This window comes from Trachurus japonicus, chromosome 13 (assembly GCF_045865225.1).
Source record: "Trachurus japonicus isolate A0001 chromosome 13, Traja_1.0".
In the NCBI taxonomy this organism is placed as follows: Eukaryota; Metazoa; Chordata; class Actinopteri; order Carangiformes; family Carangidae; genus Trachurus; species Trachurus japonicus.
This window is the reverse complement of record NC_140919.1, coordinates 24,090,851-24,235,029: the sequence shown is the minus strand read 5'-3', so window position 1 is coordinate 24,235,029 and position 144,179 is coordinate 24,090,851. Positions and strand designations below refer to the sequence as shown.

Sequence of the window (144,179 nt, the reverse complement as noted above, 5' to 3'; positions counted from 1 at the left end):
GTGTTCCTTTGAAAGCACTAATATGGCTGGTTACTTAGAAATCTAGGGTTAAATTCACACACAGACTGTATAGAATACATACAATCAATTACATCTCAACATGCCGAATGTCCTCCTCAGATGAAGCGTGCTGTTTACTGTAAGTATCTTGTATCTCTAGCAACATGCCCCTGTCCTGATTGAGAACTTTGTATATGTGCTGAATAATGCTGACATTTTACATGAATGCATTAACATTGTCAAAGTCATTCAAATAATGTCACGTACATGTCTAATATTCCTAAATAATATGATGTTCAGAACTATGCATATTGCCAATAACACAATAATCATCACAATCATAATCAATATTTTTGTGTTTGAATGTCTGTCCTCCTCCTTTGCTCTTAAAGATGTTTGTTCTGTGAAGTCTTTTAAATATACAGCATATACCTCACAGAGACAAGTCACTGCTGAAATCATTATGTAGTTTATAAATCCAACTCATTCACAAGGAGACTACATAGTGCACATGTTGTGTTTCAGTCTGCACATGCCCCATGTTATTATCGCTTTGTTTTTGATGAGTCCTTGTGGAGATGCTATGAAGGCGACAGGCAAATGACTTAGCTGGGCTAGTTGCCAAAACCATTAAACGCCATCCCTGGATGCTTGTCAGATAATGATTACCTGCTTGTGTGACGGTCCTGCATCTTCACACACCTTGTCTAAATGCTCTGCCCGGGCTCTGGCAAGACAGACTAAATACAGACTGTTTGACACATCATTGACAGCACTGTCCACACCAGCTGGCACATGGCTGAAAACTCCCTTGACAACGAGTGTCTGAACACAAATGCTTACCTATATGCTTAGAAATATAGATCTGAACGCATGCATTTGTGCACATAAACTGTAAAATTGGACTCACTTTGCTGTTGAGTCTGTAAAGGTTAAATCTTTGTACGTAATATGCTTTTACTGATTGGATGCACACAGAATCTCTGTCTGCATCTCTCCATCAGATCTCTTAGTCAGATCTGTGCCAGCTCCTTTCTCCACATCTCTGATCCTGCCACGGGCCAACGTTAAAACATCTGGGGGTTCACACTGTGTGTGTGTATGTGTGTGTGCTCACCCTCAGAGTGCACTGGATTCGTAGTCAGCCTGTGCCTGTGTGTGTTAGTGTGAGTTGACTTCTCAGCAAGCCTGCCAGGCTAAGAGTCCAACATCTGTGAGTTCAGATGTTTTCTAATGATATGCTAATGGTGCTGGAGGGAGACAAGCACAGAGGCTAATGTAGCAGTCACAAACCTCTGCCTCCATCTCTGTACCTCTTTTCCTCCCCACTAGTGTGATGATCTACCCATCTCCTGCTTTTCTCTACATCACTTTGACGTCATAATCTTCTGTTTTTACCTTTTGTGTCAATTCATGCAAGTGGCACGATCATAGTGCTGCAATTCTTGCCAGTAAATGCTATTACGTAAGAAGTTACTCAGTACCAGTCAGACCTTTATTTTGTATTACTCACTGAAGAAACAAACTTTAAAGAAACACAGGATGGAGGATTTAAAAAGGTTTTTCTTCTGATATCAACAAACAACAGATTTGAGCTGTAACTGTTCCTTAGGTCATAATTGATGATTGAGATTAAAAAATGACGGAAACGATTTAGGCGCTGGTGTGTCAACAAGCTAAAATAGCAACAAGCCCAAATCACAAGTATAAAGTAATTAATCAGACATCGATGTTGGATATCTTATTACCAATGATTAATAGTAGTTCAGTAATAGTAATTCAGTATCAATCTAAAAACTTTTGCTTATGTCAGAAAACATGTGCACTGATTGAAAACATAGCATGTCAGCATATAAAGGCAGCAAAAAAAATAGATTTATTGTCTAACATATTCAATATGTGGACTTTGATACAAGGATGTTTAGATTTATGCTATAATATAAAACAGATAATAATAATTAAAAAAACAAAAAATAAATATATATATATATTTTGAGGTGCTGTACATTATCATTGAAATACTAATTATGCAGTCTTATTCTTAATAACAATAATAATAAAGCTTTGGCTGTGGCATAACCAACACAGCTTCCAAAATAATTGGGCTCCCCACACCAAACCTATCACATTTACACAAGAGGTCCATCACACGCATCTCTATCTCAATAGAACGGGACATCACACACCCACTCAACACCTACCTCATCCCCCTCCCCTCAGGACGGAGATACAGGGCACTGAGGTGCAGAAGGGCTCGCTTCGACAGAAGCCTAATACCGGCCGTCATAGCAACCCTTAACAAAAGGCCAAGATAACCTGGCCAGAGTGTAAAATGTGTGGCAATGTGTTGTAATCTGTGTGTGTTTGTATGTGTCTCGTGAAAAGAAATGTAAATGGTCATGTGAAAAAGAATTTCCCTAAAGGGACAATAAATGTCTAAAGTCTAAAGTCTTTATTTGTAAAGCACTTTTCATAAAGTAATCTCAAAGTGCTACAGTGCTACATTACTCATTTCATGATGCCGGTTTCTCAAGACCTCTGATGTCTCTGACCATGTGACATTTAAAGGTACAATATGTAAGAAATCTAAAGCAACTGGCTGTAAAACCGTCCTAATATGTCACAGAGACTCAGGAATAATGTTCGTATAACATACTGAACTCACCAACAACAATCCTACAGCCAAGATATTCACATTATTATTTTTTTTTTGCAGACCGCAAATCATGTTTATGTTTTGAATTTCTATGGTTGGCATGTGTCGCCACCCAGCGCTCTCTCCCTGTCACAGCGTCTGTGGCATTTCAGCCTCCGGGTTGCCAGTTAGCTTCCACTGAGCTGCAAATACGGCTGGGAGATAAAAGGAGATCGTGAAAAAAAAGATTGCATTCTATTATCGGTTATTATGGTCATATTTCCTTGATATCACACGGTAGAAATAAGCGGCTTGTCGCTCTGCCGTTTGATACACAGCTTGCTGTTGTGAGCATATAGCCTAGTTAGTTTGAGCTGCTGCTAACTTTAAAGCTAAAGGGAAGAATTACAAAGTGAAGGTTAGAAAAGAGGGAGGAAATGTGGCGAAATGGAGCCGATGGTAAAAGAAGTGATTGTGAACCTGTCTCCGGTTGTCATGTTTTATGATTCGACGTCAGAAAGTGGAGGAGAAACCTTAGACTGTAAAGCCTGCCACACACATAAAGATTTTATAAATCTCAACCGATTTTTTATCTGTGAGAGACCCCACACATGAAGATAAAAAATCTGTGATTGAACAGTTTTAATCGTATTGTGTGTGGTGTCCTGCGATATTCCAAACACAGCACACCACATACAGTACATTAAGATTTTTCAGAGTCTTGACCCTCCGGTCAGAAAAGAGAGAGATCCACGGCATCAGCAGCGATACCAGGGGTGTCATTGTAGCTACTCTTTCGGGTCTATTTCCGGAATGGACAATGAGAGCGATGTAATTTTTTTTTTAATAAAAGCGGGACACTTCAACCTTTACAACGATCCCATCTGTGTGTGTCTGTGGCTCCGGACGCCGAGCAGTCAAGTGGCTGTCCAATAGGGAGCCGTGCGCTGTCACATGACGGGCTGTGAGCGGCGGTCACATGATCGTTTAAACATGGTTGCTCTACTGCCGGCTGTTGCCGGCTATGAGCGCTACCGTCTTTGCTATCAGCTATCAGGAAACCTCCCGTGTATGCGTGAATGTCTGTGTGAACCTCATGTAGCCTAATGCCAGGGCTGCACTGTGGCTCTCTGTGAGGTTGCCGGTCCTGTGCGGAGAAGTGGCTTGTTGCCGCGAGCAGCATGCAGAGCTCGGCAAGCAGGCACTTCTCCGCACAACGTCGGTTTTCCACACACAAGATGACTTTTGATTGAAACGGCCACCGAAGTCGGCCCCGATAATCGTAAATAGCATTGAACATGTTTAATACTTATGATTATCGACGCCTAACGTTTTCCGAGCCGATTGTCGGGGGAATTTTGACTCTTAACACACCACACACTACAAATCTTATAAGATAATCTTAAGAGTTTAAGATAATCGGGCGATGTCTGTCCGTGGTCGGAAGGGGGAAAATCTGGGCAAAATCAGCCCGATTATCTTTATGTGTGTGGCAGGCTTAAAGGGAGAAACGGAATGAAACGGAGCGGCTTGTGTCGTTTATTCTGCGGTAAGAAGTCATGTTGGCTCATCTACGGCGTGAATAACACGCACTAAAGCCCTATTCGCACGGGATTAGTATTACCTGGGGACGTCGGGTGATTTGTAAATTACCCCCCCACATCTGTGTTTCTTGCGGTGCATTCGCACGGGATAAGTGATGTCTGTATTTTACTCAAATTTACTGAGGCTCTGATGACATCAAAACTGTGCACGTCGTAACATCCGCTGCTGTCACATCCATGTGCGAAGCAAATGTAAATAAAATGTCAAAGCAGCAACGTGACTTCGCAACAGTGTTGTCTCAATAACGGGCCGTCATGGCCTATTAAAAAGCCGCATGTCAATATCCTCCGAAATTTCGCTCTTTTGATGGAACGGAGCCTGCTCTTTTTTTGAATGGGTCTCCAGCACCGATACGAGCCCATGTTTGCACCTAAAATGCCGCTCATAATTTCCACCGCAGCCTCCATGTTTCAACCCATACAGTATGGTTTCAACCGGGGAAGAACAAAAAATGCCCCTCAATTACTGAGATGCAGATTCGCACGGGACTAGTTTTACCACGGGACGTCGGTCTTTGGTGAAATATAGTAGGTAATTTGCGGGGGAATTTTTACTTTACAAATTACTGACATGGCGCATTCGCACGGGATTAAGATCACAGACGTCCTCTGCAATTATTACAAATTACCAGAAGTCCCCAGGTAATACTATAATCTATAATCCCGTGCGAATAGGCCTTAAGTGTCCTGTAGATGCGGGGTATATAAGTGATTGCTGTCGGAAGATATAACTACTTAAGACTTATATTAACACAAACATTCCGCTTACTTCTGCTTTAAGTCATTTAAATTAAATATGGTTCAAATTGTAATGTATGTTATTTCACAGGCTGTTTAATAGGTTGAGGCTTTTTGTCCTCAAATTACTTTTTCAGTGCTATCACTAATTCTATGATCAAAATGAAACTGATTGCCCGCGAGGCACAATAAATGTGTATTTAATTTAATTTCCATATTTCCTTTTCTTACGCCTTGTTTGATTTTTCATGAAATCCTGCTACTGACTTTCTCAGCAACCATCTTAATGAATCATTATGAAGTCTTTTAGTCAAACAGCAGATTTGAACCCCGTCATCTCTTTGACACACAAATGCACAAACCATACATCTGCCCATCTCCATGTTACCCATGTCACCCAGCCCACTCTCCTCAGTAATAACCTGAGGCTTAACCCCAATCATGGCTCACAGCTTTGTGTGTGTGTCGGAGGAAGAGAGAGAGAGAGAGAGAGAGAGAGAGAGAGAGAGAGAGAGAGAGAGACAGACAGACAGGGAGTAGTGAGGGAGTTAGCAGCACAAGAGACCAAGAGAGAGAGAGAGAGAAAAGATTTTCTGTGATGTGAATGTGCCTGCAGAGAATTGGCCTCAGAGAAATTATTGGATTGGAAGGGGGACATGGGGGTCTACATCAAGGCTTTTGTGTCAGCTGGATATGGCTTGTATTCTGTGCGTGTGAGAATGTGTGTGTGTGTGTGTGTGTACCTACCTTACACATTTTTCCTCAAATGTGGCATACAGTATGTGTTTGGAAGCGTGATGAACAGACTGGAGCAACTAATACCTATCATTAGCTGTTAACATAACTGGTACACTTATGCTTGTTTAAACAGCCTAAAAAACAAAGAGTCAGTCTTTAGTGACACTGCTGACCTGAACTGTGTTAAAATTCATCACCTGCAGTTGTTCTTCAGTACAATCAATCTTCATTGTTCACAAAGGTCAACGCACCAGCCCTTTTAAACGATTAGATGTATTGCTAAAATGATAAAATCCAAAACAAAGCAAGCTTTAATGATTATCAATACATCATCAGGGAAATTGTTAAGGAGCTGATTGTGGACCCTAATATGTCATGGGCTGCCGCTAAAATGACTGTGCTCATGAGGAAATTAGGTGAGGACTTTTGATTGTTTCCTGTTTTATTTTGAAATTACTTTTACTTCCTGTCTCACCCATCTACTTTAACAGTTTCTGTGATTGCCTGCTCCTGCCCTAATGTGCTACTGTACACCTGTATCCAATCAGCTTGGACTTTGATTTTCTTTTTCAAAATTTGGATTCATTTCTGCATTTTATTGTTTGACTAAACCCTTGATCTGTTGATTTGTTGTCTTCATTTAGGTCCTGTCCTTAAAGGGATAGTTCAACATTTGGGCAAACTCACCCATTGCCATAATCTCTATTGTCATAGGGGTAGGTTAATTACCTTGCATGTTGTTTTGAAATCCACGAGGCAGAGACGCGAGCGGCTCAGCGAACACAATGGAGTTGAACGGTACAGGTACAGACAATCTAACACCAAAACACTCTCATGGACAAGTTTTGACCCTCACATTCACCACACTATGAAATAATTATTTATAATTATGTAACATACGACACACAAAGCAAATACTCAGAAGAACTACTTGCGCATTTGAAATCACTCCGCCCAGAAGCCTACAGTAGTTTTGGCTATACAACTCTGTCTCCTAATGTTACAACTTGTCCATAAGAGTGCTTTGGAGTTGTTGGATTGTGTATTTGATGAGTTTGATGAGGGACAGGGGACTGCTGTGTATGGTTGACTGAGCAGCTCGCGTCTCTGCCTCGTGGATCTCAAAGCAACATGCACCGATAATTAAAGGTAATTAACCTACTCACTAGGGATTATGGCAATGGGCGAATTTGCCAAGATGTTGAACTATCCCTTTAAGTGTGACACAATATTCCTAATGTTTCATAGGAAAAGCCTACTTACAAATAAATGTGTGTAACAGCCCCTTCAAGTGATGTTGCCAATAATTCAACATTTCTAAAAGCATGCCCTATTAGCAAACCACAGTTTAAAATGGGCCAAACAGCAGCTGCATTCTGATAACTGAAACAGGCAGAGGCCCACATCATCTCCTCACCCCCACCCCCCCAATCTATCACTGCTGCACACAGATAAACCACATTTGGAAAGTATTTATGACTGCTGGGGCAAAACATCCACAACGTGGTCAACACAGCCAGGAGTGTAAACATTTGAAGTGATAATGTTATTATTAAAAAGAAAAAAGAAGAGAAAACATGCGGCATGAACCCTAACCCTGTTCACACAGCAGACAGTGTCAGCCATGTTGTTTACATATTGTTCTATTCTCTGAAATAAACCAGGACAACAAGTGACTTCTCTTATGATATTAAAAGGCAGATTCTGCTGTTAAAATCCTATCCTACCCTTGAGCACATCTTCACTACCACACACACACACACAGTCACAAAAAAGTGTTACCCTCAGACAGCAACACACTGAAATATTATAACGCTCAAAGAGGATATAGAAAGAGGATAGAACAACAAAGGGCAAGGTCCCAATGAAATTAAGGTATTAGACAATTCTAGCTCCAGGTAAGAATAAAGCTCCTTGATATTTTACTAAATTATCTTGGCTTTTGATATCGATTACACAGAGGCATATAACACTACTTCACATTATACTGTACATCATTCACAAGGGCAGCCATTTCTGCTATACACTTTTCATAATGACAAGGTTGTTCATCCTCGGAGCAAAGAAATAATCATTTAGTATTAGGGACTGAAAAGCCAATGCTTTTACACAGTCCTGCTTTAATAATGCTATAAACAAAAAAGTCTGTCTTTTGCAGAACTTCTCTTGGTTTTCATATGTTATTGCGAAAACATATTGGTTCTTGATAAGTGTCATAACTCCACCTTCCACTATAGTTATTATTGGATCTTTAAATAAACTTCTCTCAGAAATGACTGAGTATGGATAATATATATATATATATATATGTAAGAAAAGCTGTATCTTTGTCATAAAGTGATTCGCCTCTTAAAGTAGTTGTTCCATCTGTTCAGGCTCACATGGTCCCTTCTACCTTGACAAAACTCCAAACAGATGCATGCACATAAAGGTACAAAGCCTAACAGAAGCACATATACATGTCTTTGGTAACGCTGTGCTGGTGATCTCATGAGTGTTTGGTAGAAGGCAGGTGCTCATGAATATTCAAAAGAAGGGGATTGGTCCAAATGTCTCCTTTTCAAACCAACAAACATTAACCATGTGTGTGTGGGTGGAAGTGTAGTATATGGAGTTTATGTATGAAGTATATATCCATGTATGGTGCTTTATGTGTGTGTGTGTGTGTGTGTGTGTGTGTGTGTGGGTGGGTGAGAGTACATGTGTGTTCTGGTATCAATGTTCCTGTTACTGTAATTCAGTTTTGAATTTAAAAAAAAAAAAACCCTCCCCTCTGCTGTAGCGTCTTGTCTCTCATCAGAATGCATAGTCGGGTTCACCATGGGAAACCCAATTTAGCAAGAATTGTTCATAAACAGCCTGGAAGAAGGCGTGAAACTGCACACTTTCTTTGTGCCAGCCACGTTGCAGTCATTCAGATATCTCAAGGTTATTTTCCTCTGTTATGCCTCCAACAAATGATGTTAATTGCGCCATGACAGCCAGGTATGAACTCCCATCATCAACAATGATGCCCTGTTCTGCCTTTTGCCAATACAATTTCATCTCCATATTGTGATTTGGTTACACAACAGGGTTTCCTTGAGATCCCTTTTCAAAATCTATAATTAAAAATTCCTGCTGCTGCTGCTGCTTACAGTAAGATGCATTCAATGAAAATACAGAAAACACAAATCATGGTTCTCCTCTGTCATCTTACACACGCACACAATATTCAACAGTATCACAATGCAGTCTCAGATTAGTTAAATTTACCCAATTTACACAGTATAAAAGCATTTGTATTTTTCTACCTGAATATCAATGGAATAGTGATACATGCTTACAGTATACTTATTAAATACAGTACATGCCCATTAAAGCTTTTTTGTGTGACACCAAGAATGCTTTTCCTGACGGTCATAAAAACAGAAAAAGCAACACAAAATAATAATTTAGTGTTCTATTAAAGAGGGTGTAAAAATGCAACTTTGTATTTATAATAAATGTATTTTTTTTTCAATCGTTTTTGGTCAGTGTTGTCTGATCTTTTGATCCCAATCTCGAATGAGAGCAGAGCTTTGTTTTGGTACGTGATATGAGACGCGACCGGCGCGATGACGTGGCGTCACGTAACGCTCCACGTCGTCGCGTAAATTAGCGGGTTGACCCGGGTCTGGCGTTCCCACTGCAAGCCAATCGGACCCAAGCCAATTGAAGGCGATTTTAAACGGGTTTTTTGGCCAGTGGAAAAGGAGTATAAGTCAAATAGAGAGTAACTGTAGTTTAAATATACTTGTATGTGGACAATCCAACTGCTGCTGAGTGATTCAAGTTGAAAAACCACATCATGAAGACAGATGGATGCGTCAAGCAACTCAATGTAACGATAGAATATAAACTACGGACATTAATGTACAGTGTGCAGTAAGCTTAATGTGGCTGTTTGTGTGTCGAGTGTACAGTAGAGTACAGTACATGATCTGTGTGTGTGTGTGTGTTTGTGCGCACGTGTGTGAATCTGTCTGTGAATGTGCTGATGGGAATGAAGACAAATGCACTTCTCCCACTCTTCCCATCCCCTTGTCTGGCTTGTTAGTGGAACACAGAAACAGGGCTGTTCCCTTAATCAACATAAATTATTGAACGCTTGTTTGTTTTCACTGTGAACAGCAGAAAATCATGTCTGCGCCACACACACATGACTCGACATGTATGTGTGAGGCGCTAAGAGAGTAGGCATACGTGTGAGGTGCGTGTGCCAAGTCTTTGCACGCCAGTTTTTTATTCAGTCACGACAGTCACCACGTTAATACAATTGTGATTAATTATTAACGTCACATTTGTGTGTGATTTATGACCGCGTGCAGCTGCGTTAACCAGTCTAAAAGTATATTTTACACAATATGAGCATCATCAATGTGCAGCGACACTGAGGTGGTGTGTATGTGTGTGTGTTTGTGTGGATTCAACACAGGCATCTATATATAGTAAAGGTGTGAGCGTGTTGTGCATAATCCTCTCCTAGAAAGCTAAGGTGTGTGTATGTACCCGTGGATGTATTTCAGGTGTGTGAAACTACAGGACATTTTCAACATTACAGCGTTGTGTGAATGCTTGTGTGTAGATCTGTGTGAGTGTATGAGAAGTGTTTGCCAGTAGCTCAAAGTACTTGAAGAGCACTTTGGGTGGGGTTTAGTAGGAAAGCTGTACCTGTCTCCTTTCATCTCTGTGTATCTGACTGTTTTTTCCCCTCTTTCTCCAGAGCACTTTGTCACTCTACCATTTGGTATAAAAGCTTTCTCTTTATGTGTCCTTTTTCATCTCCTCAACTCTGTCAATTGTCTTGGCATGTCTTCCTCTTTCCTCCGCTCCTGCATTCCTCTAACGGTGTCTCTGATTTCAGCACTAAACCTCCAACTCTGTTCCCTGGGAGGAGCCATGCTGGTAATGGCCTTCACACCATGAAACTATGTAGTTTTGATTAGTGATGTGCAGATCGATACTGAAATATCGATACTTCCGATACCAGGTCTGTGTGCTCTAGAATCGATACTCAAATGAAAATATCGATACTTTTGATACTTCAGTCATTTGTGGTTATGCATATCATTAACAGGAACACAGTGGAAAGTAACTAAACTATTCAGATCTTGTCTAAATGACACGCGGTTGGTAGGAACTACTTTTTCTTCCGCCCGGGTAAGTGCGTAACGTGTAAGCTGCTCACAAAGTCAGTCTGTGTAGAGTCAATGACGGAGCGGAAAGGAGTTATGTGTGGAGCTGTTTCAGTGCCACAAACAGTGAAGACGAAGTCTGTAATATCTGTGGGAAAATTATAAATAATATTATAAATGAATGAATTAAGAAAAAATTATATGTTTGTTTATAATTTTCTTATTTAATTTATGGTTTTATTATTTTACTTATGTTCTTTTTTTAGTGTTTGAAACACTATTTTCGGCTATATTCTAAACGAGGCCACTACCTCAATAGAGTTCAGAGTTTAAAATAAATACGTTACTCTAAAGTCTTGCATCCTTAGGAAGCTATGACTTGAAATACAGTACTTTTTAAAATTGTTTTAGATTTACCAGGCACATTAGGGGCATTTGCACAAAGTATCGGTATCGGATCGGTATCGCCGATACCAGCCTGCATTTTACTCAGTATCGGATCGGAAAGGAAATTTGTGGTATCGAACATCACTAGTTTTGATTTGTTCTTTTTCCTTTTTGAAGGATCCAAATGCATGGGGCAATAGCACTCTTCATCAACCACTAGTGGTGCTTTCAGACTTCACACACATTAATCAGGACTGGTTAATTCCTTCACTCTGTAGGGGAGCAAAGTTATCACTGCAGGATTTGCTTTCACTGACAATGATGCAACATATATTAATGAAAACATATAACATCTACTGTACTTTACATCACATCCTTAAAAGTGATTCATGCATACATTTTTTAATGCATTCTGTTTATTCTGTTATTTAATGAGGTTCCAAGGTTTTGTTGTTGCATTCATTGTTGCACAAGAGTTCAATAGTCAATAGATGGATGCCTTTGAGAAACTCTGTGTCAACTGAATTACATGTCGTTTAAAAAAAAGACCCTGTCTGAATTTTGCACTTTTAATAAATCAAAACTGTGTAGAGGTCCCTCTGATTAGTAAAACAGAATCTGTCTGGGGACGAGTCTTTGTTGACTCACTGGCAAACCTCCATATAATCAACAAGACAAAACAAGCTACAGAGGGAGATACCAGATGGACCAGAGAAAAAAATATCTTAGAGGAAAGCTTGTGGTTAAACTCTACAATCGTGATAAACAATGTAAACAGTGGCAACAATAAGCCGTTCTGTGTTATCTAGCCAAGCTCTCAAGCCAAGGCCAAGTTCTCGTCTTCTGAAAGTACACTTAAAGCTTTCTGTAGGTTTCTGCACATCAGGTGTGTCAGGTAATGTATCTGGTGAGCAAACAGTGGGTCTTTCTTAAAATCCAGTGTGGTGCAATTTATTTAGTTAGTTCAGTTGTATATTAATTTTATACGCAGTTCTAAGTTAAGTTCCAAAACAGCATGAAACTTAATGTGTGGCACAAAGAGTTTATATAGCTATTGCTGATTCTTCTTCCTGTTCTCAGTTGGCCTTTTTACATGTCTTAACAACCACTATCAAAAACAATACAAAACCGACAACATTATTGCTAACACTCTATAATATGCTAGACACATAAGCACAAGAGGCAGGCAAATAACCAAACAAAAATAAGGTACATTTACCCAAAACCTGTTACAGCTCTAATAATAATAACTACACACGCAAAACAGAGGAAGGAATGTTATTTATACGGCATGAATACATTACAAGGTGTCTTGCAGGGAAAAGGTCACAAAATGATGTACAGGAAGTGTGATCTCAACTAATATTTACCATACTGCAAACTTATCTCTAACAAGGCTCTCGTTTTGAATCTTGAATGCCCACGCATCTGACGCTACTAATGCTGTTTGTCCTCTGGGGTGTTTATAGTTGAGTATAGTGCAAGCCAGTGTTTTAATAATTGGATGGTGTCTGCAGGTAGCTCTCAAGTGTTTTCTATTCTAAACTCATGATACAAATTTGGATACAGGGCATCATGTCATATATTGAAAAAGGGATTTAATGTACTGTAATCCAGTGGTGAATTTTCATTGGTAAAAAAAAGAATAAATAATATTCACAGAGGTTTTAATGTTTGTGCATCTCTTGCATTTTTGAACAGACCTTGACCATCGGAGCTAATGTTCACTGGGCAGAAATGTAGGACTCTGGCTTGGATATTGGAGAGGAAGAGGGGTGAAAATATGAAAATGCCCTTCCAAAATCATCCTGCGACTTGCCAGGAGGTTATACCCCTGGCTTACTGTAACTGTGTTGGAGTACTTCCACGAAAGCAATCCCACACCTCTCAGACTCAGCAGCATTAGAGGAACTATGTGGGGTGCATGCAAAAAGCAAAAAAAACTAAATAAAAAAACCACACACACATTAAAATGTATTCCAGAAGGGATGAGTCATCTGACAATATAAAATATGGACACTAACACAGGGGAGGCTCTTCAGACAGCTTACGGTTATTCATGTGATTTTTGATCATCTCGTACTCTTTAAGAAATCAATCAATCTCAAAAAAACAACATCCTTTACTATCATTTCCCTGCGCAAGCCTAATTTCTCAACCGCATTCACTCTTTTACTCCTTCTCTAGGTTTTTAGAGGAACAAAAACAGCCAGATACAGGGAATAAGTGCTGGAAGGTAAAACAGAATTAATTCCTTTTTAAAACAAAAATACACTGTAGCACCTACAAGACAGCTGCACAGTGAAGATGGTGCTGCTTTCACCAAATAAATGAAACACTTTTAACAGAATTACAAACATTATGCATTTACAATTCCAATAAAATCACTTTTTCTCCCTTCACTGCTTCTTGCCCTGTCCTCATGCACCAATCCGTCTGCCTCCACACACACACACGCACACACGCACAAAACACACACACACGCCAGCCCATGCTTAATTAGTTATTTCCGGAGGTAGTGGGGAGCTAAATGCCAACCATCCGTCAGTGGTCCACTGTGTGAAATCCGCTCTCTCTCTTAACCTCCTCCCATCTCTACCCTCTTTTCTTTTTGCTTTACGTCTCTCCCTCCATTTCTCAGGTTGTGTGTGTGTGCTCTGTCCGTCTCCCCTATTCTCTAATCCATCCTCAAATTCACATCGTTCACACTCCTCTTCTTTTTGACACACGCCCCATATTTTTGGTACGTTACAATAACTCCACCTCCATCTCTCTCTCTCTCTCTCTGACTGAGCACTGGCTGTGAGCAGTAGGAGAAGTCGCTAACCTTTCATGACCTTTATCTGCAGTGCAATGAGCGCTCTGTGTGTGCGTGTGTGCAGGTATTTATCCGGATAAATAAATAATAATAGCTATTATAAGGACTGAGGAGGAAGTACTCTGCATCATTTTCAGCTTTATTTACGTAATGTTCAGGCACAGGTGCAAAGTCCAAGTAATAATAATAATATATATAGCATATTGCAGTATATTACAGAAGAAGATAAAAGAAAAATAGAGAACTGGATGGTGTATGGATAACTTTGTTGATTTGAATATTTTTCTCTTTTGGAATTTACATTTCACAAATATATGTGCTCAAAGCCTTGACTGCTGGTCAAAGCTCTCACGTCATTAAAGCAGCGTCATCATGCGCTTAACAGCTGAATACAGAAATAAACAGAAGGCCAGGCAATGCCTTGCATCAGAAAGGCCTCTTGTTTACGTAATCAGCTGCTGATGAGAGCTGGGCTTGTACGATTGGTGTAAATGTCCAGTCTGAACCAGGCACATCACACACTCTGACAAATAACTGTTTCTGCAACATGAAGCTGCTGGAAAACTCTGCTTCAGGATAACACATCTTAGGATATGATCTGTGTTTACACACACACACATCCATGACGGTGTTCAGAGTAGGGATGTCACGATTATAGATTTTCTTGGTATGATTATTGTCAGAGAAATAATCATGGTATTACGATTATCACGATTATTATGCATCAATAAATTTCACAACACTATGAATGTGTAAAATCAAATATAGTCAAAATGTAATTACATTACTAATCTCTTAATAAAGGACCAGTTATTAATCCACTGGGGGAAGTGTTTGCAATATTTAAGTCATTCATTATCATCAATATCAAATGTTTAAGATTATTTTAATCATTTTTTTCACAATACAAATGACATGCTAACATTTGAATTCCTAATAATTCAGTGTTACTTTAGATAAGTGCATTTACCTTTACTTTGGCGCACATCTGCAGATACGGTTCCAACATAATCTTTTTCAGAAAGTGACGGTATTTAGGAATCTTTACGATCAATTAATTGTGGCGTTTAATACCACGATTAATTGTGAAAACAAGTAATCATGACATCCCTAGTTCAGAGGCATTCCTGCTCTTGGGCTATATGGAGAATATTTGCCCCTTGAGAGCTCTCCATTTCCCAGGCATTCCTGACCTCAGTGCTGATGTCATTATCCAGATTCAGGCCACCACGGGACAAACGCTGTGTTGCTGCCACCTTTGCATCACGGGGCTCAGCCCATGTGTATGGAAATAACTGGCTCTTTCTGCATCACGGCTACATACTGGTTGTCCCCTGTGGTTTCCCCTGAATCAACACGACAATCCGTTTTCAGGGGGTGGCTGCGGTCGCGAAGCTGTTTGCTAAGCATTGCCCCCGCCCCCGCCACCTCACCACTCCTGTATGTGGGGGGTCAGGCAGGAGCAGTTGTTGAGGAGAATGCACATAACCATACGCATGACAGGAGTGACTCAGCTAATGATGCTGTCGCCCGTGGCCAGTCCTCTACTTGTGGGGAACGTGCTCTCAGATGAAAGGAGCAATCAGCCAGGTGACACTTGAGGGTGGACGCGGTGGTGGGCAGCCAGGATCTGAATGGCTCAGTCTGTTGAATTTAGCTTTGTTTACCTTGGGAAAAAAACACAAACTTGCTCTGGCACACAATTCTGCCACAAAATCAAAACGGATGGGTTTTAAAAAGTGTCACGGTCTGTCCAGTTAGTTCAGCAGTGTTTTACTCCAACCTCTACTGGGCAGACGCTTGTCGCATTCTACTGTTAGGTGTATATGTCATCTATATCCTTGTGTCATTTTGGGTTTGGCAAGAGGGCTGTGTGCAGTGATGCTTTCCTTGCATGCTTCCTGCAGGGAGTGAGGCGAAGCACACAGTGTGTGTGTTTAAATCGCCTCAGAGCTTCCACTGGAGCTCAAAGCTCTCTGGAGTTCTGTTTGAGCAAATCAAGGAGATTTCATTTAAGGTTCCCTCTGCCAAGACAGCTTTACACTGACTGTGACGTGAGCCAAACAGGAGAATAATTTGTGCGCACCATTCACCATCTCCCATCACTCTGTGTAAGTTATTTGTCAATTTAAAGCTACAGTGCATAACTTTTATTGCCCCCTAGAGGATTTCTGCGTTATTACAACGATACAGCCGGCACCTCAATATGGCGTATGGCCCGGTGTAACCCGCCCCTCCCCTCCCCACCGCTACCGTTTGTCACTTTCTTTCTTCTGCCGAACGGGAAGGCATTTTCTTTTTAGTAGGATCCATTTCTGAACCTCTTGGTCGCTTCTTCGGGTTCTCCATCATGTTGCTTCTAGCGCTATCCTCCCCCCTCCCTTCTGCTTCTCAGGTAAAACTGAGTAGAATGTGTTATTTCCTGTGCGTCAGCGTGGAATGTTGCCAACATCACCAAATACAAAAAGAACAAATACTGAAAAATACCGCAAGGTGTTAGAGGAGCCGAACAGCTTAATCAGCGTTGTATCATCTCCTCTTGTAGTGGCTTATGCCAAACGAATATTTACAGACATGCAGAGGTTACGCACTATAGCTTTAAGGAGAACAGCTTATTTGGTGTGTGGCCATGCCTACAAGCATGAGACAATATGGAACTTGCTTCCTCTTCATGCAGCACTTCAGTTTTGTCTTCAGTAATTTTAGAGACAGTAGTTGCACTAAAGAACAATCCTTATGAGACCAGGACAGTATACATAGACATCTTAATTTCCAAATGTATTTTTTCACCATGTCAAAAACTTTTTAACATTTGGAAAATCAGCTGTGTGCCGAGTGCCGAGTGCAAATCATTAAAGTCACAACCCTGAAAGTTGAAACTGCAATAACAATCTCCTTCACCAAACTGTAATGAAGCCAAAACTTTTCAACTGCATCACAGACTATTTGTTAGCTTTTCCTTCATTTCACAATGTTAAACTTCTAACCTATATACTGTGAAAGTTCATTATGTCTGCTGAATACTTTTTTTTTTAACTTCTAACTTCTCTCTTTCAGGGTGAATACAAACATATCACAAAGGTGACAGAGTCTGAAGGTCAACTTTGACTCTATGGATGAGTGTATTAGAGTTCGGTTACTTTACTGGGGGTGGGGGGGGTGGGGGTGGGGGCTGACAGCCTGACACTGGTCACAGATGTGACATGTAGCAACAAACAACCTTACACACTCAAATTCACACCTACAGGCAATGTAGAGTCACCAATTAACCTTGAGTGCATGTCTTTGGACTGTGGGAGGAAGCCAGAGAACCTCATCCAAACTCCGCCCAGAACGGCCTCAGGCCAGAGGATCAAACTCAGAGCTGCGCACACCCATGCACCTACAGTACCTTAGTGATGGCAATGGTGCTCACCTCTGCACCACTACTGTATATCGCACGTACTGACCCTCCAAAGCATCATCACTTAGTGAGTGTGTGTGTGCGTGCGTACACGTGCCGAGAGGGACTCAAGACCCACAGAAATGTTTAATGTTATATAATTGAGCATGGTTTTATGTGACCTGGGAAGAAACAATGGTCATGTTACACCTCTACAAAGAAAATGAGCTGCAGCACAACGCACTGCAGTCTGTTTGTGTGTGTGTGTGTGTGTGTGTGTGTGTTGTTCTCTGCTACAGAGTAACTAAGCCAACTCAGAGAGGGAGAAACGAGGAACAGGGGAATGCAGTGAATGAGATAAATGTTTTTTCTTCAAAGGAGCCCAGCCTGTGGCGCCGTGCTCCTTCTCTTTTTTCCTCTCGTTTAATTAAGAAAGCAATCCCTCCTCCCCCTGAGCTCCCTCACTCTTAGTCTCACTTGTTCTGGCGGAAGCCACATTTAATAAATGATCATGATGATAATGGGGGGTGACAAGGAGCAGTGTGTGTGTCTGTGCGTAGGCCTCGTATGTAGGGTTACATGCATGTGTGGCTGTCAACACCACTCTAACACACTACAGTAACACACACTCAAGGTTTTACATGTGACTTAGTGAATTAATTGTGCTAACACAAGGACAGACACAGAGGAGAAGATGAACTTTACAACAACAAGCAAAGCTGCTACAGGACCAACAATATTTATTTTTCCATTTACCTTCGGTGTCAACCTGCAAATACTACCAAAGCATTTCTTTGTCATACTGTACATGTATCATTGTGTGGAGGAGAACTAAAGCAAAAGGAGTGCAAGGGTTGTTGCTTTTATGAATCTGCGAGGAAATAGCTTTAAAGCTAAACTGTAGTGTAAACATATGCATTAAAGGGATAGTTCACCCAAAATTCAAATTTCATTTTCTACTCTATCTACATTATCTACTCACCCTCATGTCGACTAATGGCGCGTTTCCACTAGCGCGCTTCGGCTCGGCTCGGCTCGGCTCGGCTCGGCGCGCTATTTGCGTGTTTACACTAGCACGCAGTACCTGCAACCAGGTACACTTTTGGTATCACCTCAGCCCTGGTTCCAAGCGAGCCGAAGTGTTACTAAAACATGACGTCAGCCGACTGCCTTCCACTGATTGGCCGATGAGTGTCGTCACTGAAAGCGTCATAACCACGCGACGACCGACTAGAATGTAAATAAAAACAAGACTCAAGACAAGACACCACTTTTTACTGCTTCAGTTTTTACTGCTGTTTGGCGTCGAACACATGGCTTCTCAGAAGAAATCCACTCCTTGGTCCGTCGAGGAGGTCCAGACGTTCCTGACTCTGGTTGCCGAAGAAAGGATTTAGAGGGAGCTCGACGGCACCACACGGAACAAAAGGGTTTCGGTTTCGCGCAGCCGTGTTATGACGACCCCGCCCACGTCGAGGAGGCACCAAGTGATACTCAGTTGTAATGGAAACACAACCAAACCGAGCCGAGCCGTGCTAGTGGAAATTCGCCATAAGGGTTGGGAGAAGTTTCAGAGTCCTCCGTGCCTTCTCTGAGTTACAGCGGGGCTCAGCGCAGCACTGCATGTCCATATGACGGTTGGGAACGGGGCTCACTTTTCTTCTAATTTTTTTCAGAACAGTTTCTCATGTTGGGGCTTCAATACAAGAGGGGCATTACAGACGAGCTGTGTGCAGGTATTTGGATGGTTTTTGGTGTGTCTTTTTGGACGAAGAAAAGTGGTGTCCGTTCGCTACCGTCATATGGACATGCAGTGCTGCACGGAGCCCCGCTGTAACTCAGAGAAGCCACGGATAACTCTGAAACTTCTCCCAGCCCTTAGTTGACATGAGGGTGAGTAGATAATGAGTGAAATTTGAATTTTGGGTGAACTATCCCTTTAACGTTTCCTATAGCCTTTACATACTTGTGTCCTTCTTCTGCTGACCAATCCATTCAGCAGCTCATGAAACAAGATCACAACATCTCAGACAAAGCTGGTTTACACCACTCTTCTGTCATTGTGTGTATACTTTTCATGACCATGATGTAACTGATAAACTCTCACGTCAGGTGTTACTAGACGGCAGAATAGTGACACAAAAGGTCTAATAATATCATGTTGTTATACCTGATACAGGATAACTTCATTATACTGGACTTCACAGTAAAGAAGAACCTGAGACAGCTAACAATTACATAAGGGTAAGTAAAGATAAGTGACATCTGTGAAAGAACACATGCTGGGCCAATAACACGGTTTGTTTGAGGGGTGGAAACTATCACACTTTGTGTATTTCAGCTTGGCAAACCTCGGCTGTAAATACATCTGAATGCCAGAAAAGGGCTGCAGATGGGAGCCGTTGACTCCAATGAAAGGGAAACATGAAGAGAGTATACGGCCAAGTGACACTGTTATGGCGCACCATATTAATACACAGCGGGGCCTCTGTCTTAGCTGGGAGCTAGTTAGAATTAGTGTTTAAGAAAGTTTGCCCGGGGTGTTTTGTTCTAACATTAGCAATCATGTGTAAAATAGGCACTTGCACTTTGTATGGCTTAGCATTGCTGTAACATAAAGGCATCAGGGTGAATGGGCAGAGTAGGGCTACCCTACAGATGATCCATGCTGACATTTGTTGGGGGTGGAGCAGTGGTAGCAATGGCTCATGACAGGAGGAAGACGAGGGAGAAGATAAACGAAGAAGCCAAGAACGGGGGGTGAGAAATGAGCGGACTAAATGAAAAAAGGAAGAAGCATATAGAAAGGATGGAGGAGGAGAGCAGCAGGAATAAAAGGAGAAAGTAGAAATCGGGGGACAGTATATAGGACAAAATAAGAGCTGGGAGGATGGGAATATGAAATGATAAGATGAAAGAAAAGGGTGGCTTAAAAGGGGGGATAGGAGAGTTAAGGACAAAAGGGGTGAATAAGGAGGGCAACACAGGGTAGAAGAGAGAGTAAGGATAATGGAGTGGGAAGTAGAGTTGGGAGGGAGTTGAGAGGAAGTAGAAAAGGAATGGGAAACATGAAAGAGGGGTGAAGAGGAGAGAGGGGGACGTGTTAGAGGGAATAAAAAGGTAAATGTTAATTGTGGGTGTGTGACTGTGGTTTCCCACACCAACCTACCACAACCTCATGTAATGAATGTCATTCCCAAGAGTGCTGGGCTGAAAAAGAGACAGAAGAATTGAGGGTAGGATAAAGATGTAAATTTAATGTTAAGAGAAACACAAAACTGGGAAACAGGAGAGCAGGAAAAGACAAAAAGAAAGGCAGAGAAACAGAGAAAGAGAGATTCCAAAAGCTGTGAGGTTCAGGCAGCAAACCAGCACCATGGGAACGGGAATTATGGCAAGAAAAAAGTGAAGGAGCAAGAAAGAGGCCAAAAAAGACAGAGGGATATCCCTGGATCTCCATGCCCCACTTCTCATGAGTGTTCTTTGCAGGAGCATATTTAATTCATCCGCTGCTTCACTTCCTCTCTCCCACTCTTTTCATCCCTGCTTGCTTATCATCTCCCTTTCTCTCCCTGAGTTGTTACCAGACTCAGGGACTGTTGCTCACCTCTTTTCTGCCTCTCCCGTGTCTTTTAAGCCCTGTTCCCCTTGTTGCTCCTTTAGTTAGTTTTTTTTCCTCCCTGCCCTTTCACACTCACACACAATGTTACCAATTACTCTAATTTCTGGAGGCATGTCATCTCTGTGACATGTATCACCCCACCCCGCATATGGAAGACAAGATGTACATACGGTAAATGGAGCAGGATAGATGTGCCACTGCAGCGCGGAATAGGCTATTGAGTGCAGTCAAGTAAACGCACAGCCATAAACATGCATAAACACATCAACAAATAAACAGATGTGAAGCTCAATTTTTTCTGCTACTTTGGTCGCATGTCTTCATCTGTTCCTCCCTCTCTCTCTCTTATTCTCTCACTGGCAAACAAAACCGACGCATGTGTGATGACACATCACTATGGTTGACAGAGTGCGGTGACAGTTGAATGGGGTCGCTTCAGGGTTGACTTCAGAGTGCGTGAAACAGATCTCAGAGGCAATATGTAGCTGCTACACTCTGGACAAGTTGGAATAATGGAAGTGCTGTTTTGCAATGCTTGATAAACCAAACACATTACCTTCAACTCATAGCCACACACTGAATAACAGAAAATGAGAATATGTCATCCTATAAATAGATGCAAAAATTGAGACCAAAAAATGTCAAAACAGGAACTACAGTGATTTCATACACTGGTTAAAAATGTAATTGCATATGAAAAAAGAACACTAACAAAAAAAAATAATAAAAATAATAATAGATAGAGACAAGATTGCCTGCCATGTACTGTAATCTTGTGATGGGCAATTTGGGCCAATTAATGCGAATGTTTGAGTCAGGAGAGGTGATTCATAGTTTGTACCAGTGCGTGCACACAGCTGGTGTACAGCCATTTCAGCCCATTCTTCTGAGTATGTGACGTGCTCAATTACTTACAAAAACAAGTGAAACGAAATAAAAGATTTTCTCATTTCACTGAAAGAGCTTGAAAGAGCCATATCCCTGAAGGAGAACCAATCACCGCTGCACACTCTTGGCAACTAATCTCTGACTGCCATTAGAGCCAATTGTGACCCAAAAAAAAAGAGGACAATAGACTGTCTGTGAAACAGAGACCAGAGGTAGAATTTCACCCTAATTCAATTTATTGGTAAATACACCGGTAGGCACTGGGAGACTGAGAGGAGCTGGAGGCTTTGGGCCAGGGCTTGACTCTGAGCAACTGCCATGCTAAAATCTGTCTTTGTGATTTGGACTGAGAAACAATCCAACAAACACAAATCAGTCTTATTAGTATCGAGGAGCTGTGTGTGGTGTCGGCCAATGCAAATATGCAAAAGCAGAAATGGAGAGCGAGGTAGTATTTAGGCGAGCCGATGTGTGTGTGATTTGAATATCAACTAACCTTCAGAATCTTAAATTCAACAATAATTCCACTAAATTATTCAAACCTCTGTCCGTTGCCCTCTCTGTCCCCGTCTCTCCCTCACAGTCTTGCACAATGGCGCCCTGTGGGCTTCCTGTGCTGACAGGAAGAGAGCGGCTTTTCACAGCCGGCCAAGACACACAGCTGAGCGGAAGACAAGCCCCCTTTCTGAGCTTGTCTCTGCCCGCTGCAATCCTCCTCCTCCTCCTCCTCCTCCTCCTCCCTTCCCACCCCCTCTCCATCGCTTTCTGGATCACACTCTTACTCTCTTTTTTCCCCCTCCCTCCCTCTCTCTATCCGGACCATTCGCTATCTGGCCATTATTTAATAGCTCTTGTTCTGCTCATTTTCATTTGCTTCTTCCCAGTCCCAACATTAAATCTTCTCTCCTCCCTCAATCACACGCTGCTCATTCTCCCAGATTCTTTTTCTGCGTCCGTCCCTCGGAGGAATCCTGCCTGTAAAATTCTGTCACACTTTTCTTTTTTTCGCCGGCCGTCATTACATTTCCCCTGCGACATTTTAGCTACTTCTCTTCCCTCAATTCGTTTATCTCCAACATCTCTTCCCTCCCCAACTGCGCTCCTCCCTGTGTCTGCACCCTCCTCTCTGTCTTCTACACATGCTCTGTCCCTCTTCCTTTCTGCCTTTATAACCTCTTTTCTGCCATCATCCTCTTATTTCAATATCCGTGTTCCTTCATTCTTTCTCTTTGCATTCATTTCTTTTTCAACATTTGCGTCGATTTCAGTGTACCTCGAGTTTGTGGTGGTCACGCAGACACTGGTTGGTGAAAGTTACTTTACTCACAGGCAGTGGTGGACACGGAGTAAATTTACTTGTACTTAGTAAGTACATATCCAGAGGATTTGTACTTTACTTGAGTATTAGATTTCTTTGGTACTTATAACTCTTACTTGAATACATTTCCAAGACAAATATTTTTACTTTTACTCGAGTTAATTTCTAGGAAGGCTGAAAAGTACTTGTTACTTTCAGGTTTGCTCTTTTTTTTTTCTAAAATCCTATTGGACACAAGCTGTGTTTGTCAAAGAAGGAAACCCTAACCCCTAAAAGCAGCACATCAGTGCAGGTGGTTTCAAAGAGTTAATTCTCAGAAACAAGAGTTAAAAGGTCCTTAAATTCATCTAGAAAAAATTATAGTGATTCATTGATGTGAAAAATAAGAAATTTACTCTTACTCTTACTTTTACTTAAAGTAAATTTATGGATACTTAAGTACCTTTAAAAGCAAGTACCTTTTTACTCTTACTCGAGTAACATGTCGACTGAGCTACTTTTAAAAATTTTGACCAGTAGTATTTGTACTCTTACTCAAGTACTGGGGTCGAGTACTCTGTCCATCTCTGCTCACAGGTTCCTTCTCCGTCTTTCTACCCTTCATGTGAAAACAGGCCCAGCTGGGTTAGCCCAGCTTGACAGAGGTGAGGTCCTATTTATGACTGACTGCTCTCACTCAGCTCCAACAACTGCTTGCTTGATGGGGGTGTTTCACCTCTGTGGTCCACCTCCCGATGAGCTCATTCAACAGCTCTGTCCCTGCTCCTTTGCTCACTTTCAGGCAGCAGTGACTCCGCTACCTGTTTCTGAGCTGTGAAACTCAGTGACTCTTCATTACATTCCCTCTGGTTTGTTAAAGTGTGTCTTGCAGCTAAATGGAGTTATCCCTCATGCTGTGTGAAGTTAAACAGAAAGCGGAGAGCGTAGATAGGCCATCAAGCGAGTCTTGGTGAGAGGCTTTGGTGCTGATGTAAGCAGCAGCGACTGAACCTGATTGGACATTCTCATCTTTGCCAACTGCAGAGTTTCCAATCTAACAGTGAATTTTCTTCTCCGGCAGTCAAATGGAAAATGATGTAGACATGCACAACAAGAGTTCTTTGAAAGGTTAGGGTTTGCTCGCTTCCCTCTATTTTTTTTTTTTTTTTTTTAGAATTGTCAACTGAACACAAAATCAAAAATTTATTAGTGATCAAATCCTAAACTTTCGGCAACACCCTTGCAATTCTCACTGATTGTCACAGGTGAGCCTCATTTGGAAAAAAGTCATTTATAGATTTTCTACAAACGTGATAATTGAGAATTAACTACAAGTGGTCCTTGTGCGTTTCGGTTATGTGATATGGCTCACTGATGCTTAAGGCTTTGCAGCGTCTCCCTAGACAATTCACACTTGAGCACATTCTTCAACCAACCACATCCACACCCACAAACACTCTCAGCCAAATACACCGTCTACCTCAACCCCCATCCTCTTTAACCCTCCCAGGAACCATTAAAGGCAGGACTTTTTCCCAAACACACACACCACCACACATACTCTGCCTTACACTCACTGCTTTTTTGTGCATTTTTTTGTCTGTCTGAGTGTGGAGGAGTGAATGTGTGGATTGAGAGTGTGTGCGTGTGTGTGCCAGCATATCATATACGGCATTTGAAAAAAATGTGAGTTCAAGGCTAATTGAATTCCTTACACCACCTTGAATACACATACCAGAAATGCTTTGTTTGAGCAATCATTTGTGCTTCTCTTAAACCATATGTCGCACACATTCTCAGGTTTTTGTTTTTGGATGTGAAGAATCTCAAGGTATTAGCTAATTTGTTCACAGCCTCTGTTAAAACTTAATCAAACAGTAACCAGGCTTCCCACAAGGGGATGTGTTTGCCACCTGCAAGCTGCTGCATTTTCCAGAGCTTATTTGAAGATTTAAAGCAGCTTTTTTTTCTTATCCTGTTGTCCCCTTTTCTTCTTTGTTTATTCTGTAATATTTTTTACTCTTATTTTAAAAACTTTAGATAAAATGATTGTAAAAAGGGCACATCATTGTGTCACAGAAATGTAATTACATTAAAGGGATAGTAGCATTTTTTTTTAAAGTGGGGTTGTATGATCTACAAATAGCCCCTAAGTACTTTAATTGCAGTAGAAGACTCTCTGCACTCCTCCCATTAGCAACGCCAGCCCATAGCCCTGCCCAGAGATTTACAACATACAGTGTTGTGAATGGACCCAAAGAAACGACCTATTTTCCTGGCCTAAAAGAGGTTTTACCTGAAAAAAAAAAGTACACAGTTCCATTGTTCGCTATAATATACTTTTTTCCAGCCCTTCAAAGTTCAGGAAAAATTCAGTTTTTATTTGGACCTAACCAACTGCTGATCGACGGACGCTAACCCTGGGCTGAGGGATACGTGAGTTGGTTAGGTCCAAATAAAAACTGAGTTTTCCCTGCACTGTGTGGGGCTGGAAAAAATTATAGTGAACAATGGAACTGTGTATTTTTTTTCAGGTAAAACCTCTTTTAGGCCGTGAAAATAGGCCGTTTCTTTGGGTCCGTTCACAACACTGTATGTTGTAAATCTCTGGGCAGGGCTATGGGCTGGCATTGCTAACGGGAGGAGTGCAGAGAGTCTTCTACTGCAATTAAAGTACTTAGGGGCTATTTGTAGATCATACAACCCCACTTTTAAAAAAATGCTACTATCCCTTTAAAGGTGTTCAGAAATGGCTGTTTGTCCTGTTTGTCGCACCTCCTTCCACGAGTTTTCATGAGGTGCCACACGAGTTTACCCGAGTAAGGAAAACGAATTTGATTGGTCGTTATCGAGCGGGCAGGATATTCAATGTTTGGGGCAAGACCCAGCTCGGTGTGTGTGTGTGTGTGTCTCAGACATTTGATTGACGGATGACGGATCCAATATCAGTGGCTGATGAATCGTGAGCAACATGATGCATAATTCATGTGCCTGCATTATCCAATGTGAAAAAAAACTACCCCACTTTCATCCCGGATTTACTCAAAAATAGAGTTTTGCACAAAGTTTGGGTTATGTCGTCTGATAATAGTTATAACACTAATGTTAAGACCCACAGTGGGCTCAAATTCAATTTTCTTTTCTGAACACCTTTAATGATAACAAAAATCAGATTGTGACTGTAAAAGCCATAGTGCTGATACAGTATTACATGAATTATATGCAAAAGGGGAAAAAATAGTAGTTGTAACGACCATTGCCTGTAGGTGGTGTAAGTCAAGCTGTTATTTTCCTATATGCTGTACAGGTTGGGCTGTGCAGGGCCAGAACTGCAGGCTTTCAAATCAATGGCAGTGTGTTTCCTTATTCCCACACCTATAAACTCATCTCCCTGTATTTCTATCTGGCCACCTGCTGCTCTCTCCTCTCCTCCATGAACACATTCCTAAGGCACAGCAAGAATACAGGTAAGAATCATTTTCAGAAGTGGTTCAGACTCCAATTTCTCCACCAAGAGCAGCCTCAATGGACCATAATGCAATTTTGCCACAAGGCGGACTGTGTGAAGTATACAGTCACAAAAAAAAAATACAACTCAGACAACTAGCCTACATGTCGCTACATTTAGACTGAAATTAAAAACATAATACTGCTCATCTTCGATTCACTGAAAGAAAACAAAATAAGCTGAGCAGAAGAAGATTATAGGAAACACAAAAAAACAGAAACAACAACATAATCACTGAGCATAAAAAAGGTGAGAGTAGCCAAATGGTTCAGGTCTAAACCTGTGTGAGCTGTGGTAGAGACTTCACCACTGTTTTCTTCTCTGATACAAACACAGAATCTTAAATGGCCTTTGCCATCACCAAATGTAACTTGATGTGCCAGCTGTCTTTAGTTACAGTGAGCAGATCCAGGGAAATAACCTGAGAACTCTGAACATGAACAATACAGTTTTTCTCGATTGTTTACACACAATTTCTGGTTCTTGAGGCACAATGGCCTCAACATGTAACTCATGCACCAACCCCCTGAACCAAGTCTGCTAAACTACAAGCACAATTCCTGCTTTACACTCAATGTGCAGTTCTATAACACTCTTTTTTCAAAACACTACATGTACACACAATTCTCTGCATTTGGCACAATTTTCATGAAGAAAATTTCTTGTTTTCACGAGTAACACTGTTATTCAAAATTCTAAAGTTAGTTTCCCTACTATGCACACTGACCCATCACATGGGTAAACACCTGTCACACAGTTTTACAATTAGCAATCAGCTTTAGCAAAAAAGGGCAGCATAACAGGCAGTGATGGACTGACACCAAAAAGAGAGAAACCAAACAGAGAGGCCACACAACACACACACACACACACATAGCAGTGATCATAATGATGATGAGAAAAGAAAATGCATTGATCACCAAAATTGTATGTCGATGGAAGGATTTGAACATAGACTAGAACAAAGTCTTTGACTACAAAGAGTGCAGCTCTACTAGGTGAGCTACATGTTACTGTAGTCTCATCCCATCAACATTATATGTTCAGTCTTTCAAAATTGTCCAACCGTAAACCAGCTGACCCCGACCGACTCTTTTTTCTTTTTTCTTTTGTGGTCAGATCAGCATGGCTGCATCGTCACACGACCACCTTGGTCGCGTCTTCACGCATTTCATTTGTTACCATGTATTTGAGTGTTCTGAGTATCAAATCAATACTCTAAAATTTTACAACACATTTACACTGTATATATGTAGCTACTGTCTGTAGTTGCAGTAAAAAAAGTAGAGGTGTTTTCCATTCATCATAGTGTTTTACACTGAGCACATCAGTGTTCAACTGGTTCTCATATGATGGTTTGTGTGTGTCATTTGAGACTAAAATAGCATTTTGAGAATAAGTAACATTGTTTTGAATGTAAAGTTTCATTTTGCAGGAGAAGTTAGGGGTTTTGCCCATTGTGTGTGTGTTTTTGGATTTGTGTGTAGAGTTCTGAGAGTATGAGGCATGCTTTCAGAAAATGTGTGTAAACAATCGAGAAAAACTGTAAGTATATGGTACATGACATGCTTGCTTCAGGGAGCGCCTTTCTTCAACTACACTCATCAGAGAGCTTGGGTTTATCTATCTATGTATAACTGTATTTCAAAAATGAAGTGAGTTTGCATGTGAATTTGATTGAATCCTTAATGTATACAATTTAGTAATATACAGTACTCAGTGCTCAGTTTATGGGTGAAATTAGATATTTACAATGTATCCTGTATTATATACCCACTGAAGAGTTGTTCTGCAAAATGCTGTTTGGAGTAACGTATGTTACCAGATGGAGACAGGAGACTGAAAAATATGAAAAAGCATGAAAAACACGAACAGGTACAGAAAGACACGGCACCTATTAGGGAACAAGTGTGAATGGGAGGAGCAGAAATTAGAGTGATTGAGTGGATAAATGTGTGGAATGACAGGGGTGTGATGGAAGTGAAGGATGAGGACAGAAATTGGAAAACAGAAGATATTAAGGGAGAGGGAAGACGTGAGCCAGTGGGAAAAGAGGAGATGAGAGGGATGGAGGATGTGTATGAGGGACAGAGGAGGGAAATGATGGGATAGGATAGGACTGAGACTCAGGTTTTGGGGAAGGATTAAGAGCACCAGGAGAGAAGGAGAGTAAGCAGAGAAGAAGAGAATAAATTAAGCAATAGGGAGAAGAGGAAGAGAAGACAGCAAATAAAAAAGGGAGAGGAGAAGATGAGAGGAAATGAGTGAGGGGAGGTCACAAGTGATTCCTTTTTTTCCTTCAGACAGAAGAGTCCCTGAGTGAGTCTCTTGAGGCTTGCACACATACAGTGTATATACACATAAACATACACACACACTCTGAATGTTTCATGCCTTCCATTTGCAAGATTACATCTTTCAATTAAGACTGAGATGGTTGTCTCTGCGTCCCTGTGTGTGTGTGTGTATGTGCACGTGTGTGTGTGTGTGTGTGTGTGTGTTAAGGGTGTTCAGATGAAATTCTCTTAGAATATTAATTTACCAAAAATACCAGATTCACAAGTTAAGGGATGTGTATCTACCAGCCAGTGAAACAGTTACACGGTGACAATGCTAACATGCAGATGAGATATAATATTCACCACAATCACCATTAGCTTGTTAGCATAAAATGGGGCATTTGCTAATTAGCCCACAACTACACTTAGCTGAGGGAAATTATAATTAAATTAGTTTTCAAACAGTGCACCAAAAGATTCAAGGCTGATTGTAATGACAAGCATCTAACACACACAACACACACACACACACACACACACACACACACACACACACACACACACACACACACACACACACACACACACACACACACACACAGAATAGCAAACAGAACTAATGAACTAAGTAAAAATATGATTTTACAACCACAAGTGCAATGTGAGGAATATTTATTCATCTTTTTATGATTAGTGAAAAGAGGTTTGTTATTTATAGTGAGACAGACAGTGGAGAAACACTTTAGGTATAGGACCATAACCAAAAATTAAAAAATCCTGAGGTAATGACTGTACACAGCTTTAAACCTCTTTGAAAAATCTGACAGGACCAAAAAAGAAAATCTAAATATTTCAGATATCTATGAAATTATAATTTCTATGTGAACATCTAATTCGGTTTCAAACCCTGCCAAGATTATAACACCGGCACTAAAATGCTGAATTACTTCTTCTTTTTTTTATTTTACTTGGCATAAAATCTATCAAATATATGCAAATATATAAAGTTTTCAAATGTCAGAAAAAATGTGTAATAATGCCAGAAATGTAACAGCCTACAGGTCAATACAAATCCCAGATCAAAGAGGGGATGAAAGGTCATGACTTCAGTGCCATCCTCAGCAACACTGGTTGGAAAACAGAAAAAAATTAAAACCTAAAGCTGAAAAAAGCTTTAGTGAATCATACCAATGCTCATAGGCTTGTGTGTTGTGATATGTCTTTTGCAGCCACTTTACGATTTGCTGTTGATTTTTGAGCTGAAATTCCATCAAATATTTCATTACCCTGACAGAAAACTTTCTCCATTTGAAGCCTTAATCCATCAAAGAAAACAGAGTGGTTTTCATTTCGTCTACAGCTCCCTTGTTCCTCTCAGGCAATAACCTTGATAACTGCCATTGAGTTCCTGAACCAGAAGCAGTACAATCAAAGCAAAGGAATATTTTTGTTTATAGAGGCGCTAGTGGCTATAAACTGGATATGATACCAAAAATGAATGATACTAGTGTTTTCCTGTGAAAAGTATTGTCATTCTAACTCACACCAGACTTTGAACCTTTTTTTTTTTCTTTTAACATAAGCTGTTTTTTCTGCTTATATAAATCCACCATGGTTGGTGGCAAGTAGACCTATATCAATTTCTGACTTTTTGTTTTTGTATTTTTAAAAACTATACTGTATATAATGTCTGAAAGCAGAACAACGACAAATTACTAATCATAAACAAAGCTTTAACTTGTTACTTAACATATTGTTGCAAATCACTGAGATGTTTTTGAAGTGACATCGGTACAATCACAGCAGTAAACTTTCCATTTTGGTGATGCTTGGATTACAATCTCCTAACAGGCAGGTCCTGTTGATTTTGAGATTTACTTGGAAGTATTAGGGTGTGAATTCAAGTCCTGGGTCAGTCTTTTGATTTAGTTGAATTCAGTGAGACTGAAATACAAATCCCATGTTGTTTATCCAAATCTGGGAAAAGGATTTCATTTCCCATGTAAATGTTGCTGTAGAGCTCCACTGGGCTTTGAAGAATCACGATGACATGCAAAGTTCAGCTGGAGGTTATTTTCAAATCATAAAGGCAGATTAAATAGGATTACTGTAACAATGCATTTCCTTTTCCTGCTGACCATATAATTATTTATTAATGTATATAGTGTCAACAAATCCCTAAGTAAATTTCTATAAGTGACCAATATTATATACTGGTTTCCTAGATTTAGTTAAATTCCGGCTTCTGGGCCTTTAAATTGTAAATTTGCATAAGAATAACAGTTTAGGACCCACTAACCAATATTGCACATGATTCATTAGTTTTGTGATATAAATTGTATGGCATTATCCTCTGATTTTTCTACCCTCTGTACATTCATTAGGTGTAATCATTGGAGACTGACTCTCATGCGCTCTCTCTTTCTTCAGTATAAATAGATTATTATCCCACAGAGGGTTGGACCCCTTCTCTCTCTCTTAAAAAGCTGAGATACTGCGGAAAGACATAACAGCTCATGTGAATATGTTTGTGACTGTGACCTCGAAAAACGTTACGCTGTGTATCAGCTGATGTATCACACAGCGATGGCCCCGTTTACAATGCAATCTAGTGGTTACATTGTACATATGCTGACATATTCATCAGTGTGCCACTGTGATGCAGCAGAGTGACAGAGTGTGGGTAGATAATTGCCCAAGTCAGAAAGCTTAACACATATGCAGCAACAAACACCTATTATCAGCTGTCAGCTTGTAATTCAAGTATCTAATTACAGGTTGTCGTGTTATGGTGTATAAACAAACTAAATGATGTGAGATTGCTGACACACACACACACACACACACACACACACACACACACACACACACTGTAGTTGATACTATCACCCTCTGACATGGCCCTTCATTTATTCTGCCCTCACAAAAACCACTAAACCATTCCAAACCTAGATAAATGTGGCCAAAGTCTTGTTATAATTGCTAGAATCTCGTGTCATTTGATATTTTCCCTCCCCTTAATGTCAAAGCTAAGCATGACTCCCATTCATGGTGCATTTTCAGGAAACAAAAAAGAATATGTTAAGGTTACTTACATGGATATACTATATCCCATTGATTGCTGACGTGATTCAGAGCATTATGCATCATTAACTGCAGTGAGTGCCGACAATTTCGTGGTGCTTATGTGAGGATATGTCATCGCAAAGACAGTTGCTTTTATAATGCATCAAGTGTTTACTTCATCTGCAAAATGACACATTCTGTCACACTTGTGTCATTAAAGCCTCCGTCTGATTGCTGCACTGTGCCACCATCTTCTCAAATTGTTGCTCAAGCCTCTCTTTTTTTTTTTTCGTCTGTTTCACATTCAATGGTGTGCCTCTTTCTCAGTAGCCAAGGCACGCTGCAAAGAGTTAGTGTTTGCAAGCCTCAACCCTTGAAAACAAACCAAACAGCTTGTGTACACTCCAGTTAGTGTTGGCTGTCAGAAACTGTTGATTCCACAGGAAGCCCTGCTCAGATGAAAAATTCATTAATTTGGTTTCGACAATGAAGATATTGCATAACTATGTGTCCTGACATCCTCTCACGAGGCCAAAACACTCATCTGTTGTTCCATGGAACAAATGTGTTGATGTAATTCCACGCTCAGCCAACAACCCTGCTCTTAATAGTGACAGCATATTTGAGGACTTAACACGTAATTTGCCAAATAAATCATCATTTAATCATCACGTACAGCTTCTACAATTCCGTCTGGCGCCTTTTTGTTGATTCGCCAGTGCTCGCTTTGCCGTATTTCCTGTTTGGAGATATTCTCTGCTTCTCGTGTGTGGTGTAGGCTCCCGTCACCATAGGTGGTCCAGTCATGTCATCCATAATAAATGACCTCAGGTTTGCTTCCCCCCCAGCCTGCATGACTTCCATTCTATTTATAACTAAACTGTCATTTCACAATCATTCACACGCTCACACACACACAATACAGCCCCTACATCAATATATCTACAGTTGTGCTTGCTGCTAGTCAGGGTCCATTGACACACTATGCGTTTGGGTAGTCAACACTCTGCAATGCCATTACTGTGTTCTATTCAACACACAGCATGTACTGATCAACCCCTATTACTGTTACCAACACCCCCAAACTGTGTGCACTTGCCTCTATCTCATCTTGTCTCACACTCTCTTGGTCACTGTGTGAGTGTGACTTTAGAGAGTCTGAGGATCAAAAGGAGAAATGCATCTATTGGACTGATCGATCATCATAGCACCTTCATAACAACAACAGAGCCTCAAGACTGAAAGTAGAAGAGAGAAAAAAGAAAATAAAAGATCTATCATAAATCTCACAGAGATAATGCTTCATTTCCACACTTGTACACAAGGTCTCATTTGCTTCTTATCGACATAAACATTCATTATATACTTGAGAAAATGGGTGAAACAACAGTAGTAAATTGATTGAAATGATGTGCCTTTGACGTTTTATATCTTTGTCCTCAAGCATACAGACTTTCTTTAATGTCAGACTATAAACTAACCTGGGACAATAAATCCAACAAGTTCTCAAACCTGCTAGTGCTCCTTCGAAGCCAAAGCCGAGATAACGCCAAACACTTTGTTATGTCAGACAGATTAAGATGAGTACGAAGCAGATGTTTACTATTTGAATATTTTTCTAATATTTCACCAAACACAGTCTTTCTTATACCTCACCAACGTGTTTTCATAGGCCTAATCTCATCAGACACAGAAAGCATGATGCAAATAGTAACAGGTCTAGACTGAACATCACAGGACTCTCTGGTCTGGAAAATAAAAAGCTGCCAGTTCTGTGGTCCTGTGGTACCAACTCCAGATAAGTAGTAACTTTTGGGAGACATGGTTGTTGGGTGTTGGGTGAAGGTTTGTTTCATAATGTGAAACATGTTTTCAGCACAGTATTCATTATTCATCTAAAAGGCTGGCAAAAATATATTCACTGTTTATATTTTCTGAGGCAGATTTACACATGTAGCTACATGTGTTTCTACATTGTTGTGTATCTGCATTTGCACGGGTCACAAGTACTGAAACATTTATTTCCCTATCCATTTTGTTTCTTTGGAAAACAACACACTGCAGTAAGCAGTCCACACATATACACACACACACACACACACACACACACACACACACACACATTCACGACAACACATACATTATCAAGCATGGCCAAAGACACACTCATGCATAGGCCAAACCTACATGACAGTTATAAGTAATGTGCATTGTGTTTACAGACAAAAGGGATGGGCTTATTACTTATTCATGATGAGAAGTGTTAGTTATGTTTAATCATGTTTTTGTTTTTTAGCACAACTGCTTTACTGGATTTAAAAGTGCATTCAAAGGACAAAGCGCCTTAAAGGGTGACTTGTAAACTTTTTGTGCTGCAATATGAGCTATATCTAAAAATATCCTCATCAATTCTTAACTTCTATCTTGCATTTTTTAAAGTTAAAAATAAGACAAGTCTATGGAGAGTTTGGTGTAGCTCCCTATGGTCCTCAGCCTGGAGCAACAAGCGGGCAAACGCCTTTGCTATAGCTGTAGATTAGCTTTAATACCTCATTGACAACGATGATAAGAGGGAATGAATAACAGCATCTTTAATAAATGTACTTGATAATGAACGTTGGAGACTTTCCAAGTACAATCAATATACAGACACATCATTAGTACCTAACTAATGATGCGTCGCAATAATGGCTCCATCTGGTGGTCATTTCCAAGACCAACTCTACTCTGGCGGGTGAGGCGCTGAATCTACAAGGGATTGTAACACCAAGTCCTATTTAATGAAGTGACCATGAGGAGATTGCATGACCTTTTAAACACAGGAGTTTTAAAACAGATGAAAGGTAATTAGGCCAGTAGCAGGTGTAAGTGTTGAGCTTTGTTTGGGGACGGAGGAGAGGAGAGACTTAGCACCTCTGTGGATTCTTCATCTCGACTAAGTCACACATACTGCAGTGGTTCTGCACTAGCTACAGGCGTGGTTATTTTTTTATATATATATTTTTTAAATTAATTTTCAACATCATAATAAAACAAGGCAAAAGGGATGACAAGTCTGTTGCATGGCACTGCAATGTACATATTCAACCATACCTCTAACAAATGCACACACACACACACACACACACACACACACACTTCACAGCACACCCAAAGGCACACATGCATACACACACCCAGACACCACACCACTCACACTATACATACATACAGACACACTCACGTAGTTACAAAACAAAACAAAACAAAACAAAACAAAACAAAACCAGAAACAAAAACAAAAAAAAAGGGGGGGGGGGGTTGTATGCTGATGTATTACATTGTAGCATTTGACTTCATATTACAGTAATAACAAAAGAAAAGCATGGGTTGCAGGACAATATAAACAACTTTACAAAAGCATATTAGAGTAATGCTGCTCTTTTTCCATGAATGTCCGTGCAATGTCCCAGTGTCCTTGAGTGTTCGTGTCATAGTCAAAGAGCAAGTTGGAGGCGCGTTCCATGCTTAACAGATCCAGATAGTCTCTAATCCATTCCGATAATGCAAAACATGAGGTATTGTGTTGCTTCCAAAGAGAAAGCCTAGATTCATAAAGTAGTGTGTAGGGCTTGATTTGACATGTCCCAGTGATTGTCCAAGAAGGCATGTGATGGGACAGACAGGTACATGAACCTTAAACATATCTGTTAGCACCTTTGTTATGCCAAGCCAGAATGTTTTGACTGCCGGGCAGTCCCATAGAAGATGTAATAATGATCCATGCCCCCCACAGTTATGCCAACATTCATCTGACAGATCTTTATTCATTTTGGATATACGAGAGGGTGTCATATAAGCTCTACATAGTATCTTAAATTGTATGATCCTGTACCGAACACACCTGGATGACACAATACCCCTTTTCCATATAGCATTCCACTGTTCTGGAGTCAGTGTCACACCAAGATCCTTCTCCCATGCCTGTTGAGTGGATATAAATGGATTAGGTGAGGCAAGTAACAAGATCTTATAAATACTTGAAGTTGTGCCTCTTTTTGTAATGGCTGACATTAAGTTATTATCTAGTTCTGTTTTATGTGCGAGGGTATTTGCCAGTAATTGATTTAATTTGTAAATAGGCCAGAAACGCTGCTTCTGATAGTCCAAATTCTGCTTTAACGTCAGAGAAAGGATGGATACCATTTTCATTGCAGAGCTGGTACAGACGTGGTTATGATAAAAGGCCGATGTACGTACAGTATAGGCTCCTTACATGTGTGATGTGATGTGATGTGATGTGAAGGCAAATGCAGAGGAGATGAGGAACAGTGCAAGATAGTGACCATGGATTTAAATACAAAAACTTTGCAAAATGCTGAATGTAAACATTAGTTTTGCTTGCTTATGGCTCCCCTTGGCTCTGTCAAACCTTTTTAAAGAAGAAAACAGCAGTTTCTGGTGGACAAAAGGTTATACCTTTAAAAAAAACACTAACCACAGTAAATGAGTCATCAGCCTCAGCAACAGTTTAATATTCTACCCTTAACTAATGCAGTAAAATGTTTCTACACTGTTAGACTGAGCTGTAAAATAAACAGTATCCTACCACATAAGCAGCCAGTACAATACTGTAAATGCCCTTTCTAGTAGAGTACTGTAATTTGCACTGCATCATGGGAAGTTTTTTCATAATTTCAGTAGTATACTGTAAAAATACCAATGTATAGGCTAACAGTGTACCTGCTCTGTTGCGTATACTCGCACTTGGATATACTTATACACCTGTACTGTACAGTGGTTTCTTTTTCCCCGGTTACTGAATGTAGAATACAGTTCCATTTAAACAACATCAACATCCCACTCATGCGCCTGGCTCAGCCTTGGTAGTTCAAAAGGTGATGAATTTAAATGACTCAATAGTAAAACACTTTTTTTTTAATGTGTAAGTGGTATTAAGAGCCTGCCGTCCTGTGTGAAATATCAGGAAGGTCTGTCGTGATAACTTCTCTGAAAATTCAGACTGACCCTGTTCTGCTAAACACAGAGATTGTCATGTGTTTCACACACACTTGCACTAATGCATTAACCATGTTCTTTGTATTTGAAGATAATTCCTACATATTTAATTCTGAAATATCAGTGAGGTAAAAGCGCCCCCACTAAAAAGTCCATCTTTAGCAAACTCCTGAGTGCATTTGTATGTTAAAGAATAAATGTGTGAGTGTTAAAGAATGAGGGATTTATGTGTGTTGTGTGCCAAATGGCCTTAAAAACCTTTCACCATTGGGATGCTTGTTCATGACATATAGTTTTATATTTTGTTAAATATTTCTATATTCCTATTCATATTATTGTTACACTGCATTTTGGGAGAAGTTCTCCTGAGCAGCCTGACCAATGCAAAATGGATTTCCAACTGGTAAACAATAATGGTGATTATAACGATAAAGAATAACAAAAGTGAGCTTACAGCCTACAGCCCATAGAAGCATCTCAAACCAGTCCTTCAGGATGATCTAGATTTCCATCCATTTATTAAATGTGTCCATTTGTTTATAAAGTTTCATCAAGTACACGACTTCCATGTCAGAGAACATAGACATGGAAGTAATCACCCACAGGATATGCACAAATCAGGGCACCGGTTGAATTCAGTAGAACACATTTGCAAGCATTGCATCACTTTGATTAAAATCTTACAAAACTGGTGGAATTGGTATAATGTTTGTTATTTACAGAAATAAAACTATAAATATTCTCGTACACAAAACACACACATACAGACGACCACAAATAACCCCATCTGTTTGGTCTTGCATTTTGAACCAATGTAATGAGACCTTACAGGCTGTAATGTAGAATTATACTCAAGTCAGCTGCTGCCATATCAGACGAAATAAGCCTTTCCTTTCATGCATGCAGCCCAGCTTTATCCATTCTCTGCCTGAACAAAGCTCAAAGGGTAGCTCCATACTCCTTCATTAGACAACTGTGTACACACACACACACACACACACACACAAAACACACAAATTTTTACTGCTGCAGGGAGCTTGATTATAGCCATTACCAGTGTGACAGCAGTGCCACAGTTAATGATATCTGTGTTATATACGTAGAAGAGCTTTGTGGTGAGTTATTAATACTAAGATGCCCTGTCTTTTATGGCCTTATCAATAAAAACTATTCTGCCAGTCGATACAGCTGCTTCACACCAATGACTATTCATCCACGACGCAAATCGACCCAGCATGATATGTGTGTGAGTGTGTGCCAGAGTGTAAAATGAGGGTACACAGTATTTTGCAGCACCTCACAACAGCCCCATTCTTCTTTTAAAACTGTCATGGTGGCTCAGATGAATTTGCACTGTTTGTATGAGTTTGTTCATGCATCCCAATGTGTGGATTAGAGACTGATTTATGAATGGAACTGTGATGCTGATTTATTTTTTTTTCTGTCTCAGTCTGTTTGGCCTTTCCTACTACATTAGCTGGTAGAGATTCAACATTGGCATGGATGTGTAATTGCAAAACAATCTGATGAAACAAAATAACAGAAGACGTGAATAGTCCATGTTTAATGCACTCTGTGGTTTACATAATGAGTTAAATACTCAGCTGTTCTTTTCACGACTGTCAATCTGCTCTGATAACAGACTGATTTGCAGACTGACACCCTGGTTCAAGTTAGACATACTGTGAGAAGGATACTAATTAAGCCTGGGTAGTATTTAAGAAATTTAGCTACAATTTAGGGAAATTGGTAGAGAGAGAAGGGGTGGAACATGACTCGCAGGCAGATCACAGGGCAGGGAGAGGGGATGAACAATGGATACAGCCAGTTCAGAGGTAATGGGTAAAGTTCTTGAGGATTTCATATGTGGATGGAGGAACAAAACTAAATAAAAGGACATGAAGATCCATCAGGGAAAGGAAATGGCCTGAATGAAAGAATGCAGTGGCCGTGCAATGAGCTGCACTTGAAAAAAAGTAGCTAAAGTTGATGACTTGAAACCCAGTGGCAGGTTGAAAGACAACAGGTTTTAGCTAAGAAGGTAAAGGAAGGTCAAGCCAAGTCAAGGTGGCAGCTTGAAATAGAAAGGCTGGTTCAAGAGAGAATGCAGGTGAAGAAGCAATGTGGAGACAAGCAGATATATACAGAGAGGTTAATGGTGAGGTTACTGCAGAAGGTTAGAATAGTGCACAAGAAGAACAAGAAGTACACTGGTTATGCTATGGAAGGCAGTGCTCCTCAGATGAAGAGGGAAGAAGAAAAAAAAACACATAAAGGCTGCAATCTACAATGATCCAATCACTCAAGAGAAAACTGGAAGTTTAGGAGTCGGACGAAGAGCCTGAAAGTATTGCACACCATTCACCAATGGATATATACTGTATGTCTCTAAAGGGCTGTTGTATTGAAAAAAGGAACAAATTGGAGGATGTAGCATTGGACAGGTGACGTTTTCATTCCAAAGGAGAAGAACGGGGTGACGATATAGACCAAGGTCCCCTAAATGGGTTGTTGATGGTGAGAGTCTGCATGACTGCACCTGCCTATTTACTTCACATCCAAGCTTTCAAAGGACAATATGACAACACTTATAAATAACTGCTCCACATACCTGTGGCTTTTTAGCCAAGTTAAAGAGAAACCTAGCGGTGTAAATATCAGTAGGGGAAAACAGGTTTCAGTGAGTTATAATGATATTGAGGTGATTCCTTCTATTGTAGAAAAAGTAGTGAAGAGTTTAGGCAGGTGGTACAATTCCACACTGAGTGTCCGAGGACAGGATAGCTTTGAGTATGCATTGTTAAGGTTACAATACCACTGATAAGACTCTCTTGTCTGGCAAATTGAAATTGTGGTGCTTTTGGGTCTTTTCCACACATGAGGCCTTTGACTGTGTATAGGGTTTTATAATCCTGGCGGGCCAGGCCTTACTTGCCCCCCGCCCCCACCAGGCTAAGCATCATTCAGACCGCTGCTACTCTGAGCGTTTTTAGTGCAGACAGTTGATATTATTTATTTAAATAGTAGCTTTTTTTTGGTGGTTGGTTGAACAGCATTTCAAGAGTGCCTTTCTGTAAGACTCTGCTAGCTGGTGTTTAACTATGTTACATAAAAGTCTTAACACAGGATTATGATAATATTTTCAAATTTCCAGTCAACTTTTAACATTGATCCTAAGTCCTTATGGAATCACGCCTTCTAAATTCTACTACTCCATTCATGAATCTGTTACCTATAGAGGGATTATTTTTTTATTTTTTTATTTAAGGAGGACAATGCACATTATTGGACATATTAAAATGTAAAAGTGCCAGTGTTAGCCAACGACGGATGCGTGCGCAACCTGACTGCAGAAAGAACCGGTTGTCATGGTTACCTTGAAATGTACTCCATGGATCTGGTGCACTCAAAGCGGTGTTAGCTAGCGATGTTGTCAGCGTACTACAACAGTTTATCACCTACTGATAAAAGTGTGTGTTTTATACGTAGACTGTATAACGGCAAAAAAAAAAAAAAAAAAGTCAGGATGGAGGGTGGAGTTTGTGCCGCGGCAACGGCAACTCAGCCACGGCACAAGCCACAGACACTCAGAGCATGGCGTCGGTTATCAGTCAAAACAACAATGTGCATCTCTAACGTTACCTACAGCTATTTAACAGACAATCATGTTCAGGAAAATACTCTTACACAATTACAAAACTTTGTGGCTGTGAGGACTGAGGTGCTGCCTATAGTCAGAGAGAAGGGAAGAGGACGGACATTTATAAAGTCTGGGTCATTGTGAACAAGGAGAACAACTCCTGACCGCGAACTGCACCTGCATGGCTGAGTATGTAATTTAAAATTATACCCTAACCCTTGCGGCTCTTTCTGCTCTCTTTCTGCAGGCGACATGCGCAGTAGAACGTCAGTGACGTAGACTGATAATCCCTCTATAGGACCCTGCCATTAACAAGTTTTCTGGTGTATGAAATTGTTATTGTTTGGTGTAGCAATCTGAGAAAACCAGTTTGTAGTGCATACTGTCATGCTTAGGTCAGGTTGTTTGTATGGGTGCTTGCATGTGAGGCCTGGCAGTGTATGGGTAGTTCCTAACCAACAGCACAAAGAACTGAATAACCGTTACTATCAAGTGAGCAAAAAAGAAGAGAAAGTCAAACAGAGATGACAAGACGAGGAAGGGCCACACAGAGTAACTTTGAAAGTATACCCGTTTCTGGTAGATGATAGCCTAGCGGTTGGGAATTTACTGTACCAGATCTGCTTGTGTTCTATACTCTTACATAGTTTGGTTTTGAATCAAGATTTATCTCTTGGATAAGAGTGGTTTACTCTTCCCCACTGACAGCTGTTTGAAAGAGCAAGAATCGTTCCTTCTATTTTGAAGTGCGCTGTAGCACTAGGCAGGCCTTCTATTCACCGTTGCTGCAGTGAATAGAAGTCCTGCCTAGTGCTACAGCGCAGTTGTTCCTCGGGGAGTTGAGAGGATTGGACGGAGGGTGCAAGAGAGAAATTGACCAATAGGAGCCATGCGGGCCACATTGCTTCTACAGTATTCAAGACAACAGACCTCACAATGTTTCTGTGTTTCTTTGTCACTAAGTCATGTCAGCTGGTAAAAAATAAACGTGTTTTTAAGTCTGGAGGGCAGCTGAGAGAGCACAGATATGTGTGGTCACACATTCAGCGTGTGCTCTCAAAACTGCAAACACTTTGTAACCCTCTGAACACCCTGCAAAGAGTGGGAGAGACATGAGGCAAAGACACTGCATTAAGTGAACGATAAATATGGTTGGCGGTGCTCAGAAGACAGGAAATGAGTAAATGTAGTTTGACCTCACTCATCAACATAATCAGAAGCAGCAGTGACAAAATTTATGGAGGCAGTGGTGCTTAAAAATCCCTAGTGCCCATTTCTCACAATTTGCATCAAAATCATACAAATTCCCAGAGACATAATTCTGTCAAAAATAAACTCACAGATACAGTAAACATGTGTCTGTGTGGGACTGACACGCTCTGAGGATTTCATCATGCCCATCGTAAATAATCAACCATACATCCACTTAGAAATTCAATTAGGAAAATATATAACAATTACAGAACTTGCCTGAGAATCACCATATTTTGCATTTCTCTTTTTGTATTCAAGTAATACAGTGACAGTGGTTTGTATTTCCATGGTTACAATTAGGAAGTGGTAATTGCTAAATAGGCATGCAATTAAAGGAAATTTGTCAAACCTTGCTTGGAAAAAAAAGAAAAGATAAAGAAGCTGTAAAAAGTGAGGATATGTACTGTAACCCACAGACTTAATAACTTCATGAATCCATGACAGCTCTTCCCAACCAACTCTCCCATCCCTCAACCCCTTGATCCACAGTGTCAGACTTTGAAGAGAGCTTTGCCAAACAATTTAAGACCAACATTAAAAGACATCTCATCTCTTGTCACTGGTGTGGACTGGGAGCTATTTTGGCTTGAGTGCCATATTTCCCACTTATTTCTCTGGCTCAATTATCTGGCTAAAGGCCAAGTGCGCTAATTTAACCAAAAAGACATATTTATGCTCTCTCTGTACTGTGTACCATGAGCCCTGCTCTGGATCTCTCTGGATCCCTGCCACAAGTCAGTGCCTCCTCTGTTCCAATTTGAGTTGTGTTTCTTCTTGCTCAACCAGCCCAAGAGAGTCTCTGAACATGCTGTTTCCTCTCCCTCCAGCTCAAAGCTCTGATCCTGTATTTGACTCCATCAAAATCTCTTTTATTACATATTTTATCTCTCTGTGATCTGTAAATATGTTCACCTTTAAGCACTTCTGGCAAATATTCTTGTTCTACAATCTTGTAATAGAAGGTTGTGGGTAGATATATAGCCTCTTAGATTTGCACAGCTTGTTGGAGTAAGTAGTAGTTTTATGATTACAGATTGGGCACAATTATTTACAGTAATTGCTAGTTGTAAACTAGTTTCTAAATGTTTTGATAGGAAAGGCAGCTGCAATACCGGTCTTTACATTTCACATGAGCTAAACTAGTATTTTTTTTTTTTTACTTTTTATGTCCTTTAGACGGTCATGCCCTATTAGCTGTTTGAGAAGATTAAATGGACCTTTTGATTTATTTTTTTGTCAAGCTTCAAGGTCACCACAATGATTATTCAATCTGCTAACCAGCTAACAACAACAATTAACAACAATGAAAGAAAAAGCTAGAAATGTTAGACAGAGTGTTTTTGATATGGCATCTTTTTTTAAATTGGAATTTTCCTTTTCCCCAATCTTCAACCGCAAAAATCTTAAAACCAAGCCACATGAGCTCTCCATTTTTCCCTGTCCTTATCTTTCCTTACTCCCCCTCCTTCCCCATTTTATTTTCTCTACTTCTGTGTACACTGAATATTGTATTGTTCAAGATAGGATTGTTTCCTGCATTAGCCTCAGTGCTTATTGTGTACATGTACAATGTATGTGTTTATGTGTTATGTTTCTATCTGCATGCAGGATTGTTCATGTTTTCCCTCCTCGCAGCTTGTGCCAATATAAATATCTTAGCTAATTAATAACTGCAAAGACCTTAGCGTCTCAGATGGTATTTCCACTGGGCTCATTCACTTTCATTCAATTTCAACCTTCCAGCGCTGAGGGACAGACATGAGGAGGAGTGAGAGGAAGAGAGAAACAAAGAGGAGTTAGGAGCGGACAGTGGGGGAGGAGAACAGTGATACAAGAAGAGACAGAAGAGCAAACAATGGTGTAACGCAGAATCAGGAGGTGAATAGGCCGTACTGAGCTATGAAACTGTTTGCATTTTGCATTCATACATGAGCTACCTACAAATGTTTATGATACTGCAAAACATGGAAGCAGGATTCAGTCGAACCCTAAAAAAAGATGCACTGCAGACGGCAGTGCTCCCAACGCTTGCAAGAAGTGCTGTCTGTGTTCTCCAACTACTGAGAACTGTTTGGAAATGTTGCAGTGGCAGAGCTATCCCCAAGTTCATCTTGTCAGGGTAATCGCTGCCTAAGATGGAGACAAAGATAGGCGGAGGAAAACTGTTAAGCTGACTTCAGCCGCGGCTTCAAACAGACTGCAGAACTCATTCAGTGAGTGGAAACCAGGTCCCACACACTGAAAAGAGGAAGACTTCAATTTTGGTGGCAGCATCAACAGACAGCAGAGTGACTGTGTCTGTTCCTGTTTGTATGTGCTGTGTGTAGGCTATGTGCTTTTTTAAATGTTTTGCTTGTGCCCATATGTGTTTAGGGGATGGGGGGGTGTTGGTCTTTGTGTGTGCAGCACACTGTCTCCCCATGTTAAAGGGATAGTTCAACATTTTGGCAAATTGGCCTATTGCCATAATCGCTATAGTCATAGCAGTAGGTTCGTTACCTTTATTTGTCGGTGTAAGCTATTTTTAGAATGGAGGAGCGGAGCGTCAGGCTGCTCAGGGCTATGCTATGGAGGCTAAAGGAATTTCTTGGTTTCCCTCATCAAACTCATCAAATACAAAATCCTAAAACTCCAAAACGCTTTCGTGGACAAGTTGTGACCTGCACATTCACCACGCTATGAGATAATAATGGAACGTTACAAAACGGAGCCGTTTTCGAGGTAAATACAGGGTAAATACAGAGTCTGCTTGCTGAAAAACTGTCCCTAAACCCAACGCGCATCAGCGGTTTTGCATGAATTTACCTCTAAAACAACTCTGTCTTGTAACATTTGTTATTATCTCATAGCGTGGTGATTGTGCAGCTCACAACTTGTCCACCACAGCCTTTTGGAGTTGTTGGGTTGTGTATTTGATGAGTTTGATGAGGAAAACCAAGAAATTCCCTTAGCCTCCATAGCCCTGGGCACCCTACTGCTCTGCTCCACCGTTCTAAAAATAGCTTACACCGACAATTAAAGGTAACGGACCTACTGCTAAGACTATAGCGATTATGGCAATGGGCCAATTTGCCAAAATGTTGAACTATCCCTTTAACTGTGTGATCATGTATGTGATTCTATACTGTATGTGAAGATTTTCTTATAGTTTGTGTGTGTGTGTGCAAGTGAGTGTCAGATACAACCGGCCATCCCAGGATCTGTATAGTGGTAAGCATTTAACATGGCAGAAATGGCCTTTAGAAGCAACAGCCTTCGGTGTGCACTTTTTCCTACATTCAAATATGCACACACGTTTTTCTATATGTCTGAGAATTATCTACAAAATGTATTCCTGCTCCTTAACTTGTGCTTATACCTTTTACATCTCAACAGAAACTGAGCTCAACATGAACCAGCGAATATAGCTTGTTCTGTACAGTCACACATATCACACAGACACTCTTCCTCTTACATATGGATAAATTCACACATTCTTTCTCCCTTTCATTATTTTTGTTGTTGTTTACTGGCAGCTGAGCAGTGTCTGCTGTAATGCAACAATCCCTAAGACGACTATGCAAAGACTATAGTTCAAGTCAGATACCGGTATACAGTATAATGTGTGGACTGCTATTGAACATGTCAAATGTGAAAGCAGATATGCCACCTTTTTTTGTGTCAACTTTTTTTTGATCACATGCAGTTATTGAGATGTTGCGAATCCCCACAGTGCAAAGGAGTAAGTAATGATAATCAGACTTTTGTGAGTTCATGTTAAGTGCACAGTTAGAGAAATCTAGACTGAAGTTCGAGTGTGAAAGAGAGCGTCTATCTGATTGGGCCAATCAAGTGGGCACAGATGTTGAACTTTATTAAAAGAACAAATGAATGAAGGCTTTAGTACAGCAGATGTTTGGGCAGACCCCTAAAGACCAACATGTGGAAGATCAATGTCCTCATTATTGACTCTAACAGTTCAGCTACATCAAGTGTTTTTTTTTGGAAAACGGTCTATTTGCACCAGATTCATCACGCCCATCACACTGTGGCCATGAAATCAAATTGAAAATTGTATTTTCCCTGTCTCATGGCAACTGGCAAATAAACACGTCACTGTTATTGTACCCAGCGGATTTCAGCATGGCTTTTCTTTGAGGAGAAACAAGTGGTTTACTATGCAACACTACAGATTTTTCCACAACTGCTGCAACCAAATATGTGGTTATCCTCCAGGACGGTACAGCCCTGACCTACCAATCCATCCATTTACCTCCATCTATTTGTTGAATCATTCTTTATATAACAATGAATTATATATCATCTCATTCTCTCTTTTAAAGATTTCACTTTTCAGGTTTGATCCCCCCCCCCCCCCATTTCCTCCTCCTTACAATGAGACAGATACTTTTTAATTTATTCTCCAACCACCTTCAACTTCAGCATTCTCTATTAACCTCCTCCTGACGTGTCTAGACTCATCTTTCATTCATCCCTCTCTTTATTTAGCACTGATTACCTTCTTCTCACCTCCTATGAGTATGGAACTTTGATCTTGGCGATGTCATTTCCTCTTTCTTTTCCGGCCACAACAGCATAAGTCTTAATTACTCAGTCTTATCTGCATCCTGTGGTTTGCAAAATATTTGTCGTGTTGCTGCTGTGCTGTGCAATTGTGCTTTCCTGTACTATATATACGTATAAGCACATAACTCAGTTCCATGTGTAGCATCAGTGACATTATTTACAGAATAGTTTTAATTTCCTCAACCCTATAAACTTAGTCTTTGTAACATGATCCCCTAGATTTAACTGTCAGTTTGGCTCTAATATTCATACCCATACCTTTGTTACTTTTATGAGTAGGACCTGAATTAAATTCCCTTTGTTATTAAAGTCGTCCGTCATCAGACCAAAGAGCTGCAAACAGTTTTGTTCCTGCAACATCCATTGATGATGATGAAAAAATTAACAAAACAAGGAGCACAAGATGAATTAATCTTTTGACTTGACCTGCTGTTGAAATCTTATTTGAAAACACAAAGAGTTCAACTACTGTACTTCTATGCCGCCACAAGCTGTCTACCCACTTTGCACCACTGGCCTCTTGGCTTTTTCAAACCCCTCTGACACAGTCAAGGTGCCGGATGTTTGACATTAGGATGCTCCAACGGTAAATTACTTTTCATCTCTCCGATTCCCCTCTCTCTCTTGTGCCTCACTCTCGCTTCCTATTGTTTTGATCTTCACATTCAACAGTTTTGTCACCCGCTCTATTTGCTGCTTCTTGTCTCATCCTCCTTTTGTCAATGTCCCATTCCATCTCTTCTCACTGAAAATGAAAATTTCATTTGTTCTCCGTTTTGCCTTTGGCATTGTTGTCTCCACAGTACATTTTCACCCACTCTCTGTTGTCTTTTGTTCATTTTGCTAATGTCTTTGTGGCTGCAAATAATAACATTTGCACAAACTGCATTTTTTTCAGTTATAATAAGACTTATATTTTGCTATCTTGCCCTTACAGTATAGTGCTTGGCTTTAATTGATTTTGTATTGAAACAGAGGAAGCAAAGCAATTCTTGATGATCCCTAATGTTTCCAGTGTGTCTGTATGTGTGTATAGCTACCGTATGCCATCTCCTTCACTCGTCCTCTTTAAATGTCAGTTACTCTCTCATCCTTAGAATACGCTATCTGTCCTCTCGCTTCTTTCACAGCAGCTCCTTTTGAAACCTCTTCTTATGTCACTCTATCATTCCCTCCTCTCTCTCTTTCTCCCTCTCTATCGCTGTCTCTCTCAAAGACTTTGACCCTGGGAGGTTGAGGGATTGCAGCATGATGGCCATATAATATAGCAGTGAGGAAGATACACATACAGTATGTACACGCTGACATAAAAACACACACATATGTACGCCTATACGCATACTCAATTCTGGAAGCGTATGCAAAATAACACAAGGACACATACTGTAGGCTGTTTTGAAATATGAAACACCCCGACATTTTAAGCATACATTTCCACACAGGAGAACTGCCTTAGAGCAAAATGCTTAGACACGTGGTGAAATATAAGCAACTAGAACGCTTTTAGTGGAGCACAAACCTCCATCGACACTGAGCAGTTCTCCAGCTCACAAAGCTGCAGTATTAATAACAGTGTGCACGGTGTAACCAGTTTATTACAAGCACCTACAGCTAAATATAATGTGATCCAATAGTCCTGCAATAAATCAGTGGTGGATGGTTAGAAAACCACACGAGCAAGGGAGTATATTGATCCAGTAACTCATCAGAAATATGTAAAAAAAATAAATAAATAAATTTAAAAAAATAACACTGTCAAAACTATTTATTGCTAAAGAGTAAAATTGACTAAGTATCGTCAGTGCTTTATTGACCCACACTGTCTTGTTTTATAAAGTGATAATTAGTACAGTCACTCACCAGAAGAAGGTCGTGGGTATTAGTCTGCCATTGGGTGTCTATTTCAGGCAGCACCCTACCCCCTCCCTGCGTCCGTTCATATGCTATAGGTCAGAAGTAGCAACTTACATGTTGAAAAGTTTGGAAGAGTGCAGTCATATACTGTAGTTTGTGTGTCTTTTGTGATGTTTTCTTTGTGCCGAATTGGCCATTTCAATAACAGTGCTGCCTCCCCCACATGCTAATGTTCCACCAAAACAACTGTCCATCCAATTTGAAACTATTTTTCAGGGGCACCTTCGCTGCACCCCAGGCTCCATGCATCCCTGGTCGATTGTGATTGGTTCAAATAAATGAAAACAAGGATGTATCCCCACAGTGCAGAGATAGATCTGCTATGGCAGACTATTTTTAGAATCAAGAGAAATGGGGAGGCCCGTGTGGATGGGTGATGGATGGGTCAACAAAACATCAGAATGTAAAACAGGAGACGGCTGCTCATTTCCCCGTTTCAAAACAACTTTTTCTTTTGTTCATTATGGTAACCATCACAACAAAGCTCCCCTAACATTAACAGAGTGCTACTGAAACCACATTGTTTTCCCTAGCCTTTCCCCATATTCTAAACAATGCCTTTTTCCCCCCAAAACCGAGTTGTTTTTGTTCCCTACATCTAACCAAACCTTTACCACAATGGTGTCACAGTAGAAAACTGATTTATTTGTCAGCAGTGACAGTTATGGGAAGCATAAATAAATCATACGGCCCCACCAACCGGGGTGTATGATCAGAAAACACTTCTGTGTCTTTCTACTGAGCATGGACAAACAACATTGCTAATAATATATAATGCTCATTTTTGTCAAGTGTAAGAGATATAATTTGTGATGCTGTTAAATTGGAGTGAATTTTCTGATATTTTGTTCATTTTTCCTTCCCGTTTGATCCTCCATGACCTACCTACTTTCTTCTTTCTCTCAAAAATATTCCCCGCTCTTTTTCAGTTTGTCTCCACCACTGTGTCACTTTGGATCTTTCACTCTCTCACACTAATTGCCTGCCTCTGTGTCAGCATCTCCCTTGCCACTTAACCACCTTTTTCCTCCCTCACCCACTCACAGGAAGTTGACAAAGAACCAACATATGTGTGCCATCACATGTCATATGTGTCATTTTCTGTGTTTTAAAGCTACTGTGACTATCCTCTCATGCTCTTGTGCCCCTTCCTACAGTACATTTGACTCCCTATTGTTCTTCTTTCTGCCCATTCATAAGAACTTTATTCAGAGAACCTTTGAGAGGTGAAAATGTATATGGGCGGTAATAGGCTGCCTGCACATACAACCTATTGTAATCTAACTTACTCTTTATCTTGTAGATACTGCAGATGCATGTGCACCATGGCCCAAAAGGGCTTATAACACCCAAAAATGGTAAAGCAAGTTTTAAAGTAAGCTATATTTGAATAATTTTGATGATTCACAAACATATTTTTCATATGAAGGTAGTTATTTTCCTGCTTTAGAATATACCAAAACCTTATTTAATCAGTCATTTATTCATAAGTTTATTTACAGTATATCACAAGTGCCACTAGCTGGTGCAAAATACATACATTGCACTACTCTAAGTCAACTGGAGTTAACTCCCACAGTATCTCTGATGAAATGGCCAAATAATGCATTTTTTATTTTACACATTGTATTTTTTAATGTATTCTAAGACTTGTGTTTCATTTCCAACAAAGACTCCCCACAGTGTGTTATGAAAACAAACAAAACTATCAGGAAGATTTAATAGCTTTGGATGCTCCACAACAAGAACTACTGACTTACGGTATAGATCCTCCAGATACAAGAGCAGGCTCATCTCACAGTACACCTACCAAGAAAGCCTTGTATTCAGCTTCTTCCTGCTGTGTTGTTTATTCAATCAAACTGAATTCATTCAGTTTCATTCAGCAGAGTCTCACTATTTGAGGTCACTGTTTTCAACAAAAGATCAAAATCACATTAAAAGATAATTGGCTTGTGATAAATGTATCATATTAAGTGAGATGAGGTGTCTGTGTCTCTCACCCTACTTGTTTCACTCTTTCACATTCTCTCTCATGTTCCTCCATCCTCTATCACTGAGGACAACCTCAGAGGGAATGCACATTTCAGCCATTTTCCTCCTCTCCTCCCCCTCTTCTCATTTCTCCTCTCTTATACTATTCTCTTCACTCAGAGCAGAGGAACCACAATGCTTGTTATTAACTTTCTCATATAATTTATCTCCCTTTCACCACCACCATTACCCCCCGCTTTCTTGTCATCTACTCCCTTTCTCCCTCTTCCTCTCTCTCTCTCACCTTCTCACACACCATTTGTCTGCTTCATCAGTATTCTCCCTCTCTTGCAGACAGCAGGTAAGCTCAGCAACCCCAACCCACCTCCGTACTTCACTATCACAATGCATCATTAGGGCCACGGGCAATCGCACCGGGCACTGGTCCCAACAGCTATGAAATAGCTGCAGGGACCAGTGCCCGGGCGAAGCCCGGGCACTACTGTTATTGTGTGGATTTTTTCTTATTATTATTTTTCCACTTCCGGACGATTTTCGATTCGCTACTAGTCCTGCAACTCGAAGAGTTGCAGGACAAATTATATATCAAAACGTGCGGTTTGATCGGGATCGGGGTGCTATTACTTTTCTCAACAGTTTACGAATTTTTCGCGACGTAGTCGCGAAAAACTGCGCAAAAAATTTGCATGTAAGTCAATGGGACGGGCGAAAAAAAAAAGAGCGAAAAAGACCAATCATTGGAGTTTAACAAACGTCTACTGCTCAGGCATACTTTCACCTAGAGACTCCATTTAAACTTTAAACAGTAGACACAAGTCTTGTGTATTGTCGTATTACTCCACGTTTTGATAGGTCATATAGTTTTTGATCAATCCCTGATCAATGACCATGATCATTTTTGGAGAAATTATGAGTTTATAATGGGTGTGTATTGCATGGAATGTTCGTGTCAGAGTGCGTGACATCATTGGTTAGAGTGGGAGAGAGTGAAGAAACATTCTGTATTTTTTCTGGATAAATTGCCACCACGGCCACAATTTACACTCTACAGACATAATTTTTTCAGAATTTGTAAGACAAACTTGTTATCTCTCATGTCATGTGCTCAAAATATCAGAGAGACTTACAGAATTGACAGAATCAGCCTCTGAGTGCGGCCACGTCTGTCCCTGCTCCTCATTGAGTCCAATACAAATATTTTCTGAGAGGAGCAGAACGGCCTGATGTTTTAAAACTGCCAGCGTCGTCAAAATATTTACTGTAGAAACACCAAATCGTACCGAAATTTTCAGTAAGTCCTTAGAGCAACGTTGATCTGTGTTTTGTTCTGATAGGAGTTACCGTTTTGTCATGCTAAGCCTAATTGTGAGGCCGGTTTAGAGGCAGAAAATGGCTGTTTTTCTCCACGTTTCTGTCTGTCTCAGCCTGCGGGGGCCCCTATCGCCGTGGTAACCTCTTTGATCCTCAGGCCAGAGCTCGTTAACTTCATAAACAATCCACCTGGCGCTCGTTTAAATGTTTATAAACACAGACACAGCTAAATCAGACTGACACAGGATGCAGCTACTAACTAACTATGTGTCAAGTCAGTCACACACACACACACAGACTCTAGAGCCAGCTTCATGTGATTACAGTCACACACACACACACACACACACACACACACACACACACACACACACACACACACACACACAGTTAACCTAATGTGGTTACAGCTCCTCCACATCAGTGCTTATAGAAAGATGATCATGTGTCTGTCTGATCAGCTCTGTCTTGACCTTAAGATCGTGGGTTTGATTCCCATGTTGACAGAGATGGCACAACCCGCAGTAGCTCCCGTGGCCCATTCAAAATTTCCCGAGAGGAAATTTTCTAGTTCTCTCTCCTGTCCGTTACTGCAAGGCTCTTGTTATGCCTGTCAGTGCAGTTACTTTATCTTCATGAGATCCCAGCGAAGCTCTGCTGGGAAACATTTGACCATAGAACATGAAGACATTATCGTTCAAGTTAAGGCTATAGAATGGCTGATTACTTGGTGCATTGGTATTTGTGGCTTTTTGTAGAGTCTAAGGAGGTCTGCTAGAGATGGTCATAGGAAGAGGAGATTTTTAACTAACATACTTCTTGTCAGTCTGAGTCTTAAGTGATTCCCTTTTATATATTTACAGTTCATTGATGGCTAAAAGAGGAAATTTGGAGGCACTTTATTTTACTTTAAAGCAGAAGTAAGCGATCCGGTCGTTTTGGCTAACTTTGTTAGTTAGCAGTCCCCGCCCTCGTCATGGATCTATTGGTCCTCGTCCCAACGTCACCACATTCACGCACATCCCTTGGCTGCACACAAAGCCCTTCATGTCGTTCTCTCTCCTCATTGGATAAAGCTTGTAGGATACAAGGAAGTATACAAGAAGTTTTCTCCTTGGCTTACAGCAGAGCAGAGTGACTGACAGACCCGTGTTTCAGATCAATCACTCTATGTAAGTGATTGCTGTCAGAAGATATAACTATTAACACAAACATTCCGCTTACTTCTGCTTTAAGTTCTTGGAACCTTCTTTTCAAGAATTAAAAGGTCTGTGTGGCCCACTCTCGTCTGCATTTCCACCGAGGCCTTAAGTCCCTGGGAGATTATGCAAATCACTGCTGAAGTAAATGTACTCTTGAAATTACACATGTACAAGAACAAATATTTATTCTTAAACACATTATTTTGATTATGCATGGTTAAAAACAAGGGCCAATAAGTCTTAAAGCAGAAGTAAGCGGAATGTTTGTGTTAATATAAGTCTTAAATAGTTATAACTTCCGACAGCAATCACTTATGTCGAGTGTTTGGTCCGAAACACGGGTCTGTCAGTCACTCTGCTCTGCTGTAAGCCGAGGAGAAAACTTTCCTTGTATCCTACAACCTTTATCCAATGAAGAGAGAACGGCATAAAGGGGCGGTCCTCTCTGTGTGTGCAGCCAAGGGATGCACGTAATGTGGTGACGTAGGAACGAGGGCGGGGACTGCTAACTCCATCGGCTGACAGGAAGTTAGCCAAAACCACCGGATCGCTTACTTCTGCTTTAACAGGGGAAAAATAATAAGGCTTGGGAGCTAATTACTGCAACATATTAATCCCTCTTTTTACCGGCCGACTAACCGACAGCGAGACCTTCGGCAGGAGGCTCTGGCATGACAAAATGTTTCTGGAGACCTGAAGACCAGACCAAACGACCGAGTCTCACTTCGCCCCTTCTCTCATCATCAGGCAGTGATCGCCCCCAAGCTGTAAACACGGGAAAGTGGGGAATCCTGTCTCGGTCTTGTTTGTGTCTGTGTTAAAACTCTTTTGGCCTACGTCTTATCAGTGACACATTACAACATGATGGAGATAATAACTTCTTTCACCCATATGGTATCCTACAATTAAATTGTTTATCTTTGGTTGAAAACAATCGAACAAATCCACATAAAAAACAAAACAGTGTGCTTGCAGCTGGAATTGAATATACCAGCTGAAATAATGCTGCGAGTACTCATGCACTGTTCAGTAAGCAGTTCCTGAACTTTAAGAAATTACAAAACCCCGACCAGGGCCATTTTTTGGGGGAAATCTTTTACCCTGGAACTTAATGTAGTTCCTGGTTCCTGTGGTCAAAACACACGTACTGTAGTGTCTTGAAAGGTTCATGGGAAAGTTCCTGTGGTGGAAATGCATCTTAATAAGATGTAGTATAAAATAAAATGATAAAACATTGTGTTCAATTGTGCACTGCTATCTACTATTTAACTGTCTAAGAATTAAAAACATTATTTTTTGTGTGTTGCCTCATTTGATACAAAGAATACATCTTGTGTGATCTAAATGTAACTCTTACACTAAAATTACATCATAGAACTTAAAACTAAAAAGTTAAGATTTGTGACAAAAAATAAAAATTAATAAGTAGGGTTCAAAAGCAACAAAACACTGCCTGAGTCTGATTAATGTATTTTAAAATGCTCTGCAGGGACTAGAGTTTAATTCCCACCAGCGGTGCCTCCATGGCTTGGCAAGGCATTAATGCTCTAAAAACTGGCAGTATTTTGAGATGGGAAGCCAGTGAGGGACTGTCCTCCTTTTTTTTCTTGTAATTTCAGTCCTGTTATGTGTAGGGATGTAATGAAATATTAAAAAATAACAATATAAATTATGCAGCCAGAAGATGATTGCAGTATCAAGTCTGTGAGCAGCACAGTAAGAACACCTCAGAGTGTTTTTTTTTTTCTTTCTTAAGCCTCTTTCCAAAATAGCAAATACACTGCATTCAGATACAAAGTGAAGTGAATTTGCAGCTCACACTGATTGTTGTTTGTGCTTTGGCCACACACAGCGAACAGACTCTCTTTTACTGCTGTGAAAATACTGTAAGCACCAACTCTGTGGGTTACAGCCCAGACAAACTGGTTTCCAAACTTTCAAGACTTTCTGCCTTGTTTGTCTCTGCACTCTGTCGCTTATGTTGCCACTCAACTTCCAGTTGTCAGTTTTCAGGTTGATTCAGCTGCCGTAAATGATGTGCCACTTAACGGTAGCTTGCAGTGGAAATTTGACCAACAAGCATCCTTCATTGTATTCACCTTGAAAATGGAGTCCAGTCAAGAATGTTAATAGTTTGTGTATTTGCTCATGTCCAGTAGGCCACATTTCTAACTGGGATTATTACTTTTGGTCGATGTTTGCAACTGAAAGATTTGATAAAACAGCAAATGTCAGGTCTAAATAAAGACTTTTCAAAAGTCCAAAACTTGGGGCATCATTTAGCTCCGTGGGTAGAGCAAGCACCCCATGTGCAGAGGCTACAGCCCTCTCTGTAGCCGGCAAAAAAAGGCCAAAAAATATACTTGAAAAAAAAAAAGGTCATAAACTGTCAAAATGATGCTGTACAGTATTTGACCTTAGAGATATGTATTGCTCTTCATACTTATCAATTATCTTAGCTTTTAGTTTTGATGTTCCTGCAACGATAAGATTCTGTGACGAAAAGAAATCAGCTGCACTGTGCTACATAAAAAGCAAAATTATGGAGGGTTCCTGCTGAAAACCAACCAGCTGTGAAACATAAGTACCTTGATTTGTGTTTGAATGTGCATGTGTGCGTGTATTCGCTCATCTGAATGCATTTGTGCACATTCCTGCGGCTGCTCTCTCCCATGCCCTGAGGAATTTCCTGGAGTTCCCTGTTTCCTGATCACCTGTGATCATGCTCCGTCTCTCACACACATGCACACGCAAACATGCACGCACAATCATGCAGTTTGATGATGTTTTATAAGAGGGACCCATCCCTTCCTGATTAAAGCTGTGTGCATGTGTGTGTGTGTGTGTGTGTGCGCGCACATTTGTGTGCGCACATTTGTGTATACGTCTGTATGTTCATGCTACACCCAGAAGGTCAGGCTCTGTCCTTGATGACTTCTGACCACTTGTCAGAAATACGGAAAGCAAACCATAAAAAAGAGGACATAAGACTCAACAAAGGAAAGAAAAGTAGGTTTCGGCTAAATTAATTTTAGTTTATGCAATAAAGTCAAGGAAGATTACAGTAGATGACGATTATAATTATATACTAAGTGTTAATTCTTCTTTTTAGAGGTGTAATATAAGGATGCCTGAGTAATGATCTGCTATGCAACATGCCACCTACTGTATGTCTTTTTTTCCCCCAAATCAGTCACTTCAGAAGTTGGTTAATTGCGGCCAAAGATATGACAAAGTTAATTTGAAATAGAGATAATACGCAACTGACATTAAAAATGTGAGAGTAAAAATAAGAAATGCTGTCACAAATCACAGAAAGGTGTGTGGTAAAGACAGGATAAGTAGGAACACTGTTTTGTTTTTTTGTTTTTTTAAAAGGAGGAAACCTGTCAGGAAATACGGTGGAGGGGAACAAACAAGAGGAATGACTGAAGGGTTACTGATAAAACTAATACAGAGAGCGTCTCACAGGTCAGTTCTCTTGTCAGCGTGAGATATCTAAAAGAGGTGAGGAAGAGGTGAAGTCCAGGTGACAGGAGAGGGAAAAGAGCTGAGAGGAGTAAAGGATGCAGAAGATGTGCCATGGAGGAAAGAGAAGACAGTCAGACGTGAAGCAGATGTGTTCATGTAGTATCCAAAGGTGATAAAAGAACCGCTGCCTGACAGCGAGCTCTCCTTAAAGTTTAATGGCACACCATTGATCCCCCTCCAACAGTGGGTAACAGTTTTAACAGCTGAGAAAAGCTTTCTGTGCGTGTGTGTCTGTGTCATTTCTGTCTTTTCCTACCTCAGCACATTTGTTCTCTCTTGAGCATTTATGTGTCTACCATCCTTTTTCCACAGTTCTGTGTGCGTGTGTTTCCTGCTATTGTATTCACTTCAGCTTCCACCAACCGCTAATTTGTCTATGTGTATGTGTATGTGTGTGTGTGTGTGTGTCTGTGTCTGTGTGACAGTGTGCCAGAGGAACCTGCCCGCCACCTCAAGTGGCAAACATTTCCATGACAGGGTCATGACTTTTTGCCATGGGTCAATGCAGTTCTCCTAAACAGTAATGTCCAGCAGCTAACGTTTGCAAAACATGCTGTCCTTTTATTTCTGCAATTTATGAGCCTATTATTAAGAAAACACTTTTTCAGCACACATCTTATGCAACATGGTAGCCTTAATCTCCTATTATCAGTAGATAATATAGCTGCATCTATGTTATTCCTTTTTGTTAAAGCAGATCATGTAATATCCTACACTTAAAAACAGTGTTTATATAACTATACATATACATATATACAGTATATGTATCACATGATTTAAGAGAATAAAGAGTGAACACACAGACTTACACAGATGAAATGCATTAAATCAGAAGTAAGCGATCCGGTGGTTTTGGCTAACTTCCTGTCAGCCGATGGAGTTAGCAGTCCCCGCCCTCGTCCCTACGTCACCACATTACGTGCATCCCTTGGCTGCACACACAGAGAGGACCGCCCCTTTATGCCGTTCTCTCTTCATTGGATAAAGGTTGTAGGATACAAGGAAAGTTTTCTCCTCGGCTTACAGCAGAGCAGAGTGACTGACAGACCCGTGTTTCGGACCAAACACTCTACATAAGTGATTGCTGTCGGAAGATATAACTATTTAAGACTTATATTAATACAAACATTCCACTTACTTTATGTTTGAGGAATATTTGTGGTTATTTTGTAAGAAAAAATATATCAGAGCAAGTAGAGGGTTTGAAAGAAAAAAATAAATCAAAGTTTATGTTAAGATTAGAAATCAGTCTGTCACATCCAGAGTCATTACTCAGTCGTCACAAAGTCGTACACTCTTGGCTTTAAGGTTCAGCCAGTACCGCATTTTCCTGCAAATTCTTCAGTGTGTTTGAATGTGGTACCGCAGTTTTAAGAATTGCAGGTGGCCCAGAAAGTTTTTACCTCATGGACCATTTTTATTACAGACCCTACAAAAGGGAAAAAAGAAACATTTAATTTTACAGGCTACTTATGTGTTATATCATTGCAGTATAATGGATAGTTTCATTAGAGAGTCTGGAGAGTTTTGTTACAAAAACTGCAAAATAGTTGATTCTAAAAACATATTAAACATTTTTAAATAACAAATTTTCCTGTTGATTTATTTTAGAACCAAACGAATATTTGCAATCGACGTAGAGTTTCCTGCAGAGGATCGGCCAAAAGAACATTTAGTTAGACCACTGCCTAAAACTTTTGCTCAAGGACATTTTAGCTGAGGAGGAAACTTGTTGAAGAAGAACTGTTCTACTCACCATGTACTCAACAACCCTGATTTTTTTTTCCCTAAGCAGTGGAGAAATCTCTTCTGGACATTTAAAATTAAACTTAAGGCAGATAACACACACACACACACACACACAGAAAATATGATGGGAACAAGAAATACGAGGGTGGGAGGAGAGGTCCTTAATGGAAAAAACAGGTTATTATTTGGCTACAAGCATATTTGGCCCTCACTCCCTCTACTAATGCACCTAATACGTCATAATGAATCTCTTGGAGGGAACGAGAGATGGGTAGAGGGGGTGATACGAGGTAAAGATGAGAAACTTGGTTATAAACTGCATGTGGCAGATGGGAAAAAATGTCCAAGGTGACAGGAGAAATGCTGTTCAGGGTAAAATGCTTCAGAAACATTCCTCCTATCCAGCAAGGCTAAATATAGGCTCATTAAAAATCTAAAGAGCCCGTCGAGGAGGGGAGGGGGAGGGGCTGGGGCATAGATGGGAAAAGAGTTTGTCAGAAACACAGAGAGAGCGGGATCAGAGGCGGAGATGGACAGGTAAAAGAGGGGCGGTGGCAACGATGAGAGTCAGAAAGTGGTTCTCAGATTTAATGAAAAATGGAAAAATGCGTAATAGTGTGTTTCTATTTGGCACCACAGTGACGAGCATGTCTCCTCCACCATATAGCAGCCACCAGTTTGCCCACTTCTCTGCTCTCATCCACTATTCAATAGCCCGCTCCTGCTCGGCCAGCAGAAATAGAAAAATGCCTCATTGTCATGTTTCACTTCCATTCCTTCTCTAATTGAAAAGAGAGGGGGGGGGTGGAGGAGGTGAGGAATGAAAAAAAAGGAGACGATGCAAAGAGAAAGAGAAGGTTAATGGAGATAGAGAACAAAAGGAGAACCAAATCAAGGGGCCTTAATTAAAACTATAAATGTAAAAATCAAACTAAAACATGTAACTTTTAGCAAGCACCTAGAAGATGAAGATGGCTGTTCTTAGCAACCGTAACTGTAAACAGCAGTCATTCAGCCCTCACTATATAATGGACACTCAGTGGTAAAGTACATAGCTGAATATTTAATGTAAGTCCATGTCCAGTCATTGGCTAGAAACAAGTCGCCCCCTTTGTTTACTCCTGTTTGACAGGTAAAGAGAGGGGGGCAGGGTGTAGTCAAGATTTCCTTGGTAACACATCAGTCCAATCAGATTTGTACCCAGCAAGCACCACATGCAATTTAATGTCAGAGAAATGTTGATCTATTAAAACCACAGCGTCTGACAGATGTAAAATGTTGTGGAAATGGAATTCAGATTGACTGTCAAAACCTGACATTGTGATGTTTAGCGGACAACAGGGTTTTGTTTAGGACCAGAATGTCAGTGTCTTATATGTCAAGATGGAAGAAGAGGTTGTCCTTTGGATACTCCCTCTTCACTCCCATTTTTTTTGGTCCAGAGTCGCCAACTGATCTGTCACAAAGTTTTTCTTATGGAGCAGAGTCACAAAACGGTCAAATGGCTTATTTTCGGGCTTTTTCCTGAGCCTTGCAAAAATCATCAGCTGTGGTCGTTATTGTATGTTGGCATCACATAAGCTACATCAAAGCAAATACCAACAGCTAACAACATGGTGACCAATTGTAGGCCTCTTTTTTCCTATTATTGTTAAGAAGTTGATCTTTTGAACAGCTGAAATTTTGTTACTGCTGTTTATTCAACAATCAGAGACAATGTGATGATGGTATTTTTATATATTCTTTGTCAAAAGGATCCAGTCAGGTAATACATTTTCCAAATCGTGACAAAAGGCTTCAGATTTGTGACTTGAGTGTGAGTTGGATCATCGTCACTTCAGACCACATGTCTGTGGTTTTTAGACTGGACGAGTCGTCTATAGACATTACTGTAGGTAGAAGGAGATGATGACAGGAAAATGTTCCTGTTTTCTAAGAGAAAAAATGAGTAACAGTCAAAAAAAACAGTGTGAGGGTTTGTATGGTGTAATGAGGTCTATGAGGTGAAGCCAGGTTCAAGTCCATGTAGATTCCTTTATGGAATAGATGGTCCCACGAACGAAATGAAATGAGATGAATAGAGAAAAGAGAAATAGAAAGAAACAGAGGGATGGGTCTTGAAAGGAATGGGAGCAGAAGACGCGAGACAGTCTTTGAGGAGAGAGCAGCTGTTCAGTGGAACAGCTGCAGGGCAAATTTCAGAATGCATGACAGGGGGAACCTCCGAGGCCTGGGTACATACACTGACACACACACACACGCACACTAGATGAGAGACGATTCGTACTGTGACATACACCCGCACATCCACAGAGACATGTCTTCCTTTTTTCCATAAACTTTATGCATGTGAATACTCTGTGTAACCACACACACACACACACACACACACACACACACACACACACACACACACACACACACACACACACACACACACACTATACACATATGCTGTTGTTATCACACAGATGCAGTGTGTTCTTGAATTTTTCAGATGCTGGTGGTGGTGTGTGTGTGTGGTGGTGGGGGTTGTTAGGGACCTAACAGAGCTAGATGAAGCCAGAGGAGCTAGCTGTGTCCAGACCATTAATCACATCACTCAGTGATACATAAAGAGGCAAAAATGGCATTTTGTGTCACATAATGAAATAATACCATATAAATGGAAAATCACTTAACATTTGAACAACAATCTCTCAGAGAGAGACTCAGTAATTCAAGCTTAAAGCTGTATGATTTAAAAGTCATTATTGAAAAAGCAAGCTATCACAGTACTTTCAATGCCGAATGGATGTATCGACCGCAACAAGTTGGTTAATACAGTTGTCTCCAGTATTCATAAGGTGGCTATACAGTTCAGTTTCCCTATAAATGCAGGCTTATCCAGTGCCCATAAGGTCATGGGATCTGTGCTCAATATACTCCATAAATCATGTTTATCATTTCTTACTTAAAGCTACTGCATATAAATGGTCCACAAGTGTTTTAGCCATTACAGAAATGTGTGAGCTTGTTATTGCACTAAAAGGCAGTACTGCTTATACAACTACACCTTAGTCTGTTTAGTAAATGGAGTCCAATGACCATATCAGTTCCCAGCGCAGATGCAACACACATAAATCAAATTCAGTCAGGGTAATTAGTCAAAATAAGTGAAGACTCCACAGACAGGGTCCAGATCAATTAATGTGAATTGTCTACATGTAGAATGGAAAAAAACAATGCATTTTGTATGTAACTTCAGTAAAATACTGTATAACTCTGTTTCTTATCTTTTTTTTTTTAGGTGTTTAATGCGTTTTTGTGAAAAATGTTTGTAATTCCTGCTCCATCTACTCTAAAACAGCCATCTACCCTATTACCTAATTGCCCCAGTTTCATTCATTCTTCCCTCCATCCTTCTTTCTCTCACTCCATCCTCTCTTACCTTCTGTCCCTCTCTATCTCAAGGGGCTGCGAGGGCAATTAGGTTGTTTTACTGCTGCTCTAGTTTTACTGGCTGGGGAGCAACACTATAAACACTAATTAACACACACACACACACACACACACACACACACACACACACACACACACACATAAAGGAAGGTAATTGCGTTCCCTATTTTTTCACCATTGTACACACACCTCTGGAGTGTGTTGTTACCAGACCGGCTTTTACCTGCTGAAACACATGATCACTCTCATTAATATAAAGTATAACGCAGCAGATATTTATGAGGCTCAGTCACATACTGTACACACAAAGACACACACAATACACTTAATAACTGAAATTGTGTATAATTGATAAAATGAACCTGAGCAGCATCATGTTGTAGAACTAAGAAATGAGGTAAATGACTGACCGGTTGTATTATTTATAAACCAAAATTTTGTATTACTGTACGCATTTATACTGTTCAAAATGATGCTCTTTTTTAATTATACATACAATTAAACTTCAACTTTTCCCTTCAAAATATCCACGTTATATTTAATAGTTACAACAACTCAAGTAAAATAGCTACTTGGGGCGGTGCGTGGCGCAGTGGTTAAAGCGGTCACCCCATGTAGAGGCTACAGTCCTCAACGCAGACGTCCCCGGTTCGAGTCCCGCATCGGGCAGACCTTTCCTGCATGTCATTCCCCTCTCTCTGCCTCCCCCTTTCCTGTCTATCTCACTGTGCTATCAAATAAAAGGCCAAAAAGCCAAAAAAATATACTTAAAAAAAAAAAAAGTAAAATAGCTAGTTGACTGTAAGTTCTACCAAAATTTCCTGAAGAATGCACACACACCTCTGGACTGAGATATGGAGAATGTATAGTATATTGTACATGCTCATCAGAATAATGTGAACTAATCACTCTCTTGCACACAGAGGGGGCTTTGTAAGCAATCAAGTTCACTACAGCTTTATGTGGCTTATTGGGCTTGAATAATGAGCACAGGCTGAGTTACTTCTAATGCACCAGCTAATTAGCATTAGCCACAGCAGCAACAACAACAGCAGCAGCAGCAGCAGCAGAGAGCTGCACCACAAGCAATTTAACCTAGGTGGTGAGGAGGCAGAGCAAAGCCACACCTGTATGTGTGTGTGTGTAAGGATTTGATTGGTAAGTACAGTATTGATCCACTGGGATGTCTCATAATGACGAATGGTGCACACTGGTGCAGTATAGATGGTCGTGTTCACATGGGCGCGAGACAGAAGCCTGTAGAGACAGTCACAGCTAAAAGCAACGCCTGCACACACACAACAGAAGATGTTCACAAAAAAGTGACACACAACCTCCACTCCAAGGCGAGATTCAGCACTGTCTGGACCCACACGGTCGGCTCATTCCTCCATAGGTCCTTACTTGTGCAAAGTAACTGCATGAGAATGCATGATGACTAACGTCTGCAGTGTGAATAACCCTCAACGTTGTTCTTGTTCCAAAGGTAACACTGACCTTGCTGAGGAATGGAGGGTAACAAGATTCACATTCACAGACAGGATGGCGCTTAAGAAAACTTCACATCTTTATTCCTTCTTATAATCAGACCCTCTGCACTATTTGCCAAGCGGCATAGCAGTGTTTGTGTGTGTGCAAGTGCATTTGTAGATTTGGCATCATTGGTGACATTTGTATTTGAATATTAATGAACTCTTCCTGCATCTTTACAAACTTTGTTTAAAAATGCAGAAGAGATCCCTCTGTTGACAACTTTAAAGTGAAAAATGTTAATATTTGTGCGTGTGTGTGTGTGCGGTAAAAAAGGGACTAAATCCTGCGGCTGAAGGTAAATGGTTGATAAAGGCAATGTCATGGCTAATAAAGATACAGATGAAGTCAACTGTAGGTAAATGAGCTTCTGCGACCCCTCTTCCTCTGCTGCTGCTCTAAAATCTGCTTTTCTCACACTTAACTTCACACCAACAATGAGCACACACAAAATAGGCAACACAATGAATCAGACAGACCACTTGTAACCGGGTGAAAATGATGATGGTCAAAAGGATGAACACAATGTTGAAGTCATTGCTATTATGCTCAGCTTTTCACAAGAGATGGTGTATTGCTATACACCTTTTCTGCATGTGCATAGTTTGATGAAGACACTTTTGCTCCTCTTACTGTGAAGTGGCGAGGTCATGGAAGGATTTAAGACAGATGTAATTTAAAGGCTGTACAATAGATTCTTGACAGCTTCTCCATCACTGAGAATCAAATTGAAACCTACTGTGCCACTGGCTGTGCTGTCACTCGTCTTGACCTAGTGTCCCCGTTATCCCCAGAACTACTCTGTATTCAAGAAATAGATATAATAAATAGCAGATTTTGGGTTTATTTTTGTGTATTCACATTTAGTGAAAACCAACAACAATACAGTAATTCACCATCCTCAACTGTCTCGGGGTGGTGGCAGAAATCAATGAAACTGATTTCTCAAAACTTTGGAAAACAAAAAACAAAATGATCTGCATTGTTAGTTTCCACCAATGGCAAAAAAGATATCTAATGTGTTTTGCTCTTTGTTTTGTTTGTTTTCTAATTCAGGTAAACTTGATTTGCAAAATACTTTTTGGCTACCACTTCTAAGAAGGAGAGAATTGAGTTCATGGAAAAGCTGTATGTCAGTTTGTAATTGTGTATTATGCAAACTAGAGCGCACACTGACACAGCAGATAGAGTGGTGACATTTACAGGAACAGAGTCATTGCTGTCTAAAATTTTAAGTTGGAAACAGACTTGACTAAATCCTTTGCAGTTTATTTTAACAGCAGAATTATATAACCACACTACCTAACTGTGCTCATCAAAGGGACACATAATTTGAATAAGTACAAATATACACACATACACAAATACACAGAGTGGCCTGCTCCTCAGTGATACGCTGTGCCAGGCTTCAAGGCTGTTACCAAGATGCAAGGAAAGAACAGCCCTGAAGAGAATTACTTGAGTTTGAACAGAACCAGTGCAGCTGGAATTAATATCTAGGTCTGTGTGGGCAAGGCTGTGTGTTAACAGGGTTGATCCATCCCTACTCTTTAAGAGCTGCTCTTTTTTGGCGTCTGAGGGCCAATCAGGGGTGCAGACACCCCGGCGTACACATGCACAGACACCACACAAGTGCATACAGATGTGCATACATGTGCACCGACACCAGTGTAAACATGAGCTCTCAGAGAGCACGGAGACATATACGGGCCAGACATCTCTGGTTATCTCTGACTGAAATAAATGCATCAGTAACTTATTCCGAGGTCGCAGCCTAATCAACTGCAAATCAATGGAGAGAAGAAGGTGAATATGTCGAGGAGAAATGTGAAGCTGCAGAGACAGATGGCTGTTATCTCCAGTCGACAATCATGAACAGAAAATGACAGTCTCATAACAAATTGAATAAAGACAGCAATCACTACAAAGTGAAATTCTGATCATTTTCTCTATGTGGTTAATCAAAGAATGAAGCAATCATTCTTTTTCCCCTGATTTTACCACTGAGTTAAGTTTAAGTGTTACAGTACTATTAACCATAAATCAGGTGGAAGAAAATTAATTATTTTTTCATTGCATTGTATAGTTAAGGATGAAACAAAACTTGTAGAACAAGCTGTCCACTAATCAGAGGGTTAGTGCTAGAGGTAGGAGCAAAGTACTTTGAATAGTGATGAAGACTAAAAAAGCACTTTAAAAAAGAAGTCAATTTTTACCATTGTTGTGGGTTATCATTTAATGAGGGAACTACAAAATCTGATGTTTCTTGCGTATTGTTAAAATGCCAACCACTCACTCAGTGTGAATCACAGTCTCCGTAATAAAAACAGCAGCAATGATGCAGCATTTGGAGTTTGTGTGTGTGGGTGGGTGTTTTCATGGAGCTGAGGCAAAGGTTAGAGAAGAAATGCATTGAAATTAGAAAGGTGCAAAGTGCAGCTTAAGCAAAATGAGTAAAAGTGTTGGAGGCGAGGAGGTCAGCGAAGATAAAGAGAGGAGGTTAAAGACTGAAAACAACTCAAACTCTCCGTTCATCGCTTGATGTATCCTTTTTTTCCCTTAAAAAGAAGTTTGAAAGACAAACTCGAAAGTCAGAAAATGATCATATTCAAAGAGAAAACTAAAAAAACATCCTCATAATGTCCATGTCACCATCTAGTCTGACTTTGTTGTGCTGCAGCAGAAAGAACAGCTGTTGACACTGCGTACCTCAGAATCTGCCTGCTGGGCAGGAAGCAGGAAAGGACAAATTCATGTTTATTCACACTACCATTTGAACGAATAAGCTAGCGCACAGAAATAATGTGTGGGAATATAATGTATGTATACAACATATACACAGAGAAAGCACTTAATATGCTTTAGGCATTCTGATTGAGCCTGTTCAAACATTAAGAAACATGTTCTCTGCTGGAAAGCTGGGAGATAACAAGAGTTTGATGACCAACTCAGGATGTTACAAATCTCACACACACAGCCATACACAAACATTTACTCCCTGGAGAGCAATGTTTATATTCTGTCAGGTGCTTGGAAGAAGCAACACATATTTCATCTAATCTAAATAAGGTTTTATAATCTGCAGTATCGGCAACAGAAACGCAACTAGATTGGATAGAAGGTGAACTTTCTTGTCAACTGTGATAATCTCTTTTGGAATAACTTGGATTAAATGTATTTAGAGTTTTGTTAACTGCACAGTGGCAATGTGGATCATCTATATCTGCTTGATTGGAAGTGTACATCAAATAATGTATTTTTTTCTTAACATGCTTTTTCCCCTTTATAGCATGTTGAACTGCTGAAAGTCTGGAAAAAAGGTATTTTATCTCCTTTCACTCGGCTCAAATTGAAAATCTGAATCCTGAATATCACAAGCTGCACATTTATAGTACATGGCACATTGTATTCACACCTCATCTGTGGATTAAATATCAATTTAATTTGAATGTGGAGGCTATGAGAGCTGTGAATGGTCTTGTTCCTCCCACACACCAATTAAAGACCATTTTGTATGAGTCATATTTTTTTTCTTTTCGCTCCTGGCTTTCTACCTGATCAAGTAGGATTACTTTAAGCCTTCACTTGAGAATGACACTGCAACAAGAATAACTGTTGTTGTTATTCTGCTTGTCAATCTGCCATATTGCTACTGAATAAGTCATCACACTGCTTAAACTAGATCATTTAGACTTTGTTAGAAATCCTTTAAAACCCCTGAATGACTCAACAGCCGTGTCGGAAGAGCTCTGATGTGGGGGGGTTGACCTGCCACCACAGAAACAGCCATGACTCGGAATCAAAATCCTCACTTCAACATGATGACAATATCTGTGTTTATAAATGTAATTATTGATACATTAAACAAATAAAGATATATTTTCAACATTGATATGGTTTCTGATACAGTATGCACCACCACAGCACACACACAGCCTACACATACGTACACACAACCCCCAACTACAACGATAACATCAACAGCACAACACCAACAAGAAAGTAAAGGAAGTTTAAATAGTGAGTTCCCCTGAGCCACTGTTGGACAAAGTGTGTGTCTGCGAATTAATATTAAAAAACAACACAATTCAAAAACAATACAATCACCTTTGCAATGCACTGATTTACTCCAGTTAGGTGCCAGCATATGTTCATGTGTTTGTACACATACAACAAGACAAACTTAAGGTCAGGAAATGACATTTAGGGATAAATAACATTGCCCTTAAGTGCTTATGCATGCACATAGGTGGTTGTGTGTGTGTGCATGTGTGCACATTTACACCATTAGCAGGGTAGAGAGTGGCTTTTCTAATCTGCTTTTTCCTAATTAAAAGCCTGTGACTAAATGGACCAGCGCAGAAGCTGTCTGCCGGGGAAATTAAAAAACGAGAGATGATTAGAGGACAGAGGAAAGAGGGAGGTGGCAGAGCACAGAGGGATGGAGGGACGAAGGATGAAAGGCACTGGGGATGGAGTGGAACAATGGGAGGGGATGGGAGGATGAAGCATGAGGGGACAAAGGTGAGAAAACACAGGTGGACAGAGGGTGGAAGAAGGAAGGAATAGAATGAATGGGTAAAGATGAAAAGATGACGCTGGAAACATTTTGTGATAAGCAAAAGCTAGATAAAAGTAAAAGACGAAGAGTTGGGAAAACAGAGACTTGGTAGGCAGATAGTATAGTATTTTACTATTTCAATGGTGGAGGAAACTGTTGTGTTACGTCCTGTGTGTGGTAAACAACAAGTGTACTTAATATATTAATTAATCATGGCAGTGTTTTAAGAGTGATATCCAATAAACCAATTATGGTGGACCGGTGGCATGCTATTGTAATGGTTCAGTGTTTCACACAGAGTTAGGTTCTATTTGCAGTCACTTGAATACATATTGTGGCTGACTAGTGAGCCCAGTCCAGACACATGCAGCAGCTCTGTGAACCCTGAGAGGCAAAGAAGGGCTGAGTGAATCAATGTGGTGCTCACAGCTCCACACAGGAGTGACAGTACAAATAGAAATATTTTATGTAATAAGAAGAAAAGTGTGAATAAATCTTCAGTGCATCATGAAACTGTGGTGGACAACTCTTGGTGATGAATGGAGAACTCAGTGGTGGATTTAGTCGCAAGTAAGAAACAAGCTCCTCTGCAGAGCGGTACTGTAATGTAGCACCTGACTTATCCCAAAATCTAAGCACATTTAACCTTAACCCTGAAACTGGCAATGGCACTGTGTGTAACGCAGGACCCAAGAGTCTATGCCCTTCAAGAGGCTTTGTGAAGCTGTCCCTTCTATTTGAAATATGACATTTTTTATGTTTACTGATATATTTATTACATTAGCATCATCATGCTACAATTCACTAGTTAGGGGTAGTTCAACATTTTGGCAAATTGGCCCCTTGCCATAATCGCTATAGTCATAGCAGTAGGTTTGTTACCTTTATTTGTCGGTGCAAGCTATTTTTAGAACGGCTGCGCTGAGCCGCTCTTTTCTTCTTTCTTGGTGTTCCTTATCAAATACAAAATCCAACAACTCCAAAACGCTCTGGTGGACAAGTTGTGACCTGCACATTCACCACGCTATGAGATAATAATGGAACGTTACGAGACAGAGTTGTTTTCGAGGTAAATTCTTGAAAACCTTATGATGCGCGTTCCCGTTGGGGACAGTCGGCGAATAATAATCTTTAAACTGAACTAATAACACTTTGACCTTGAGATTTATTGTTAAAGGTATATTGTGTAGGAATTACTCCCATCTAGCGTTGCGGTTGTATATTGCAAGCAACTCAGTCGTATTTTTCATGCTGCATTCAAGTGAAATTGGGCAGACGGCAGACGGACAACAGCCACTGCAGGTAACTGCATAAACAAGCCTTTATGTAAACAAGTGGTCCGTCAGCACGAGGCAAAACAATACACGTGACAATATGTTGTCATGGCGATGTCGTATTGTTTACCTGACCCACGTTTTACCGGCTTTCTCTGGACTTCTGTGACTAAAATGACATAACGCTCCATTCCTCCTCACTGCGTTACCGCGGTGACTTTTCACAGACGCCACCTCGACCTGAGCCGACAGCTCCGGTGTCTCCGGTGAGTTTCCATGGTTTCCTACCGTCACGCTGCCACTGAACGTGAAAACATGGCAACACCACATGGCAGCCAGCACCGACCTTAACCGCTCCATGTAGATATGAATGATATGAACGGCTAATTCAGAGCTGAAAGGAACACTTCAGTTTGTTGATGGGGGGATTACTGATTAATGAAAAACAGACTTTTGAACAAAATAATCGATTTTCGTAAATAGATAACAGGAGAAGTTACACAATGTCCCTTTAATTAACCATGAATAACAAATTTCACTCAGTTATCCAATCACATTCTAGTGAAACATTTCACTATATCAACAAGCCACTGGTGTTGCTATATTTCTGTCTGGACCAAAGTCTTAAACTGAGTTTACCATCTTGGCTACGAAGACATAAAATGTACCACCAGCTGATAGAAGAAACAACAAATGCTTTGTTTTAAGGATGGAATAGACTGGGCGATCAAATGTTGAAGAACAAAAAGCACCCTGTCTTCCATTATGTACAAAACAAATACAAGACTGCTAATTAGATGATGGATGTACTTGAATTATAACATTAAAATATGTGCATGAGGCTTTTGGGGTTGTTGCAGAGAACAGCACAAAAATGTAAATTCTGGAGGATTCCTTCTTCTGTCATATACTTAAGTTTGCATCCATAAAAAAACTGGGATAGAGAGGATAAGAAGAAAGGAGAGGGGGAGAGAGAGCTCGAGATGAAAAGACAGAAGAGATAAAGACAGAAACTGTGTATGCAAGGCAAGACAAGAGTGTTTGATCATCCCAGCTGAATCAGCAGTGTACTTTAGCTGAATGTAGATATACCCGATGCTCATACTCTTGAGTTTGCAGTTCATTTATATGTATCACTCCCTCCTCTCTCTCTCACTCAGACATAACTTGTCTCTCTCTACTCCTCATTCTGTCTATAAGCATGACACTCTCTCTCTGTCTCTGGCACTAACAAATCTTCTCCTCTTTGCTGTCACACAATGAAAACCACCCAGATATAATTACTTATTCACTTCAGAGGGAATTTCTTTCTTTCTTTTTTTTTTTTTTTTTTGCAAAAAATTATTTACCCCGAGGCCTTCAATGTAAGAGTAAGAAAATATACTGTAAAATGTAATCACACTAAGTGACTGTAAGTGGGTGCTTTCATTCAGAGTGCCTGAAGGTGCGGTGAGGGGAAATAGCAGTAACAGCCTGACACCACTGTTCGGACTCAGCTGAGGGTGACTGCTTGGCAATGTTTTCACTATCTACATTTAATACTGTGAGTTTAGCTGATGTCAAGCAGACTGTACTTAAACAAAAAAAACAGCAGGTAAATCACTAGAAGATGTGGAACAAAATAATATCAATCTTCTCCACTGAACTTGGGCCAAGGAGAAACATATTTCATATTGGAATACAAAAATACCCTTTTTTTTGGTGTCTTTATGCACCTCTTTGCATAGCCTACTAAATATAGCTAGAAGAAACAAAAATAATGAGCCTTAACTGACCCTGAGGCAACTTAACTTATACAATCTTTAAAAATAAAATGGAAGTAATCTGTCATAAAAATAAGAGTAAAGGTTGAAAGACATTAGCTTTCCCAGAGCAATAGCTGCTGTACTAAATTAAAAAGAAAAAAAGAATAAGAAAAAAAACTGCCTTGCTTGTACTGTGTGGTATTATTTTTTTTTAGCAGTCCGGTGGCTCAAAAATTGACAATGCTGTCAGAGAGACAAACTGATGTTGGATTCCTATTGGAGTTTCTCCTTCTCTTTGTGCCCCTTTTTTCATGTTCGAGAAATAAGTGAGACAAGTCAGGAAAGAAGACTAAATTTTCTGCATGTAAATTACAGTAATAAAAATTATGGAATAATAAACTTTAATTCTATATAGGGAATGATAAAAAAAGAAGCAAATAAATGAGTGAAAAGACATTTGCAATAATGGTGCAATGTGGCTTGAAAAATTCAAGATATGGATTACAGTATATCTATTCATTATGGACATTATAAGCTTTTTAAAGGTGACAATTGCCATCTCAGAGAACTGTGTACTGTCAGCACTAGCTCTATCATCATGATCAAGACGGTTTCATACTCTGAGAGTAGCTAGACAACCAACCTGTGAATTTCAAACATCTTCAGTAGTCAGCATTCACCTGCACTACAAAGACTGATCATGTTGAAGTTCTTGTGTATAACAGACAGTGAGCTACCCCTTCACTGACTATGCATAACCACAAGTTCTGTGAAGTCCTCCCTCATTTTGGGTTAGTGGTGACCTAAATGTGTGAGAGAAGAAAGCCGTTGAGAAGGGGATCATCGGTTTGATCCCCTGAATTGGCAAAAAACTAGCACAAAAGAAAAGAATACTTCAGTGCAGCAGCTCAGTGGTCAACAGTAGCTCTCCTGCTGTTAATATACAAAGTGTACGTTCAGGAATCTGAATTAGAACGATGCTGGCAGAATTTCCCTAGGTGAATAAAGTATGAAGAAATGTTCAAGTAAATGCAAAATAGGTCAATGACCTGTTTCCACTGAGCCCCAAAAGAGGGGAAAAAGGACTTTAAATTATTTTACAGAATAATTAGAGAGCATTAAAGGGCTGGTGTGGTCACTATCTCTGTGCTATTAATGCAGTAGTTCGGCCTGACAAGATGAGTGTGTGGGTTTAAAGGGATAGTTCAACATTTTGGCAAATTGGCCCATTGCCATAATCCCTATAGTCATAGCAGTACTGTAGGTTCGTTACCTTTATTTGTCGGTGCAAGCTATTTTTAGAAAGGTGGAGCAGAGCCGTGAGCTCTCAGAGCTACACTATACGGAGGCTAGCGGGATTTCTTGGTTTCCCTCATCAAACTCATCAAATACACAATCCAACAACTCCAAAACGCTCTGGTGGACAAGTTGTGACCTGCACATTCACCACGCTATGAGATAATAATGGAACGTTACGAGACAGAGTTGTTTTAGAGGTAAATGCAGAGACTGCTTGCCGAAAAACTGTCCCTGAAGGCAACGCCCATCAGCGGTTTTGCATGAATTTCCCTCTAAAACAACTCTGTCTGGTAACGTTCTGTTATTATTTCATAGCGTGGTGAATGTGCAGGTCACAACTTGTCCACCAGAGTGTTTTAGAGTTGTTGGGTTGTGTATTTGATGAGTTTGTTGAGGGAAACCAAGAAATTCCATGAGCCTCCGTAGCGTAGCTCTGAGCAGCTCGCGGCTCTGCTCCGCCGTTCTAAAAATAGGTTGCACCGACAAATAAAGGTAACGAACCTACTGCTATGATTATAGGGATTATGGCAATAGGCCAATTTGCCAAAATGTTGAATTATCCCTTTAAGTATACTGTACACTGTTGTGTTCCACCTCTTCTAATTTTACTTTATAGACATATGTGTTTTTCCAGTCTATGATATCATGGATATACTATGTCTTTAATGTCAGTCAAGTGAAATGAAGAGGCAGAACTTTGCAGTTTCTACTCTTAACAGACATTTGGATTAAAATGAGACTCAGTTGACATTTGTTGTTGTGCACCAGTGCATTTATGTCCATTAAGTGTTACTGAAACGTGATATTTCAACACAAGTCAGCAGCTCCTCAACAACACATTTAATGAAAGAAGTTACCAAATGTGTGTGCTGGTTCTGAATGTCTGAATAAACTATGAATAGCTGGTTAGTCAGTCAATCACACTAAAGTTTTTATGTTGCTGTGGGCAATAAGAACTCAGTGGACACATAAACAATGCATTTTTGCTGCTATAACTGAAATGATGCTGCAGAAATATTGCAGTCAACAAAGCTTGTGTTGCTGAGTACAAAACTGATTTAAAAGGTGCAGAGAAAATGCCACTGCTGTCAGTGGAAGGTGATTAACATCTTGTGTATGTTCACACAGTCATAAATTTGGTTCTCCACACAATAAAACAAATCCAATTCAATGCATATCTTATTGCAATAATTTTGGGAGATTTTTTCTTATTTACTTATTCTTTTACTGAATAAGAGTGTGGAGCTTCATCACTTATCTGTTTTGTCTGCTCTGTGCACTTAAAGCAGAAGTAAGTGATATATTTGTGTTAATATAAGTCTTAAATAGTTATATCTTCCGACAGCAATCACTTACATAGAGTGTTTTGACCGAAACACGGGTCTGTCAGTCACTCTGCTCTGCTCTGAGCCGAGGAGAAAACATTTATCGTATCCTACAGTTTTTATCCAATGAGGAGAGAGAACGGCATGCGGGGCTGTGTGTGCAGCCAAGGGACGCCGTGCATGTGGAGACGTAGGGACGAGGACTGTTATGGTGCGTTCAAGGCAACTCGTAACTCCTGTTTTAAGTTACGAGTGGCCGTTATAGTGCACTTTTCACAGGTAAAACAGGTCGGAAAAACACGAGTGGGTTGCCTGGAACGCTACAAAGTCGTAAGTTGTGACTTGAAGCTGTAATTTACGATTTCAAAAGCCTGCCTGTAACGCAGCATTAGCGAAAACGACCGGATCGCTTACTTCTGCTTTAAATGAATAAATGGGGCTTTGCTCTTGTGCCGTATTATGTCAGTGCTTATTCTCGGCTTAAGATGTGAGACGAAAAACAGTGATATAACAAGAGCTCCTTCTCAAAGGAGATGACAGCAGGGTGGTAGATGCTCTGAAAGTGTGCTAAATTGTTTGAGAATGAATTAAAGACACACAATCTTGTTTTGTCAACCAGTGGTGCATTTCAATCAAGAGAAAAGTTACAGAGTTGACTGAAATGAGAGGATGTCCTTCTGGTTTGGTTGAATTTTGCAAGTTTAGTCATCAGAGAAGCACAATTTATATAATTCTGACTCCCCAGATGCTTTAACAATAAACAAAACTGTACATGGCTTTATAGAGAATGAGAGAGCTCAATACAATAGAGAGAATAAGTCCTTCTCTGAATATATATACATATATATATGTCCTTGTCTGAGCTTGTCTGAGCTAGTGTGTGTGTGTGTGTGTGTGTGTGTGTGTGTGTGTGTGTGTGTGTGTGCGTGCGCTGCATATGCGTGTGTGCAAGCACATCAGGCTATCCTGTCACGTAACATGCTAAATATCTCTCCAGACCACCACCAGTGAAGCACAGGGATTAATGGGCCATTTGAGGCTACTTGACATTTCTGACGCCTATTCCTTCTGCAGGGAATGAGAAACACAACGCCGGATAACCACACATCCACAAACAAACATGCACCCGTGCCAAAACACACACAGGCAAACATCACAGAAATCCTCAAAAAATACACTTATATAACAGGCTGCAGGTGTATAAACATAAAATATCTTAAGAGATTTTCAAAACTCAAGATGTTTGACTGTGACTTTAAAACATATCAACACATCCTCAGACACAATCACAAAAACAAAGAATACATGGAGTCAAAGCACTTGTAAATAAAGCTTTCCAATTTCAAACCTCTCAGTCACTTACTTTAACACACAGCCCCATTGATCAATGCATTGCCTATGTATATGATGTAGGCCAGACCGTCAGTTATGATTTCAATATTAGTCATACGCTTTCTATTCTGCTAAATTATGCACACCCTAAAGTGTGCACACTTTATTAATCATGATGATGCACTGGCTGAGTTAAAACAGACAAGTTAAATGCATAATGGAGCAAAACCTAAAGGGTCATACATACACAACCTCTTTGGCATGCAAAATGGGTAGCCATTTATCTTTGCCATGACTCCCCAATATCACTAGAATTTAACCACAAGTTCCCTTAAACACAAAAATACATATCATTTAAATAATGTGTCCTGTGCCTGAGGTAGCTGGAACATCATTTATCAACAGGAGGAAGAGGAGCCACTTCATCTGCGCCGTATCCGAGACAAGTGGACCACTTCTTAGTAAAGGTTGCATGGCATTTTCATCATTTTTGCTACAACTTTTGGGTTTTCAGAGTGCTGCAAGAACATTTTCAGCACCATAGCCACTGGTGCCTCATCAATCAGTACAAATGGCTACGTGCTTTTCCATTATCAGGCAAATAGGCTACGAAATAAAACTCGATATGAAAGGAAAAGTCTGTTTTCCACATGTCAGTATTTGCATTTACCAAATATGATAAGCCATCACCCTGCTATAAAAACATATTTTATGCATTTGCCACCATATCCACTGTAATACTGATAGTTTCAGATATTATAATAAACAGCCTAACAATTGTATACACACGCATCTATGCAGCATTTGGATTTCTGCATCTATGTGATTGAAAAGACTGAGTCCTCCTGGTCCCTCCCACCCCACCACACTGATGCTACTCATTAATCAGCATGCCTTTAATTAACCCAGTTACCTGCACCTGTGAGTGCTGCCTGACATTCAACACCACTGATGCCAACGTCAAGCCCCCACCCACCCACCACCACCACCTGATCCCCACAGATTATGAGGAATGAAGACCATGCTGTTGAAGTCTGCGTCTGGGTCTGGGATCCATCAGAGATAACAGTGGTGTGAAATTTCCTGTTCATCATTTGTTTCATAAGTTTCTAAAATAAATAAATAAATTACATCTGGTTTAAAATAGCAATCAGGTCACATTCATTGTTGTGTATTTATGGGAATTAAGTGTTGCTTAAACTTGACTTTCAACACGAGTACCGGCAGCAACCCAACCACACATTTAATGGAAGACATTACCAAATGTTCTTATTGTTTATTTTGTTTGACTTTAATTAGCACCATGCCTTGGCCTCTGAAAATGGGTGTGGATCTGAACATAATGTTCTTGGTGCATGAATCACTTTCCAAAGGGCTGATGATGACTGGTTCAACATGAAGCCATAAAAAGTTAATGATTAAATATGATTACAATGAGTTTTATTAACCATAAATTAAAGAATAATTGCATCAAGATCATTTGAATTAAAGTAGGTTTTCTGAATTTTAGTTTCTTTGTTGGTTTTCTTTTTCTCTGACATCAGTTTGGATCTTGAAATGGGACCACTGTCTTCATACAGGCAGATCATGGAGAAAGTAATGATGAAGCATTTGTCTAATTATGGTATCACAAATTTAGGTTTGTAAACCAAACATAAGCCTGTGACAGCATTCAAATCTAAGTAAATTGTGGTGGAATGAATCTTATTTAGATCCTGCTGGTGTGTGCGTGATCTTACTGTGTCTGTGTTTTATTCTGGTATTTAACACTCAGGCACTAAATAAAGTCTTTTATATTCTTGTAATGACCGTAAAGGATTTAATTTTACATTTTATGACTCTGTTGTGTGCTTGATAATAAGGAGCTAAGGCAATTAAGTCTTATCGGCTCTGTTGGGGAGCACTGTGTATGCTTAGTATTTTGTTTGTTCATGTAGTGTGTGTGTGTGTGTGTGTGTGTGTGTGTGTGTGGGGGGGGGGGGTCATGAGTGCAGCATTATCTGCTGTCATGAAGGCTGACTGTACATCTATTTTATTCAAATACAACATCTGTGCATGTACATCTGTGTATGTGTCTGCCCTCATACACAGACTGAATATTTTTAGTGGGCTACACATGCTCATTAAAGTCTACAAGGCCTGTTATGTATATTTATCTGCGCTAGTGCCTGCATACATGTTTGTCCTGTGAACGTGTGTGCCATTGTCTGATTCTGAAGTAACCACTGAGTCCCTATGTAAATATGGCATGCGTGTTCTCTAACAGACAGTGTGTGTGCATAAGTTGTAGACAGGAGAACTGTGTCAGTGGAGTGCAGTGAATCAGAGGACAGATAAGCTTGTCATAATAATCCTCCCTTCGCCTCATGTATCAAGCCAGCTTAGTACACCTACCTCCTGATAATCTGCCACAAATGCATCAGACAAAACACAAGTATTGACTACAGTACATAACACACACACATAGACACAACACTGCACACACAGAACTCACGTTCACATAAATACAAAAAGAAAACGTGCAATTACAAAAATTGGACTGGTGCCTTTCATAGTAAGTTAAGTCTGGCACTTTAAAATAACATCAATAATATCAACAATTATGTGATTATGTGTGACAGTGGGTGAGGATTCTAATAAACAAATAAATAAATGAGCAAGTATTACAAATAAACACAGCTTTGTAATCGGTGTAACTTTCAACGTAGCAGGGTTAGGACACCAGAGTGCTGCTATAACAAGAGATTCATTATTGGCACAAATGAATCAAAACATTGTCGACCTCATGTTAAATTCCTGAAACTGTGTTTTTATGCCCTTGGAGTAAATGCTCCAGCATCTCCCACAACACATCTTATGCATGTGCTTACGAGCTCAGTATTTAACCATACTCTACTGTGCTAAATGGAAATATGACAACATAGAAGAAACCAGAGGAGAGTCATTAGAGTCTATTGTGTGATCAATTGTTTAATTTTGAGCGGACTACCACATTCACACTGTGCAGTTTGGTTAAAGAGATATTTTAGAAATAAAGTCAGAAAAAAAACATAACTCTTGCCTTGACGTCAATAAATATTACAGCATTAGTCATACATGTGTTGGCAAAGTGAAAGCTCATTTGTATGTATGCGAGTTCATGGTGAATATGAATCACACATGATGGTCACAAGGTCACTTCCCTTTGAATATGTGATGCCACATCTCAGCCTGGAGTTACAGAATCTGTAATTACTGAAAAGTAGGAATGGAAAACAGCTACTCGCACGCACACACATTCACCCAAACACACACCTACGTGCTCTACAGACGTGTACTAACTTCTCTCCCTCCTACACACGATGAGCCTTACAACAACTGCATACATCATTGCTAGTATTGTGGCACACGCACATTCATGAGGACACACACACACCTGCATGCCCATACATACACACACAGATGTTGAGCTCATTAAGAGATTCCCAGAGGGTAGTCAAGAAAGGCAGGCTACTGTGGGAACCTGGAGGAATCTGCCACTCTGACCTGAACAAGCACATTGAAGACAGATAGAAAATAAATGATAAAATCCCTAATATGTTGCTTATTTTATTACCTACAATTACAGTATAACTCAAGGAGGGATGGATTCATATTTATCTGTCAAAAGTTAGTAGGTAGTTCCACATAAAGATTAAGATCAATATCAATGGCCATCTACAAAGACAAAGGTATCTGAAATATTACACGAAGATATGAAAAATCTTTGGATATGAATTTTTCAGGAAAATACACTATGCACCTCAATTTGGAGCAGCAGTTGGAGGATGAAAGAAATACTACCCCACCAAAAATTTATGATTTTAGTATCAAAGAGTAACCCCCCGCAGGTTTGAAAGTGCCTCAGTAAGTTCCTTCCTTCAAAGACAATAGCTGCTGTGGTCAGCGTGACTTACAAAGAACTGCAACAATAACAAGTATTCTTGGAAAGAAAGGGTAACATCATCATCCACGTTGACTCTCCATCTGTCCATATGCATGTATTTAACTTCAGTTCAATAAAATGTACATTGTGTGTGTATATGTTCTTGTACACATAAAGGAATGAAGGTTACTACTGTGTTTGCGTCACGGCTCCCAAATGTTGGTCAGTACAAACATGCCACACTAAAACACTGGTCACGTCTCCTTCAAACCAGAGCTAATACCCCCACATCTGACATTAAGCCGAAGGACGGTAGGATGGAGAGTAAGCAGGGGATGAGTCAGGGAGGACAAAAGAACAAATAGAAGAGAACAGAAAAAAAGCAAAGATGCTCTTTGACCCGTTCGCCTTTGACTTGAGATGTCTAGGCTTTTAAATCTGATGCCAAGTATCTGCAGAGACGTTTGGCATTTTGAGCCAAAATGTCTCTACTTTCTAAAAGTAAGATACGACTTTTAACATGCACAACTTGTATCTTGAGTTGCATTTAAAGATACTTTCAATTACCAGCTCTCAAACGTGTATGAAAGCAATTTTCTACACCTACGCGTGTGACTCATTTTTCACCAGAAATAAAACCAAGGCTGCAGAACTTACCTGGGCACACATCTGTAGCCCACACAAACATGAATATATGTACAACTGGAAAGGGAGTAAAAAGTAACATACTGTACACTGAGAGAGCACAGACACATCTTTTCCAGGGTTTGTTACACAGTTGATGAAAATATGGGGGAAAACTTGAGCAACTGAAAAGAATACATGTTTGGCATAAAATGTGCTGAATGATAACTGACCGACGGACTACATCTGTTTCTATAGCTCAAGACTTAATCCCTCTTTCTTCCCTTTTCTGTATGCCCTTCTCTGAAAGGACCAGTTTGTCCTCATTTTGATTCCAGTATCTGTTTTCATTCTCAATTGTGACTGAAACTCTGTATCTCATTCCTCCTCTGTCTCCCTCCTGCCTTTCTTCTCCTTTGAATTCTCATTCCATTCCCCTCCATTTCCATCCCCCTCTCCATATCTTCTTTCTGATTTTGCCAACGTTTTCATATCATGATGGCTCAGACTCTGGCCCCAAAAACACCACCCAAAGAAGGCTATTATTCATATAATAAGTATGGCTTTTATCTCACTGCACACACACACACAGATGTGCGTCTCCATGTACACACGCGCACACACATTTTCATGGAAAGGGCCACACCAATTCTGGGAAGCCAGCCTGGTTGGACTAAAACCAGAAACTCTATTATAACAAAGAGTCTGTGAGAGTGTTTGTATGGAAGTGAGTGAAGTGGATAGCACCTACGTTTTTGAAACGAGTCTTTTGGTAACATTACATGACTTGGCAAGACTTTCTGTATAAAAGACTTTGGATTATCTGGGGTGCACAAGTAGTGTCAGTGTTTTCAAGAACAAGAGGAATCCATTACAGTGTCAGTTCACACAGACCACCCAACAAACAAAGACAATTCTCTCACTTATTTCCTGTGCCCATTTCAAGAAGAGCAAGTTGAGTCAAAATATAATTACTTTTAAAGAGAAACTATACTACATATTTTTACCTTAAAGCAGATATCAGCGGCACGGCCGTTTCGGCTAATGCTGTGTTCAAGGCAGGCTTTTGAAACCGTAAGTTACAGCTTCAAGTCACAACTACGACTTGGTAGCGTTCCAGGTAACCCGTAGCTCGTGTTTTTACCGTCCTGTTGTCTGTGAAAGTTCCCTATAACGGCCACTCGTAACTTCCGACCCGTGAACTCGTACCAGATCGAACTGGTATGACTTCACAGGAAGGAAAAACACAAAGTACGAGTTTCCTTGAACGCACCATGAGTTAGCAGCCCCCGCCCTTGTCAGGCATCAATTGGTCCTCGTGCTACGTCACCACATTCACGCGCATCCCTTGGCTGCACACACAGCCCTTCATGCCGTTCTCTCCCCTCATTGGATAACACTTGTATCCCACAAGGAAAATTTTCTCCTCGGGTTACAGCAGAGCAGAGTGACGGAGAGACTCGTGTTTAGGCTGAAATACTTCATGTAAGTGATTGCTGACGGAAAATAGGACTATTTAGGACTTATATTAACAAAAACATTCCACTGATATCTGCTTTAATTAAACAGCTTCGGAGTAACTGTGATATAAATCTAACATGTTGCGAGGGAAAATGGAAACTGCAAATTTTACCTTTTCATTTGCCTTAAAGCAATACTTTTGGTTGAGTTTAGCGGCGCCAGTGCACCACAGCATTTTGCCTGAAGGAAGACCCCATTTCCCATGAGCACCGGCGCGGAGCATCGCAAACATCCTGATCTCCCGGTCGCGTGCAACAACTCTGTGCTGACTTGTTGATCTGCCTATTTTGTGATACAAAAATAGGCAGATCTCCTCGTTCATGGTGTCAGCGGGGTGAAACAGTGTCTGAAAAAATAATCTAAATCTTAAATGACATTGAAGACAATATACCTGTCATATGACGGACTGGAAAAAACATAAAATGTCTATTGAGAAGAATTGGAGAAACACAAAATATGTTGAGTGTAAGGTATACTTAAAGAGGAACTATGCCGGATATTCACCTTAACTCTGCTACATTTTTACCTTAAACAGCTTGTAATTTGGTTGGTTGAATAAATGACTACTACAGTAACTTGTTACAGGGAGAATGGAGGCTTTCTGCCTTTCACGTAGCGTCTCTTGGCCCGTAATCTCTTGTTTTTGACAGATAAGACTACACAAACACGTTGTAACATCGTATATGATATAACATTATCTACCACTCAATGGATCATTTTCTTGCTGGCTTCATTTAAAAACAAATGCACCTGGCCAGGAGGAGGGTTAGCAGAACAGTGGAAAAGCGACCGGACTTGCATAGCTCCTCTTTAATTAACTAATTTCAATGGTGTTATTTCCAGTCAGTTCAGTGATCTCAAAATGCTGGCCAAATAAAACCAAAATGACCCGTGTGATAATAATACCACTGGCAAGAAAATATATTTAAATTACTTTGGTGATCCAGCTTGCTAACCATTTCAGGAATCTTCATAACTAAAAGCGAGAGCAAAGGAGAGAGTGACATTAGCAGATGCGTACTAAGTTAGAAATCTGCAGTCTCACTGGTGACCTCTATCATGAAATCACTCATTGCTTCGCTGCAGGTGAATCCAAAAACACAGATAGCAGTGGTGAAAGGCCATTTGCATAATTTGTTTTTCTGAAAGAGAAATGATTTTTTACATGCTTAATAATTTTAAAATCCAAATGAAATTAAATATGCTGCAGCTGTGAGGCTCACAAATAGAAATTGATGAATGACTCTGGCTGGGAAAAACAAATCACACTGCTTCATCATTGTTGTCCGTCACATTTCATCTCAGCATCCCTCAAACTCCTGTCTTATGGGCATGCTACCACTAAATTAGATGTTGAGTGTATTGATCTGCCAGTGCATGCCAGTGTCATCCTCTTAAACTAATGGTGAAATGTCTGCACATAGCTCTGGATCACTGGGGACTCAACCAGGTAAATAACTCATATTTTTCTGTCTTAATCACCTATGGCTTTAATATACACATCAAACGTTGGATTCATATGGTAATATGGACCACTTACTATGAAATCCTGTTCAGAATATTTAAACTTTAAACTTACTTTAATTTTACACTGTCCTTGCCCCAGAGACTGAACTGAACTGTTCAGAGCTTTGCCCAAGGGCACTTCAGCAATTACGACAGGTCTATCTGTGATGGGAATTAAACCAGCACCTTTTAATCTAGTGGTTGACATATCTACCCCGAGGCAAACCTGCCGCCCCCACACACTCACACACACATTAGATATTAAGGTTGTATGCTACAGTACATCTATGCACTGTGAAGTCCCTTCAGGGGAGAGAAGACAGAGAAGACAAATGCCTGATCATTAACACACACACGCGCACAGTGCCACACACGTCTTTCTGTATGTCTGAGAATGAACTACAAAATGTATTTTCCTTTCCCCTAACCAGGATGAACAAATGTCCCATCTTGTTTTTACAGAGTATTCTGTTATCATACAGGCTCAGATCTGTCTGTGTTTGTACCATTAATATGATTTTTTCCCCCTTCATGCATGAAATTATTATCCATGTTAAGGCCCAAGTGTTGTGACATTTTACCTGTGATTACAGTCTTTAAACGCTTCAGGTCCAGTACGTTAAAAGGAGATTTCAATGTTTCTGTGTGTCGGTGTGCATGTGTACACAAGCGCGCATGGTGCATGATACGTTCCTGCCTGCTAGTGATCTGTAAGTGCTCTTCTGAATTCATTCCCGGGTGCATATGCCTTTGAAGCTCAGCAGGGTAGTGTAATAGCTTATAATTTTAATTAACCCCCCCACCCCCCCACACCCCTTATTAATAACCTATATCATTCCCTAAGTGGTTATAAGTTTTAAAGGTGCAGCATTAGTCATTAGCCAATTGCTGGGTAATGGGAAGGCTTTGTGCTGAGTCAGCAGAAACCTCAAGTTGGCAAGTTCATTCTATGAAGTCTAAATAACATTAAAGGAGCTGTGAGAAATGTACAGCAAATAAGCATAAAATCACTCAATATGTCACAAGAGACTAAGGAATCGTGTTAATTTGAAATAGTAATCTAACTGACAACAATAGTACAGAATATTCACATTTAAAAATTTAATTTGCAGCCTGAAAATATCAAGTTTATGTTTTCATTCTGTGTTTTCATCTGCGGCTTGAAGAACACGCACTAGATGAGGGGTTACAGACAGTGTGTGTGTGTGTCACCGCTGCGCACACACAGACACACAGACGTCAGAACTGTGAAGTCAAACAATAACCTGCAGATCACCTGAGTTGATGTGAACTCCGCTCGTAGTTACTCAGAGAAAAGCTAAACATTCATCAACGACCTGTTCAAACTACAGAAACGTGAAATAGGAGATATTTTACTATGATAACAGATCTAATGCTGCTTCATCCCTCTGACTGCAGGTAGTAACTAATACAGTCTAACATGTTTTAGAGTGTGAGTGAGCAGAGCTGAAGTTAGCGTGTGGTTATCTGGCAACCTCGAGTCTAAAGGGGGGGGGGACAACGCGCTGCAGTGTTTTGAATTTGAGTGCAGCAACAGTTATGGCCACAGTTACATACAGGTCCATTAGATGCAATGATACACATGACCGTGAGTGAGTGAGTGAGCTAATAGCTAATAATAATAATAGCTATAAATGGGAGTAGACGTTAATAATATAAACATAGTAATATTGTTGTTTATTGGCTACTTTTAGTTTTTTATGCTTTGATTCATTTTTTTAAATATAGATTTAGTTTTCAATGTATCAGGTATAAGCAACGATACCACTAAACAACGAAGGCCTAACGTACAATGTGCAAAACTGCAAAATAATACATGATAAAATACAATGAAATAAAATAATGTTTTGAAATATATCTGGCAGGGAAGCTTGCAGTTTGAATAATGGCTTGTGTCTGTGAGTGAGTGAGAGGATGAGAGTACAGCCTGCGAGTGAGCACTGAGGGGAATTAGTTTGGCCAGAAACACTTTCATAAACTCGACATTGCAAGTACACCATGTAACACCTTGACATTTTGCAATGGTGGATAAATCAGTCTGGAATTTACTTACTAAAATTACTTCAAACATAATTCCTGTCTGAAATGGTCCGGTCTGCCTTTGGCTTACACAGAGCTGCCTTTTGAATGATTCCTGGGAAACCACGTCCTGGATTTACTTATTCCTCAACAAGTGCCATCATGTAATCTGTGTTGTGTTAGATGAGTTATGACAGCCTATTTCAAAGAGTGAGTGATCTGAAAAAGATAATATGGAGAGAGAGAATGAACAAGCAGCAGGTTGGTGCCATTTACGTGATTCTGTGGATGCCTCCAGGATAAAAAAAAAGAAAAGAAAAGAAAAGAAAAGAAGAAAAAACCTTATCTTCCGCTATAACAACAAATTTTACTCCTGCATCCGAATCCAAGTAAACCCATGTCAGCTGTTTCCTGAAGTCAGCGAATTATGCCAACCACTCAAAATCTAAGAGACTTCCACTCTCTTGAGTGAAGTGCTCCTGGTGTGTTTCCTGCCCTGTGCCGGTCGTGGTGGTGACCGACTCCTCTGAGGTATAAAAGACTTTGAAAGTGTGCCTAGATAGTGTAGTATATTGATGTGTTGATGAAAAGAATAGATAGATAGATAGATAGATAGATAGATAGATAGATAGATAGATAGATAGATAGATAGATAGATAGATAGATAGATCCCACCACCCCCTCTGCCCCCACCATTTCGTCCAGTTACACACCCATAATTTACACACACACACACACACATACACACACACACACACACACACACACACACACACACACACACACACACATTCTGACAGACGCACGCACCGTGAGCGCGCACAACTTAACTTGGCAAAGTTTGACGCGCCGACTTTCACAGCGCAGACGCGTCAGACAGAAATGTACAAACTATGCGAGACATTTCTCGGTGACTGAGGTGAATTCACAGCGATAAGAAGTTGGGCGCCTGTGATCTGAAGTTTGACCGTGATCGGTGCTATATTATCCTCCACCTGCACCGAACTGCTGCAGCTGCTGCGGAGCAAAGAGTTTTCGCTCTCGCCGTCTCCGAGGCTGGACGTCCTGAGGAAGACAAACAGTTGGGGATATCTGGGCACTCTGGGGCACAGAGACGGCAACAAGTGGTTCCAGTTTGCTGTTAGAGAGAGAAGTTATGAAAGCGTGGAGTCGCTGAATGGAAACTTAATTTAGACAATTAGAAACTTTTTTTTTTTTTGGTTGCGGGGTATTTGAAGCCACTGGAAACTGAAGGAGAGGTTTACAATAGTTTTTAAAGAAGCGTGTACGAGCTTGTTGTCAATATGAGTGGAGCGGTAGTTTTCCAGATGTGGATGGTTTTATTTCTGGGGACTATCACCGGGGTCGGGATGGCTCAGGTCTCCACGGCCAGAGTGATGAGGGGCAACATCAGGAGAGACGGTGAGCGGCCTTTGTTACTTTATTCTTTGAATACTGTGCTTGCTGCCTGTGTGTTTACTAACTCTACATAACCGAAACAGCTGCTTTGTAAAACTGCAATCAATATAGCGACTACGTTCTGGAAAAATCTGCATGCGTAATTATTACTAGTTTTTAACATAGAGGAGTTATGTGTGTAACCTGACTTTTTGAAACTGTAGGCCTATAATATAAGATGTATGTGTAATTGGATCAATCCCTCTTTACTATGGGTGAAAACAAAAAGTAGATTGAGGCAGTCTACAAAGCCACTGTTGCTCTCTTTTTGATTCTTAATTAGAATTTTAATGAAACGTTTTTTACTTGCTTTACTATTTTATGTTACTAACAAAAATGCACTAATGTATATCTCATTATTTGAACTGTAATGCACTAGTGTATGCTCATTGTTGTTTCTTGCTGCTGTGTTTAACTGTCTGTGACTACTGTCATGTTGTCAGTCCTGTGGCTTTAATATATGTACCTATATGCACTTAAGTCAAATTTCCCTGAATGGGACAATAAAGTATATCTTATCTTATCTTAATATTAATTTAAAAGAATCAATCAAATAAATCAAATAATGTTAAATACTTAAGACTAATAGTCTCCTGATGTTAGAAATAGACACCCACTGTTAATGAGTGTGACAAATGGCTGACATGGTTAATCGAAAAGAAAAATGTTTAGAGGCAGAGCAGGCAGCATCGTAGGGGAGACATGAGAAATGTGAAATGATGTGGAGTGTCTGCAAAAGAAGCTGTGAAGTATAAGGAAGAGCAAAGCCTGTCACAAAGTCACATCTGTCAGGCTCAAAGTGACTGTGGAGCATGCACGTCTCAGACAACTGGGCGCAAGCAGCTGCTCTAGAGCTCGACTCCATCATTGCTCCTCTCCCTCACTGAATCCACAGTCTTCAGGTTCCCTCAGCCTCTCACTATCTAACTTCCTGCAGGTGCGCCATGCTTACTTTTCCTTTGGCCCTGAGGCTAAAGTCACAGTGCTACCTTTGATTACACACACATGCACACATACACACAAACATAAGCATGCACACACACAGCTGCACGGTTGCTTTTGGCAGGGAGACATGAAAATACCACTGTATTAGGTTCTAACCTGGACGACTGCCCCTGAGGCCGGTTTTACCTCACACTCCTGTGTGTGTGTGTGTTTATAACAAAAGAATAACACGGAGGGAAAGGTCAAGACTTCAGTAGTCCACACTTCAGTGACTTCTGGTCTTCTGAATCTTTCTTATGTTTACTCTCCAGCTTGTCAGCAATTTGAAATCTGTCATGCATGCCAGCATAGAGACAAAACAGTGAGTGTAGCATCCAATGATATTTGACCGGTGGATTGCAATCCGTCAAAAGAAAAGCAGTTGCTGAGTCTTGTCCAATCAAATGTGAATATAAATGATGTAACACATCAGTGTAGGTGCCGCACAGTCACAGCTGTGCTGCAGCAGTGTTGAAGCAGGCATGAAATACAGGAGAATTGAAGCAGCGAGTGATGACCAAGACATGGCTGGTTACAAAATAAAAGTGGAGACTGTTGAAAAGCAACAGCTGCACTAACTGACTATTTGGTCAAGGTTCAAGATACCAGCAGGATTAAAATTCCCTTTTTCTTCTCACTGAGCTAAAGAAGATAAAGTAGATCAGATGAAGGAAGCGTTAAATCTCCAATATACTTTAACGCCAGTGTCGATTAAAGTTTTTACACGTTCCAGCTGTTTTAAAAAAAAATAAGATCTGCATCTGGTTTCTGCAGAAGAATGTTCTCAGTAGCTGTTATTACTTATATTAATGTGATGTTACTTAGAAAGAGCAAGTTAAAAAATATATATTTTTGACTTAAGTCAGTCTTAATTTGTCTTTTCAGAAAGTCTTTTTCAACTTTGTTTTCCAGGTAAACACTTCTGGTAGCAAATACCATTCTGGGAGCATTTACAATGCAACCGTTTATTTTCCCATTCACCTTGAGGAGCAAGTTTTTTCTAGGATTATTATCATTTTGGCAAAGATTAAATCAAAAGAACATAACCCAGAGCTGTCTACACTTGCCATCTAGCAAACTAATCCAGAATTTGGGAAGTCCCTGTGATGATTTCAACAAGTGTTGTTCTCCAAGTTTCTGCCTTTGGAGACAGGCCTGAAACATGCTTCATCTTGGCAGTAACTGGAAGCTGGAGGCTTTTTAGATGACTGCAGTAGATTTATTTAACTGTTGAACTGTCTGAGTAGTTCAATCACTGGTTTGACCAGCAGTGTTAGATCAAAGGAGTTCAAGAGATCAGATGTTCTAACATTTTTGGAATACTGTCATTCATCAGGAAAAAGGACAGCGACACTCACTGAAGATCCTGCTGACAGAGTTATCAAGCCACCTGACAATTACATCCTGATGATAACAAATCCCACTGATTTGATCAAAGTGAATTCTTTTCATCTTTTGACAATCTTTAGTCGCACAAAGACTGTGATCTACTCTGATAGCTGCTATTGAGACAGACAGTTGTTAGATGGTGCACAGCCCCTCGATCCACTGCGTACAGTCTGGGTATTACTGCAGTAATACCCTGTGCCAGGGGGTATCGTTAGGTGTGTGTCCTTTTGTCTTTGTGTTTACAGTCAGCTTACGTGGAATACTAGAGCTTAGTTCTGTTTTTTGATTGACTACTGCTGATTAGATGTGTTTCTATCAGGCGTGAACCTTAAGCTGAATGGGTTTCTGCAGCTTTTAACCGTCCACTTGCACTGGTGTGTGTGTGTGTGAGCGCACTTGTATGTGTGTCTGTCTACCCTTGTGTATTTCAATGCATGTGTGAATGTTCTGACAGAATATTTTAGCTCACTTTGAGGAATTCCCCCCAAGGTTTTCTCTACTGTGTTTGTTCAGCACTTTGCTCGTTCTTTTTGCCTGCCACTGAAGTGTGTCTGCGTGTGCATTGAAGGTGAGTGTGCGTGCGTGTGTGGTAAAACACATATGTAAACACACACAGAACAAAGTTGACACTAGTTGGCCTTTCTGCTCTGAACAACTTATAATCCCTGCTGAAGAGGCCAAATGACCCAGATAGGATAAAACCTATTGCACTTGTGAGTTTGTGTGTGTGTGTGTGTGTGTGTGTGTGTGTGTGTGTGTGTGTGTGTGTGTATAAGTAGTGCAGGGATATGTATGCAGGCACAGAAACAAGCTTACAGTAGTCAAACACTGGCACTTTTGCACCAACTATGTTGACCTTTGGTCGTCTGCATGAATGTCCTCAGCTTCTTAGCTCTAAAGTGAGTCAGTCTTTCTGAGTGATGCTTGGATGTCTTTAATGACGAATCACAACTGACTTCAGTGCACAAACACAGGCGTGGCAATCAGGCCAGAAGTTCATCTGACTTTTTGGGTGCATGGAATCACGACCCATCATCTAATAAAGCACGCAAGCGAGTCTTCCCACTGATTTAAGCCCCTGTTCTCTGTTCTCTCCCCTGTTCTCGCCCCTCTGTTCTCTGCTTTTAACATTTGTCTCAGGTGAATGCAGCCAAGACACACTGAAGAGACATTTGAGACCTGGTCACTCACAACACAGGTGGAGGCCGTCTAAGCCAAGTTTGGCTTAATTCTTAAAGGGATAGTTCACCCAAAATTCAAATTGCACTCATTATCTACTCACCCTCATGTCGACTAAGGGCTGGGAGAAGTTTCAGAGTCCTCCGTGGCTTCTCTGAGTTACAGGGGGTCTTGGCGTAGCAGTGCATGTCCATATAACGGTTGCAAATGGATACCACTTTTCTTCGTAACAAAAAGACACACCAAAAAAACATCCAAATACCTCCATACTGCTCGTATGTAATGTCCGTAATGTAATGAAATTGTTTGTAGCGGAAGCGAGGAAATTGGACGAACCAGGAAGAGGAGCTTCCGCTACAAACAAGCTTGAAATATAGACTTATTTAATTTTTTTGGGAACAATTTCGCATTTTGGGGCTTCAATACAAGATGGACATTACATACGAGCAGCATGGAGGTATTTGGATGTTTTTTTGGTGTGTCTTTTTGTTACGAAGACAGTTGGTATCCATTTGCAACCGTTATATTGACATGCACTGCTATGCTGAGACCCCCTGTAACTCAGAGAAGGCACGGATAACTCTGAAACTTCTCCCAGCCCTTAGTCGACATGAGGGTGAGTAGATAATGAGTGCAATTTGAATTTTGGGTGAACTATCCCTTTAAGCAGCTCAGTGCTGGCTGTTGATTAGTGACAGCCAGATATTCACAGTAAAACTATTCTCAGAAGCTCAGAAACAAATACAAACTCATATACAACCTTATATAACACACATGAACCATGTCAGCCTTACTTGAGAAGCTGTAGTAGTCTCTTTAGACTTGTGCATGTGTATTCTGTTTATTTTTTAGGGCACACCTGGGCCACTGCTTGCAAACACACGCACACTGATGCATCAGGGCACAGCGGTTCAGCATCATTGTTGTTGAAACACACAAACTCATACACCGACTGAGGCCGAGCTCTGTGTGTCCAAGGGAATGTGTGAAATGCTTTGGAGATTTAAGAGCATTGTTATCTCTTTCAACCCTGTTGACTTAGAGATTAATGAAAGGTTATGCAACAATATCACTTGCACACACTTTATACCCGGACACACAGTAACAGTAGACACTTGGGTATGAATAAAATGAGATGGTGCTTGAGAAGAATGGCCACACTTGTAGTCAGTGCCATGGTTAATCTTGTGAAGAAACAGACTACAAGAGACTTCGTGCATACAGCGTTTGTGTCATGCAAGTGTTATTGAGTCACAGTGCAACTTGCTACTCTGTTAAAAAGAGAATATGGCTTCTATTCCTGGCAGTGACAGAACCACAGTATGTTGTATAAAGGCTCCTGGCATGTCTTTGTGATTCCTCCTCTTCTTTCTTCCAGTAGTTCCTCGCTTATCTATTGCCTTCCTCTCTCAGTGCGGTCTTATCAGTCTATGCCTCGCTACATATCACTCCATCTCTCCAGATCCTCCTCTTCCAATCTCTCCTGTTCTCATTTCTGTCTTTATCTTCCCATCTTCCTCAATCTGTTTCAGCTCTTTTTAATCAAAAGCCATTTCACCCTGTTGGCTCTGTGAGCAAATATAATGTAGCAAACAGTGTCACAGATGCGCTCCTGGCACACAAATATAACTGCACAAGGACAATACATTTGGACGACCTTTGTCAACTAGAGGTCAATTTTTAAAGGCCGATGTAATAATACTTTGTATTAATTAAGCGATATCACCCAAAGGTTTAGCCCACATGTTCTAACCACAGTGCCAGAATGAAGTGTTGGCATCGGCAAGAGAGAGAGGGGCTTTCAGAAAAAAACTGTCTACAATGGAAAATTCACTCTCTTAAGTCATAAAGTTCAGGAGTAATTCACATTCACATGGATATGTTGACCCCTGAAATGATGAGATATGCTGGCCCATACTCATAATTTTCATAAAAGTGTGGCTAATATAAAATGTATAGTCATTTAATTAAAAACTAACTCAGTAACACAATGATACAATCTTGCTTGTAAAAGCATTGTGTGCTTTCTTAGTGTGCAGCTGGGCGTTGGTGCTATCAGTGTGATGTCACAGGGTCCTTGACTGTGTCTGAGAACTGCAGGTGGCCTTGCCTCTGATACCACATACACAAACACGTGCACACACACAAAGTCACTAATTCAAGTTTCTCACAGACACATATCGCAATATGCTTGAGCATGAAATCTTAAGACATACTGCAAATACCTAGTTTTCGTAGTCACTTTATTTGACCATACTGATCTAAATATAAACTTTATTGTAATACATTCTTTCTCTGCAAGGTGGAGTAAAACACAGATGTGCTTTTGGCACAAATAGACGGCCATGAACCTGGTCGCTCCATATTACCATATCACGTCAAACCCTGATCAGTTATGACAGGATGCAAGCGATAGCAGGGAGGAGAGTCACTGAGGTTATTGGAATTCATGAGTCACACTCAGGACACCCGACATGGAACTACTCCCCTCGCACCCACCCAGGCTGATACACACACACACACAAATACAAAAACACAATTACAGGATCTCCCTTTCAAGGGAATCCCCCAATAAACACTTGTCATTCCACATGAACACACACACACACACACACACACACTGCACGAGCCAAAGCTACCCCACCTCTAAATGTTTGGCAGAGAGTCTTTTCCTCTTGTGAACAGAGAGAGAAAAAAAAGGGTGGTGACCACTTGGGCAGTCTGACAGGAGGCGAGTGTGTGCAAACATGAGAGCCACATAAAGAGTGTGATGTGCCTTGTTGGAAACTGAGTGGATCTAGGTGTAGGTTCATGTATGCGCCGCTGCTCAGATTGTCGGAGGAGAGTGCAGCAGCAGAGAAGTGAAAGTTTAGAAAGGAGCTTAGAAGAGTTAGAGGGCACAGAGAAGGAGGAGAGGGAAAAGGTGTGGAGAGAGAGATATGCCAAGTTAAAAGACCGGTCCCGCCACTTTTCTGCCCCGTCAGCTTCAAAAGAGAGATAGCAAGACCAACGACAAGCCAAATGGACAGAGTATAAAAGATGAGGTGGAGTAAAGCAGAACTAATAGAGGAGTGGAAGGGGGGAAGATAAGATATATCTAGAGGGGGGAGCAGTGGGAGTATAGAGTGCCAAACATCAGCAGATTATCTGATCTGATCAAAACTAAAGAAAAAAAAAAAAAAAGTCTAATATGACCCTGTTAAATTACAGTAGTGTGGCCACAGATGAAGCCTAGAGACAAACCTTGTTCAGCAGACTGGGACTGCCAGGTTACAGTGGTGCACACTCAGTGAAGTGGGAATGTAATTAAACCAAATGTGAACAATGAAGAAGATTATCCAGATATGGAGAATCAATTCTTTATTTCATTAGGGATGCTGATTATGTGAATTCAGTTATCAGACACTACAGTTTACTGTCTCTTATTACATTTAGAGGTTGTGGATTTTCTACAAAGAATTGATAATATAGTCTATAAATACAACAATTGTCCTGATGATAATGCAAAACAACAAAATCCATCTTATTAAAACAAAATGTAGACACACTACAGAACTAATTAATTCCTTTACAGATAGCCCAGATACATTCAGTGGCCTTGGTGTCTACATGGTTTGGTACATCTAGTAAAATAAATGAATAAATAAATAATTAAAAACACTAGATTCAGTGACTTTAACTAAACTTATTCTACCCTACTACCATTATTGCTTTTTTTTTAGTATTATTATTGTTTTTGTGGTAAATGGAGACCAGCAAAGCTACAAGGACTTCATTGTGTGGTCTGAACTGTTCATAAGAAACATTAGTTATTGAAGCTCTAGTAAATAAATGCTCAAAATGTTTACTTAATTCTTTATGTGTGTGTGTAATATAACAGAGTCAGTTTTCTTACTGTGTATCTGCTTACATTATATAGCTTTGCTTTAATGGCAGCTTTTTCACTACCTACAATTTGTGAACTTTGCGGTATCAGTGATCTCCACTGATGGGTATTGTCTTCCTTTGGCTATATTAACTCAATTTACGAGCCAATAAAGCACTTCTGAAACTAGGCCCAGTTGGGGAGACGGTGGAGGGGAATTAGAAAGCAAGGCTGAAAGGAAGAGCAAGGGAGACAGATGTTTAGACCTTGTAGTGTGTAGTCAGTCAGCCACCTGACTAGCAGAGTGGATGCAGAGAAGAGAGGAACAGGAAAATAAGACGGAGAGAAAGGAGGGTGTGTGGAGAAAGAGGCAGGACAGGGGACACGCAAGGAGCAATGAAGAAAGTGATGAGGCCAGTGGATGAAAGTGCAGGGAAGATGAAAGGAGGAACAAAGTTGGCGAAGAAGAAAATGGGAGTATTTGGAAATGTGTCAGAAAGCTAGGAGGAGAGGAAAAGGGGAATTAAAAGTGTGAGAATAAACAAGTAGATGGTTATAATTGAAAGAAGATGAAAAGTGGAGAGGGGTAAAGCAAAGAAAAAGAACTGAAGCGAGGGATGTTGCAGCCTTCCGATACATGAGCTTCACAGAAACAGCTGACACATAGGTGAAAGAAAAAGCCAGAGAGAGAGAGTAGAGATAAAATAAGACAAACTCAAATAGTTTTATAGATATTAAAAAAGACAGCACAGAGGTGTAAAAAGAAAGACAGAGAGAGGGGAGGAGTGTGCTGAATAAGCAGTGAAAGTGAAAAAAAAAACAAGATATTGAAGTTTTGAAGAGCAGGGGTGAGGTGGTGAACGCACAGATGACAGAAACACTGATGAATACCAATGCAGGATTAGAAGGGGAAAGAAAACAGAGAGTGCACAACAGAGTGAGCCGTTTTCAGAAGATGTTGATCAGCTGGGTAGTGAACTGCTCCCACAGTGAAGGATGGTGTTTGTGTGAGTGTGTGTTTGGAGATGAGTGGTGGTGAACAAACTGTGTATACTGGTGGTATCCTCTGGCCCACGGCAGCGGCCTGTATTAACAAAGGGAAACCAATGCATTGCCTGATCACCTAAAAACTGTTTAAACTATAAGAATATATGTGCAAACACTGCAAATGAATTTACTTCCATTTATTTGCCAGAAAACTACTCAGCTGTAGAAGACTTTCTGTTCAGATATGACTGATATGTATCCAACTGTCAGGTGCATTTGTACTGAAAAAATCTGAGTGAGGGGGCAACAGTACAAAACATACAGATTAATCACACATAGGACCAGTGCAAAGCTCCCAGAGCAGCTTCTATTGAAATACAATGTTACACTTCATATTTACACAAGTAACTCAGGTGTATGACAACGCCACAACAGTTGCGTCTGGTCTGTTAATTACATTGATATCCCCTCTGGTAAGGTGTTGTATTTAAGCAGACTTTCTGAACGAATTGTGCAGGGAATTAAAAGGGTCTCAGTGCAGCTTGTTGTGCAGTTACATGGACTTCAGTTAGATACGGTAATAACAGAAAGCCAGCTGATCCGTATCAAGCCGTGTGAGCAAAAAGCAGAGTTAACAGCCACAGTATGGCAGACAATGAACCATAGTCAATTAGCCACCTTCGTAATCTAAACATGCGTGTCCTTCTGGGTAGATTGATTTTAACTGTGATCCGTTATCACAGGTTTCTTTCCCCTTATGAGCCTCTGAAGGCTTTCGTCTGTGATGTTTGTTTGTTGATCTGTCCGCTAAAATCTGGATCTATTCAGCCTGAGCCCACATGGCCCCGATGACAGCTGCTGCTTCAAAACTCCTCACGTCCACTGACAAGGTCCTCAGTAACTCTTCAAGCTACAGAGTAAGTGGACTCTGCGGCATCATCTAAACGAAGCCAAGCAGCACTGAAACTATTAGATGATTAATCGATTAGTTGGTGAACGGAAGATTATGATACTGTACACAGTGGTTTATGTCATTTATCAAGTAAAAAAATATCCCGGCTTCCCAAATGTGAGGAGTTGTTACATCTCTTTAACTACAATACTCTGTGTACATGGTGATATCACAACACAAGTCAAGCTTGCATGCTCGTCCCTCCCTCAAAAAGAAATACATTTTTTTTTAAAAACTTAGTGAGCAGAGAGCAGGTGAGACACAGCATTGGAGGCTGAGCTGCACTCATTCAATTTGAGGTAAACAGATAATGGAAATAACCATGAGGCTTGGGGGGCAGAGGCAGACAACACGGCTGCACTGCTTCAGTCACACTGACTCAACACACTCAAATCAATGCCAATGAATCCATTGCTACAGGGCAGAGTAACTTCACTTTTTTTAATGTCATTCCTGCTGCTGCATTGCTCACCTGAAAACTCTGCTGCAACTGCTGCATTATCCTCCTGGCACTGCTGATGTTCAGAAAGCATTTTATAAGCCTCAAGGCCAAAAAAAAAATCAACTCTATGCATGCATATTCCCTTGTAACATAATAATAATCAGTGTTGTTGGACTGAACTATATTCATCACGCTTAAGTGTAATTATTCCAGACAGCACCTTGTAATGGACTCTTGTAGTCATCCAAAACCCAATTTCTCATTCACAATCCAGTCTGGCAAAGACAGGAAAACAGGCAACCTGACATAGCAAAACAGTCAGCCGCTGAAAAACACGGAAGTGAAAAGTAGAGGCGAAGGTGTTCTCACAAGAGACAGAGGCCAAGAAATCACATGCTGCAAGTGCCGTGGGTACCTGCTGCTGACATACGTTAAAGGTACAAGATAGTGATAGGGTACTGTACTGTATGATGCCAGTGGGTTTCTGTTACCAGGGCTGAGAGAGGGTGAGAACATGACAAATGTCAGAAGTGACACTGCAGAAAGATGAGAGCAGGAGCCACTTTCACCCCGAGAGATTCGCCCCTGCTGAAGGAAAGAGATAAACACTCTATTTATATTATGTGTTTTATGAGTGTGTGTGTGTGTGTGTGTGTGTGTGTGTGTGAGAGTGAGAGAGTGAGAGAGAGTTTGACAAATCCTCTATTGCACTTTGAGAGCTATGTCTTTGTTACTCTGACAATGGCGCTCTCTCTGACACAAATGAAAAAGATTCTTTTTTTTCCCCCTCTTCTGTCAAACACTTTTATCTTTCCCTCTCCAACTGTCAGCGTTTCTCCCCATATTCCCCTCCACTCCCTCTGATTCTCCATTTGTGTATCTCAGCATTTCTCCCGCTGTCTCACTCCTTCTCCCTCCGTCTCCTCTTGTCTTCATTAGCTTCCCCTTTCCTGTTTTCATTTCATCATTAATTCTCTGAATTTTGGTATCTGAGCAGCGGCAGAAAGTGAGGAAGGCAGAGACAGAGAGAGACAGAGAGAGAAGGAGCTGTAGAGAGAGAGTGAATAGAGAGAAAGAAGTGGAGAATACAAACAGAGAGTGAGAGGAAAGAGAGGGATGAATGGGGGTAGGGGGCATGGAGAGGAGCACAGAAGAAAGAGGATACGGCATGTTAGAGGGATATCAGAGGAGAAAAAATGAGCAAGAGGCAGAAAGAGACAGAAAAAGAAGAAAAAGAAAGAAAGAAAATATAAGGAGAGGAGGGGGAGAAGTGGCAGGAGGATGGTGTTATGTGCTACTGTGGAGCCTGCAGCAGGATAAGTGATCCCAGTGGTGGAGAGAAGGTCAGAGACACACTGACAGTCAGACCACTGCTTAACCTTGCGCTCTCCGACCACACACATACACGCATGCAAGGCAACGCTGGACCCGGGCGCTCGCTCGCATACACAAACGCACACTTACGGACACACAGCTGATGTAAGGCAGACGGACTGAAAGCAGGATGGCTGTCAAAACATCAGCATCTGCTCAGCATCACACACAACGCTGAGAGCAAACATGCATCTAGCAAACAGCGTCCAAGCGGCCCTTAGAGGGATCAACGCTGATATTTGATAAACTTGTGCTACCCCAGCTGGGGCTTAGCTAACACACACACACACACACACACACACACTCAAGAGAGAGACAGAGCGAGCGAGAAAGAGCACAGCAACAGGAAATTTCACCCAGTTTTTCATAAAGTCACAGAGATATGAAGCAAAGCCAATTTGGGCACTTATGTAGTTACGTTAGACGTTTACTGCATTGTGACTGGATATATTGCATGTGGCTTTGGGTGTGTGTGTGTGTGTGTGTGTGTGTGTGTGTGTGTGTGTGTGTGTGTGTGTGTGTGTGTGTGTGTGTGAGTGAGTGAGAGCGATGCAGTGCTAATTGATTGTCCTCGTCAGCCCTGCTGTTCAGACTGCAGCAGCTGTCAGCGGGAGCCAACTGCTACTCTAACAAGCCTTACGAACACACACACACATACTCTTACATCCACACCCACACACTTTTTCATACTCTCTCACAAGCACACACACACACACACACACACACATCATTACATTAGGCCTTAATGTAGAAACTGACTGACATTAATCTACACACACGCGCACACAAGAAGCAGCTCGAGAGATCTATGAGACAAGTTTGTGTTGTTGACACTTACCTGACAGACATTAGACATATGAAGATCCCTTTGCATTTCTTGCAATGTGACACGTATAACAAAGCAGCAACCTTCAAATAAACCTTAAACCAGACTTATACAACACTGAAATTCACAGCCTGATTAACGGGAGCAGTGATCAGAGGGAACATTTGATGATTAACATTCGTAATGGCACAGATCCAGTAATAAAGCAAGAGAAAACATTGAAGATAATGCACAGGCTGAGTAAGGCTCTGCACCAAGCCACACATACTGAGGGGATTCATACACACACACACACACAGACACACACACAGGGAGGATATTGCTGATGAAGTATTGGTAAATACACTCCATCACAGTGTAGGAGGTTACACCAGGACTAGCCCCTCTCATCCCTCATCCTTTGCTTCCCTCAGTCCTGCCCCTCCCTCAAACCCTCCTCACAATCTGTCGTTACAACTTGAGCTGACTTCCCACACCCACCTGCTCTCCTTCCTCTCTTACTGTATGCTCTCTCTCCGTCTTGCAGTCATGGATGTCTGTCTTATCTATCAAGCCCGCCTGGCTCCTCTTTTTGTTTTCTCTTTCCCCCTCTTTACATACTGTGTTTCTGGGAATTTAGTTTTTAATCCTCCTCTGCATCATTGAGACCATATACTGTATGTGTACTGCATGACTCAGTTTGTGTGCAAGCCTGAGTAAGAGTTTGTGTGTTAACCTTGTGAGTGATTTTTATTATCCTAATTTCTGCATGTGTAACCTGCAGTGTGTATGTTAACATACGTGCCATGGTACTTTATATTTGCTCCTTTTTCCCCTCTATTGACATTGCACTATTTTGTTTATCTACTCTGTGTAATAGAGAAGATAAATGTAAGTGAGGTCTCTGATATAAAGTAGGAATTATTGCACCTAATTGGCCATAGTGCATTGTTATTAAGGCAAATGTGAAATCTATGAAACACGCTTTATTGTGCATTGATGATGCATTTCATCCCCGTCTCCTGCACAGAGAGCTTAATGCCATCACTGCACAAATTGGCTTTCTACAACCTCTGTGTGCACAAGGCTCTCTCTCCCTCTCTCCCTCTCTCCCTCTCTTTCTGTGTGTGTGTGTGTGTGTGTGTGTGTGTGTGTGTGTTGCACGCATGTTTCCATATGTGAATGTGTCTATAATTTGGTGTTTGGTGCCTTGTGTGTGCCGCCTCTGCATTTGTGTGTCACGGCTGCCAGGTTCGCTCAGCTGCAATGTCTCCACTGACCTGTCCTCGGTGCTGACTCAGCGAATGCGTTGGTCCCCCCTCTGCATTTTTCAGCAAGCTTAGCCAAGGTGTTAAACAGGAGCACATCACAGCGCAGGACGGGAGCAGGCTAAGTGGACTGGTCCTAAGAGAAGGAGAATGCAGAGATGTTATCTCAGGGCCACACACAGATTAGCTTGTAGAAACAAGACCAAAGCTGTGTCCCATTCCCATTCACACGCATTTCAACTTTGGATTTGATGATGTAGTGTGTTGACACTGACAAAAAATGTATATGCATAGTCAATTTGCCTCATTTTTGAAACATCAATGAACAATATCAGTTTACATTTCTTATTTGTTGCACAGTTTGATCCTTTTACAGAAAATACATGAACTAAAGATGCTCCAAGAACAAGACTGATAATAATAATAATACAGTTGCTGTAAAAACATGACAGCAATGCAATATGTGGCTTAAAAGTTCAAACCTTTGGCACAGGCTTTAAATTGTAATCTAGAAATTTGTTTTTGCAGAAAAATAACATTTTTGTTCTTTCCACTGCAGATGATAACAACATAATTGAAGTTATTTTGCTTGTTCTGAAGTTGTTTAGCATCCTTGTAATATACTTTAGTAAAGATTTCAAATTACAAATGTGCCGAAAAGAAAGAAAATGTCACAAGCCGTCAACTTTTTTAATGACGATTTTTCTGCCCTAGTTGGCAGAGTGTAGCTCATCCCTCTTCTTTGTACCCATTAGGCTAATTTGTCCCCATCGACAGGTGTTGAGTCATAGACGGCTGAGAGCCACTCACAGAAGCTAAGTGGATGCTAATGCTAATCACAGGCCCAAAAGGACCATTGAGACTCGCTGGTAAAGAAGTAAGGACCGGCTAAAAAGCTCCAGTACCCCCCCCGCCCCCAAAAAAAAGAAAAAAAAGAAAGAGAAAATCAAATGCATTGTGAGTCACAGCTTTCCATTGATGTCTCCTCTTTGTTTTTGCCTTTGAAGATGGGTGGCAAAAAGTGAGGTAATGATGATTCTGCACAAAATTGGCACACATCACAAACAAATCAAGTGGCTCACTTACACAAACATGCACACAACTTCAAACATGCACACAAAGCTGTTAGTATCTTTTCTTATTTATGAGTCTAACTCAGGCATGCTCTTTGGTGTAAGCCTACACACTGTTTGATGTGTTGAGGTATCTTCGGGCTTTGTGGACTTTCCTTGTTCTTTTCACAGTACAGTAGCTGCAGCAGCGTTTCCCTATCTGTCTCTCTGCTGCCACCACCCTCTCTTTCCTTTATCCGTTCTGGCTTTACATTTATTTTCTCCCTCCGTTTCCTTTTCAGTCTCTTCTTCTCACCCCTGTCCTTTTCCTACCTCACTCAATCATTGTCTCTTCCTCCTCCTCCCTCATCCATCCCGGTGTCCTTCATCTCTGCTCTGTCTCATTCTTGATTCTCAACCTTTCCTCACCTTCATTTTGTCCTCTGTGTCCACTCTGAGTTGTGTGTAGTCTTTTCGGATGAGGCTGGCTGTGCTCAGTAAACAGTGTTTTGGTCATCTCTGTGAATGTTTGTCTAACCTCCACTGTCTGTGTCACAGCACATGCCTTTGTGTTGGCTTCAAAGGAACACACACACACACACACACACACACACACACACACACACGGGGAAGCATACACCCAGTTGCCCGCACGCAAAATCTTCCAAACCTTTAAACTTTGGTATGTGCTCATAGAGCGCACACATGCTTTTTCAACCTCTCGCCTGCTGACACTCTTACGACGAAAACATCCACCCACACAAACACACAGAGTGTAACCTCTCCTATGACTGTAAAGCGCCAGACACCCTATGGTGTTTTGGATTGTACTAAATTATCCCCAGGCAGGGGTTACAGGAACAAGTGCTAGGTCATGATGAACTTTAATTATGCCTACACAGCAGTGAGAGCCGGCAGCATCATGTTTTCAGGCTTTCTGTCCATTTTGTCGATCTATTGTAGGTGATATCACAGAACCACCTCGAGGGCATTTCTACGACTTTAGCACATTCACTTGAGTCTGGGGTGAACTGATGAGATTTTTGTCAACAAAAGGTCAAGATCACTGTGTCACCACAGAACATTTCTTTGGCCACGGTTCAAGAAATCACACACCCAATTACAACGAAACATGTTTCATGGCTATGATCAGTTACCTTCACTAGTCCTCACTACATACAGTATAATCCAATATAAGAGTGTGGACAGAGACGGGTGTAAAGTGCACCTTGATTGGTCAGTGGAGGCACACAAGGCAATAATTCTAGTTTTTACTGCCCTGAAGATGAGGAGTGAAGGAAAGAGACCTGAAAGCAAAGAATATGAGAAAAAGAGAGAAAAGGGGTCGATGGATGTCTGCCTGATATGTGCTACGGGTTTACTGCAAGAGAGGAGATGACAAGAGGGAGGGCTGTGAAGAGTGTGTGCGTACTGCATGTATACAGGACGCTGAACACTTGGTTGTGTTTGCTGGTGAGCTGTTTGCATGCGGGTTGTTCAATGTGTGAAGCTGTTTGTGGAGGATTTCAGTCAGCGTGTGAGTCATCAGTATCTATACAGCGCTGCTGCTGAAGTCACAGAGACGCCAGTATTTTCCACAAGCGTTGAAATAGAAAGTTCTATGTGCTAATGTTACCAAGCAACAGAGAAGTCTCTAAGCAGATGTTTCGAGCCAAATCTTAATATATTACACAAGTTACAGAAGATACATGGGAAGATAATGACTCCTGAGTGGTGCGTGTAATAGCTCTGTATAGTCTGCAGAGGTTTCAACAGTGGTGCTTATGTACCATCACAGGTTTAAGCCAACATTCAACAGTGAAGATTTTATTCATACAGAGTCAGGGTCAGAGTCAGAGTCAGAGAGTTCGATGTGCTTCATTCACAGACTAAGCTCAGGCTAAAGCCCATGAGTGTATTACAGGAAGTCCAGTCCAGAAGATGGTACCCAATGCTCTTGAACTTTGGCATATCAGCCAAAAAAGTTTTCCTTTCTTCTACACATGTGTATTAGTTTTTCCCTCCGCTGGCTCTGCCCAGATAGTCTTAACTCAGGTCACAGACTTTACATGGAATGTTGTTATGCAAATAAAACCCGCTTTTCAAGGCTCAGGGAAAGTTTTGCAAATATAAAAACTCCACAGATAAAAAATGTATAACAGGAAGACGACTGACCTGGTTTTTCTTGTTGGGGTTGTCAACAATTTTGTCTCTTTCATAATGGGGTCTTGGGGGAAACACTTTTTTGGTTTGCTCGGGATATTTAAAAAAAATATCACTAAGTGGCCACTATGTTGTTTATAGAATCCAGCTTTCTTAACACATTCATGCATCTGCCCCCAAGCTGGTTAACTGCCTGTGTGTCTATGAAAATAATTAAGAAATATTATAAAACATTTTAATGCCAGACTACACAGATCAATCCCAATCAACTAACTAGTACGGCCACTCTCAGTTGGAATCAAAACTTTCCAGCCTCTGGCAAACACAAATATAGAGGTCATTATCACAGGGGAAACTTTAATAAAACTAAAAATAGTAGCACTTTACTCTAAATAATTACAACATCAAAACAAACACCAAAAGTTAAATCCACTGATTTCTTTTCCTTTTCTTAAACAGATAAATAGCAGCTTATTTTTGATGCTTTAGGTTAGGAGAATACTTCAACTGAATGTCATATATTTATATTTCATATATTTCCTTATGTTTTATGCTTTTTGAACAAATAATTTAAGTGAAAATCCATATTCATTTTATCCCACAACACTTCTCTGACCACAGCTCTGTGACCATCAAGCTAATGTAGCAGCTCTGTCGTGTCCAACTGAAGGGACAAAATGCATGTAGTGTGTTCTTTTCTACAATTATATATAGGCCTGCTGCTCTCTATAATTAATGGATATATACACCCCAGCTGCCTTGGCACATATGTAGCTCTCAGTTGAATGCCTGTGTGGCCTGCCTAATGCACAGGACATCCCCCCTACACACACAGTCTTTCTTTAAACATGCATTTTCCTCCTTGATCATCATTTTGTTCGTTAGACTAGAGAATTACTAAAAGGTCCTGCCTGTCTCCTAGTCCTTTCTATATTCAGCCTTCATCTCCATGCCAACGCTCAACTCCAGCATCCCAGTTCCCCTCACTTTGACACTGAAAATGGGGGGGGGGATACACATTCCATGTGTCTTCACAAAAGAAAGTGATGGAAGTTAATAGATTTTAACAGCAAAGGTGAAGCTGCATCAAAATAATAATGTGACAGAGGAGTAAGATCGATCAGAGATAGGAGACAGATACCAAGACAGAGATATTGGTAATGAAGCACTGTTTTTTTGACCGGTTTCAGTCCGTTAACATGGGTTTGACTTTGTCTCCGAGCATGAAATATTTTCAGATGTGAGAATCTATATCAGGTATTGACTCATGTCAACGGAAACAGAAACATAAGCTTCGCTGTTTCGGTCACGATCAGAAAGAGAGGGAAATGGAGGTAGAGAAGATGGTGCAGGATGGAGGGAAGAGAGAAAGTGAAGAAAAGAGGGGAGGAGAGTTGCAGGGCGAGAGTCGATGCTGACCAAAGCCGACACCCCTCGGCATGCAGCGTTCATCCCCACGGTGTGTGTGTGTGTGTGTGTGTATTTGTCTTTTTCATGCCTCTATGCTTGTGTGAGCGTGACTGAGAAACAAGGGAGAATATTTAAAGCTGATTTGTCATGAGAGAGTGGCAAAACAGTGGAGCCAGCACAGGCTTTGATAAGCAGCACAGCAATGTGCACTCATACACACACACACACGCACACACATGCACTGACACATACACACACACACACAGGCCTTGAGCTAACATTTAGCCAGATGGAAAAGGCTTTGGTTATTTCTCATGGGTGGAAATACTCTTGAGGGTGCGAGTACAGCTTCACGAGTCAACTCCCAACACACACTTCACATGCACACAACCACAGACCCACACAGTGACTTACAGATGTGCATATACAAACCCACTGTACACACATAAGCAACCAATGACAAATATTCATACACAAACCAACACACAAGTACACACATGCGTAGATAGTGTTTAGCGACTAATGGGCAATGTTTTACACTCTGTTGCCAAACACAGATGAACAAACAAGTCAGAAGATAAATGAAATGACAGCAAATGGGTCTGTAACAACAATAGCAATAATGATAATAATACTTAAAGGAATAGTTCACCCAAAATTGAAATTGCAGGAAGCTCCTCTTCATGGTCCGTCCAAATCTCGCAAGATTTGCGCCTGACGCCGGCGCAAAATCCGCTGCAAACAAGCTTGAAATATAGACTTATTTAATTTTTTTCGGGAAAATTTCGCATTTCCGGGCTTCAATACAAGACGGACATTACATACGAGCAGCATAGAGGTATTTGGATGTCTTTTGGTGTGTCTTTTTGTTACAAGGACAGTTGGTATCCATTTGCAACCGTTATATGGACATGCACTGCTACGCCGAGACCCCCTGTAACTCAGAGAAGCCACGGAGGACTCTGAAACTTCTCCCAGCCCTTAGTCCACATGAGGGTGAGTAGATAATGAGTGCAATTTGAATTTTGGGTGAACTATTCTTTTAATTTTTAAACTACTGTCTCTTTCTAAAGTTATTAGGTTGAAGTTACAGTACTGCTATTGTTGTGTTCATTTATGATAAAGCCACACTGGTTCATGAAAGACCATACAAGTATTATGTTTCTGTTGTTGAGCCAGTAACCATGGCAGCATAGGGTCAACTGGTCAAAAGTTTACACTGCTGCATGCAAACTATGCAGTACTTATCAATACCCACAGCTTCATTTAACAGATTTTCCCTTGACATTTCAGTCAATGTTTTTTACACACACCTGTCTATTCAGTCACAACTGTCCCTTGTAATTGATTTGCTCATTTATTTTCTTAAACGTTTATTAAAGGAGTAGCTTTGGGAAGTTATTTCCTTTCTGGTGGAGAGTCAGTTAATAATATTAACACCACTCTCGTCTTCGTACAGTAAATATGAAGCTACACCCCACAGATGGTTGTCTTAGCTCAGCACAATGACTGCAAACTTGACTGATATCTTCTGTAATGATCATGCTGTATCGCCTTTGTTTAATCCATACATAAACAAAATTGTCAACAAAATTACTTGGCTCCTACAGGCCAAGACAAAGTCCTGTACATAACCCCATGTGAAATGGGTTTTGTATGGATTACACAAGATATAACCTGTTCAAATAGTATTCCCCTGCACCTACGGTAAAGGCGGTATTGGTCTTTCCATCTAATCTGAAGAGCGAATGAGTGTATACAGTACAGTATCTCAGGAGATACTGAATTATTCATTTAGCAACTATGTGTGTGCAAACTAAATTCTTTATCTGAAAGACCATCATATTCATAGCAGTTTGAAACACCTATTTTTTGACAGAAACAGGGACCGCCACCATGAACGAGAACAGCGGCATTTCATTTTTCTGAAAAGTTTTTCACAGCTGAAAGTGAATGAATTATGTGTGTCCTGTTAGCTGGTGCTGGGGCTTATGAGAATTGATTTTGAGAAGATGAAAGTCAGACAGGATATGTTAGACAGGGAATGGAAGATGTAGGAAATGGGGTTGCCTTGTTATAGGTAATGTCCTATGGGAGTGAGAATGTATCGTATGCAAACTGTCACTCAAGAAAAATAGGGTTTGTTTTGTGCAAAGTATAATATTAGACAAGCATACACATGTGACTTCACCAAAACCAAGTTTTAATTAAAAGAGAAATATTAAGTGTAATATCTCATCTTCATCATCAGTTCTTTTCTTGGGGTTTTTTTGTGTTTGTTTTATCTTTGAGTTGAACACTTTCTCAACAGAGCTATTTTTCAGTCTCTGATGCACACTGGTTGCTGGGTGATTAGAGTGTGATTGGCACTTGGATCAGAAATAGATCTCAGAGCCACGAAGAACATCACACCCTGGCACTGGAGGTGGGAGAGCCAAGTTTAATTAGTGAGAATTTACCCACATATACATCCTGGCAGACATGCATCCATCCAAATGCACACATACATACGTACATACATACATACTGTAGAAGAACTTTTTTTCTTCCTCTCTTGGAACTCATCCACACATCCACAAACACACCTTTGCTCAAAACCTCACACACACATTCATCACATACAACAGAGTCACACGGCATCGGCGTCACTGTTGTTGAAGTGTCAGATCAGGAGTTTGAGAGCTTAATTGCCAGTGTCAAACATTGCATGTAAGGGTGTGTAGTTAAATCTGAGGGTGTGAGTCAGACTGTCAGTGATATTATCAGCACGAGTGACATCATCTTATTTCCTGAGATTGCTGAACATGAACTTTCTGTCAACTCTGGAAGAGATAAATGTTATGGACTGGTTTGGAGGTCATGCCCTGTATAATACATTTTACAATAGGATATAAATACTAAAGATTTTGATCAGGTCTTGCGTTGTGGGGGAGTTGGGGAAAAAAAGAATGAAACCATAAAAAAACTGATAAAACATGATGACTTATTGTATATTACTTGCAGTACATTCTGAAAGAATATTATTTATCCAAGATAACAGGCCCAAGGACAGTTTATTCAGTCCTTCACCCACTTGTTTCCACAGGCTTTCTAACCACACTCCCTTGATTAAGCAGATGCAGCAAAACCTTTTTAAAGGATGCTACAGTATATGTACATTTTTGTCATTTGCACAAATGGACAACATTAGGATTGACATCTGCTAACTTATTAAAGTTGTGAGTTCAGCGACAAATGATATTTCTTTACTTGCCAAAATGTTTTCATTCTATATCTATCCCTTATTTCTTCTACTTACTGTAAGTTAGCATGCCAACTAGCCCCAGTCCAGCCTGATTTATTATACAACTTTGCAGTAGTGAGTCACTGTCGTGTCCAGTCCAACACGAGAAGATGAGGAAACAGGGCTGATCAGAGGGCAGGTCTAACTTCTTGTCATGTGACTCAAGCAATGACTGAAGCTCCTGACAAACGACCACACCACCATCCCTGTACCTCTGCTGAGGAACCTGTCTGGTGGTAGAAAAAAACTTTAAACACCTTTAATGGTGCATGTAGGAAACAGAGCCAAGACATACAATTATATTTTGGTGATAAAGACCATAAAAACACTATTTCACTAAAGACAGTGTAAACATTCATAATCCCCCAATGTAAGAGATACAAAACAGATGCAGGAACATCAGGCGCCAGACCGCCAGTTATGATTTGGAGATCAGCTTAGGATAAACTATTTAACTGAAAAAAAACTGTGAGTGGTTTTAAAGAAAGATGAAAGAAAGAGTCTGAGTGAGACAAATTGGCATGTATTGCACAGTACTTAACGTGTTACCATATTTGGAGGAGATTTACTGGAAAAGCATGTTTAAGCCCACTAATAACACAGCCCGTTTTTGACCACTCACTGATATAATATAGATAGTGGCATGTTTTATATTTGCTGTTATCTCTAGCATACTGAGTTGACTCTACTATGCAGTTGAAGTGCTGACTTTGAGACAGCAATGTTTCCCATACGTAGACCAATGTGTGGTGCAGCGCCACAGAATCAAGACCAAGCGCCACAAATTGAAAAAACGACCGTTCCGTTCATTCATCTCCGCATAGCGCTGAAAAAAATCGCTTGCTGTGTCTCTATCTGGACGACATTTCGCGGCGGTGTCCGCCACACTTCTTATTGGTTGAAAAGTACACGCTGCTTGCTGTTGACAAGCAAGTTAGCAGAGAGAGGAGAATATTATATGAGAGGAAAAAAAAAAAAAAGATGTGAAAAACGGCAACCAGGAAATGCCAGGAATCTCAAAATAGCGCCACAAGTTTGTGTACGTCCCTCGATAATTTGATTGGTTTGGATTCTGAACCAATAGAATATACTCGCGACAAAATTGTCACGCTGCATACGTATCAGGACACCTTGCGCGAGTTTTCGTTGCCATTTCGCTTGCTGGCTGTATGTCAGGACGTGGTGTAATACTACAGATCCCTTAGCCTACATACTGTATTGAACACAACCTGTGGTGTGCCACAGGTCAGCTCGACTGAGTCTCCGCGGCGGGCAGCTGTGACACGACTCAGTGTTTCTCGAGAAGTGAAGACCACACCAGACCGACCGATTGATCCTCAGCCCTTCTTGATTGGCTCAGAACTGCAAACACCCTGCAGGTGAAAGCAGGGCGGCTAGTTTATGCTATACTTTCCCTGAGTAATTTGCCCCAAACTGCTTCTTGATCCTTGTTTTTCATGCATTTGAGAAGAAATCGTTGTTCTTGTTCTTCTCCAGTAGGCCAAATTTGTCATTACCTCCTCCTTATTGACTGCTGAAAATGTCTGACCCAGCTGAAGGTCTCGGTTTTAAAATCTGGCCCAACTGAATTTGTAATTGAGTAGCCCTGTCCTAGTGTTTCTGGACTGCAAAGCACATCCCACTGTGCCACCACATAGATGTCGGCTTCCTAAAGATCCTGCTCTCCCCTGATCCCATTTCAGCCTTTCACTCAAAACTATAGCCTTACATGCATTTGCAAATCAGGTCGACGAAATGTAGCTGCCGCTTTCCTGCGCTGTCAATTCACTGGGCTGGATCTTTAGCAGAAAGCCCTTTCTTATCATTGCCTCATTTGCATGAATTTGCAATGGAGTCACTGACATCACTGCATGATTTATAGTAAGGTCAATGGTGTGACTGAGGAGCAGCATCCAAAAGAGCCGGGTGGTACTCGAACATATTTGCATATTTTCTCATTTTAATGTCTTCCTTCTTCTAAATTCTGTCTGTCTCTCACACACTCTCCTCTCTCACAGAGCAGCTTCGGTAGACACATAAATGCTAATTTGTTTTATAATGACTTCACAGTGTACATATACTTACTTACATGAATATACTCAAACATGCAAAAGTACAACAAAACAGAGCAGTAGTGCTCCGTTGTCACTCAAATTATTGTCTTCCAGACACAACTTTATTACATTTCTTATTCTGCCAGTTAACACCTTCAGCTGTAGGATTAACATGGCTCTTTATTGGAAACCAAAACCTACTGACTATTATGTTCAGCCAATCAACAATCAAAACAACATTTTTTTACATAATCATAAAGCTTGGGTTGGTGGGTCTCTTTTCTAGTTGTTTAGATGAATTGTCAGTATTTAAGGAGAAACCATAGAACTGGCTAAATCATTGACTAATATTATATATATAATATATATATATAATATTATTACTTATATGAAGAGATCAACCAAATAAAAAAAGAGACATGATGCAACTAGATGACTGGACATATGTGGCAGTGCTGGCTTCCATGACAGTCTGGTAAAATAACTGGAAGATGTAGCTTAAAGGTACATTGTGTAGGAATTACTCCCATCTAGCGTTGCGGTTGTATATCGCAAGCAACTCAATTGTGTTTTTCATGCTGCATTCACGTGAAATTGGGCAGACGGACGACAGCCGCTGCACGTAATGGCATAAACAAGCCTCTATGTAAACAAGTGGTCCATCAGCACGAGGCAAAACAATACACGTGACAATATGTTGTCATGGCGATGTCATATTGTTTAACTGACCCACGTTTTACCGGCTTTCTCTGTGACTAAAATGACATCTGGTTTGTTACTGACGGCTGCACCTGAATGCAGCATCAGTGTAACGCTCCATTCCTCCTCACTGCGTTACCGCGGTGACTTTTCACAGACGCCACCTCGACCTGAGCCGACAGCTCCGGTGTCTCCGCTGAGTTTCCGTGGTTTCCTACCGTCACACTGCCACGGAACGTAAAAACATGGCGACACCACATGGCAGCCAGCACCGAGCTTACCTGCTCCATGTAGATATGAATGATATGAACAGCTAATTCAGAGCTGAAAGGAACACTTCAGTTTGTTGATGGGGGGGATTATTGATGAATGAAAAACATACTTTTGAACCAAATAATCGATTTTCGTGAATAGATAACAGGAGAAGTTACACAATGTCCCTTTAAGACTTCAGTTTGATAAGATGAGTTCTGCTGCCTTCTGCTAATAGCTATATAGTTTATGTAAATGATGATGATTAAATACTGCAATACTTATAGATATGCACAAGCTCACAGAAGCTCACTCTGTCGTACACACACACACACACACACACACACAGCCGTTTTCCCTAGGCACCTTAGTGGGTGAAAGTTCCTGACACATAAGCACTTTTATGACTGAATGGACCCACACAGTCAGGCTTCTGATCAGCAGAGTGGAAGAATCCCATTACAAACAAACTCTGCCCCTTCACACACACACACAACCACCCACCCACGCACGCACACACAACCACACACACGCAGATACATTTACACAAGCATAAACGCTCATGACAGAAAGCACACACACATAAATGCATAAACATACGCACACACACACACACACAGTGTGAGGCGCAGTCTTAATTGCTGAAGCAATAATTAGCAAAAGGTGAGACTGCCAGAGAGCGCTGAATGACCGATGAGACAGAATTACTGATCGAAGCGGAGAGAAGGAACGTAAAGAGATGGGATGAGAGAGGCTGGGGAATTAGGGGAAGTTTGCAGTGAGGAGGACGAGGCCAAAGCTTCATCATCATCCCCCTTGGGTGCAGGCTATGGTGTCTTGATTATGCATTCAGCTCTCTTGCAAAAAAATACACACCCCTCAGAAAATATAGCCCTGTCAGCCTGCTTCAGCACACTGCCTGACCTTAGCGAGTGTGTGTGTGTGTGTGTGTGTGTGTGTGTGTGTGTGTGTGTGTGTGTGTGTGTGTGTGTGTGTAGGTGTGTGTAGGTGTGTGTGTGTGTGTGTGTGTGTGGAAGCAAATGCTTTTTAATGTTCAGTAAGTCAGCAATAAAATGCTCTGGACAATAAATGATTTGTGCAGTATTAGAATATAAAAATAGCAAAATTATATTTATGATTGAGTTGATTAATCCGGATGAGATGTGATATGATCATCTGTACTGATGATGAGCAATTGTTATACTTTGGAAAGAACTATTATTGTTTATATAGGTTGTCGGTGAAGCATTGAAGCTAATAACCAGAGCCCATGAGTGCTTATTATTTGCTTTCATTGCCATTATCAGTACGTAAATGTTGTCATGTTGTGACTATCTCATTTAAGAATGAGTTGTGTGTGTGTGTGTGTGTGTGTGTGTGTGTGTGTGTGTGTGTGTGTGTGTGTGTGTGTGTGTGTGTGTGTGTGTGTGTGTGTGTGTGTGACGTGTGTACATAGTGTATATGGTACTTATATATTTCGGCAATATTTTTTCAGACCAGCATGGATCCACTGGTCAAACTTTCCTTTTAACCAACATTTTGGTCCGTGACCACTTTTTCTTCCTGCTGTTAGTATTCATAACATTCAGAAAAATAATTTAAATGTTTTTGTTGACCCTTTTCTCTTGAAGCACTGTCCGGCAAAATTGTCAGCTTGTACAGACATATTCAATTGTAATGGGTGTGAAATGGTCGGGCATGAAGGCAACAAGGACAGATACATAAATATACGTATACGTGTTCAACAGATCCATAACGAAACATAAAATTGGGTTTCTCGCTTCTATAGAAACAGTATGGAAATGAGCAATGTGACTTTTCTCAATTGCCCTGCTTTTCACATTACTATTTGTGCAGACCACAACAGAGAAAACACTGTAGAAAGCTGATGCAGTGGCCAATATTATCTTATTGCTGATCTGTATCAGTGAATATGAGCTGATAATGACAAGGCACAGCAGTCCAGACACATGGAGCTGGTTTTGAAGTCATTTAGAAACAGTCGCTTGTCACATAATTTGCCCAGTAAAAAGCACAGACTGTTTTCAACTGTAAAATGGTCCACTTATAATGTACTTGTTGGTCACACTTAGAAAAATAAAAAAAAATCTAAGGGATCCATAGTCAGATTTGTTTCTTTTGGTTATTTGTGGCATGTTTAAAAATAAAAAGATAATTCTTTTTTTCTCTTTTTACCCCACAACTCTCAAATTTTCCAGAAGTGGTGAGAGGAGTAATACGCTTACCAGTTTGCTCACTCTACCAACTGGAAATGGCTCTATGTGAATCTTCGAGAAAAAAAAAAAAGAAATACCACCAACTTTGAAAATAATTACCGTATACTATATCTCTAGTGTATAAGCTGACACCGAGAACTGCAGTTATTATATCACTGGAGGGACAGATGAGAGAGAAGCCATCATACAAGTTAAGGTATATCTCTACATGTTAGGCTTAAAGATCTGTAAGTGCTGGTTTCAAACAAATGTGACGTCAAATTAATATTTGTATTGTTTGTCTGTGTTTGTGCTTTTTTCAACAATGTGTCCACATCTATTTGTCGTTTTTGCATGCCATTTGTATTGTGTGTTCCTGTGGCCAAGCCGCTTTACTTTAGAGCTGGACGAACTAACTGATTAGTTGTAACCACTAACAGACAGCAATCGCCTCACCACAGACTTGTACCGCAAGGAGGAAAACATCACTGTAACGACAGTGGGCGGAGCCATCACCAGCCCACGCTACCCTAATGCTTACCCCCGCAACCTGCTGTTGTCATGGAAACTGCTGTCACCACCAGGGAGCCGCATTCACCTGGAGTTTGACGGACACTTCTGCCTGGAGGAGGCTGAGAATGGAGTGTGCAGGTAAAACGTAGGATGATGCAGTGAAACAGAAAGAAAAAAAACAGATGGGGAGGGCAGAGGAATAGAGAAGACAGGATTAGAGCAGCTGACAGAAAGAAGGAAGCAGGATGACATGAAATGTCTTTAGCAAAAAAAAAGACAAAAGGAGTGAGAGATAATACCTGAAAGGAGGAAAGAAGCGTAGAACAGAGCACAAAGGGGAGGAAGCACTGATGAATTACAAGCAGCTATAAAGGAGAAAGGTCAGATGAAAGTAAGAGCGATTAAATAACCAGGTAGCGGGAGAAGGAATGATGGAGAGATGCTCTGGAGTGAGAAGTTGCAAGGACAAAGTTGCAAGGATGTACAACAGCATCAGTAAAACATGTGAAAACGATATGATAATGTATGCACGTTTTGCACACCAACACTAAAACTCTGAGGAAGGACATGAGAGAAAAGAGCATAAAAAGGTACGGGGGGTGGAATCACGATGAGAGAGAAGGATAGTTTAAGTTTGCTTTCGTGGCAAGAAGTATTAAGAAGTTTGTCCTTGAGGGTTGAGGAGAGAAAATAGACTTTTTAATCCCCATATGCAACTCAGCCGTCTTTGTAAGCACTTTGCTGAAAAGACAAGGGGGAGCAGCAGGGGGAAAAGAGAGGGAAGGGAGATGTAGAAAGGCAGGAAGCGAGAGAAAGGAGCTTTTGCCAGACTTATTTGTGACATTGACTGCGTTTGCATTTCTGTGTGCTTCTGATAGATTGACTCGTTAATTGACTGGGGCATTGATTGTTGGAACCTTTAAGTCAAAGTTATTTGAAAACTTTTTCCCAGGAAAACTCTTACTTGCCAGTACCATGTGCAGGATGGATGGCCTCATGGTCTGAGGAGACATCTCAGTTGTCTCATCCCAGGTTTGATGACAGCTCCTTGAGTTTCTTAAAGGGATAGTTCACCCAAAATTCCAATTTCACTCATTATCTACTCACCCTCATGTCAACTAAGAGCTGTGAGAATTTTCAGAGTCCTCTGTGCCTTCTCTGAGTTACGGGGGGGTCAGCGCAGCAGTATTTGTCCATATAATGGTTGTGAATGGATACCACTTTTCTTCGTCCAAAAAGACACACCAAAAAACATCCAAATACCTCCATGCTGCTCGTCTGTAATGTCCCTCTTGTATTGAAGCCCCGACATGAGAAATTGTTCCGAAAAAAATTAAATAAGTTTATATTTTAAGCTTGTTTGTAGCTGAAGCTCCCAGTGTCTCAGTTCACTGCTCTTCCTGTGATTTGCACTGAACAAGTGTCAGGGCTTCAATACAAGAGGGACATTACAGACGAGCAGTATGGAGGTATTTGGATGTTTTTTGGTGTGTCTTTTTGGACGAAGAAAGTTGGTATCCATTCACAACCATTATATGGACAAATACTGCTGCGCAGACCCCCCCGTAACTCAGAGAAGGCACGGAGGACTCTGAAAATTCTCACAGCTCTTAGTCGACATGAGGGTGAGTAGATAATGAGTGAAATTTGAATTTGGGGTGGACTATCCCTTTAAGATCCTTAAATTAAGCTATAGACTGTGTGAGGGAGCATCAGAAATGCCCTGAATGTACGCTATGTCCTTTGAGGAGAAGCACTCACTGTACTACAATGTGGTTAGGGAGAACTGCATCAGTCTGGTCTTTGGTCTCTACAACAGCATTTGGTACAGATCAGGCCTGGAGGACAAAGGTCCACCGATAAGTGGTTGTCTTCTACATGTTCTAGCTTATGGACCTACTGTACTGTATGCTACATATACTCAACAGGAGTATCCCTGTAACTAAATCTTGGGCAGTTAGTGACCTGTCAGTATCTGCTTATGCCCCCTGCCCCAGTCAAAGCCGTCTGGTTCCCAGTCAATGGACCCTGATGTTCCTCTAGCATCACCATCAGGTCAAAATTAGATTTGGTTTATGGCCAAACCATCACCAGCAAAAGTTATTATCATAACTAATAAAAACTACCAATAATTATCATGTTTATCACTGCATTTCTTAAACCTTATGTCTTTTTTCACTTTCAAAGTCTTATTTTTTTGTTTTGTCCTTTGACGTGGACAATTTCTTTTATCCTTTGAATTCCTCCCCCTTAATCCTTCCCATTCACCCAACTCTCCTTTTTCTTTCTCACTCCAGGTATGACTTTGTGGAAGTGGAGGACCAATCAGAGACCAGCACTATAATTTGGGGTCGCTGGTGTGGGCAGAAAGCTCCACCTAGTCTCAACTCCAAAAGCAACACGCTCAGAGTCACCTTCAAGTCTGATGATTACTTTGTTGCAAAGCCGGGATTCAAAGTCTACTACTCACTGCTGGTGAGACATGTACACTTACTCACACACACACACACACACACACACACACACACACACACACACACACACACATATACAAACACACACAAACACACATACACACAGCAGAGACGAATCATCAGCTGTTATTTGGGACACGGGTTTAAGTTATTTTTGTCACATGAGGTTCAGCCCAAGTACCACTGCAGTGCCTCAGGTAAAATGCCTTTCTCACTCCTTTACCTCCACTTGACAATAAAGGAGAGGGATGGTATGATGGGGAGATAAATAGATGGGATAGAAAGGGAGAGAAGAAAGATCTAGCAGCGTAGTCGGTAAAATGCCAAAATGTATTAGCCAACTGTTCTTTTCTCTCATGTCCACTCGACAGTAGAGGAGAGACGAAGGGATGTGGGGGAGGTGTGAGGGAGGCAGGGAGGGAAGATGAGAAAAGTGTTCTCCTAAAGGCTGTCAAATGAACGGATAAGGAGATTAGCTTTGTCACTCTGTCAGGAAGAGGGAAGAAGAAAGCGAGGGAATCTGATTTGAAGATGTTCTCCCGCCCTGTAATCAGAGGGGAAAGGGGAAGAGAGAGAGAGAAAGAGGCATTTAAAGATGTTCCCTGGCTTCCTCTTTCATGAGTACAGAGAAGAGGGGGAGAGGAGGGGGGAGACATGGCATCATAGAAGAGGGTGAACTGGTGGCATCGCTTATTATCTGAGAAAAAAAGTGGCATGAGCTCAGATGAAGTAAAGGGCAAGACAGTGACACAGACAGAGAGCGAGTGTATGACGACAGTCTTTCACTTTCATAGTCATTTTGCTATTAGAGCTGAGATTTTTAAGGATAAGGTTATCATTACTCTTTGTGTTTCTTTTTGTCAACCAAGATCATGACCAATCAATGTGTTAGTACTTTTTATGTTCCGTATCCATCTCTGTCTGTGGTACTCAACCCAACGATCAGTGGCTCAAAGCTCATCATACAGAAGATGGCAGTTTTAAAAATGGTTTCTTTTTTTTTTAATCTTAAAAACAGCTGGGCTGAACAGTTTTTTAGGAAATGTCATTCAAACGGGATAAAGTGCTGCATTTGTTGAGAACTATTTTTAGCTGTGGATTAATTCACATTTGGTACACTAGCTAGTATAAGGGTTATAAGGGTGGAGTGACAAGGAACCGACTCAAACTTCATTGTGATGAAGTGACATCATGCAGTTCAATGGTGGTGCTCACTGATGTGTTTGTACCAGTTTTTGAGACTTAACCTACATACTGTATGCAATTATGTAAGTATTAAAAGGGAAAGAAATATCGTCAGCAAAAAATAAAAGTGCTCACAATGCAGAGTGACCACTCAGAGTATATTACTGAATTATTACCACTGATGCATTCATGTGTCATTAACAGGAACAAGTAAAACAAAGTTGGATCCTGTTGGGTCCTAGTGCCTGTCCTATAATGTACAAATGTACATTTCTACTGGCTAAATTTGATAAGTCAAACAATATAATCATGCTGGATTTAGCGTTTGACTCATTCACCCTAATCCACTTTGCTTCGCTTGCCTTTAAAGGGATAGTAGTATTTTTTCAAAGTGGGGTTGTATGATCTACAAATAGCCCCTAAGTACTTTAATTGCAGTAGAAGACTCTCTGCACTCCTCCCGTTAGCAACGCCAGCCCATAGCCCTGCCCAGAGATTTACAACTTACAGTGTTGTGAACAAACCCAAAGAAACAGCCTATTTTCGCGGCCTCAAAGACGTTTTACCTGAAAAAAAAATACACATTTCCATTGTTCGCTATAATGTAATTTTTTCCAGCCCTTCAAAGTGCAGGAAAAACACAGTTTTTATTTGGACCCAACCAACTCACGTATCTCTCCGCCCAGGGTTAGCGCCCGCCGATCAGCAGTTGGTTAGGTCCAAATAAAAACTGCGTTTTTCCTGCACTTTGAGGGGCTGGAAAAAATTATATTATAGCGAACAATGGAACCGTTTTCCTGCATTTCTTTGGGTCTGTTCACAACACTGTATGTTGTAAATCTCTGGGCAGGGCTATGGGCTGGCGTTGCTAACGGGAGGAGTGCAGAGAGTCTTCTACTGCAATTAAAGTAGGCTACTTAGGGGCTATTTGTAGATCATACAACCCCACTTTAAAAAATGCTACTATCCCTTTAAAGGGGAACTATGTGAGTCCGATCACTTTGTCCCTGTCTTGCAGAAATGCAGATGACCACAAAGCCCCACACCACAGCACACCCAAGTGTTCAAGGTTGCCATGGCAATACGAAACGTGTTAAACAGTGTGTACACAGAAGGATAACAAGGATTTGGCCTAAAACTGTAGTCTATGTTTAAGTCAAATGAAGCAATAATTACCTCAACCAAAAATACTCAAAGAGTATGTTCACTAAGTTCTATCCAACTCAATGACAAGTAAAAAGTAAGTAAAAAACTTCAAAATGCGGTAGTTGATTTAATGAATCTAGTTTTACTTTTCACCACTGCAAAACCCCCAAACAACTGCCTTATCTCTCTCTCTCAGACACCCCCTCCATCTTCCCTCCCTCCTCACCCTTTGTTATTTCTCCTCTGGTCAAATTATCACTCTTATGTACATTAAAAACAGCATCCAACTTTTGAGGCTTATCTTATTTGATCAACTTTAGCCATTTTTCAAAGAGCTCCAGTGTTTGAATATGTTTGTGTCTTTTCTTCTCGCACACACTTTCACAGTTTCCCTTCAGCTAAACTGGAGCTGTGTGTGTGTGTGGCTTAATTTAGCAGGTCTAATTTGTTCTCTCCAGACCTGTCGAACAGATAAGAGGGAGGAGGAGAGGAAGCAGAGAGAGGAAGGGAGGAAGAGAGAGAGACGGCGAAAGGCAGAAACAGCACTGGAAGGAGAGAACAGGTGTCTGAGATGGTATCAGCATGTCAGCTAATGACTAAAACAACCTGAACTGAGAGAGGCAGAGAGAGAGGGAGAGAAAAAGAGAGGCACTGGGAGAGTGGACCGAGGTGGACTAGATAAAAGTATTAAAAAAAAGAGGTGAAGCAACCCAGCGTCAGTCAGTGTGAGAGAGAGTGAAAAGGAGTTGGATGGATTCATACAGAGAATAGAGTGAATTAAGACTGTGTTTCCCGCCTATCGAAGCCAATGTTGTTGAATGTACGTATGAGAAGTAATCAGTTATCCATCGACACAGCAGAGTCAACACAATCAAAGACAGAGGACTGGAGCAAACCTGAAACTCACTTGTATGTCAGGCATGGAAATGTTGACACTAATGACTTGCAGAGTTTATAGCATAAGAAACAATTTTTATTGGACGCAAAATTAGTAATGCTTCGAGTGCAGGATGAGTCATTTAATGATTGTTTTACAGAGATGAATGAATGAGTAACACAGAATTAAATCTGGGGAAATACATTTTTCATCTCGTAAGGCCATTAAATTAACGCAGTGTTTTGTTCTGTTTGTTTTTGCTAAAAGACTTTAGTTTTAGACTCTTGTCAGATCCAGTCAACACTACAGCTTTCTGCAGCTGATGCCTACTAACCAAAACCTTTCCTGCAGAAACTAAAACCAGGTACAAATGAAATTTAGTCTTATCAGGTCTAGAAGGTTTCATTCTATTCAATGACCATTTGTAAAGGAGTTAGATCACACTGCTGCAGTGTTGGTGTTCTGTCTATAAACTTGTGGCCCTTTTCCACTACACTGTTACAACACTACTCGACTCAACTCGACACAGTTTAGGTCATTTTCCATTACAACTGAGTAGCTACTTCATGGTAGCTAGTCCTCAATGTGGGCGGGGTCGTCATAGCACAGTTGCCACGGTTGCTCTGTCTACCTCTCTTTTTTTGATCCTCTTGTCAGCAGAATCGTCTGCACGGCAGACCCTGGTGTGGTTTTCCGCACAGCAGCCGTTTAACTCGCGTCAAAGAATAACAAGAGTCGCAGTACATAGCAGTTTTACCGGTGTGTTTTTAAAAATAGCGAGTTTGACTCTCGTGTTGGATGTCAAGCTCACGACTCTTCCAGTGACGACACTATGGCCAATCAGTGGCCGGCAGTCGGTTGATGTAACGTTTTGGTATCAGCTCAGCTTGGAAACTCGCCTGATGCGTTACCAAAAAAAGTAGCAGGTAGTAGTGGGAAAGTAGTGGGGAAAAAAACGACTAGAGTTGAGTCAAGTCGCACCGAGCAGCACTAGTGGAGAAGGGCCATTATACTTTTGTGCATCAAGGGTGGAATATATACAGTAATGTCTCAAAAAAGCTGACTTTGAACAGATATAAATGACTCCATGTCTCCATAATGCATACATAATATGTTCTCTTGCTAAGGAAGCAGTCTGTGGAACTCGCCTCTTACACTAAAGCCATCTTTCACTTTACCATGTTAAACTTTATGATGAAAGTGACTCTAAAGATTTCAACACGTACAGGAAAACAGAGGGTTTAAAGGGCAGTTGTACCAGTCATCTGATCTAGGAAGAAGAGAATGTGAAGCATTAGTATATCACAATATCAGTGCAACATATCCATGTTTGTGTTGCTGCAAACTCTTTTAGAAAGCTGCTAAACTGTTATTTCTGCAACTTAACTTCTCAAGTCCCCATTTATTGAATTTTTGCCAGCACCAAACTGCTGTAGGAGCTTTATGATCTCATCTGTGGCTAAGTGTAAACAAAAGTGCATCTGGATTTTATTCATATACTATATCAGAAATGACAACCGTGAACAGGGGCTCATCACTTCTCACTCGTCATCACAGCCACATTTCACTTCAAGTCTCATCATCTAGGGTCTATTTTGGATGAGATCTCTTGGCGTGCATAAAAATGACTTCATGCTTTTCAAGTTTCGAGTCGGTTTCCACAAACTGGGACCTAAATTGACCTTTATGTCTGATATGAGATTCAAACTGCTGGCCTCTCCAAAAACAAACAAATGCTCACAATCTGCAGGCAGCAGTGTAGTCAAACAGAGGCCTTACTCATTATTCATGTCACTGTTTTTCTCCCAAATCACTCTTCTTTGATCCTTTTCAAATCTTGTTTTCAGCTGGTGTGAGTTGTCATCTGCAGCGCAGGCTTACATGGAGTAATGAGTTCTTTTGATTGCATAAGATGAAAATTCTAAGAGTAATTTCTTTATACAGGCTCAAAAGAAACTTTGTAAGAGTGCACATATCAGTCTCATTATGGTGAACTGATGTAGCTGTAAGTTTCTCCTTGTGAGACTTCAGAAATCTCTGACTTTCATTTGTGTTTGTTTGTTGTTTTGAGTAACTTCACTTGCCAATATTGATTTTGTTGCCTGAGATCATACAAGCACCAGTAATGTGTTCTGGGGGGTATTCCTGGGAAGAGCTGCTAAGCCAGGTGCAGTTGGGAAAACACTATTGATCCAGAAACATGATCCAAGCTTGTTCCAGGAATCCCATTCAGAGTCCTCCGACGTATGTGTTTCCCAAACAGAGCGGGCTGATAAATATTCCACAGAATATGACACCAGATGAAACCAGAGACACATACATACAGTACATGCATGTGTCTTTTCTCTTACAAGTACAGTTAATTCAAAAAGTTACTCAAGTAAATGCAACGGAGTAAATGTAGCGCATTACTACCCAACTCCCATTATTACACTGAGCTCCTAAACAAATGACTTTCCCTTTGGTGTACAATGAAGTGATTTTTTTCGTGTCAATTGTAATTACATAAATTTGGGGTGTTGCAATCGATAAGTGTAGACTACAGTATAAATGTGGTATTTAAAAAAATACAATCAACAAAAAAAAACAAAAAAAAAAAAACACTGACATTGTGTCGGTATATACATATGATAATAAAGTGATGACAGATGTCAAAGTGGTCCTTTTGCACATCTTTTTGTACAGTTACAGAAACAGACTCGTATCCAAGCCCAATTAATTTGCCAAAATAGCAAAGCACACAATAAAGTTAACAATTAATTTGATTTAAAGAATATTTTTTTATCATTATCATTTTATCATATTATAATTATCATCTATAGATATTGTAATAACATTGTTAGCATGAATGATGGGGGGTTGCTGAGGGAGTGTTTTCCCAGCTTGACACTGCTTTGACACAGATGAGACAACATAAACGTGGCCAGTGTGATTTATCTAACTTAAATGTCCTTCCTGGCTGGAAGCGAGATGTGTGGTCACGCGAGGTGAGTCGATAGTGAAATGCTCTCGCCTCCCTCAACATCTACTGCTGCACACTTAATCCTCAGCTGCTCCACTGTCCAACTGTACAAAATGGAGGTTGAAAAGGGCAGCTCCCCGGTGTCCCCCTCCACTAGACTGCTACTGTAAATAAAAGTCTGTTCCCTCAACACCAGTGAATAAGGCAATATTGGCTGAAATATGACTTTACTCAAAAACAGTTCATGGATGGAATGAGACACCTGACAGACATCCTCTGAAAACATCCTCGTATGTCCTGCGGGCTGAACGTGACATTTCACACACTATAACTATGAGAAAAAAAGAGATGGAGGAACTATATGTCATACACCTTATAAGAACCGTTTCCTTGTACCTGAACACCAATTAATTGCTCATAATAACCAGTTCAGGGCGCCTCCTTTCTGTCCTGTTTCTACTTGTTCATCTGTTCTTGAAAGGTGATAAATAATCAATGTGCAGCATGACTTGCTCTCATTCACCACAATTTGATTTCCCCAGATAGAGGATGACATGATGATGAAAACTGATTAATGAATAGGCTTCTGTTCACTACATACAGTAGTATGATTAACTCTCATTGTAATAAATCACTATGAACATCAAACACTCAAGAAGAAATTGCTGACATCTTATCATGTATTTTGCCCCGAATACTACATAATAGTGATAAACGGTAAATAAATAAATTTAAAAAAGGCTCTAGCTAAATAGAAAGAGGGTAAACGTTTGGCGCTGCAGCTGGCAGGTGACTACACTCTGCATGCTGAGATATTTTTTTCCGCGACCCTATGAAGTGTCCCAGATGTGCTTGACATGAGGTATTTAACCTAAAAAGGAAATGAGACTAAGAATCTGTAAACATGCATTTAGTCACTCACACTCACTCTCTTACAGGAAACCTCCTGACCTCATTCACAGCTGCTTTGGGTGTGCTTTAATAGTATGTGTATGAGTCCATTTATCCAAAGGCCAAATGCGTGAATCTGTTAGACAAAAAAAAAAAAAACTTTGTGCACCGACAGGCTTTGATGTCAACTCTATTACATTCACAGACACACACTTGCACACACTCAGCCAGACAAAGTGAGGGCACTGTGTCTTTGAAGTGCGACTAAGACAGATTTACTGTTCCACATTGACCAGAGATGGTATTTAAGACTCTTCAAGGAGAGGAGTTCGATAGCCTGTGAGATTTTATGTGTGTGTAAAAAGAGTGATGCCGGAGACAGGTTGTGCAATGTGCGTGTGCACATGTGCTTTTGTGTGTGTGTGCGTGTAGACGAGGGAATGGGAAAGACAATGAATGCGTGCATGTGTGCCAAATATGTCAGTCTGATGAGTGTTTATCACCTTAACGTGCACTGACCAGACTCTGATTTCATTCACATACACAAATACACACGCACACAGACACACAAAGGCATGCTGTGACCGGCCTCACTGGAAATTCTTTCAGGGGTTTGCTGACATAATGACAGTCCATCACTTCGACAGGCAGACACCTGAATATCTTGGATGGCCTTAGATTACAGTACATGTGAGCACTCCACCCCTGCATGCTACAAGATGTCTGAAGTCAACTATTTGAAAAGTAAAAAGTTGGTCTGGGATTCTGTCCAAACTGAATCTTTCCCAAACCTCTACATGTGGTTTCACTGTAGTTTCCTAAGTGTGAGTACATTTGTGATCAATGTACAATATGAGTGTTGTTAAAGGAAAGTATCATCTACAGTAGGTGTCATCACCACCTTGGTGCAATCCACAGCAACAGCATTTCTAAATCCACTGGCATGTTTCCAACATGGCTTAAGTTTAAATTGCATTGGATTTAACCTGATTGAGCAATCCACATTCTTATTTCTAATTAATTTCACCCACATGTCAATTGCATTAACAGTGACAAAGCTTCGAAAAGTTTGTAAGTGACTGAGTGTGAGAGTCTGTGAGGGTCCAGATGCTGTAATCATAAATGGAACAGCACTTCTCACCCACTCTCATGACATGTTACCTTGACAACAAAATGTTGTTGACTCCGGTCTTGGACAGATAATTTACCTTACTTTCAACACGCACAAGGTGTGTGAGGGAGACAGACTCAAAACAAAATGTTCCTGGATCAGATCTGATCAAATCATCATCAATAATCACAAACTGCACACGTTAACACTGACAGTAAACTTCTTCTTTTTGTTTTCCTCCTGTCCTAAAGAGACTGGCGGAGCTCTCTCTGACTATATTTGTTCATTTACTTCTTTTCTTTTTTTTTAACACTCAACGTTCCGACGGCATCCCACAAATTTGACTTCATAACGCTATGAACTGATGACTTACGGTAAGGGGGCAAAAAGGGCTCATGGGCCTAGGTTTCATAGCACCTTGACACAAGACCATGTTTCCTTCAGTCGGACCTCAATCATGTAGCACTTACATAAGAAAAAGTAGTCTATGTCATACACCTTACATATAGCACCGTTTCCTTGTATCTGCAAATCGATTAACCGCTCATAATAACAGTTCAGGAATATATTTCTAGAAGTGTTAATGTATTTGATGCAGCTGCTTTTGTCACTGACAGTACATTTTTAAGGCACTAAAAAAATGCAATCATTCTATTCCTCTATAAGTTATGTATGTTTGAATTCTTTTCCTTTCTCTTCATTATGATTATTTTGTCAATTCGCCACTCATTTCTGTTTTCCATCCCTGCAGTACGACTCTCCTCTACCTGCTGCCATCACCAACTGGGAAGCTGTTACTATACCCATGATGGTGAGTCTCACACACACACGCACAAAAGCACTTTATGAACATTTACTTGTGTTGTAGTCAAGATCACCTAACCCGAGACCGAGTCAGGACCAAGACCAGAGCATAGCACCATTTTTCAAGACCATTACTGTATTCAGTACCAGTACTCATAATAATTATGTGTCTTGATATTTACATTATTCCTCAGCTCAGAAAAGATTATTTTATATCAAATGTATACCATATTTACAAGACCAGTCTCAAGTACTACAACACTATTATTTACATCCCAAAATTAGAATTAAGACCTGTTCCACATTAGCACACTAACAATACTATGGAAAGAAAAGAAATATCAGGTTATGAAAATCTCACATTCAACATCGTGGTTATACTATTTCATTTCCAACTCATACTGATTTTGAGGAATTTAAATTTGTTAGGAGCAGTGGTGAAACTAATAACTGTGATACATGGTCCAGTTGCATAGGCCAGCACTCACCCACACAGAATATATTCATGCATGTGTGCTTTACTGTATTCATAATGCATGAAGCTTGAGATGTAACATGACATGCTTCCTTAGACTTGTGTTTTATAAGTGCAGTGTAATCAGTGTAATTTGTGTGTCTGTGTGTACGAGCACTGGGGTTCAGTGACGTATATGATCATAATAATTAGCGTCCGCTGGGCCGCGTGGCAGTTTTCTGCATGGATTGATTATGGTTATATATTCAGAATGTGGGTGTTTTAGTGTGTGTATGTATGGGTATGTCACTGCCAGTGCAGATGGGATGTACATTTGTCGGTCTCATCCACTCTATATTCAAATCTGCTAGGCAGGGTTTTTCTCAGTGATTTTGCAATTGTTCAACATTAGGTTCAATGTTACACACTACCGAGCCGGTGGTTCCTTCATTAAGAAGATGATGCCAGAAGTCATCTAATGGAGTTTTTGATGGTTCACTTCAATCATTTGTTGAGCTCACATGCCAGCATTTATTTTCACATCTTTATAGCATTGTGAAATGATACATAACATTTTTTTTTATTTAGTCACTGTATTCAGGCAAAAAATGCTATCCAATATTAATTCTCGCAGGTTTACTTCTGTTTCCATGTTAGCGTTAATGAAGCCAAGTCTCCTCTATAAGCTGCTGACATTTTCTCATCACTTACCTTTGTACCGCAGCCTGATTGGAAGTCAGTGCTGATTATGGCAGCTGAAGTCACAGGCTTAATAGTCCTACATGCTATAAGAATTTGATTGCAAGTGCCACCTATCAAGATAAATGGCCTGCAGCAGGGAGCAGCGGCCATCTAGGAACCATCTGTGTGATATGCTGTTACTTTCCTGCTCCCATTTGACAGACAATTTTCAGTGTAGTAGAAAACACCTTTTGGGGAGAATTCAAGTCCTCAGTGTCAAGTACCCAAAATTAATTCATTTAAATAGCATACATTTGTTTTATTCTTCCATATGTCTGACTGCATGTTTACATTTACACTGGATGGATGCCTGTATTCAAAATTATTGTAACAACAATTATATCACTAACAACACATAATAAGCAGACTTTTCAACTTACAAATCTACAGTACTTCTGCAGTTTTGAGGCAAATCACTGTGTATGGTCTTTGAAGTAATTTATATGCCGTAGGTTTGTTTCTTTCTTTAAGTATTTTTTTTACCAGTACTAACAAAAAAAAAGAAAAAGCATTTGTAAATAACTGTAATAATAATCCACCATTTAAATTACTTATTTACTTAATTATTAGTTTTCATGCTCTACAATATTCATAATATTTATTTATTATGAATTTACAACAATGAAATATGATATATATTGTAAAGCTGTGGAAGGACACCGTGTCTGCATTAGATAAAAACTGCTGTTTTTGATTTTACAGCATCAAAAGTTCTGTTTGAAATGTTTTGCAGAGATCTGGGAGTGTTAGAGGAATCAGAGTCAAAGAAACCAACAATGACTGTGTCCTTAGTGTTCATGGTGCTTTTCTGTCTTTGGGGTAGTACTGTATGAAGGTCATCTGTTGATATCTCCAAACCTTCTCCTGAATTCTTGGATATCTTTTCAGTGCTAGGAAAGAAACAGCACTGACCTCTAGTACATTCAGTAAATACAGACTGAACAAAAATATATGGAGTTTGAGACTCTAGGAACTTTCAAGGATTTTCACAGAGTCCGGAAAAACTATTTTGCCTCTGCAGAAGTAGTTTTTCTCTTTTATTGCTTTCACATTTCATACACTATCCCAATGAAAAACATTCTGTGTCTCCCCTGATTCATTACTTGATTAGTCCAGTGGGGATTTAAGTAAATAGTTATCATGGTGAAAGAAATGACAAAGTGACCACAGATTTCCAACCAACGGTTACATACTGTGGTATGATTTCATAATTGTACTCTACTGTAGGTAGTAATGCTATAAAATAAAAAGCATTTGTTGATTCATTAATGCCTATTTTTGGCGTTTATACCTTGTGACATTTGCTTTTTACAGGACAGTGTTGGAGGCCAGCTGCCAGTCGCAGTCACAGAGGTTCCTTTCTCCCTGGAGGATCTGGACCGGACTATAGCTGCCTTTGACACTATCGAGCAGCTTCTCAGATCCCTGAACCCAGATACCTGGAGACAGGACCTGGACAGCATCTATACTCAAACACACATACATTATAGATCCAGGGCGTATCATCTGGCAAGCAGACATAATAAAGGTAAAATATATTTTCTGTCTTCAACACATGTATTGTTGTCTCTCAGTCTGTCGGGCTGGCATGACTGTGCTTTTAGTAGGACAATCAGTTTCATTTGGTTCTAATAAATGGTACGTGCTGACACATTTCAATTTTACAATGCAGAACTGACACCAAAAAAAACCATGAATAGATATAATGAAGAAGACACCATTCACTACTCATTGGATGTTATCAACCTCAAAAAGTAAACAAATGCCCAGTTTAACAGAGTTTAAATGATCACAAATGTAGCAAGTAGCAAGAAATCCATCTAAACTAAACTGAAAAAAAAGCAGACCTCTATCACTAAATGCATGCAATACGCTCATTATGTGTTAAAAATAAAACAAAGAGCCGGCAGCCGCCCCATGTGTTGATGCTATAGTCCTCACTGCAGGCGGTTTGAATCCCGTGCCGAACGGCCCTCTCCTGTGTGTCATCCCCCTCTCTTTGCCTCCCATTTCCTGTCTTTCTCTCAACTCTCTTATCCAGTACAGGCAAAAAAGCCCCCAAAAATATATTAAAGCAGAAGTAAGTGATCCGGTCGTTTTGGTTAACTTCCTGTCAGCCGATGGAGTTAGCAGTCCCCACCCTCGTCCCTACGTCACCACATTCACGCGCATCCCTTGGCTGCACACACAGAGAGGACCGCCCCTTTATGCCGTTCTCTCTCCTCATTGGATAAAGGTTGTAGGATACAAGGAAAGTTTTCTCCTCGGCTTACAGCAGAGCAGAGTGACTGACAGACCCGTGTTTCAGACCAAACACTCTATATAAGTGATTGCTGTCGGAAGATATAACTATTTAACACAAATATTCCGTTTACTTCTGCTTTAAAAAACAAAACAAAAAAACAAAGTCTGGTTGAACCATATGGTTGATAGAAGTGCAGACAATCAATTAATCACCACCATCATCAGAAAGAGTAATTATAGGTGGAAATGGTGTAGCCATAATTAAATTATGTAATATCTCTCTTGGTTCAATTATTGACTATTTGTATGAGCAGCGGTGGTGTGCACTGTCACCTCACAGCAAGGTTCTGGGTTTGAACAAAATGGTTGGTGTGGATTCTCCAGCTTCCCCCCACAGTCCAAAGACATGCAGGGTTAGGTTAATTGACAACTCTACATTCCCCTTAGGTGTAAAGTGGTTGTTTGTCTCTATTTGTAATAGACTGGCAACCTGTCCAGGGTGTACCCTGCCCTCACTCAGTGTCAGCTGGGATTGGTTCCAGCCACCCTTTGCAATCCTAAAAAGATAATCAGTTGCTAATGAATGAATGATAAATTGAAGCAGGATATGGGATGTTAGAATTATATTACTGTAAAAGCGTAGTGCCCTTTTGTGACATATTGCATTGGTGTAGCTGATGCAGGACGATCAGAGCAATAATGTCCTTGTCCTGTTTTATTGTAGTGCACATGATGATCCTCAACAACTCTGCTGCGTTCACAGTATTTCGCTGCAGTCTGGTGCAGTCGGTGGTTGCTGGAGTAATAGAGGGGAGGGGAGAGCGCCAAGCCTTGTGCTGACCAACAAAGACCTACACAGCAGGGGGCCCATTTTCACATACTGGGCTATACATAAAGCTCAGTGGTACAGCACTGCAGAAGCAAAAAGTATATGGCTCAGTAATTTGAAAAAAAATTATTAGTAGCGGTTGTTGTAATGAGTGTGATGGAGCCACATCGCTGTCTCATGATCAATTATAGAGCAGATGACAGCCATTGAAAGTTCTCTAATGAAGTGTTGCATATTCAATTGAAACCACATTATCCAGTCTGAGTCGAGTGAGCTAGAGGGCTACTGTACGGTTATATTAGGTTATGGTGGTTGAAGGTATCTCTACACATTTCATTTGCCATTTTGGAAGGAGTATTAAAAAAAGAAGGTAGAAAAAAGTGAAACCTCTGTGCTCTATATTTTAGGTTAAAGTGGAAAAACTGCTCATGCTCATTATGCAACAGCAGGACCTGACTCAGTTTTTGCATCATCAAATGAGTAGTTTTCCTTCTCGGGGGTCTGATAGTGAGTCACTGACAGATTTAAGGTGAGACAGGACCAGCAGTTCAAGGCAAGTCTTTACTGTGAAGTCAAAGCCAACGACCTGCAGTCACTGAGGCAATAGATTCTGTCCTTAGGATGCACTGCTACAGAGCGGATGTCTAAGAGCAGATATGAAAATTTGGCACACACAGACTAACACACACACACCATTCATGTGGAGAATGTGCTCAGGGAGGTGTGTGTGCGTATTCAAGCTTGCAACAGACTTGAGTACCTTCGATCCAATCTCTCTCACCTGTGCCTCCATATCTCTCCCAAGTTCTTTCTCTGTCTTTCTACCCGAGGGCTCTCCTGTTCCTTAGTAAATATTTGCACTTGACAGCAAATCTATCTCTATTTATCAGTGCGTACGAGCACTCGGCTGGCATGAGGCAACTCCGTATACGGGGGAGCTTGTGGACGTTGCAGCACTACAGCGAGGTGCATAGGTGCTGCAGATCTTTGATACACTGTACCAGTGTAGCTCCCTCTAATTGGAAATTCAACCTGTGCAGCGGAGCAGAAATCTGCCACAGTCAGCAGCTCAGCTTTGTTTTCATTAACACACACACACACACACATACACACACCTTTGTTCCCATGAAGGACAGTAAGTCTGATCATAATATTAATTGGGACACTTTTAAGTCTAAGTAACTCACCCACAAGCAGAGCCACCCATGCATAACTTTGAATAAAATCAGAACAGTTCTGCGAGACAAAGCAGCATATACTTGCACCAAACTTTAGAGGAGAATATATTGTATAATCTCCACACTCACACTATACTTTTTTTCATCTTGGTGGCCACGAGAGTGACAGCCACTCTCATAGTCTTGCTTGCTCTCAGTCTTTCTGTCTTTTCACTCCCACAGTCCCTGACAGAGTTCCACACCACTGCTTTTCTGAGATTGCACTTATTCCCCTTAAACAGACACAGGCTTGGCACTGCAAGTACAGACACACACACACACACACACACACACACACACACACACACACACACACACATGCAGCATATACAGGCCCGCACACTCAAAGCATAAACACCAACACATGACATGTCCCTTCATCCTCACATAAAAACATGCACACAAATACACCTACCTGTCCCCCCCCCCCCCCCGCAATTTCATGTTGAGAGACAGCGCTGAAGGTGCCCAGAGCCAGGACAGTAGCAGGTGACTCAGTGTGCTTCTGTACTACATCTTTTACATCTTGCATCACCCTGGGAGGTGTACAGTAAACAAACATTAGAGAGACCTGTCATGACAATTCTGTCATAAACTATAAAACCATCACTCGCTGTAAAATCTGGTATTTTTCTTCCCTCTTAAATCGCTAAAATAGAAAAGACAGGCTTTCTGGAACCTGTGCTTTTTCATAACAAGGGAAATGCAGGGGTAAAAAGGCCTATCTATCATTAGGCTGTCAGCAAAGGTACATTTAGTGTAACAGAATGCTGGGTTTATGGCATAGTCCTGGCTGATAAAATGGATTCTTAGCACTTAAGACGCCCACCATGATGTTGCACCTCACTCAGGTCACTTAGTTAGGGTAGTTGTTAGTGTGTCAGTGGTGAACAACTCTAAACGCTCAAATGTGCAACCAGATATCCTGGGTTTCCTCAGGTAAACAATAAAATATGTACAAACTGATGCATACAGTACATGGATAGTATGAGCTGAGCTCAAGAAGTGCTCCCCTATCCTCAATAAAACATGGACTGTTAAACACTGTTATTCATACTCTATAAAGGGGCTTGCCGAGATACACAGACTTTAGGGAGAATGACCTCTTATCCTGCCTTTCGTTCTACAGTTGTAGTACAAAAACAGAAATGATCGCAATGCTAGAAGTTATATAGTGTATTTACGTATGATTAATCAATCTTTCATCCTCAGTTTTGACAAGAACAAACTTTAAACTGAGTTCAGTACAGTGCAGTTCTTTAAGATATTACAGTAAAGCAGAAGTAAGCGATCCGACTTCTTGTCAGCAGATGGAGTTAGCAGTCCCCGCCCTCGTCCCTACGTCACCACATTCACGCGCATCCCTTGGCTGCACACACAGAGAGGACCGCCCCTTTATGCCGTTCTCTCTCCTCATTGGATAAAGGTTGTAGGATACAAGGAAAGTGTTCTCCTCAGCTTACAGCAGAGCAGAGTGACTGACAGACCCGTGTTTCAGACCAAACACTCTATGTAAGAGATTGCTGTCGGAAGATATAACTATTTAAGACTTATGTTAACACAAACATTCTGCTTACTTCTGCTTTAAATAACAGAGGCTCTATTAAAGCAGAACTATGCAGGATTTCAGCTGTAATTATTGTGGCTAGATCAAGTGTGCAAGATCAGTCGTCCGTCTCGGTGTCACAAATCTCGTCAATGGATAGAACTATCGCGAGAAACGCCGCTCTGAGCTACTGCTTCAGAAAAATAAAAAAAGAGAGATGAGATCGAAACCCTTCAATCGTGACTAATGGCTGAAAATTCCCCAGAGAATTTCCTGTTCTCCAATTCAGGCAACAGTATCAGATCGCTCTTGAAAAGTGGTGTACGGTGATTATGATGACACATCCAGGGCCACAGCAAGAGAAAAACACAGACACTGTCAACAACACCAAAGAAGTCCCATTGCCCCCTGTCTCATTTCATTACCAATGGCGATGACGTCACATCCGGGTTCTATCCATCCTGTTGAGGTTTATTTCTCTATAACAACCTGCTCACTCGACATTATCACTCACTTAACCTCTTAAAGTCTCATAGTCATCAGTTTCCTATGTAAATATATTCAAATGAACACTGTGGTAAACTGTCTTTCATCCAATTACTATCCCTGTTCATCCAAACTAAACATCAACAAATTCTCAATTTCGTCTCTTTGAAATGTGACACACACAGTTATGAACATTTTCCTCTTTTAACCCGTTTTTACTTCTCACACAAATGTTCTCCTAATCCACTTTTCCCTTAGCCTACTGGATGTTCACAGAGCCGCCTCTAAGATGCTGGCACATACTAATGTGCATTCAATAGCTCCCTTTCTCTTCTATATTCCTATTATAATCTATTTTATTTTCATGTAGTTTTGCCATGAAATTGAAAACACTTAATGTAAATATGTGGGCAATTGCACCACAATGGACCCATAGTCAGTGGTGTCAGTATGAATGGAGCACCTCCTACCTTCATCTTTCCCTATGTATCGCCAAAGCAAATGATAATATTCCCCTGCTCTCTTCTCTCTTTCTCGTCTTTGTTGTTCATTGTTCTTCCCACATGTACCATGAATGGAAACTCCCACTGCAAAGATTTCCTTTTGTGAACAATTGCTTATTGATTATCAATGCTATCACATTTCTCTTGACCCCCATTATACCTCCTTTTGGTTTGCCTCTCTCCTAAACACACATACACAATATTGCAAGTCAAACAGATTTATCATAATCTGTAAAACACTGTATTGTGTCACAAGTGGCTGTTGTACTTCAGTGAAGTTAGTGATAGTGAAAAATAGTGATGGCCAAAGAAAATGTCTGTCATTTGCACTGAAAATGAACTTGTTACATATTTAACTGTCAAGAGAAGCTTTTTCAATTTCACCCAGGCTTTGTCCTCACATTTCTTCTGTGGTTTATTGGATGGATTTGTTGGGGGAACAAGGAACTAACCCCATGCTGTGATGTGTGCGGCTGTAGAAATGCCCTTCATACCCAAACCCTGCATCTACTTCATTTCAGTTACGGCGTACTGTATGAGCTCCACACCACATGTCTGGAAGCATGCAAGCATTAGTGAAATGAAATGATGCTGCCACTGTGATACTGCAATCTTACATGAAGTCGTTTGCAATTTCTTAAGGTAACCACTTGTGTTTTGGATCCTAAATGGTCGCAAAGTGGCAACAACACTGTCCGGTGTTGTGGTGGCTACCAGTAGGTAAAGCCAACCGTTCTGGTGAAAGACATACTTTAAAACTTGAATATTTTAGCCACTGGTTCAGTAAAGTCACTGAACTGTTCATATTACTATACAATATCACAAAATCAAAGGTTAATTGGACAAGAGAAATTGCCCTGCTTGGTATGGACAGCGCAATAATTGTTATAATGTTGACAATTTAAACGAAGGGAACCATCTGCCATTTATCAGTACTCTGCTTTTTCCATCCTTAATGTTCTTCCACTCATTTCTTTTCTTTTTAAAACTATCCATCTCCTCTGTAATTTAAACTATCATCATAATATGAATGAAAAATATAAAGTGCTCCCTCCAAATCACAGAAAATGCAATTTCTTCATTTGTCACTTAAAGCTTGTATCATCATCATCCTAGAAAATCCATACCGACACTGTACACGATTGTTATGGTTCTTCCGTTAAGCACATTACACATTACAAATCTATCTTTGCTTTACAAACACTCAGCAGCCTCAAAATAAATGCTCATCTGCCACAGTTTGACCTCAGGCTCTCCTTGTGCTGGGCAACAATGTGCATACAGTATGTCAGTCAGTCAGTGGTCTGTAATGCCAGTTCTAGTGAGGCATAGAGAAATAAGGATGGGGTTTTAATCAAACTCTTGGTTCTGGAGCTCCTGGTTTTTCCCCTTTGAACCATTGCTTTAGTCCTTTATTTACCATTGGCTTGTCCCATAAGCTCTTTGATTCTCCTGAAATTAGTTTTGAACCATTGTGAGTCAAGCCAGTGAACAAAGGTCCTATGTGCACAAATAAGGTGATTTTTCTCCAAAGTGATGACATGAAGGAAAGACCGCGGTCAATACATCCAATCCACAATCAATCAATGACCCCTGCTTCCTTCTCTGGCCTTTGTCTTCTCTTTTGCTGCATCTTTATCTCTCCTCCTGCCTTTCATATCTCCAGCTACAGTGTGTTGCTTTTGCAATTGCATTCACAACTAATAGTCTATCTCCACCTTGCAGCCATTTTCATTCAGTCAATACGGTGCATATTTTTAGAGTGAATCAGAGCCACTTTGCCTTATTTACCTCCCATCTTCTGTTTCATTCTCTCATCTCTGTCTCCAATATGCCACACATTTCTGTTTATGATTATACGAAGTGACAGACGAGGCAATTACCGTACAAATCAAAATGTTTTTTTTGGCTCTCATCCATCCTTACACCGTTATATTTTAGGCCAGTCTGAAAGCAACCATAGAACATATAAAAAAATAGCTAACGAGGAAGTAATATCACATTACCACAATCAGCAGATGCAGTATGTTAAAACAAAAATAATAAGTTGCCATAGAAAAGGCCACAGAGCAAAGTGACCTTGCAGAATGACCTCAAATAATTGCACTACTGTACAAAGAACACTGCGAGGAATAAACATAAGACTTAACTAATTAGTGATTTTTCTCACACTGTGCAGTTGATCTGAACCGTCTCTATGATGACGTCAAGCGATACAGCTGTACCCCACGCAACTACTCTGTAAACCTGCGAGAGGAGCTGAGAGCCACCAACGCCGTCTTCTTCCCACGATGTCTGCTGGTGAAACGCTGCGGAGGCAACTGTGGCTGTGGAACACACAACTGGAACCACGACTGCACTTGTCAGGCCGCCAAGACGTCGCTTAAACTACACGAGGTAAGTCAGTTACAACACAAAGAAGACACAATTACAGAATATGCCACAGGCTGCAACTCACTCACTCACTCATCTCCATCACTCAGTCAGTCACTGATGACAGATGTATAGTAACAATGGCCTGTTCCTCATGCAGGCAAATTTTGTTTAGTTTAATACGTTTATTTGTATCAGGGACAATGTACAAAATAACATTAGTCTCAAAATGAGAGAAGATGCTTTGTACCGGAGTTAGCTTACCGTACTAGCTACTTTCCATCTGTAGTCCCTGGGCAGGTGTGTGAGTAACCTGCTTTAGTTAGTTCTTTTGCTTTGACTTCCAACAATATGTTGGTATCAATTCCTTTATCGTTAATGAGATAAAGAATTCCAGGTCCATATTGTACTGTATTTAGTTTGACCTTGAGAAAGATTAGGGGGAAACGAAGTGACATGGTCAAGTTGAAACCTTGGACAAATTCTACTCACTCGTGTTCTCCATGTAGATATTCATTCGGTAGATATTCACACTGGCAACATTGGGGAAACAGAGGCTTGACAGTTACTGTTGTTTCTCTCATTCACCATGAAAAGAGAGGAAATGCAACTAAAACAACATTTTATAAACAGATATGAAATTCTTTTACAAATGAATATGGACTAAATCATTATATTGTTCTACATTCACCACACTTGTTTTATCCATTTGTGCAAAGGAAAGGGGGATTCAAATAATATCATAATCATATACAGTAATAAATCATATACCTTCAGTACATGTAGTGCATTTAAAAAAGGCATAGAAATGTTTTGCATTTCATATTTCTCTACATATGCTTGTGCATTCTGCAGCCCTTCCATTTAACACATGATGTAATTTAGACTTGAACTGTGCACGCTGTGCTGCTACACACAGTGAGGCAGGAGGGTAGTCAAACATGAGACTGACACCGAAACTTTCGAGCACATTTGACATGGTTACGTGAGAGGGGCTAAAAGGATGGTGTGAGACAAAGTGAGTGTTGGAGCTGCTGAGTGAGTGAGGGAGGGAGAGGCAGTGAGAGGCAGGGGCTGCATCAACAATGAAGCAGCAATGCACCAGCGGCCTCACACTTTCTCCCCCATTTCTCTCCTACATTTGTTTTGTGCCTGTGCTGTCTTTCTCCTCTCAATCTCTCCATCTCTCTCTCTCTCTCTCTCTCTCTCTCTCTCAATGCATTGTTAACATTCTACCACTCCTCCTCTCTCTGGGCTTCCGACATCCTTCATTCTTCCCAATTCCCATTTTCAATTTATCCCTTTGCAATGCACCATTCTAGTTCTTTAAGCCTGTCATTCATCCTTTTCTCTCTCTTCCCTCCATCTCTTTGTGTCTTTGTTCTTGTATAGCTTCATTATTGAAACACAGTCCTTAGGGTTCTCTCTCTCTCTCTCTTTCTGTCTCTCTCTCTCTGTTAAAAATCATAAAACAGGAATTTAGACAAAAGTGGGATTGGGCTGTTATTGTGTTGTGTGTATTAGAGTGTGCATGTAATTGATTGTGTATGACAGCATGACAACAGTGGATCTGTGCCTGTCTACACACCACATGCTTGTATGTGTGGTTGTTGTTGTGTTTTCTTGTTTCTCTTCTTGCAGGGAGTCACAGACCTGTGACTTCTTCCTTGGGTGACCTAACTTCTTAAGAAACACTTTATTACTCAAGACCATTGTTTCAGTGCTGGGAAGTCCTGATATAAATCATGGGCTTTGGAGAACAAAGCTCACTGCATCACTTGTGGAACAATTTGTACTTCCAGTCTGTTCTCACATCAGAAGTTGCACCTGGAAATAATGTGGCAATCTGCAGCAAAATCAGTCCTAGTGAAACTAATGAGTGAAAATTAATGAGAATAAAATATATACTCTGTGATAGATTATTATTATTTTAATATTTAACAAACTTCTGTTTAAAACCACATTATGACATTTTTTTGACATGGTAAAGATTATCACACTCGTGCATAACCGTAGCCTCATCATCCATTTCATACTAGATAGTGTTTTTTCTTTGCACAGCTGAGAGTGGCTCTATGGCATATCCAGATAGACTTTTCCTTGGAAAGGCTCCTGTTACCTTGGAACAAATAAGAAAGTTGATAAAAGTAATGCAGGGATTCCTGTGTAGTCGGTGATGATTAATAACTGACCAAGGGGAAGAGCTGATGCATAATTGTTTTCTAATGGCTCCCAGAGTTTCTTTATGGCACTTTTCCACTACACTTTCACGGCACGGCACGGCTCGGCTCGGCTCGGTAAAGGTGCTTTTCCACTACAGCTGAGTTCTTCTAGTTCCTCCTCAGGGGGGGCGGGGGCGGGGTCGGCACGGGGGGTGATCACGGGGCTGCATTGTCCGCCTCTCTTTTTTTTGAGCCTCTCGTCAGCTCCAAACTCACTTGTCTGCACCTCGTTAACAGACCACAGTGTGGTTTTACACACAGCAGTCATTTAAGTCTCAGTACAGATCAGTGGTCGCTGTTGCCGCTATGTTTTTGAAATTTCCGGGTTTGATTCTCATGTCGGACGTAGCGCTCGCACTCTTCCAGTGGCGACGCTCTGTCCAATCAGTGGAAGGCAGTCGGCTGACGTCACGTTTTAGTATCGCTTCGGCTCGCTTGGAACCAGGGCCGAGGAGGTACTAAAATAGTACCTGGGCTAGTGGAAAAGCCAAAAAAGCGGGCCGTGCCGCGCTAGTGGAAAAGCGCCATTAGACTGCTGTTTTCTTAGAAACCTTGCTGTTACCATCTAATCTATATTTTGAATTCCCTAACTTGCTTCAATGTCAAGTTTGCAAATCCTCTGTGCTTCTCTTTTCTGTCGAACCTCAGCAGTATTTTGTCATGAATTAAAGACTAAATTGAAGACCAGTTATTTTCTCTCCATTTCACAGGCCTTTACCTCCAAACAGAAAATTGTGTGCTTCTGTCTCTTATCTCTGCCGTCTTTTCTCTGTCTCCTTTAGGTGCTGAAGTACGCCCCAGAGGTCACTCTGCACCAGCGCCATCGGAGGCCGCAGGTGCGCTGGATCATAGACGAGATCTTCCTCACACACCATGAAACATGCGAGTGTGCGTGTCCCTCCCAGCCCCCTCGCTGAGGCACTCAAGACTGGCACATGCATCTGAAATTATTGGACTAATTATTTTATCTATTTTGCAAAAGACTTCATATAATAACAGCAACGCAGACACATGCAAAGGAAAAAAAAAAGCAACCACTTGACTGCAGCTCCTATCACACACAATGACATTTTTTCTTGAAAGTAAACAACCTAGTTTCCTCTGTACACCGGGAAAATAACCATAACATTTCCAACAACATTGTTTATACAACTGAAATGCAACTTGGTGCAGTAACTCTTAACTGTTAACAACCAAATGTATAGGCCACTTGGGCAAGATGAAATGTTACAACAGTGGACATATTCAAGATATATTCAAGAATTCACTTTCAATTTAATCAAAGTTTCAAATACAAAAGAAAAACAAAAACATAAAACACCAATATTGTGTTGAACTTGGCTTTACAACAACAGGACTGGGGGGTGTTTGCCTGAGGGAAGATTGTCAACTTGTTATCTGGTTATTGTTGTGGTTGGCATCATAAAAAGAAAACCAAATAAATGCTAAAATGGGTCATCAAATATATTCTAGCTGTTGATATGTCTGAGCAGCTTCGGTTAACACTGCATTGTGATGAAGGGAGTTCCATGAATGCCAACTCCTGACTCAGACTGCTTTGCAAACATTTCTTTTTACATTCCTATTTCACATGCATGTCTTTGCCTCTCTTCCTGTTATATTAAGAATGTTTCTAGAAACTTCTGGCTCCTCCTCTGCCAGGAGAATGCTGACATGAGTGTGTGTGAGACAGAGGGAAGGAGGGAGAGGCGTTGGGGGAAGCGTGAACCAAAATAATACTTAATCTTGATGTGAAATTAAGCTCACCACAACCCTCCAGATCTGAACTGCTCGCTCACACTCTCACACGGTCATTTCAGGTCTCAACTCCTCCAAAACCTGCAGTTATTTATGCAGAATTCTTGGCTGCTTTATTTTTCAGAAGGGCTCCTTTGTTTTGCACACATTCCCGTCTGAATATATTCATGATTCCCTTTGTCTGCACCTCCATCCATACGCTCCTCGCTCCTTTTCTTTCTCTCTCGGTGACTCCATCTCTAACATGCAACACTCCTCATCACTCACTCTCCAACACATCAAAGGAGATGTCAGATTAGTCCGCCGCGCTCTGCCCATTTTTCCGAACATTCCTGGCGTTCCAACTGCTAACCGGAATTCTGCTAACGCGGATAAAACCCCGAACTTCAGACCCCAAACACACAGCGGAAAAAGACACTCAGGAAGAGAGACAGAGATGATTTTTTTTTTTTTTAGGAGGAGGAGGTGACTGACAGAAAAGGGGCAATCAAGCCGCCTATTCGAAGATTACCAGCACTCCTGCATTAGAGCTGGGAGAGGAACCACTTTTCAATGTATAAAGGCAGAATAGATTGCTGCTCCTTCGGCACTTTCAATCAGCTATGCTGCCTTTCTGCTGAGGAGATTTTTTTTCTTTTTTTTCTTAGCATTTCTCATGAAGATGCTCATACATATCACAATATCGCCCTCTGCTCTGAAGTCTGCAGCAGATCTGTGAGAATTACAGCAAAGCTCCTGGTCAGCGCTGAAAATACAACTGACACTTGAGTGTGTGGGTCAGAGTGTGTCCGTGTGCCTGCAACAGCTCAGGAAGAGGTCCCTTTTGTTTTAAGGGGTGGAGGGTTACCAACAGTCTGTGAGAGCTGGCAGCAGATACAAGCATGTGAATCGTCAGCATGTGACTGTGCGTGCGACTGTGTGTGTGTGTGTGTGTGTGTCTGTTCTGTCTATGTGTAGATATCCAGACTATCAAAGCAACAGGCCAAGAATTCAAACTCACTGCTTTTCATTTCCATGCACATGACCCAGCTGTGAGAAATAAAAGGCAGTGCCATCTTTCATCTCCAAGTCATCACCTCCCATAGGCTGGAATCACGCAGAGAAAAATGGGGTTTGACAAACTACTTTTCATTCGAAAGACAGACGAAAAGAAAACGAGTATCTGGACACTGAGATGATTTCACTCAGTCGCTTTGAAACCCCGTCAGCTGGGTGCTTTCATGTGCACGGGCGTACTCTAAGTTACAGATGATGTTTGGCAGGTGCGGGGTATACAAAACACTCTTAAATATTCCCAAAGTGTGTTGAGCTGTGCAAAAGTCACATTCCAATCCTAGAAACTATCCTCTGTTTCCCCCCCACACACACACGTTCTATTTTCAATAGTCAACAAGCCAGATGGTGATTAGGCAACAAGTCATTTTCCAAGATGCTTTGCTGTAAAGTGTGTAGTTATTGTTCCAACAATGATCTTATGGCTTTTATGAAATCTGCTGCTAACAGGAGAAACACATTTATACATTAAATATGTATGTGAGGGTGTGTGTGTGTCTCTGTGCGCGTGTGTGTGTGTGTGTACGCATCCTGTGTCTGCCAGTCTGCCGGCGTTATCAGCACATTCCATTGTTGTGAGCTCCAAAGTGACATTCCTCCACTTTCTTGTAGCTGAAACGTTTTGTCTTGCAGTTTTTCACAATAGAACCATGTGTATTTCAATGTCAACTTCAAGTTTTTCACTACAACTAAGAAACCATTATAACTGTACACATCAGACCTTTGAGAACATAACAGATCATCATATCTTCAAGACTTTGGCCCAGAGTTTCAGCTTATCCTCTGAGGATTGAACTGGTTTTACTGCCAATTTCAAGTCTGGAAAAAAAGTTGATTTTAGTTTTAACAAAAAACAAAATAAAAAACAAAAGTCAAGCTGCCTTTGCTGTATTCAAAAAAATATTCATGATGAAACTGTATGTTTTCTTTACATAATTTATTGTGTATTTCTCTGTTGTTTTATTAAAAATATCAGCTGGTTGGATTTGATAAATAGTATTTCTAGCATCTACCGCCTCCTGTGATTTTTTTTTTCTCTCATAAAAATCTGACTGTTTGACTGTACATGGCTTTTTTTTATGATACGGAACAATGGCTTTGTTTGAGTACCTGTGGAGTGTTATTGGAAATGTGTTATGTTTCAGTGGATACCTCACACTGGAGAGAGAAGTAAGACAAAACACACGGGTGACAAAGTCGGAACACAAGCAGAGAAAGCAAAGTTTCAAACAGTACGTTTGAGGTTGTTGTGCTCTGCTGTGGTCAAACACACTCTTCCACACGACAAACCTATAACACAGGCCGCCATGGAAACCGCATATGCTTTTACTGTAAGAGCAGTGTATTAGCACAAAGTGGGTAGGTGATATAATGGCACCATTCAAATGTCTGCCAGTCACAGTCTCACCTCTAGTTTGCAGCAGCACCTTTATGCTCTCACTTGTGACTCAGTCTGATAAACAGACCAAATGGAGATTTTATTTTCAACTTGCACTGAGTTTGTGCTCATGTTACCATTTTCCTGTTTGAGAGGAGGTTATTACTGTATGTCCAAACTGGCAAACTGTATCATTTAAAGTTAATTTGAATTAGAACATGTATATTTTATCTACTTGTTGCCAATTTTGTGACCATTTCTATGACACATTCATGTTATCTTGTTTTCCCTAGAACTGCCTATAAATATCTGACTGGTTTTGTTATTTTTTTTTACCAAACTGTAAAACAACCGTGAAAAGCACATCCATATGAACCTGCTTTGTGGGAAGCAACTGTAGATGGCAGGGGTTCACATTTTCCAACTTGCCAGCATTGACAGTGGATGAGTGAAGATGGTTGTAGTGTGGTTACTGGTTACATGCAGTAGCTTCCTGCGATGGAGACTTCTGGACAGACACGCTTGCCGTTCTGTTCAGGTCTAATATTAACATGCAAACATGCTCCCAACTGCACTGACATCTTGATGCCAAGAACAATGTCAACAATGATGAATATTTTCTTTGTGTGTCAGCATCCTAACATGTATTATTTAGCACTCATAGGTTTTGAAGAAAATGAAAAAAACAAACTACTGAAAAGTTAAGGGAGAAACAAAGTATTTATCCAAAATTTCATGGATATCCAACACATTCTTCTTAGCCTGACAAGCCATACTATATCATTAAAATGTATAGTCTGGAAACGACCAGTAGACCTCGGCTCAATCCAGGGGGCGGGATGAAGGCTGTCTTTCAAACTGCCTCTGCACGCAATAGGGTAGCACTACGACCAATCAGAGCAAAGAGCAGGATGTCGTTAGCCTGACAAGCCAATTAAAATGTATGTCGTCGTCGCGTTAAGCCCGCCCAACGACTCCCTAAACAGATAGAGCGCTGTGATTGGTGAACACAATCGGTGTTCGAGACTCAAAAAGTTCCTATATGGCTCGTTTCTAGACCCACCTACGGAGCAAATATTTTTGCTGCCGCTAGGGTGCGTCTAGATTTCTAGGCTACATTCTTCTTGGATTGACATTTAATTTACAGTACATACATCCTCTAGGAAGCATCAATGTCTGCAAGAAACAAATATTTGCAATTCTATAAAGAGTTAATTTGCAAAAGCAGATAACTCCGTTTTTAAAAAATTCTAGAATCTTCATTTTTTATTTTTTATTTACATAAGGTGATATCAGTCAAACCAAAGTTGAGTGACTTTGAGATGTAAAAAAACAGACATATCTCAAAAAAATATAGTTTTATTGAAAACAAAACTATGCAAAGAATAATTACAAAGCCTTAGCTGATTTTTTTCAAAATGGCACTTATCTGCTTTTGCAAATGAACTCATTGTTGTTGAGATATACTACAATACTACAGTACTACTAAATCTGGGACTCTGGCTGACAGAAGTATCCTTTTTACCTTTTGTGGTAGCTTTGTATTATTTGTTTGATATTTTGAGACTTATAAATGCTTTAAGTTATAATTACATCATGTACGGACATTGATGTAAACCCCAGTAAGTCAGATGCTGGTTATTACTTACTAACTCACATGGCAAGATGCGGCATTAGCTAGTGAAAAAGATCAGAAGTCTATAGAAATGGGGTCACCGGCCCTGAAGATATTACATGCCTTTTTCATTGAAGCCTTTTTTCTTTATCTTTCAAGGCTGTTTCCTGTCCCACTGGTTGCTGTGGCAACCCTTCCTGTGCTGTTATCATTACGCAGCAGTGTCCCTCATACAGGCAGCCAGTCACATCCCACAACTAGCCAGTTATTCACCGATCTATCTCTCCATCCATTCTTCCATCTGTCCATCCATTCAGCCATTAGTTGACCATTGATGAGTTTGAATTATTCTAAGTGAAGCCCCCATGGTGATAAGAGGGGTCACATAAGAAACATACAATGAAACCAACCAGTGAGCAGAATAAAGATTAAAGTTTTTTCAAAAAATAAGTAAATACAGAGAGAGGGAGAGAGAGTATTGGGAAAGGCAGATCAATCAGAAAAGAGAGACAGAAGGTCATGAGAGAGAGACGGCATGTTATTTGTTTGAATTCCAATAAGGCTGTACTTGTGTCTGTCAGCAGCTTCTTCTTCTCAGCAAAACACACACAAATGTCAGCTCACTTTGTGGTACAGATTAGGATGCCCTCCTGCTGTGTCTTTTTTTTCTTATTAAAAATGCACAAATCTAAATAACAACACAACACAGTAAGTCAATAAGGCCTAATTCAGTGTTTTCCCAACTGTAGGGTGAAGTCAGGTGAACAGGGACATCAGGTCAAATGGTTTTTAACTAACACTTCACATCAAACACGAGCAGCAGATCACCAAACATGCTACTGTATTGTTGCTGCAAATGTCCTTTATATCAAACAATGTGAGATCAGTGAGTGGAGTAAAGAAAATACACAGGCTGGATTCAGGGGAACAGTAATGTTCCTCCTGAATGAGCATCTAATCCTTGGTGAGGTGTATGCACAGAGCGCCACAACAGAGAGAGGTCTGCCATCCAAACTGTCTCAGCAGATGGTTCAGGTCAACAACCCGAGGTGGTAAAAGTTCACACCTCACATGAAGAGTTTAGCTCAAACTTTAGTTCACTAAACTTTCAGTTCAGTTGTGTTTCAAGATGATAAGTCATTTTAAAACAAGCTCTCAGTCTCAAAATAATATAATCTAGGTCATGTTCATTTCCTGGCCCCATCGTTGCCATGTTACTGTAAATGTTTATAAAGTCACAAAACCAGTCTCCCAATTACTGGGCCATTTGAACTGCCAACACTACCAAGCTAGGTGCCATAAATCCTCACATACTGCTTCTTCCGATGTTTTTTTGTGGTTTGCCAACAGGTTTTGCTCCCATTTCCACCAGCTTCTACTACATGAGCATCAGTTAAACGTTCAACAAAATCATGAGCTATTGATATTGTTCCATTAGATGCTGAGGAGATTTACTGTAGCAGCCACCCACATCTGTAAAGATACTGACATCTAAGGTAGTCATGTAGCTATAGAGGGCAACATGGTCTATCAACCAAAAACGGTCCCAGATTACCAGACCTCACCCTCGTAAAACCATCACTCA

The 144,179-nt window shown here is 40.6% G+C and overlaps 1 protein-coding gene across 2 annotated transcripts; it reads left to right on the top strand.

Annotated features, from left to right (window-relative positions):
- Nucleotides 1-85,180: 85,180 nt before the first annotated feature.
- On the top strand, nucleotides 85,181-140,609 carry pdgfd (platelet derived growth factor d). Of its 2 annotated transcripts, none has more exons than XM_085795502.1 (7): nucleotides 85,181-85,802; nucleotides 112,674-112,863; nucleotides 115,023-115,200; nucleotides 124,123-124,182; nucleotides 126,685-126,898; nucleotides 134,375-134,592; nucleotides 137,573-140,609. In XM_085795502.1, the coding sequence occupies exons 1-7, from the start codon at nucleotides 85,685-85,687 to the stop codon at nucleotides 137,705-137,707; spliced, it is 1,113 nt and encodes a 370-aa protein (XP_085651628.1). In that variant the 5' UTR covers nucleotides 85,181-85,684; the 3' UTR covers nucleotides 137,708-140,609. The 2 variants fall into 2 exon arrangements, with proteins under 2 accessions (XP_085651628.1, XP_085651627.1); XM_085795501.1 differs by having other exon boundaries at nucleotides 85,524-85,802; nucleotides 112,653-112,863.
- The last annotated feature ends 3,570 nt before the right edge of the window (nucleotides 140,610-144,179 follow it).

Excerpts from the sequence above, each read along its gene's own strand:
- pdgfd (XM_085795501.1), top strand. The coding sequence starts at position 85,685 with ATGAGTGGAGCGGTAGTTTTCCAGATGTGGATGGTTTTATTTCTGGGG. Across the intron at positions 126,899-134,374 it reads GGCAAGCAGACATAATAAAG|TTGATCTGAACCGTCTCTAT; the intron begins GTAAAATATATT and ends CACACTGTGCAG. Across the intron at positions 134,593-137,572 it reads CGTCGCTTAAACTACACGAG|GTGCTGAAGTACGCCCCAGA; the intron begins GTAAGTCAGTTA and ends TGTCTCCTTTAG.